At 35.5% G+C, this 144,179-nt stretch overlaps 12 protein-coding genes and 1 long non-coding RNA gene across 17 annotated transcripts in view; 5 read left to right on the top strand and 8 right to left on the bottom strand.

Moving 5' to 3' along the window:
• The window catches only part of LOC119069525, a 6,324-nt gene extending 5,318 nt beyond the window's left edge, over window positions 1-1,006 (bottom strand). Inside the window, exon 1 of the long non-coding RNA XR_005086348.1 lies at window positions 995-1,006. This is a non-coding gene — a long non-coding RNA (uncharacterized LOC119069525). The remainder of the gene's footprint in view (window positions 1-994) is intronic.
• Window positions 1-2,816, bottom strand: part of LOC119069481 (protein hairless) — an 18,779-nt gene extending 15,963 nt beyond the window's left edge. For both annotated transcript variants that reach the window (XR_005086340.1, XM_037173548.1), the window contains exon 1: window positions 1,823-2,816. Coding sequence is in view for 1 of the 2 variants with exons in the window: in XM_037173548.1 (XP_037029443.1) it covers window positions 1,823-2,009 (187 nt within the window). In the remaining variant the exon portion in view is untranslated. The remainder of the gene's footprint in view (window positions 1-1,822) is intronic.
• Window positions 2,817-6,641: 3,825 nt separating this feature from the next.
• LOC119069483 (protein transport protein Sec23A) lies at window positions 6,642-14,179 on the top strand. Of its 2 annotated transcripts, XM_037173550.1 has the most exons (10): window positions 6,642-6,800; window positions 7,015-7,302; window positions 7,479-7,954; window positions 8,016-8,780; window positions 8,847-9,000; window positions 9,063-9,214; window positions 9,287-9,533; window positions 9,612-9,761; window positions 9,847-9,867; window positions 13,969-14,179. In XM_037173550.1, the coding sequence occupies exons 2-10, from the start codon at window positions 7,021-7,023 to the stop codon at window positions 14,056-14,058; spliced, it is 2,337 nt and encodes a 778-aa protein (XP_037029445.1). In that variant the 5' UTR covers window positions 6,642-6,800; window positions 7,015-7,020; the 3' UTR covers window positions 14,059-14,179. The 2 variants fall into 2 exon arrangements, with proteins under 2 accessions (XP_037029445.1, XP_037029446.1); XM_037173551.1 differs by lacking the exon at window positions 9,847-9,867 and having other exon boundaries at window positions 6,643-6,800.
• A 2,448-nt stretch (window positions 14,180-16,627) lies between these two features.
• Window positions 16,628-17,590, top strand: LOC119069516 (actin-related protein 2/3 complex subunit 4). The gene is made up of 2 exons (XM_037173594.1): window positions 16,628-16,734; window positions 16,812-17,590. Exon 2 carries the CDS (start codon window positions 16,840-16,842, stop codon window positions 17,344-17,346), a length of 507 nt encoding a protein of 168 aa, XP_037029489.1. The 5' UTR covers window positions 16,628-16,734; window positions 16,812-16,839; the 3' UTR covers window positions 17,347-17,590.
• A 3,882-nt stretch (window positions 17,591-21,472) lies between these two features.
• On the bottom strand, window positions 21,473-23,589 carry LOC119069493 (U3 small nucleolar RNA-associated protein 6 homolog). Its single transcript, XM_037173563.1, has 4 exons — window positions 23,375-23,589; window positions 22,478-23,315; window positions 21,804-22,409; window positions 21,473-21,734 (listed from the first exon to the last, which is right to left on the bottom strand). Exons 1-4 carry the CDS (start codon window positions 23,464-23,466, stop codon window positions 21,504-21,506), a joined length of 1,767 nt encoding a protein of 588 aa, XP_037029458.1. The 5' UTR covers window positions 23,467-23,589; the 3' UTR covers window positions 21,473-21,503.
• A 4,830-nt stretch (window positions 23,590-28,419) lies between these two features.
• On the bottom strand, window positions 28,420-36,680 carry LOC119069491 (gametogenetin-binding protein 2-like). Its single transcript, XM_037173561.1, has 5 exons — window positions 36,428-36,680; window positions 34,701-35,273; window positions 34,436-34,614; window positions 31,803-32,574; window positions 28,420-29,873 (listed from the first exon to the last, which is right to left on the bottom strand). Exons 1-5 carry the CDS (start codon window positions 36,524-36,526, stop codon window positions 29,679-29,681), a joined length of 1,818 nt encoding a protein of 605 aa, XP_037029456.1. The 5' UTR covers window positions 36,527-36,680; the 3' UTR covers window positions 28,420-29,678.
• A 2,191-nt stretch (window positions 36,681-38,871) lies between these two features.
• Window positions 38,872-41,274, top strand: LOC119069505 (2-oxoglutarate and iron-dependent oxygenase domain-containing protein 3-like). Its single transcript, XM_037173582.1, has 6 exons — window positions 38,872-39,090; window positions 39,632-39,907; window positions 39,966-40,131; window positions 40,198-40,350; window positions 40,416-40,621; window positions 41,091-41,274. The coding sequence occupies exons 1-6, from the start codon at window positions 38,930-38,932 to the stop codon at window positions 41,170-41,172; spliced, it is 1,044 nt and encodes a 347-aa protein (XP_037029477.1). The 5' UTR covers window positions 38,872-38,929; the 3' UTR covers window positions 41,173-41,274.
• Window positions 41,275-44,170: 2,896 nt separating this feature from the next.
• LOC119069500 (mitochondrial import inner membrane translocase subunit TIM44) lies at window positions 44,171-46,490 on the bottom strand. The gene is made up of 4 exons (XM_037173572.1): window positions 46,333-46,490; window positions 46,100-46,165; window positions 45,426-45,723; window positions 44,171-45,357 (listed from the first exon to the last, which is right to left on the bottom strand). Exons 1-4 carry the CDS (start codon window positions 46,333-46,335, stop codon window positions 44,459-44,461), a joined length of 1,266 nt encoding a protein of 421 aa, XP_037029467.1. The 5' UTR covers window positions 46,336-46,490; the 3' UTR covers window positions 44,171-44,458.
• A 2,283-nt stretch (window positions 46,491-48,773) lies between these two features.
• Window positions 48,774-49,622, bottom strand: LOC119069519 (high affinity copper uptake protein 1-like). Its single transcript, XM_037173598.1, has 3 exons — window positions 49,443-49,622; window positions 49,130-49,377; window positions 48,774-49,058 (listed from the first exon to the last, which is right to left on the bottom strand). The coding sequence occupies exons 1-3, from the start codon at window positions 49,494-49,496 to the stop codon at window positions 48,857-48,859; spliced, it is 504 nt and encodes a 167-aa protein (XP_037029493.1). The 5' UTR covers window positions 49,497-49,622; the 3' UTR covers window positions 48,774-48,856.
• Window positions 49,623-66,669: 17,047 nt separating this feature from the next.
• On the bottom strand, window positions 66,670-105,537 carry LOC119069508 (paired box pox-meso protein). Its single transcript, XM_037173586.1, has 2 exons — window positions 105,020-105,537; window positions 66,670-68,584 (listed from the first exon to the last, which is right to left on the bottom strand). The coding sequence occupies exons 1-2, from the start codon at window positions 105,030-105,032 to the stop codon at window positions 67,791-67,793; spliced, it is 807 nt and encodes a 268-aa protein (XP_037029481.1). The 5' UTR covers window positions 105,033-105,537; the 3' UTR covers window positions 66,670-67,790.
• LOC119069513 lies at window positions 82,183-83,114 on the top strand. The gene is made up of 2 exons (XM_037173590.1): window positions 82,183-82,390; window positions 82,455-83,114. The coding sequence occupies exons 1-2, from the start codon at window positions 82,244-82,246 to the stop codon at window positions 82,968-82,970; spliced, it is 663 nt and encodes a 220-aa protein (XP_037029485.1). The 5' UTR covers window positions 82,183-82,243; the 3' UTR covers window positions 82,971-83,114.
• Window positions 105,538-131,981: 26,444 nt separating the features above from the next.
• LOC119069518 lies at window positions 131,982-132,794 on the bottom strand. 2 transcript variants are annotated; one of them, XM_037173597.1, is made up of 2 exons: window positions 132,610-132,794; window positions 131,982-132,563 (listed from the first exon to the last, which is right to left on the bottom strand). In XM_037173597.1, the coding sequence occupies exon 2, from the start codon at window positions 132,538-132,540 to the stop codon at window positions 132,130-132,132; it is 411 nt and encodes a 136-aa protein (XP_037029492.1). In that variant the 5' UTR covers window positions 132,541-132,563; window positions 132,610-132,794; the 3' UTR covers window positions 131,982-132,129. The 2 variants fall into 2 exon arrangements, with proteins under 2 accessions (XP_037029492.1, XP_037029491.1); XM_037173596.1 differs by having other exon boundaries at window positions 131,982-132,548; window positions 132,608-132,791.
• A 6,193-nt stretch (window positions 132,795-138,987) lies between these two features.
• The window catches only part of LOC119069488 (probable Dol-P-Man:Man(7)GlcNAc(2)-PP-Dol alpha-1,6-mannosyltransferase), a 30,067-nt gene continuing 24,875 nt past the window's right edge, over window positions 138,988-144,179 (top strand). The window contains exons 1-4 of one of the 2 annotated variants that reach the window (XM_037173558.1): window positions 138,988-139,340; window positions 139,417-139,567; window positions 139,620-139,793; window positions 139,938-140,091. In XM_037173558.1, coding sequence (XP_037029453.1) covers window positions 139,215-139,340; window positions 139,417-139,567; window positions 139,620-139,793; window positions 139,938-140,091 — 605 coding nt within the window. In that variant the 5' untranslated portion in view covers window positions 138,988-139,214. The remainder of the gene's footprint in view (window positions 139,341-139,416; window positions 139,568-139,619; window positions 139,794-139,937; window positions 140,092-144,179) is intronic. The other variant, XM_037173559.1, reaches the window with a different exon arrangement.

Raw genomic sequence — 144,179 nt, 5'->3', positions numbered from 1 at the left:
TGAAGCGCAGACGTTGGTTAAATCTGGGAAAGTTTGAAAGTTTCGTATAATGTTATGAGCTCTGGAAGGTGGAGTTAAAAGGAAAAGAAATAAATTAGCGAAGAGAAAACATTCTCAGATATACAAGGAAACGTGCCATTCTTACGTAGAAAATGCAGTTACGTAAAGTTAGGTAAAGTAGGGTTATACAACACTTTTCTTGCGGATAATTCGAAATTGATTTTTTGACAATGGATCCAATTAGATCCATTTAGAAACTATAAATGTTGCTCTGACCCAAGCCTAAGGGTCTCAGGTTAATAAATTGCAATGTTAATTGTGAGATAGAGGCAGAGAATCTGGAAAATTGATTTGCTAAATTTCTTTTAAATTTTTTTTGTTGCAAACTTTACAGTCAGATGGACTGAAATTTCAGCATGATTTGCTTCAGCTGTTTTTCAGCTGATCCACACATGCAATCAAAGCTGTTTTTACTTGTTTATACGGTTGAAACTGCTACACGCACGCCCGTGGTAGTGATAAGACCGCATATAGAGTTATAGAGTTTTGATTGTTTGTGTGGATCAGCTGAAACAAATTCATTATGAAATTTTACTGCCTCTAACTGTAGCAAATTTATCAAATCATTTTTCCAAAAATAGGCCCTGGTTATCAACGACAGTTCCAGTGATAATATTTCTGAACAACCAGAAATCGTAAAAATATCTCAATTCGACGTCAATGAGGAACAAGATTTTTCTGTACCGGTTGTTAATGCCTATGACAGTTACATGTGTTCGAAAATCTACTTCTTCATCTGTTGTCCTTAACATAAAATCTACAAAATAGGGTAACGTGTCGCTTGTCATATTTCTATGATAAAAGTGTTAGAATCGGAGTTTTCCCAAAAACAAACCTCCTAAATTCTGCTGGAAACGACCCAGGGCGTAGATCCTCGTCGCATTCGTAACTTGACAGTTCTTATAGGATTTTATACATGCAACTGTCAAGTTACGAATTTTTAAGTTTCCACTCCACTCAACAAAAAAGTACTCCGTGAGAGAGCGAGCTGTCAAATAAACCAAGTAAAAATTGAAAGAATTCAATTTTGTCTCTCACACGGAGTACTTTTTTGGTAAGAGGAAATTAAGCATTAAAGTTACGAACGCTACGAGAATCTACGCCCAGAACGGATGAACTGATAAAAGTTACTGAACGTCGTAAAATCGTAAAATGTGAATCTAGAGGCCAAATTTTACGAAATATGTGCAGTCCGGTCCACCTAAAAAATCTGCGTAATTACTAGGAATGTCTTCCGTTCGAAAAGCCGGGGAGGATATTTTGAGAACGATTAATTTAACGTTTTTTTTTGGAATGTAACGGTATGTTCTCACGAGAAGCGAAAGCGAAAATGGGACACAGACAATCTGAGAAAAACACCGGATGTAGGATATGCTGTCATACATAAAATCGGTCGATTTGATTACTCCCCCGGCATTTAATTGTAGTCGCAGTACCGCAAAAATACTATTCTGTTAATCCGAAAAATGACAGTCCGAAATCGGAACCGCATCAACATTAATATTGGACTTTGTATTTGCGGCATTTTCATGCAAAACACACCACAGCGTAATCTTATTTACAATATTTACTTTTGACATTTCAATGCAACAATCCGCACATCTCTAACAATGGAAAAACAAAAAACACAGAAACGACGAAACAACAGAACGAAGAAACAAAAAAAAAACAAAAAAATGAAATGATAAATCCACCGAAAACCCATCCCAAACGACATAAACAGAAATTAAATTAAATAATTTGGTTCGAATGTGTCTTTTACCTTTGAAGAACTGTAATCGCCCACCTAACGAGGAACCATTATTATTTTGTTTACTGTTCGATGCCAACACACCATTTAAATTTAATTCTGTGGTTGAAGTTTTATCCAATTGATTCCTGCGATAGTTGAAACTGTGTAAAGCTGCATCATTTATTCCATTTCTGATTGATTCGCTCTCCTCTGTCATCTTTGCACATTTTGTTTCAAAAAATTATTTGAATTTTTTTGGTTTAAATATAAAATTGCAAAAAATTACGATGTAAATAGCATCATTTTGTTGGTTAATTTTTTTTTTATTATGGAAAAATTTAACCTTAAACCACTAATTTTTCGATTTTCTGACGTTTCACACACATTATTAGATTGGGATGTTTGGGATGTTATGGATATATGTATTAATTTCACTGTACCCGTACGTACGCGGGTCCTTTCACGAACGAAAATAATTAAACGCAAACTGAAGTGGCTACATAAAACTTCGTAAATTGTTTTTGTTTCCTACACTTGATGGAATCAAAAAAAAAAACGCACAGAAGACACCAAAAACATATGAGCGGACATACAAAACACTTTAAATTATAAATTGAACGACTGAAGCACTTCGTTTTCGGGCTATCAATAGTTTTGTCCGGCTACAAAATACAATTGTTTGCTACAAAATTGAATTGGGAAAATCATATGTTCACAATTAAAATCGCACGTTCACTGTTGAAATTTTGTGTTTCAATATTTTTTTTTTCTTCTTCTTCTCCTCTCTTGTAGTTTCCAAGTCAATCACCTGCTGACTCTAAACTGGATAATCACCGAAATAACTGAAAAACGTTTTTAGTTTGTTGTACAATTGAAGTCACACGGCTAATCACAATCATTTTAATTAACTTCCAGTTTTTACGCCACTACAAAGTAGTTTTTAATTCTTATTTTACCGGACTCTATATTAGATTATATCCCACCTATTCTCTTTGATTTCGTTCCATTTTCATCCGTTCCATTTAGTTTCGGCCATTTTAATTTCGAATTTCAAATGGACGAGCGCCACCTATTCGTATTGTCATTGTACTGTTATGCAACATTTTTGGGATTTGAAAAAAATTTTAAGCTGTTTTCGTTTCGTTTTGCCTCCATGTACTTGACATATGGCATTTCCGGAGCACATTGCTTGAAATGATAACTCTTACGTAAACGGAGGTAAAACGGATGACTCTGAGACCACCTTTATTATAAGCAAAGTTTAGATGCCTCCGTTGCATAGAACGTTGTATGAATATCGGTGCAACGGTTATTTGTGTATCTGTTTTGGACGATTGATTTTAGGCAATTTCGCGGATTGTAGGCCGAACGAAGTGAGGCTTACAAGCGAAAGTGCCTTAAATCAACCGTCCCAAACAGGTGCACATGTAAGTTTTCATGCAGAGGGCCGAAAACCCGAGAAAATTCGAAAAGTTGCCCTCATTTTCGGCCCCGAAGCATGAAAAGTATTTTGAATGCTTGCAAAGAGAACCGAAAATAAAAACTGTCAATTCGAGTGGCGAAGGTTACTTTCGCCCAACGCACTTCAAGCAAAAGTGATCATAGTCGACAGCTGCCAGATAGAGGGCTATTTCGTATGAGATGGTTTTTTACAGTTTTGTGATACACTTTCAAGTTTAAGTACCCTATTGAGAGCACCACTCATGCTTGAAGTGCGTTGTTTCGCCCCTCGAATTGACAGGTTCTCTATTTCTCAGGAGAGAATTGACAGGTTCTCTTAGCAAGCATACAAAACTCAATTCATCACACGGAAAAGTACTTTCGGAGTTTGTCCTTGTGATGTGAATGACAATTATTAAGCTCACCAGCCTAATATAGCCTAGGCTGAGACAGGTACGTTCCGAAAATAGATGCCGGGTAGCGTTTTTAGACGTCTACTACGTTAACTTTTATATCAGTGTGAAATAGTTATTTATGTAATAAGAATCGTATAAAATACCAGCATGCGATTCGCGTTTCATACAACGTTTTATCCAATTCAGTGAGCGAATTCCGCGCGCAACAAAAAATTTAAATTTCCATTGAAAAACAATCTAAAATCCATCACAGTACACCAAACACTACATTATTTTTTCCAAATTTGTTTACAGTGGAAAAATGTGTCCTATACACTGTCCAATTTCAGTACTCTATTTAGAGTACCAGGCATGCTTGAAGTGCGTTGACTGAATTCAAATTTGTGATCAAGTAGCCACAATTTTACATACGCGTGCTCGCTTGTATGTGAATGTATCAGTATATGACTGGTTAATGCAATTTGGGTGCGATAATATAGTACATTTGCGCTTGAAAACTAAAATGAGACGAAACCACAACACCACTAACAAAGAAATTACTCTGCAACCATTTCATAGGAACTGCGTCACGCTCCGTACGGGCATAATAAGAGATAATGATGGCCTAAATAAAACCCAATCCATTCCTGCATTGATAAAATTTGTATTTTACCGCCAAAAGCTTATCGTTTATCTTGCATTGTTTTCAGCGTTTTGTTTTTACAAAAGTGACAAACATCCCAGACGTATAAAAGTCAAGAGAGCGAGCGGTTGAAATCAGTCTGAGCAACTTAACGTGATTGTTGTGGATATTATTATCGAATAAAGTTGGATTCTTTGAACGAACTGCAATAAAAACGAATTATGGCCCTGCCACACAATATGAGTGACATACACACAATTAGACCGAAAATGCAATATTTCCATAGACTGTTATGATCAGAGCGAGAAAACCGAAGACTAGTTAATTAGAACTTGCCTTGGGATACTTGTCAAAGTATTTGCTTCTCTTTCAACATGTTACGTTGAGAGCGAGAGGACCGAATACCAGTTTATTATAAGTTGTCTTGGGGGTACTTGTCAAAATATTTCTTTCTCTTTCATCATAACACTCTACACATTTTGACAGAAACGTTAAGATGTTAGCAAAAAGTTGAAATCGATCCAATTTTTTCCAAATGTGAGCAAGCGGCACCAACTTTTTCATGTAAAATGTAAACAAACAAAATATTCCGAAATAAATGAATGTCGAATATTTAGACCCGTACGAAGTACTGGAATTGGAGTTTTTTTTTCAATATCTCGAGTAAATTTTGACCGAATTTGATGATTTTTTTTTGTTTGAAAGATATTAACGAATGTAAAGCGTCGGTACTATTCCCGGTCTCCTAACAAAATGGCTGCCGGCGGCCATATTGGATTTTATTAAAAGTGATATATCTTGGGAAAAATAGTACTTATAGAGTTTCTGTTAACATAGAAGTAATTGGTTAAGTGTGTGGGGTGTTTCAGGCATTTCATATATAATAGCATATTCATCTATAAAATGTTTATTTATAAGAAAATATAGGTAAATATAGCGGTATATAGCTGTTTAAATAGGAATTTGTTTGTATATGATAACAAGGCAAAGAGTGGATAATGTAAGTGATTTTAAAGGGCGAATAACTTTGCAGTAGAGAAGAGTATGAAGTTATAGAAATGAAGAGTTTCACATTAAAGGCTTTTGATACGAATAGGTTTTTCGTACGGGTCGGCGTTAGCTATGTTTTTATTTGCGATGAAGGGTCGATCTTAGTCAGGGCTGTATACTTGTCATGCAGATGCAGATACGTGGGTGCCACACGCAAAATTTGACAGTTTCGCACATTTTCGTAGTAGGTGGATTCTTAAGTGTCCACTTCACTCAACAAAAAGTACTCCGTGAGAGAGCAAACTGTCAAATAAACAAAGAAAAAATTGAAATAATTCAATTTTGTCTCTCACACGGAGTACTTTTTTGGTAAGAGGAAACTAAGCATTAAACATAGACTGAATTGTTATTGGGCCTTGGCCTGTTATTTGGTCTTTAAACGAAAATAAATAAATAAGTGTCCACTTCACTCAACAAAAAGTACTCCGTGAGAGAGCGAGCTGTCAAATAAACACAGAAAAATTGAAAAAAATTCAATTTTGTCTCTCACTCTTTTGGTAAGAGGAAGCTAAGCATTAAATTTGACATCTTCATAGTAGATGAATTGTTTTTTATGTTTTCCAGTGCATCTAATCAAATGACGATCTGCGTAACCTTTTCAAGTATACAGCCTTGGATCTTAGTAATTGCGCATTCTTGAACGGATAATTTTGTTTAGTCAATCCAACATGACTGAAGTGAAGGGAGACTTACGAAATTACACTCACACAACGACAAAACTCGTGTAAAATAGCTGTCAACAATTCAGAAGTATGGAAAATATGATGTGTACGTTTGTGTATGATTGTGGCAGGGCCATAAAACGCCGATTTTGATACTTTTTTTGTCTGGTCAAGTTGAATTTCCGTGTAGACACTGGCTGTAACCCCGTAAATTACCAATTAATTTGAGCAGCTGGTCTACCAGATAATATTCGTTAAATGCATCTAATTCTTTAATTAAATTAATTTTGTTTTGTAAAAACAAAATTGAAACGAATAGAACGATTCTTATGTTATGGAATTGCCAATTATCAAAATTCAAGATCATAAGAATGGTTCGGCTCGTTCCAATGATTTTGTTTTACAAAAGGAATCAGATTTTAATTAATTAATTTAGAGAACTAGAAGCATATTCGACATTAATGATTACACAGTATTGTACCGTCCGCCACCGGTTCGAAAACAGTTCGGTACGTTTGTGGTATTGTTGGTAATAATCTGAAAGGTATTACCGGTATTACCGGTATTCCACAGTTTGTGTATGGAATTTCAACCTAACAAAAACGAAAAATCTACCAAAAAATTGTGTTCGAAGTGTCATACGCCAGACATTATAATCAAATAAAGTTTGTCATTTGAAGTGACGTGGAACTGCCAAACTGAAATCAGAAATTAAATGTGTGATTCGTTCAAAAATTATTAGTTTTTGTGTGATGTATAAACAACGTTGCTGAATATCTGTAATACGAAATTGACAGACAATTGGTTTTCTCGTTGAAGTAAGTTAGAATTCAACGAAAATCGAAATTTTTGTAGTCGTAACCTATGAACTAAATACAACGAAAAATTTAATCAAACTTCCCTCGGATTCAATGAAACTGATCTCGTTTCCTTCCATTTGCCAATGAAAACTCGATCTACTTCTCCAACAACACAGCACTCAATTCATCAATAGAAGTGCTAATTTGTTCACACAAAAAAAAATATTTCCAGAACAGGATGACCACTTACGAGGAATACATTCAGCAAAATGAAGATCGAGACGGCATACGATTCACTTGGAATATGTGGCCGTCGAGTCGAATTGACGCCACCCGACTCGTCGTTCCATTGGGCTGTCTGTATCAACCGCTGAAAGAGCGCAACGATTTGCCCGTGATCAATTACGATCCGGTCGTTTGTCCACGAAGCAATTCATGCAAGGGCATTTTGAATCCAATGTGTCAGGTGGACTATCGTGCCAAGCTTTGGGTCTGTGTGTTTTGCAACCAACGCAATCCGGTGAGTCGAATTTTGGGCTTAAATTATTGATTTTTGGGGAGGGGTGTCGATACGAATTCTGCAGACATTCTTTGTTGTGACATTGAACACGTAGTCACGTCGTAGACTGACTCATACAAAAATATTTAACCTTCGTCCCGCAACACTCTTTCTAACAATTGTTCAATGCACAACAGTTCCCACCGCAATATGCTGCTATTACCGAAACGCATCAACCGGCGGAACTAATCCCCGGTTTCAGTACCATTGAATATACTTTGACGAAAGCGCCGAGCCTACCGCCCGTATTCTTGCTGGTTGTGGATACATGTATGGACGATGAAGAGCTGAGCGCTTTGAAGGATTCATTGCAAATGTCGCTCAGTCTGTTGCCGCCGAACGCACTCATCGGCCTGATAACCTTCGGCAAAATGATTCAGGTGCACGAATTGGGCACGGAAGGTTGTTCGAAAAGCTATGTCTTTCGTGGCACCAAAGACCTGACGGCCAAACAGATACAGGACATGCTGGGCATCGGTCGTGGACCAGCCAATCCGAATCAGCAACAACAGCAGATGCCGAGAGGTGGTCCGGGTCCGATTCCAGCAGCGAATCGATTCTTGCAACCGATCCACAAGTGTGACATGGCGCTGACTGACTTGTTGGGTGAACTGTAAGTACTGCCATTGATACCAAACGAACAACATCTCTCTTGACGACTGCAACTCTTTCAGTCAGCGAGATCCATGGCCAGTGCCACAAGGTAAACGATATCTGCGATCGACGGGAGCAGCACTTTCGATTGCTGTTGGCTTACTCGAATGTACCTATCCGAATACGGGAGCGAGAATTATGACGTTCGTCGGTGGTCCATGTTCCCAAGGTCCCGGTCAAGTTGTCAACGATGAGCTGAAAGAACCAATCCGATCGCATCACGACATTCACAAGGACAACGCCAAGTACATGAAGAAAGCCATCAAGCATTACGATGCATTGGCATTGCGAACGGCCACCAATGGACATTGCATCGACATCTATTCGTGCGCCCTGGACCAGACAGGACTGCTGGAAATGAAACAATGTTGCAATTCGACTGGTGGTCACATGGTGATGGGAGATTCGTTTAATTCGTCGCTGTTCAAGCAGACCTTCCAGAGGGTGTTTGCCAGAGACAGCAGTGGCAATCTGAAAATCGCTTTTAATGCAACGGTTGAGGTGAAATGTTCGAGAGAATTGAAAATCGAGGGCGGAATCGGTTCGTGTGTATCGCTAAATGTGAAGAACAGTTCTGTGTCGGACACTGAAGTTGGCATGGGCAATACGGTTCAATGGAAGCTGTGCACATTGAACCCGAATTCGACGATGGCTTTCTTTTTCGAAGTTGTCAATCAGCATGCGGCACCGATACCGCAAGGTGGCCGAGGTTGCATTCAATTTATTACTCAATATCAGCATTCAAGTGGCCAAAGACGCATCAGAGTCACGACAGTTGCGAGAAAGTAAGTTTCTTGTTCATCGAATCACTCAAAAAGACCGTGTCGTTTACGTTGACTGTTTTTAATTAGCTGGGCCGATGCCACGTCCAATTTGCATCACATTAGTGCTGGATTCGATCAGGAGGCAGCTGCTGTTCTAATGTCCAGAATGGTCGTTTACAAAGCCGAATCAGATGACGGTCCTGATGTGCTCAGATGGGTGGACAGAATGTTGATCAGATTGGTAAGATTATAAGCAAAATCCACCGGCATGGCAGTCTGAGTGACTCCTTCTCTCGATTTCAGTGTCAGAAATTCGGCGAATATAGCAAGGACGATCCGAACAGTTTCCGGTTGGCAGAGAATTTCAGTCTCTATCCGCAGTTCATGTATCACTTGCGTCGTTCGCAATTTTTGCAAGTTTTCAACAATTCACCGGATGAGACGACATTCTATCGGTAAGAGAGATGGCGAAAGATGTGCCAGCGCAGCGTAACGATCTATAACCAAGCACGAATGTCTTCTTACAGTCATATGTTAATGAGAGAAGATCTTACGCAGTCGTTGATCATGATCCAGCCGATATTGTACAGCTATTCATTCAACGGTCCACCGGAACCAGTGTTGCTGGACACATCGTCGATACAGCCGGATCGCATACTTCTGATGGACACATTTTTCCAAATATTAATTTTCCACGGCGAAACGATCGCACAGTGGCGAGCGCTGAAGTATCAGGACATGCCCGAATACGAGAATTTCAAGCAATTGCTTCAAGTATGAGCGGAATCATTACAATTGGATGATCAATTTTCTAAGTTTTTCTTTTCTCTTCCTTTCTTTCATTTCCATCAGGCACCGGTCGATGATGCACAAGAAATCCTGCAAACTCGCTTCCCCATGCCAAGGTACATCGATACTGAACAGGGCGGTTCGCAAGCACGATTCTTACTGTCGAAAGTGAATCCCTCACAGACACACAACAATATGTACGCGTACGGTCAGGTAAGCATAGTGTTTGCGGTGGAACGCGTTTCTCTTTTTTTCCTTTAATTTTAATTTTCGATTTTATTTTTTCATTTTGATGCAGCCCATGATTAGTTCGAGCTCGGTATACAATTTTTGTTTTTTTTTTTTTTTGCCTTGGTTCTACTCTGTGGAACCACCTGCTTTCACTATCCGTTGCTTTTAATGATTTTTTTTTTAACGAAGAAAAAACTGATTTCTGTTTTACTATAAGGAAATGTACATTTTACTAAAAACCGATCGCGTTGCACTCGAGACGTGACCAACTTTACTACCGTCGGTTGATTTATCCCGTGTTCAATTTGAAATTTTGATGGAAAATTCAAACAAATATTCGATTAACATAAGTGTCAGCTGGTCACCTCTTGAGTGGAACTCTGTGTAAAAACCGTAATGTTATCTCATGTCGTTGAAACCGATTTTCTTTGATTCTTTTTTTTTGTCTGTACAGAATAGATGGGAGTATAAGATAAAGTACAAAGAAGCTCGATACCCCTCATGTCACGGCGCCGGCACTGGCCCAAAGTCAAAAAATATTTCGAAAATACGAAAAACATCTCTCATTTGTCAGTCAGATTTTTAAGCAGGTCTTGTTTAGAGTCAATCGAAAGGTAATTTCAGTGACTTTCAAACGAGCCCCGACTTGCTACGTTTCGACTTCACTGTGTACTTTTATAGCCGTTCAAAGTCAGAGGTTTAACATCCGAAAATTATCATTGAAGTCCACTTGCAGTGACAAATATGGTCAAATTTGATGTCACTTGAAAGCTATGAAAATTACCGTATTTGATGATCATATTTGTCACTGCAACTGGACCTGAAAAATAATTTTCGGATATTATGCCTCTGACTTTGAACGGCCATAAAAGTACGCACGGAAGTCAAAGCGTAGCAATATGGAACTCGTTTCAAAGCCACTGAAATTACGTTTCGACTGGCACTAAACATGACCTGCTTTAAAACTCTTTGTTCTGACTGACAAATGGGGACTTTATCGTATTTTCAAAATATTTTTTTACTTCAAGCCAGTGCCGGCGCCGTGACGTGATGTTTATATAACTACTTTGTACTCTATCTTATACTCTCATCTATTCCTTACTCAACAAAAAAAAGAATCACGAAAATCTGTTGATTTTTCCCTGAGATTCTTCTCAAGCCGTTTTTTCGGATTTTTGAAACACTGTGGCGGTCGTGAAAACGTAGATTATGAATCATAGATTTGAAAATGGGAAACTCGTCGACTGTTTAATAGGGGATGGTCCATCCTGCGGAGCGCGAGAAAGAGTGGTTCACAAAAAATTCTAGTGATCGATAGACCCTGGAAATCCACTTTTCAGACAATGGTCTGGAACAACTTGATAAAGAGAATAAAAATATTCATTCAACTTCTGGGGCCCTATTTTCAATATATTTTTGAGAGACGAGATTTTCTAAGCTTAGAACATTTTCTCACATATTCGGAAAAAAAATAGAATTTTATAGTTTTCGTCGTAAGTTTTTGGTGAGAAAATTTCTCCACAGGTTTTTGTACGGGAGAAAAGCTCTCGCATACGATATTTTGACATTCATTAAACTTTTTCAATTGATGTTGCCACAATAAAGTACTTTTCATCCTGGAATAACAAAAACGTCACATTCATTCACTAAATTTAGTACCAAAAGAGCAACATTGTCCCACACTTTTTTCTCTCACTTTTCATTACCGCTTATGTCATTTTCGATCCTATCTCTATTCTTTTCCAGATGTGTTATGTACTTACTATAAGAAATAAAAATTCTACACATGCGATATCACATGCGATCTGGCATTAGATTTTGTGATATCGAATGCCATCTCGCATGCGGTATACCTACCAGTTGTTCGTCTATAGAGATCGCAGCTGAATATGGCGTTCGAGTCTGTGTTATGTTTTGTTCGGAATGTGACTTTGGTACTCCAGGATGAAATAGTTATTTACGTATCTGTTGTGGACGTTAAATTTTAGGAAATTTCGCGAGTTGTAGCTCGAACGAAGTGAGGGCGACAAGAGAAAGTGCCTACAATCTACCGTCGACAACAGATGCGTATACAATTTTTCAAGCTGAGGGCCTAAATTACGAGAAAAATTACTTGGGCGTTGTATACGACCGACAAAGTAATTGGAAAACTTTAAAACCCTTCATTTCATCTATTTGATCGCTTAGGGTTCTCTTAGCGATTGTGCTGGCTTTTGTCTTCGTGTTTTTATGCATATCGGTCTAGATCTATGAAATGTAAAATTAAAGTGGAAATGCGAAGATAATTTGATCAACTCAACTCTCTTCCATTGAGAATAGGGTCCCAGAGTGGCGAAAGATTAAAAACTGAAATGTTCGAGTAGTGGTACGTTCGGACATTCTCACCTTCACCAAAAACAGTTTTTAAGATATTTTCGTCCCTGTTCCTGGATATTTCTACTCTGCACAATCCACGCTATCGTAATAAAATTAAAAAAGTCCAATTTGCTGTTAAAATCGATCATCGGGATCTTCGGTCACATACCAAGTTTTTCAAGTTTTTTTAAAACTTTTTCCACACTTTTTCCATTGTATTATGATAGCGTGGACTGTGCAGAGTAGAAATGATAGAAAACGGGACGAAAATATCACAAAATTTTTTTGTGGTGAAGCTAAGAATGGTCGAACGGACAACTCTAAAATTTTCTGTTTTTAAAGGTTTTCTGAGTCTATGGACCACTACAATTTATTGTGAACCGGTCTCTTTCGTGTTCCGCAGATTCGGCCACCCCGAATGATTTTTCAATATGCTTTGAGCCACTCATATTCCAATCAAATTTCAATGAATAGACTAAAATATGTGAAGAAACCTAGGCAGAAAACCAGCAAATATTCCAGTTGATCATTTTCCAAGCCCCATCCAATGATTTTCAAAAACAATCGTTCTCCAATTGCAAACGTTTCTTTTTGTGTAATAATCCATCGTCACAAACTTTGTTTATCTATTTTTCTGCGAAAATATTCTAAAATAACGTTGGTTGTCGGTAGCAGGAAATGATAACATTGTGTGATACCATCTGTGTAAAAATTTTGTACATTTACGTCGTTGTGTCGAATACTTTAATATTAATGCAATGACAATATAATCATAACACGTCTTTCATCGACTCGTTCATCATGTCATTGAAAATTATTTAAATTTTAAACATGTGTGTTCGATTCATTAGTGTTCCATTCGATCCTGTGCTCATTTAACCATAAAATGTTTAAAGGATGTCCATAGCCTAGCGATTCACCGGCTATAGATTGAACATACCGAACCACAGTCCTCGACTGAAGATAAACCAAACGACATTTAGAGACTAAAACATTTCAACGATGACCGGGGATGATTGGAAATTTTCTTACGGAAAATTGTCGAAATTTAACGAAACTTATCGAAATTTAACGAAAACTAATCGAAAAAAAATTCGTTAAATTTTCAGTATTATTTCGGCAATTTTCCGTAATTTCTGTAAATGAAATTCCCGCACGATGACTATGCTGAGCTGATTCTATCGAAATATTCACCACTAAGAATTTTGGTTACCGAATTTACTGCTGATTTAGATACAATTGTTAAAAGTTTTCTATGTGCCGAATGAGCACCAGCTGATCTACTAACACACACTTATTGTATGATAAACAATCAAAACACATTCTTCACAATGTGTTTACTTAATTCATATGTGTTATGTGCGCGTATAGATGACGTTAACGTAGAAAGAGCACCGTGTGTAGGTTGTCTTTGAATTGTTTACAATACAAAGTGCTTTTGTTTGTACACCAGCTGGTGATATTCAGCTGGTGCTTATCCTGCACATAGGAAACTTTTAGCAATTGTATCATTGTAAAGTTAACGAAAAATTTCTTTTGTTTTCAGCTCTTTTCGCATTATCAATTACGAAATTTTGCAGCAAATGCAAGATCGACAATGCGAAAAGAGCTGAAAACAAAAGAAATTTTTCGTTAACTTTGCATTGCTATATAAATCAGCAGTTAGTCACTACTTCACTACTTCACTTATACTTCTTTTCATCTAATTTTTAAATTAACTCGGGGCTATTGGTGAACTGGTGCAATTTCGTTACAACCATCACAAAACACACAACGATCACAATTTCTCGAATATTTACGCAAACTCAATTTGGAATTCCATTTTTTTTTGCAGGATGGCGGCGCTCCAGTCCTAACCGATGATGTTTCACTGCAAGTGTTTATGGAACATCTGAAAAAGCTGGCGGTCTCATCGACCACTTAGACCATATTTTATATTTTATTTTTTACGGTATTTGTTGCAATTGATAATTTGCTGCTATTCCTGCAATAGAAGATAATAAAAAAGAGAAAAAACGAAATATTCAGGATCCCATAAACCACAATGGCTAAAGAAAAGTGTTTCCATTTTCGCAGGTGCGTTCTTTGTACTAGAAATTCAATTTTCGCATCATAATTTTTGTTAACAGAATAGTTACGTTGTTGTCACTGTTGTCATTGTGGGTGGGTGGCTATAAAAATATTCTTTTCCTTGTGTATTCGAATAAAATAAAAATTAATGGAAAATAGACAAAGGATTCAAAACCAATTACAGGACTGGGACTTAATTTTTTAAAAAATTTTCAGAAATTTGTCGAAGTTTTATCGAATGAAAGAAAGAAAAGAAAATGCCCAAAAATGGGTCCTGACCAATTATAGCTACAGAAGTGAAATCACCGACGTTTCTTTTCTTTTCGGCTTTTCAATAACAAACGGGAAAAATCAATTTTGTATGGTAGTGAATTAAATTCAGTAAATATTCGGTAAAATAGACACTTCACTTATTCATCTTTAGAGCTCGTTCAGGAACTCTTCGTTAAGTTTCACTGGAGACGATTTTGACACTTCTTTCATATAAAATATGTCAAAATCTTTACTTTGGGTAACGAATTATTAGTTCCTGAACGAGCTCTTATATATTTACAAGAGAAAGAGATAAAATAGAATGTTTCGATTATAAAAAAAATGGATGTTGAGAGAAAGAGAGAGAGAGAGAGTGAGTAATGAAAGACAATGCATAAAATATTGTAAAAAAGAAAAGAAATTAAAAACGAAATTAAATAAAAAGTATTCTCTATAAAGATTGGCCCGTTTCCTTACAAATCCTAAGTTCTCTGAAGTCTTTCACACCATTTTCAATACTATCAAAATCTACCGATATTTATCCGACGTTGCTTCAACGAAAACAAGGGTTACTTTTGAATAAAGTAAAAAGTATGGTTTCCAGTCAACAAAAAGCTTTCCATGAGACAGCCGTGAGAGAGCGAGGTGTCAAGAAAACAAAGCAAAAAAAAATCGTTTCTGTCTATCTCACGGGAGTACTTTTTTGGTAGGTGGAAATCAAGCAAATCAATGGAGAATGAACTAACGATACTATGTACCTGCAAAATTGAGGGAGTTTCTCGAAAAAAGAAAAATACTTTCCAGCTACGTTTCCAGACATTTCTTCGTACTCTTTACTACTTAAATGATTTCGTTACATGGGACTGACGGATAACCTATTTGATAAAGAAACAATTCATCAGATGCAAGATACAGTTAGAGGCAACGAAATTTCAGCATGAATTTGCTTCAGCTGTTTTTCACCTGAACCACACAAACAATGAACGGTTGATACGATTTTACCATTACCATTGCCATATGCGTGCTTGTAGCAGTTCCAACTGTATAAGCAAGTAAAAACAGTTTTTATTTTTGATTGTGTGTGTGGAGTGGATCAGCTGCTGAAGCAAATTCATGCTGAACTTTTACTGCCTCTCACTGTACGAACCACCACATTTCAGATTAAGTTAGTAAAAGCAACTCTCAAAATATACGAATCACCTTTCACCCCCACCCGCAAGTTGGAAAGACTGAAATAAGACAAAAAAGCGAAGCGACATATAGAATTAAGGCCACACGCTGTCAAAAAAAAACATTCCGTTTTGTCAGCGTTTTACCTCCGTTTACGTAAGCCACGCCACTTTTCTATTGTTAAAAACGACCTGCCAAGTATAGAGGCAATGTGTTTGAGGCAAAACTGCATGCTATTTTGACCAAGGCTGTAAACTTTGGGGCCTCCCCAAAGTGTACACTGTACAGCCTTGTTTTTGACTTCGATTACAGCTTTAGGTTTGATTTCCACTTACCAAAAAGTAAAGTACTCCGTTTGAGAGACAGAATTGAAATTTTTCAATTTTTGTTGACAGTTTGCTCTCTAACGACTCTCACACGGAGTACTTAAGGTGGCCTCAGGTGTCGTCCATTTTCATTCCGTTTTGCCTCCGTGTACGTGACAGTTGTCATTTCAAACCAAGGCTGTAAAGTTTACAGTGTAAACTCGGGGCCCCAAAGTTTACAGCCTTGATTTCAAACAATATGCTCTGTTGGATGAAATACCAACTGTCATGTGCATGGAGGCAAAACGGAATGAAAACGAATGACTGTGAATTCAGACTTAGCTCTGCCTTCGTATACATTTTAAAGCTGGATGAGGAAACGTTCTAAAACGTTAAAAGCTGTCAGAAGAGGTGACAGAGAAGGATAAGCTATGTCTGAATTTACAATCACCCGTCTTCATTCCATTTTGTCTCCGTGTAGACAATAGAGAATATTGTTTGAAATGATAACAGTCACTTACATGGAGGCAAAACGGAATGAAAACGGAGGACTATGTGTGAGGCCACCTTAAATATACTGAATATAAACAAAATCTGGAAGTTAGTGACTGTACACCAAACATTTTGAACTATACTCCACATACGCCATCTGATATTGACATCTGTTCGTGACAACAAGAATGGTGTACATGGTGTAAAAGAACTAAATATTCACCAAACTGACAGCACTGCGTAAAATTTATCTTTCATGGGGGTCAAAAGCACTTTGACAAAACGTCAAAATTCTGACTAATATCGTTTGGGTGTGTGCAAAAGATACCAAGTTTTCTTTTCTCATATTTTACCGACAAAATAACAATAATTTCCATATCCTTTCCAGCCAAAATCATTTTTCAACTACTTGAGCAATGGCAGCAACGCTAAAACCATATTTAACAGCAGTCCGGCACACACTGACCGCTGCGATGTGCCTAACTAACTTCTCGTCACAAGTGGTGGAACGGCACAATAAACCCGAAGTGGAAGTGAGAAGTAGCAAGGAATTGCTACTGAATCCGGTGGTCATATCGAGAAATGAAAAGGAGCGTGTCCTAATCGAAACTAGCGTCAATTCCGTACGGATTAGCATTGCTGTGAAACAGGCCGACGAGATCGAGAAAATTTTGTGTCACAAATTCACCCGATTTATGATGATGCGTGCGGAAAACTTTATCGTGCTGCGACGTAAACCGATCGACGGATACGACATTAGCTTTCTGATTACCAATTTTCACACCGAACAAATGTACAAACATAAGCTGGTGGATTTTGTGATTCATTTTATGGAAGAAATTGATAAGGAAATCAGTGAAATGAAATTGGCCGTCAATGCCAGAGCCAGAATTTGTTCCGAGGAGTTTTTGAAGCGATTTTAAATGAACGCGACAGAGTGGAATGAAGTGTTTTATAAACTTTTTATTAATTATTTTCCTTCTTTCTCTATTTTTTTTTTTCTAACGGTTGATTTGAAAGTATTTACGATTTAGTTCTAAGTAAATAAAAATAAATGAGAAAACATACGGGAAGAGTCACAACAACAAACAAACAAAAACAAACAAACAAAGTATTCCATTTGAGACATTCTTGTTCTAAAATAAAGTTGTAGTCAATTCCAACACACGTTTGATGTTTCACTTATCGAATTAATAAACTAATCGGGGATGAACAGTGAGCAGTTTGAAGATCATCTATTGACATTTATCAATGTAAAACTGTGTAAAATTATGGTTGGTCAAAGTGGAGGTATGGAATAATGTACTGGTTTTATGGTGATGTGACATTTCTACAGTGTGATCATCGTCCTGCACGATAATATCGCCCAGAATACTATCGCTCAGAGATGATTTATTGATCGAAAAAGCGATTATTAGAGAGTTTGCGCAGATGACGTATAGGCTATAAGTCAACTTATAAATCCGAATTTATAAGTTATAAGTCGACTAATTTTAAAGTAAAGGTTTTGAGTTCATACGATTATAGGTCAAAAGATTATAAGGCGTAAGTTCTAGAGATGGTGACCTGGTGGACCATGTAAATTAACAAATCTTTAGGAACCACTATAAGGTCGATTCAATAATCCCAAAAATCTATAAATTAACCCACAGAAACCTCAAAAACGTATCAAAATTCTGATGTTCTTTAGCTGAGAAGAGTTTAAGAACGGTGGAGGAGTAAAATGTTATCGTCATTCTTCCTGATTTGACCTCAACAGAGAGATGCTAATATAACGACTGGGTCGTTCCGTCGAAACGACCCAGTCGTCAAATTAGCATCTCTCTGGACCTCAGTAATAGACTTGCTGAAGAAATTTCTTCCTGGCTAACCATTCTAATTAGCTATGTCCTCGGCTATGTCTTAGGATCATAAATTTTTCTATTACATTGCAGAGATGTGTTGCATGAACTCAGATGCTGAGGTCAGATCAGGAAGAATAGCGAAAACATTTTACTATTCAACCGCTCCTCAAGAACTACAGGATTTTTCAGGTTTCTGTGGATAGAGTAGATTCCTCGTTCAAGACACGTGGCTACAGTACTTTTATGGATTTTTGGGATTATTGAGTCAACTTTACATTGTCTCCTAAAGATTTGTTACAAAATCTCTAAAACTTTTGACTTATAAACTATTGACCTAGAAATTTATAAACTTCCTTTACTTTATAACTTATAATTGACTGACTTATAGTTTATACGTCATTTGAACAATCTCTCTTTTATTGCCCAAAACACGACATTATCACACAGAAAGAGATAATATCAACATCTGGGTATCGCCCAGAAATTGTCACCCAGGGTTCACAATTTTGTCGACGATATTATCATCTTCTGGATGATATTATTGCACCGCATGCATAATGTCACCCAGAAGTGTGATTTTTCATTTATTCAATAATAATAGTCCTTCTTGACTTTTATACATTTTAACATGCCATTATCGACCACAGCACGAAAACTAGAGATTTCGCCCTATTTCAATGATACAAAGCAAAAACTCTAGGCGAATAATATTGTCCAGGGCGATATTATCGTACACCATCGAACAAAATGACCCAGTACATGATATTATCGCTTTTCTCGTATACAAAATTGTATTGGATAATTTCTGGGTGATATTATCGTCTGGGAAATGTTACGTCTTCTGGTTTGATTGGAATGACAACCAACTCCTCTCAAATAAATAATACAATCGCTAAAAGGAACTGCTGTCCATATGTTATTTTACACCAGCTGGTCACATACAATTACAAATGGGACCAGCTGGTGCAAAATAACGTATACACATCAGTTTGTTTTAGCGATTGTAGTCGATTCCGAAGTCCACAAAAAATTCTAGTGGTTCATAGACCCGAAAAACCACGTTTCAGGCCACTTAAGGTGGCGAAAAATCAAATACTGAAAATTTGCGAGAATGTTGGACCATTCTCAACTTCGACAATCGACAATAAAACAGCTTTAAGATATTTTCATCCAACGCACTTCATGCAAAAGTGCTATTAATGACAGCTGCCAAATAGAGTACTATTTCGTATGAAATTTTATCCCCACTCTTTTTACAGTGTAAATTTTTGTATGGAGCACTGTCAAGTTTCAGTAGTACCCTATTTAGGGTACCACTTTTGCTTGCTTGAAGTGCGTTGTTTCACCCCGTTTTTTTCTACCATGAAATGTCAACGCTATCACAATAAAATGAAAAAAGTTTGAAAAAAGTAAAAACTTAACTTTGGTATGTGACCAAAGATCCCGCTGGTAGATCTTCAGAACTTCAATAATTCAAAAATATAGTCGAGTTAATTTGAAAGCATTTCAAACCGAAAAACTTTAAATCCTGGAGTTTAGAAATATCGAATTTTTTCGAGAAGGAAAATCCTCTCCCACCATTCGCATGTTTTCTCTCATATTTTCCGTCTTTTCGACCATATTTCCTTAATTCACTCATAATTTACCTTCAACCGTTTCAGTCATTCGCCCATATTTCCCTTCATTCGCTCTTGTTGTTTCCTCCTCGAATTTTTCAATTTCTTTGTCCTAATTAAAATACCGAAAGTGAAATTGATGTAAATCTCTGACCAATTTTTTCACTACACTGGATTTACTACAATGTGCAATTCTCGGCATACAATAGGAAATGTCCGAGGTTTTGAGCGGTCATGAGTCCTTTTTTTCAAACAGGTTTGTGTACCCGTATCAGATGTCCGTTTAGATCGATAACCCTGGGACGAACTAAGCTCTACTAGATTTCCAATTAAATGTTCATACTAGTCATCCTAAAAATACGGTATAAATACGCATGCATTTCACACAATCAGCGCATTCAGTTCACAGCTCTTAATCAATCATCAAACGCGAACTTTCAACAAAAACATTCCAAACAATTCGGAAATACTATAATTGGTCCAGCACAACACAGCCCAAAACGCAAAACAATCCAAATGATCATGTGTCTAACAATCCACACAAATCCTAAATGGTACGAGCCGAAACAACCCGAACACAAATAATCCGACTTACCCATAAATACGAGCGAACATTCACAAAATTGCTCATTCTTTCTCGAACAGCCGTCCTATCAACAGCTCCGACATGGCATTTTAACTGCAACCAAACGAATACAAATTATTCTTTTTCTCTACATTTGCTTTTCACGTTTAACAAGTCCTTACGTGTTATGCTCACAACTTACATACCACATCGGCTCGCCGAACAGCGATTACAACATTATACGAAATAAATTTTGCTTTTATGCACTTTCCTTCATTATACTTTCATTGCAATGAACGGACATTATATAACGAATATCACGGAATATCGAATGCATTTCTGAACGACATTTTTCTTATTATTCGCTAAACATATCCATGACAAATCAAGTATATAGCGAAGTTCTTCACCCATGCACTTTCTGAAACGATGGAAGATGCATGCAAACATTTAACAAAAACAGTCGGACGCATCGAATACGAGCTGGCATTGAGTAGTATGGAAGCAAAAGACTTCGACGAAGGCATTAAGTTGTATAAATTGGCTGCCAGTCATGGTAACGCAAACGCTCTGTACAATTTGGGCGTTCATTTCCAGCTCGGACTTGGCGTTGAGAAAAATGTGAGATTTGCGCATGAATGCTTCAAGCGGGCAGCCTCATTGGGCCATGTCAAAGCGATGCACAATCAAATGAAAAATGAAGAGGGCTTCAAACGTAAAACGGCTGTCGGGCGCTTTTCTCAGCGAAGTGAGTGAAGCTGCGGGTTGGCGTAAACATTTTGCGTTTGGTAATTGAATCGCAGCGGAGATACAGCTCGATAACGGGCTGTAACGTGAGGCAATGAAGGCATCAGAATAGCTTCGGTTATTTATACTTTAAGATTGACGAATTTAGGTTAATTTTGCGTGTAAGGTAAAGTAGGAAACATCAAATAAAGAAATTCGAACGGAATTTCATTTGTTCATTATCATCTCTCGCTGAAGGTAGACCATACACTCCAGAGGAAAATTGAAAATCGGTTTCTGTTCAACAAAATGTTTATATTTCGATAGTCCTACACTGATACAATTCCCAGTTGTAATGCATCGCGATTAAAGATAAACGAATCGACCAGTTTCGATTCCAACGTACCGATTGCCCGTTCAGCTATTTGGCTGGCCATTTTCGGATCACCTTGTTTGAGTTCGAATTTAATTAAATCCAGCCACACGTCAATGTTGTTTCGTCCGTAGTTGCGGCTCGCCGATTCCAGACATTTTCGCCAATTGTTCAGGTCGGGTACAATCTGTGTGTGTGATGGAAAGGGAAAAAATTATTTACTTCGTGTCGATGGGTCATCTTTGCGTTTTGTTACCTGCAGCGATTCCAACTCAACCATTTTGCTGTACATTTCCAAGCATGGGAACCCTTTGCACGCATTGTTAAAGAATTTCCGCGTTTCCTTCATTCCGAACAGTACGGTCACATTCTCCATTGCATCGACTTTTAGAAATCGAAAATTCTCGTGCGGTTGAATCGTAATCTTGTCGAATAGGTCCTTCAGTTTCTTTGTACCATTCACCTTCTCATCCAATGTCAACAGGTATTTCATGTACAAACCCCATATGGGCGGTGAGTCGTTGCCGAGTTTGTGGCGCGACTTTTCGAAAACTTGCACAATTCTCTGGTCGTCTTTGGCCTGAATGTAAAATCTCATTTTCGATTCCCACAACGTCACCGACATCGGATACATGGTGAGACTGTCGTCAATTATGTTCAAAATTAGACTGTCTGCCGCACCCGTCGCATAAAGGATGTCAATGTAATGAATGCAAAGCGGTTCGCTCATTTTCTTCGCATGGAATGCAGCCTTGAGTGCGCAACCGAGAACACTGCGCTTCAGTATGGGAAGTGACTTGATGTTCTCGTTCAGCTCGAGCACCGTATTCAGATAGTATGACCACATCTTCTCGGTGTTTATCTGGGGAGGAAGAGGATTCACATTAAGTTTGCCATCACAAAACGAAGATCTGTTGCTGGTATACGTACCTTTGATAGCGCACCTTCGTACACTTTGACACAGCGCTTTATGTTCAGCTTTTGTGATTTTCCTTCCGCATCGACCTTTTGGTCCAGCAGCTGGTTCTGTGCTTCGTCGAGTGTCAATTGACCACGCAGTTCTCTTTGAGCCAAAAAGTGCCAGAACAGTTCTTCCTTTATATGTTCGTCGTGCACATCCTTCAACACCATTAACTGCAAGTCCCTTGTGAACGGAAACTTTTCCAACAGATCCAACACTGCAGCTTTGAATGTAAGTAGTCTTTCGGCCGGAACACTGTTGTCGTTGCGGAGACTTTTGATGGCATTCGTGTACAGCAATGTCACATTGCCGGTGACGTCCGTTTCGGACAGTTCACGCTCGTTGGCCAATTCAATGTCCAAAAATTCGAAATGCAAATCTTCACTGGTCGGATGCTTCATCAGTGCTCTCATCAGCAGATTTCGCACTTTCGTTTCATTCGATCGTATCGCCCGTTCCCATTTGATGTATTTCAGCCAGTTTTCGACATGGTGCCCGTGATGCAGTATCGTATTGTCCAGCACAGCCGACACTTCCGCATTGTCGGCCCTGGACAGTGTCGATGTTATGAAGACAAAGTAGTCGTCCCACAACGATTTTCGATTCGGAAAGCGATGTGTAGACTGATTGTACAGGCCCTTGATACGTTGGCCGATGAAATTGATCAGCTTGTGCTCCTTGGCATTACGTTCGTTGACCAGCCGGAGTAAAGAACGTTCGTAGCGAATGTAATCCAAATAGTCGACGATTTCTTTATGCGGCCGGGCGAGCTTGTATTCGAACTGTTCGCGTTTCTTGATGATGGTACTGTCGAAAGGAATTTATTGTTATTAGGGACTGCAAACATGACATTCACCTCCACTCACTTTATTTCATCATTTTCAAACAGTTTCGTGATCCGCATCTGTTCGTATTCACGAATGGACTGCTCCATTCGCATTTCCACTCTTTCCGACATTTTACTGCGTTGATTTGTTACGGAGAAATAAACAAAAATCCAGCGAAATTTCAAGTAAAAATTGATTTGGTGATACAGCACCTTGTAGCACGTGTAAATCTTAATGTTATTAAATACAAAATCCGTCACATCGCTCTGTCACGGCTCCCACTATCAATTTTGACATTTCTTTGACAGCCGGCTGTGCCGACGTTGGGAGCCGACGTTAAAAGTTTAAATTTAAAAATTTTAATGAGCAGAATAGATTAAGGTTAGCTTGTTTAGTTTGTGTTTATTATATAGGTGGAAGCAGGGGGTATAATGTACTAATGCACGTGTGCCCACTTGTAAAAATGAAAAATCCAAACCCACCGGTGGCGACTCTTTTCATGAATGAATAATAAAAGAACAAAATGTTTACTCTATATCAGTGTGAAGTGAAGATCAAAGTATGCAAATGCGCTGTTGCGCACGGATCCCTACTTTCAGGTGAATTCGATTCCATACAAAGTAAGCAGGTGAAACAACACTACTCACAAGAAAAGATGATGATGGCAACATTACAAAAATCAATTCACCTGAAAGTTAAGGATCCAAAAAACCTCTGATCCACATTACCGTCAGTGTTTACATACTTTTGTGAAAACTCCTTTCACAGCCTGTACTTCAGTACTTCATACTCTGCGCTCCATTTCAGGTGATATAACTTCACTCTAATAAAATATCCATTAAATGTCTTAGCAGTGAAGTTGGTTCACAAAGAAATAGAGCGCTGACATTAGTAATTTCATGACGAAATGTGACAGAATTCTTAGAAAATCTATGTATTGCATTTGATCGCCAGTTTCCAAGCATCGTTTCCCTATATGCATGCGCATCATTATTTCTGTTTTCAATGCTGAGTCATAGTAACGGCGTTGTAAATATTCTTCGGAAAATTCACGCCGTAAGTGTGCCTAAAATTTGAATTTTAAATGAACGTTTCGATGTCTCTTTTAGAGACGTTTTCTTTATTGTCAAGAAATAAGCGTCAGTAATTTGCTCACAGAGGGAAAAAAATCGATATTGCATGCCGATGGTGTTGTTTGTGACCTGAGAAAAAACAATTTCCAACTCTTTCCCGAGGTAAATATAACGTTTTTCATGATTGTTTGAATAATTGGATTAGTGGTTTAGTGGTTTAAAGTTTTTATTAACCAAGCTTTCGACAAACGACTGTTGTCATCATCAGGGTAAAACTATAACTGAAAATTTTGTTTCAAAGCTTTCTTGTTAAAATTGGAATAATTGGATTCCATGCATTGCTTAGTTTATATCCGTTGTCCGTGTTCATTGTTGGTGTTATCGACTGTTGGATGAATAAACCTTCTTTGATTTTTCGCAAATGGAATTTTCGCTCTGTCATGATTATTTTAGAATTGTCCCAGTTTATACTGTGACCTTTTTTTCGCGTGATATGTTTTACTATTGCAGATTTTTTGTATTCTCGTCTTCGAACATAACCTTCGTGCTCTTCTTTTCTGATTGGGAATGGGCGTTCGGTTTCTCCAATGTATTTGGCATTACATGTGTTACAAGGAATTTCGTAAATTCCTGGAGGTGTATGTTCCTCTTCATCTTTGAGTGGATTCAGCATATGCAAAATTTTCGTTCCTGGAGTAAATGTTATTTTCCACTTCAATTTTCGTCTGAGAATTCCAGCAATTTTATTTGATAGGTTTCCAACGTATGGAATTGCTATCCATTGATCATCTTTTGCTCGAGTTTCTTCGGTATTGTTAATTGCTATGGAATCACATGGTACGGTGTGATCATTGTTTGGTAATGCGTTTGTTTGCTCGATGTTGTTATGTAACGGTTCGATTTCAATTGGTGTTGTTTCTATTTGCTGTTCATTGTTGTTTGATATAAATTTTGTCCTCATTTTTTCGATTCTGTTTGAAATAAAGCTTGATGGATAATTATTTTTTCCGAGAACGTTTCGAATGTGAGATAATTCGTCATCAATGAATTCATCGTTGCAGATTGCAAATGCTCTGTAAGTCAATGCATCAACAACTGACATTTTGTTTGAAATGTGGTGGAAAGATTTGTAATTTAGATATCGATCTGTATGCGTGGATTTTCTGTAGACTCTCGTTTTCAATGTGTTATCGTTTTGTCGAATGATTAGCATGTCTAAGAATGCAATTTGATCGTCTTTTTCTTTCTCTATCGTGAATTCAATTTTTTGATTATATCCGTTGATTGAGGATAAAATTTCATCTACGCTGTCTTTATCAATGATTGCCAAAACGTCGTCGACATATCTTTTCCAATAACGAATCTTTGGATGGTTTTTTACTATCTCTTTTTCCAATTTTTGAAGAAAAATGTCTGCAACGGTTCCTGAAATCGGTGAGCCCATAGGACATCCGTCTTTTTGTAGATAGTATTCGTTGTTATATTGAAAATATGTGTTGGATAAACATGTTCTTAGAAGGTCGGTCATGTCTTCAGTGGTTAGATTTTCATTCAGTTTTTCTTTCCATGTTTGATCTTCTTCGAGACGTTCTTTCACTGCTTCGATGGTGGCTTCAATCGGTAGGTTTGTATATACGCTTTTGACATCAAATGAGACTAGAATTTCGTTTTCTTGTAGTTGAATCTTCCTTAGATCATTCAACATTCCATAAGAATTCTTGACGCTTGACTGTGAATTTTGGTTGGAAATTGAAATGTGTTTGTTAAGAAATTTTGCTAGTTTGTAATAAACAGAATTTCTGTAATCATTTATTGGTCGAAATGGTAGTCCCTCTTTATGAGTTTTGGGAAGTCCGAAAAATTTAGAAGTTCTGGGGTTGTGATTGATGATTTCTTTATGTAGTTCTTGACTCATTCGACGGTTGTCTTTTAGAATTTTGCATTGGTTTTTTAAATTTTGTAAATAGTTTTGAGTTGGGTCTAGTGATAATTTTTCATATGGACCTTCTTGTAAAAGTTGATTAATTTTGTTATGATAGTCTTGCCTGTTCATTACTACGGTGCAGTTTCCTTTATCGGCTTTTAGTATGACAATTTCATTGTTTGATGTCAGTTTCTTGATTATTTTTGATATTTTCGAACCTTTTGTTGTTATTTTACCATTCTTTATAAGATTGCAGATGTTTTGACGCAAGATTTCTTTTTCGACATCACTTAAGTCGGTTTCTGCAAAATGTGATTCGATTGATGATATGAATTGCAATTTTAAATCTTTTTCCATGTGTGCACTGGGTGGTAATGCGAAGTTCATTCCGAGAGATAGTGTTTTTCACAACAAAGACGTCTGACGTTTCAGCTATTAAAATACTATATACCTAGGACCCGAAAAGTGCGACCTCGTCACACTTTTTCTCCGTCCGATATGAAAAATACTATTCGTACCACGGACTAAAAGTCTTTTTTAGCGAATTCGATTCCAGACCTCGTCTTCGGCTCTGTCTGGAAACTTCTCACACTTTTCAGACTTTTCAGCTCTTTATGCGAAAATTGTGCTTTACTGACCCTTCGTCTGATGACAATTCGGGGGAGAAAATGTATATTATAATAGAAATTTTCTAAACCGAACTGTCACTTTTGGTTTTGTTTGGAAAATGGGTTGCTATTTTAAGAAGAAGAAGAATGACGTTTCAGGTCTATGACTCTCAGTAAATGCACAATTTGTGAAACTATTTATGTTTCAGACATGTAGTATACGTTGAATAAATTGGTTTATTGAGTCTATATCTCAATTCCAATAGATCATTGAAGTGAAAAATGAAAAAAAAAATGTTGACATTGGCGCTGGCGATCAGTTTCGACGTTCAAACCATGAACTTTCATCACAACCCATTGATGTAGCAAATTAATGTTTTTGTATCGTGTAGAAAAACGGCTCACACCTCGCTCATATGAAAAACGTTGTGTTGACCTCTCTGGAAGAAAATAGAAAATTCCACGAACGATTCGTTCTTGTTGGAATTTCCTTTTTTCTTCCCTCGGTAATCAAATAACTATTTTTTTACCTAAGAATATAAAACTTTTGATGCATGGTCTTGAGACGCTCTTATGATTGTTCGAGATCATAATTTATCCTTTTCGATTCCTTTTCAGTATCCAATCTTGCTTCATTCGTTGCAGAAGAATTGTTTCCTGTTTGACATGCTAAAAACACAGCACTGCTTCTAGCATGAACATAGAAAATATTAGGAGGCTGATGAAGTCACAGCAGGCACTGCGTTTCTTTTGACTTGTTTTCGATGTATGAGTTAAAACATACAATGCAAACAATCCTAAGCGGTAGCTCTTATTTGAATAGACATTTGTCTATTCAGTGTTCATGCTAGGAGCAGTGCTGTGCTAAAAACAATTAAAAACAGAAAGGGTGCACATCAATCAAAACCCTAAATTACCTCAATGTCCAAGTCTAAAATTTCATTGATAGTGTCCAATAAACGTTAAAGCTTCTGCTTGTACAATTCAATTGGAGTCATTTCTGATGAAGTTTTTGCTGGTTGCTACAGGGAGAGTCTTACGGAGTTTTTTCTTCTTCTCACAATTGGGTTTTCGATGGATTGACCTACCCTCAGTGGTTGAATCTACTTTCATATATTTACCTTGTCGCTTTTAGCAGAGCCGGCGTAATGTTATCCTAGATGTATTGTCCTTAAAGTGTTTGGGAAAATGTCTGGTAAGAACTGTTCTCAAATGCTCAGTGCTACAAAACGATCTGGGTCAAAGATTGTTCCAGTCAGTGCAGGCGATTCTTTCGCTATTCAAATTCAAAGTGTAAAACTATTGTTGCTCGTTCTATGATGGTACTGTCACTTAAGTTGGATCCAGTTTCTGAAGACTTGAAGATTGTTGGTTCAAATAAAAAAAACTGGTCGTTCTGTTGAACATGTCATTCGATTTTCACTTTATTTTTTAACATACTTCGGTTCATTTATAATGGTTTTCTGTTTTGTTTTCATTAATTTCAAAATGTTTCATCATTTTTTCATTAAAAAACGTAAAATTATAAAATCATTTTTAAGAATTAAAATTCGTATCCTGTGGATAAGTATGCAGATTGAAATGTAATATCAGTGTACCTCGGCCAATTTATTGTAAAAAAAAATGAAAAGAAAATTGAGTTATTGAATTCAGTTCAATCCACTCCCTCTCGTTAACGGAAGATATTTTTCGCGTACACTAAAACGAAAAACTGGCAAATTTGAGCCGAATTTTGACTGGTCGATCTTACTTTTTTCTACAGCTGTTTCAACATGCATGAACAGTAGCGCCTATTACTGGCAATTTACTGATGTTGTTACTGAAAATTGACGAAATTTACTGAAAAGTTGCTGAGATTTTGGTAGGGTCTCGGTAAAGTTTCAGCACATTGCATGAAATAACATTCCCCGTGATGGACAGTCAGTCAAATTCGGTACGCATTTGGCATTCCCACAGTACATAAAACAACTGAAGATAATGCAAATCCGCAAAATAATCGCACGGAACCTCAAGTGTCGGATGACTTCGAGTGTAGCTCATGTTGCACTTTATTGAAGATTTACGATTGCATTAGAGTTCTTGCAGTGTAAGTTGATCAGAGCCTAATATTGAAAAATATTTCACGAAATTTCATAAAACAATTCACCAAATTTGGTGAATTTTAAAATGAAATTTGGTGAAATTTAGAGAAATGATTCTCAATATTAGGCTCTGGTTGAAATACTTTTCATCACATTCACCACATTTCATCAATTCTATTTAGAAAAAAATGTTTAGCGCTGCACCCGCTACACAAAAACAAAGTGACGCTACACAAAAAAATGCACACGAAACTTGCAATCCGTGCGCTTGGGTGATTCGCTGAAGATTTACATTTTACCTTCCAGTGTGTTTATATACTTTGGTCGTTATTCGGTTGGTAAGTGTACTAATTGTGCGGAACGTGTTTATGTTCTTGAAAACGTTGCCACGAGAATAGAGTTAAAAAAAAAACGGTTGGAATAAAATCGAACTTCGGATTGGACTTAAGAATTAGTAAAAATAAAAATTTAGCCAAAATTGTGTTCAAAGAAGAAATATTAAAAGTTTTTGGGTTTGATGTTTAGACACTTTTTATATTTCCTCTTCAAACTAGAAACCGCGCGTGACTAATATTTGTCTTCTTTTTTTTTTGCTTTTTTAAATGTAATTTCATCTCGGTATTAACCTTTATTTATACGTTACGTACGTGTTTGATATTATTTATTCAATACCTTCAATACTTTCGACGTTGTGCCTGTTTTATCACACATGCGGGCAAAGTTTTTCCGAAGATTTTGACGCAATTCCTCACGCACTTTTCGGATGCTTTGCTCACGACATTTGAAATCCAGCACAACTTCATCTGGAATGATGCTTGGGTATTCGTGTTCCTCTTCGGATAGATGGTCATCCTGGAAATTTAGGGTGAAGATGATGGGGGAAGGTGTTATTCGATGTACTTTTAAAATTTGGAAATTTTCATTCTCAACGCGTGTGCAAATTATGTGTATCCGTGGTATCCAGGATACCGGGAAATTTCTGATTTTTTTTTAGGATACCGGGAAATCGAATTAAAGCTGCACAAACCAGCGGGAAATGTATGTATCGGGAAGTCACTTTTACATTTTTGGATACCGGGAAATCTTGACTCGGATACCGGGAAGAAAACATAATTTGCACACGCGATTCTCAATTTTCGATCACTTTCAATCCGATCTCGATTTTCATGCACAATCATTCACAATCTTCACACATTTAGCTGATGTCACCTCAGTGGGGTGATTCTAATAAGAGATTTCTTGACAGCTTTGCAGTCGGCTGTCACCTGTTATCCATAATAACTGCAGAAATAAATGACAAGGAGACACTGCACTGACAAAAAAAAAGTGACGTCATAGTCATATACGTAGAGGTCTAAATCATACTTTAAATTTTCAAGGGAAATTAATTTTAATTTTAATGTTCTTTTATTGGCGAGTGAATTTCCACCGAAATTCGGAAAATGTTTTTTTTGTCAGTGATTTACTGTTGCTACTGGCTGTGGACATACATGTGTGGGGGGTTCATTCGACAGGTATTGTCCAGGAGACACGGGGCAAGCACAGATATCTTACATGTTCTGAATAATTGTTCGAAAATAACAAAAAGAAAAATACTTGAACTATGCTGTTGTTCATGTCTGTGTCCTCTAATCTAATGATAAACATTCAATGGTTCAGGTCACGTAAGATATCTGTGCTTGCCCCGTATCTACTGAACAATACCTATCCAATGAACCTCCACACATGTATGTCCATTGCCTGTAGCGACAGTGAATCATTGACAAAAAACACCCTCCTTTGACTTTTGGTGGAAGTTCACCAGCCATCAAAAAAAATATTAAAATTAAACGACTGCGGTTTTAGACTATTGAGGCTAAGGGCTATCTGGGCATATGTGCCTCTTCCGCAGACAGTTGTAAATCTCACCTGTAACAGTTGTAATTTTTGAATGGGCGCTACAACTGTTACTGTAGACAGTATCTGCAAAATTGCCCGCCAAAGATGAGACTTCCCCCTTTTCATTAGTATCTGATAGAAATTCCATTTTTTGTTGAAGTTGTTGAAGAGAGAAGCTCAAAGAGGTCCATCGGCTATCCGAAAAACCGAAATTTCACAAAACTTTGGTATGGCTTGGACATTGGACCGGTCCGAAAATTTCGGTTTCGTTATGTCGACAACCGAAACTTTTACTCTTTCGGATAACCTCCTATCTTTGCTCGTAAAGGCTTAAATTCGATTCATGCTTTGTAAGATCTCTTCTTGAAGAAGCAGAAACGCAGATCCAAAGATCCTTTGTTCTCTACTCTCTAGCCTTTCACTTCCTCCAAATTTTCTTCAAAATGTACAAACAATCACTGACATTAGTTGCAATTAGCACGATAGGTGTCCTCACAGAGGATTAAAAGATCGCATCGTTAAACATGCAATAATGACGTCCACAAAATGTGAAAAGCAGTGATGAAGGTATAAGTAATATGTTGACGCAGTAAGGGGAGTCAGAATCCGGGCAAACATTTCGACGTCATTATCGTGGACGACCCCTAAGGGATGAAGGAGTATTCGGTGTAAAGGTGCAATGTAATCAAATTTTGAGTTAAGTCTTTCATAAGCACCGCAATTTAACTAAGACTGCAGTTTGTATGGAGAAGTGCAATTCAATTATGCACGAAATATTGTCTCGTCGTTGGAAAATGGGAAGGGTAGTCATATATATACACACACATTGCAATGTACGCACAAAACACACTCACGCACGTTCACACGTTATATTGAAAGTAAATGCAGTCTCTGAACACATACCAACATCTGTTGCAATGTCATATTGTTGTTATGATGACTACAAAATTCGTCCGAACACGCTACCTCCGATCCTTCCGGGGAACTAGCCAAACTGGACGTTCTTGAATTTAATGTAGCTACCGAACATGGATCGTCGTGATTCGATGATGGTTCCGATGCGTATCCACCGTCGATTGATTTCGAACATCCACCGTTGATGTTTGCTTCGCACGAATGACACGAAAAAATCGACAGCTCGTCCTTCACGTCAATGGAAATTTCGTGGTCGATATTAGCTATGGAAGTAGAATTTAAGCAATTCTTCGTTTTTAACAATTCGGTATGCAGGTCGGAACAGTAATTTGCGTCAGTATCGTCCACATCGGAATCATTGTCGTCAACAGCCGCCAAATACAAAGACATTGGATCCAATTCGTAATCGGTGCAATTACTTTGGCTCGCCTCCAATTTCTTCACGATTTTCTTCTTCTTTTTCTTTAGCTTCTTTTGTTCCTTGCGCAGTTCCTTGGCCTTTTCGGCTCGGTCCAGTTCTTTGTATAGCAGTTCCAAATTACTAATTCCGCGCTTCTTTTCCACGGCTATGTCAAAGCTTCTGCACAGGGCGTGCACAGCAACGGCCGCCAGAACTTGACATGCATTTTCCTCTTCTTTTAAACTCATGTGAACACGTAGAAGTCTTTCATAAATGCAAATGCCGATGCAGGTCAGAACTTCTTCTTGTGCTATTTCTAGGGTTTTGGCGTGTCGCGAATTTTCTCGGTGCCTAGAATTGCTGGAAATTGAACGAGAGGCTCACAACACGAAACAAAACAAAGAAAAAAAAAAAAAATTTGACCTAAAATTAGTGTTACACGAACCCATACGATTCGGTATAATATCACTGCAGAATATTACAAATGCTACTCTATCTCAGGTGTCGAGTCAGTGTCACTGAGTCGGTGAAAGTTGAGCTTGTTTTCCTTGTTTTAAGCCATATCAACTAGCAATCTCAACATATTTGGCTTAAGAATGATATCGCCAAAACCTGAACCAATTCGAAAACAATGGTTCAGCGATCCGCACAAGCTGCGGCTCGTTTGAATCGCCTTTTAATTCGAAGAAATAGGGATCTCTTACTTTTCCGGTTAGTTCCCCATTTTCAGAGTGAACACGTGAAAAGCTATAGCATGTCAAATGTCAAGGGGTATGAAACCAGTTTTTGTTGTGATTGCTCGAGGTAGACATGTTTCTAAAAGTTGAAATGTTGTAGAAATGTAGGCCTCTGGCAGACCTTCATAAAAAGTATAATCATCGGTAAGGGCATCCACCCGTTCTAGACTTATGACTAAAACTATAGTAAATGTTTGGACAGTCTTGCTGGATGGCAACAGGGAAGTGACTATATGGTTTTGTAGCTGGACCACGTATAACACACCCCAGTCGAAGTTATACATCTCTGTCAAGTGTTGTTCAGTGTTTTCAACTCTTTTTTTGTCTTCGAACAAGATGGAACAATGAAAATGAAATAAATCAAATCAAAGTTGTATGTTCCGCACAAAATTGTCCTGAACCGTGCAATCATTGGCCTTGAAAATGTTGCTTTACTTCTACTTTGTGGTAGGTGGAAAACCTCATTTATTTGATTTCACAAAATGAACAGAAACTAAATTGCTTGCGACGAATTTGGGTTTATTGTAGTATACCGTTCATTCACAGTCAATAAATGGTCACTCAAGATGTACTTTGGACTTCAGAAGAGGTCACAACCAACTATGACATGCTATAGCCTTCATGCACTCACTCCGAAAATGGGAAACAAACCGAAAAAGTAAGAGATCCCTATTTCTTAGAATTGAAAGAAGATTCAAACGAGCCATAGCTTGTCCGGATCGCTGGACCATTGTTTTCGAATTCGTTCAAGGTTTGACGATGTCACTCTTAAATTCATCGAATTGGGTTAAAGTCTTCAACGAATCGCTGCTTTGGGATAGGAAAGGTCGAGTCTGCAGAGAGTTGCACAACTTCATCGCTTGCACTTCGAATTTCGTGGCAGCAACCCTACAAGCCTGTTATCTCTGACAGAAAAACAGCGGCAAACTTGCCTAGTGACAAAAAAATATCCCGACACAGTGAAGGTCAGCCCCTGAAGAGCAGTTAAAATAGGATCTATCAGAAAACCAGACGTCAGAACTACTAGCCGGTGATGGGGTCTCTTCTTGTAAGCCTGGAAATAGTAACCTTGAAGCATTTCTTAGACCTACAGTAGGGTGGCTTATCATTCTATAACCTGGAGTGGCTAAAATTGACTTCCATAAGTAGGTCAGTGATGAAATCTGAGCGCAGTCAGCCGAGCTCTTGTCAAGTGATAAACAAGTGCATGGGTTCGATGTTAACCATGGCTAATATAGGGAAACTTCTCTTGCAACGGAAGTTGGTAACAATTTCCGAACTCAAATCAACAGAAAATGTATGAATGTATGTACAGTGCATCCCAGGAACAGGACGACTTTGAATTCGAATTTGTTTATTCGCACCGAAGACGCTACGCTTCACAATTGTTTAGCAAAGGTGCGAGAATAATCGTACCTACCGCAGTTCGTACGGGTTGGCAAACACTTTTTTTGGGGTGGGAAATACAAAAATGATTTACAAACCTTCCATTCAACTCCGGTTCAGCTCGCTTCATTAGACTATCGATAAAGTCCACTTTCGTTTGGAGATGGATATGCTTGTCGGCAATGCACTTCCTAATATTTGAATATAGCGCAGCTACGTAGCCCTTCTCTTTCGTCGGGTTGCTTTCACTCACCAACAAAGTATACGCTTTTTCCACCTGCGGAACGTACAAAATTCCAGTTAAAATGACAAAAAAAAAATGTTCGCACCGTTCACCCATCCGGTCACAATGTGTGCACAAACCTTGGTCCGACATTCCTGACAAAACTTATGCTTTTTAAGGTAACCCTCCAATGTCACATGCAACTCTTCGGCATTTATATGCGAAATTTCGTCCCGACACTTTTGCTTCATACAGTTCCACACATCCCGCCAGACATCCGAAAATGGTCGCGAACGAAATGAATCCCTCGAATGCAGTGCACACCGGGAACTCTTTTTGTTTCGATGTTGATTCTCTAGTAAACTGTTCAGTAAGACGTTATGCTTATGCAGCAATGTGCAAATGGCTTGTGGCGATGCAATTTTATCATCTAACACAGTCAACACTCCCTCTTCTGTGATAACGATCGGATCGAGTGTCGGATGGCCGGATAACATTAATTGGTAGTGCAGTCTTTCAACGCTTCGCCGACATCCCACACACGGTACACTCTGGCTGAGCACCGACATGAATTCGGTACGATCAACTTCCAGCGATTTTTTCAATTCCTCGTCGGACAGAATCGAATATTTGCGTGTGAACTCTTCCAGTTCTTTGCCCTTGACCAGTGGATGATCAAAAACGAGTCCCTTTGAGTTGAGGTCCATTAGCATCTGTAAATGAATTTAAAGTTTTTTTTTTTGTTTCTTTGTTGAATAAGTGGAACGAGATCCACACTTCGAAGTCTGTCGAAATATAAATGTGCGCGCAAGAAATTTGATTCTACGTAAGTTGGTGAAATTACGTGTTTATAAATTACCAAAATTGTACCACAATTTTCCTTCAGTCAGCAACATATTTAATGTCCTGTGAGGAATTACCGGTAATAGTGATTACACCGAACAGGTTACACGAGTGGTGTTTCGTCAAAAAAGGGACGATTTTGATGGTATTCAAAAACCATTTTTTATGAGGAACAAGAGATATTGACTGATTGTGCGAAGTGAACGTCGTGTCAGCGGAGTTACAAAAAATCAAAATTTGAAATTGGAATCTTTCCAAACGTATGCCTTTGGAATTTCTGTTAACTTTTACCAGTATGACGTTTCTTCACCGATTCACTATTACCGGAAGTGTGTACCTAGACATTTTTACCCCTTCTTCTTCATGGAACAACTTGTGTAAGGTCCAATATTCAATGGTCGGATCTATAATCCGACATGTGTACAGGAAAACACATAAATGATTGGAACGAAGAAACATTTCCGGGAAGATCGTTCTGGACTGAAAACACTTCCCCTTGGCAAAAACAACAATGTTTACGCAGATAACTTTTCGTTTCCGTTCATTTGCGGAGTACAAAGTGCGTAAAACTTCCTATACATGGCCATCGTGACTTTGACCGCCTCGCAAGAGACAATTTATCACATACAGGAAAACAACGGAATGAACTGAATCATTTTCTGCTGGTAAGTAGTTATTTCAAATAGCCCCTTTCGGTCGAGATAAACAACAAGGACGAACGCAACGGAATCGAACCGTTTCGGAGCGAAATCAAAACAAAGTTCAAATGAAATCATTTTGACAACATCGCAAATAGAAATCAAATTAAAAAAAAAGTGTAAAAAAATGATCAAAAATTTTCTCTAAAAAGAAGAGAGAGAACTGATTCGACCATTTGGCAAAAAATGATTGCAATTTCACTTCTGTTACACGAAAAACACTCGACAAAATCGTATCGGAAACACTATCATACTGATCAGTTGTGGTTATTCTCCACTAATCGCATCAATTGTCACTATTTTGTCAAAGATTTTTTCATAAATACCATGAAATTGTTGTCTCCCGTCGACAATGGAAGTTGCCGTTTGCTGAATTTCATTCCAGATATTTCATCACTTCGATACACACACGTTAATTTTGCCATGACGTTCTTAAGCACTAAATACGCTAAATGTTAATGGCAATTACTGTTTTCAAATGTAGTAACAAATCAATTATTTTTGTGGAACTTTTTGCACAGAAAATAAATTACACGTCGTTTCACTTAGGAATCCATTTGCAATAATCTCGGTATGACATTTGGAACGAAAAATAAATCGGTTTTTTGTTTTGTTAAGTTGAATTTCCATGTGCACACTGTCTATTACACATAATACCACTTAAGTTACCACATTCATTCGACCTGTTACCAGAATTCAATCCATAATAATTATTGCGATTGATAAGTAGTAAAACGCAATAACGTTTGATTGGAAAATAATTAATTTTTGATTCTTTTCGTGAATAAAACTTAAGAACGAAGACATTAGCGTCTGTGATCTAAATCAATTAATTAAATTCATGAAACCTGTCAAATTTGCATTCAAAATGTTTGTTGATTTATTTGACTAAGTTTTGGTTGGGTAATCAAAATCTCAGCTGACAAACGTTAATGTACTCGTTCCTAAGTCTCTTTTTACCAAAATAATCAGAAATTAATTATTTCCCAAATTAAAATACGAATTAAGTTCGATATTAATTAAAGTAAATTATGACATAGCACCATCCATTTAGCTACTACCGGTTTAAACATTTCGGTACATTTTTTTTGTGGTATAAATTATTATCAATCTGAAAGCTGCTAAACAGTTTGTACATGGAAATTCAACCTAACAACAACGAAAAATTAGCCAATCGTTACCACACTTGCGTTCGAAGACCAATAATTGATCTAATTCTCATTTCAATTTCATTTTTTTTTAGATCGTTGGAAAGATATTTTCATTTTAGATTGTCTGACCCAGTCAAAACTATTAGTTGCTGTCAACTAAATCTGAACTTTTTATTTCAATTTCAATAAGGTTAAAAGAAGCACCTAGAGGCTGTTACCAGGTGATTTTCAAATAATCTGTGGGTCCAGCGAACTTCAAGCATGAGTGGTATTTTAAGTGTGGTACTGAAACTTGACAGTGTGTCACACGACAGTAAAACACTGTAAAAAAACCATTTCATACAAAATAGTACTATATTTGGCAGCTTTAGACTATTATCACTTCTGCTTGAAGTGCGTCGGTGGGTCACATGTCAAAATGGCAAGAATAACTTACTGGTGTCACTGGTACGATGAGAGAACAAGGAAATATAATTGGGATCAGCTGTTCTAATTTCCCTTAGGAGATATGACAGAAATTCATATGAAAATATTCGAGTTAAAATTAAATGGTTTTCGCTATTAGGTTATAGGTTATAGGTTTGTCCCAAGATTATTTTGAAATGTCAAATTTCATCCACAGAAGACAACTTAGCCTCGACTTTCAGATTGACGAAAATTTTAACTAAAGATTTACAAAGAAATTCATCTCGGGTTTACAGTTATTTGGAATTATGACATCGGTTCGTGTTCGGTTTATTTCCTAGAGTAACACTACAGTAATCGCCACCCAAAAATTACATGGACACCCATGTGTAAAAATGACAGCGCCACTATGCCATCTCTCGAGTATAACTCTGTGGTTTATTTTGTTCGGCTTAACCGTCGCTTGGAAGAAACCTATACTCGAGTCTCGACAGGTTGATGATGCTAAATCGGCTAACCGTTCTGTTTTCTATAATAAGGCAAACACGAAAACAGTTCAAAAGTATTCGACCATTGTGTGTTTTCAGTGTAAATTGACCAACATGGTGTAAACATTTGTGAAAATCCGGTACCATTTTGATTTTTGGCACCCTCTCAAAGTTGGTCAATTTACACTGAAAACACACAATGGTGTCGAATACTTTTGAACTGTAGTGTACAACTGCACTTCTGTATAATCAAAGCATTGGCATAATTATTATCTGTTGTGTGAATGTGTGGATTAAATGTATTTCGTTGTCTTGCGGCCAGAAAATGCGTCATTACTGTCTTGCTCAAAACTGGTCTTTCACATTTTCTCGTCTTCGGCTCGAATTAAAACCTACCCAAACCCCTCAACAAAAACTGTGCCAGAGAGACAGTAATGGATTTGAGTCGGCTTTCCAAGTTTATATTTTAAAATTCGTCGTTCCGTTCATTTTTTACTTAAAATGTTCAGAATTTATGAAAAATTACCACAGTACATAGAGTTTTTTAATGATCAGCGGATCGATTAACGAACTACTAACCTTCCCCTTTTCCTTCCTCAAACTTTTTACTTTCCCTATTTGTGTAACCCATTCAAATTTTGAATTGGATTTTTCTCGATGATACCAATTTATTTCGAGTCAAATCTTTATGTGCTGGGCTTGGCAAAGTTTCGTACATAATAGTAATTTGACAGTCAGACATAACCTCTAAAATTGACATCGAAAAATATAAATATACCATCAAATGGCAGCAAATCAATATTTACTTGATTTATACGGAGGATTCATTAATCGGGACGATATGTCTAAAGAGACGTCTGTTAAGCAAAGGAAAAAACCTGTCGACGAAGCGAAACCCGATACAAAGTCAGTCAAATCGAAGCGAAAAGACGGAGGAAAACAACTGTAAGCATCACTTGAAATTTATTGTGTTGTGATTGGGGAAGTAAACAGAAAAATATTGTCAACCGTGTCTGAACTGTTGCGGATATTTATCTGATCTAACGTTGCATTGTGAGACGTGGATCAATTCACTTGAAGTGAAGTGATCAAATTTTCCAAGAAATGGTCCAAGTGTGCCCATAAGGGAAATTGTTTGTTAAAAACGTTAAAACGGTGTGATGAAGGACTAGTGAAATTTCATTTGTTAAACGGGTCACTCACTTTTTCACAATTTCCGTTTGAGCACTTGGCATCTACCATAAAACAATAATTTCGTTGTCAGCACTTAATAGAAGTGACTCCTTTTCAACGGAAGGATTTTTATGAAGAAAGGCATGCTGTTACCGACAGAAGTAATCAGAGCCTAGAGCGCCTACAGTGAGAAAGAAGTCACTGAATTTAGTGCATTCTTTGGTGAAACTTAGCGAAATTCGGTGAAATAATTCTCAATGTTAGACCCTGGCAGTAACTGACACAAATTCAACAACAAAAAATTCTTTCGCAGAACATTCGACAATTTACCGAAAAAAGGTGCCTACCGATTGTGGACGCGAACTGTTATCGTAACCGCTTTGCTTGTGATCGTCTATTTCGCATCTTCGAAGCAAAAGGAACGACATTTTGCGCTGCAAAAGGAAAACATTCCATACCGTAGCCAGAATGTACTGTGCTCCGATTCGTTCAGCCAAGAGATCAGCAAGTATCCGAATTGTGTTCCGAAATTTTGCGGTCGAATGGTCATCGACACACTGGTAACATTAGAGGAGGTGGAGGTGTTACGGTAAGATGTTGGATGTGTTGCCGAATTTCGGTTTATAAGCTTAGTTTTTGCGATTTAGAACACTAGCCGAATCCGGATTTCAATTCGGCGGTTCCAGTGGTGGAGCATCTATTTTAGACTTACATTCGGGTGCACTATCGAAGGGAAAGGAATTCGTGAATGTCTACAAATTTCCTGGGGCTCAAAAAATTTTCGAATCAAGTGGTGCCATTACAACCTATCGGGTAATATTCTACACTGTCCCGAGTAAAAAAAAAAAAACTGAAATCTTAATCCAACGTCTCTCGCAGGATGTTAAAACGAAAATCAGCAATGCCATCAGCGAACGGTTCGGTATAAACGTCGAGGCGCTATACTTAACTCATCCCACATTCTTTTCTCGCATCACAAATGTTACAGCGAAAACAGTACACGACGAATATTGGCATCCACATGTTGACAAGGTAGGACCGACGAAGCAATTGAAATTTCTTTGTTCCGGCATTCAGTCACGAAAATTCTAATGTAGGAAACATACGGATCGTTTCATTACACGTCGCTGTTGTACTTAAGCGATTTTGGAAAAGATTTCAACGGCGGTCGATTCGTTTTCGAAGACGGAGCCGAGCACAACAAAACTTTGTACACTATTGAACCGAAAAAGGGGCGAGTTAGCATATTCACATCGGGGGCGGAGAATTTGCACTATGTGGAAAAAGTAACAGATGGTTCACGGTGAGTGCCAAGAAAAGTGCCATCGATGTGGTACAATTCAGGTTAAGTTAGTGTGAGATGGACGGGAAGACAGTTGGGAACGCAATTTTTGGCATGAGTACAAAATGCCATAAAAAATTGAGTTTCTGCTGTTCCTAGGACCCTATGCACCAAAATGGGTTCCTTTTAAACTGCCGTGTCAAGCCAAAACACTGTATCGCATTGTGTGTTTGATTTTAAAGAGCTTTCGAGAGCTTTAAGCTTCCTCTGTATTCCACTGAATGATTCCAATGGAGTCCAAAAGAAGCTCCAAGCTTTCAAACGCTCTCCAAAGGAAACAAACAATGCGATACGGTGTTTGGTATTAGCACTGAATTAAACCTGCCCACCTTATGTTCACTAATTAGTCAGTTAGTGTCAATTAGAACAACTTTTTATGCAACGAAGCATCAATCCCGTCACACCCTTGCTAATTCAACACAATTTTCAGATTTGCAATAACGATTTCATTTTCGTGCGACAAGGAATCTGCAATAACTGATCCTCAATACATCAACGATATTGATGACTAGCCGGCGATCGGATCAACTTAGACTTTAGGAATCGTGATTTTTGAGTTTTTTCTTTTATTTTGATTTTTTTTTTACATAAATTCGCTGCTAGTCGTTGATGTATTTTGCTGTTTTTAATGTGATTTGTTTTTTAATGTGATCCACAAACTTGTATTACCTCGATGAGGATGGAATTTAGGGCTCAGTTTGTTAGCTGTGTCCGGCATTGGATTATTTATTAATAATTCCATAAAATAAAGTGAAAAATCGGTATGCATTCCGCAATAGTTTGTAAGTATTTTAAATGTGACCAACACTCTTGGCCACATTATGTATTAGCTGCTTGAATAAAATTGTTCCAAATGGTTTTTCTGTTGATGTGCTGTGGCATTCTACAGTTACACTGTTTAGGTCTCAGTTAATTTGCAGTGGACTGTATTTTACTTTAAATGAAAATCCAAGGCGGATTATGTTTAACAAAATAGTTTTTATTCGATTCTAAATTATACAAAATCTTTGTCTCTGATTGCACATCTTATCAGTGCGGTTGCGTTAGATCGAATGACTTTAAAAAATGAAATGAAATTAGAGTTCGTAACTCTCTCAACATTTAAAACAAAAAGAGCGCGAACAGAACATATTGACTTATGACGTCACCAATTAGTCCAGTGATTCGCGTTCTAAACAACACATACATTGCAAAATAAACAACTTCACAAACCAAAAATTTCACTTTGATTTGCGTAAACATCCGGTCAATTTCAGTAAGCTTCCTGTAAATTTGAGTGAGTTTTGGTAAATTTCAGTAAGTTTCCGTTAGATTTGATAGAGTTTACGGTAAATTTCAATAAGTTTCCGGTAATTTTCAGTTAGCTTGCGGTAGATTTCATTAAACTTTCGGTAAATTTCAATAAACTTCTGGTAATTTTCAGTAAATTTCAGGTAAATTTCATTAAACTTCCGGTAAATCTTACTAAACTTCCGGTAAATATCAGTAAACTGCCTGTAAATTTTAGTAAACTTCCGGTAAATCTTACTAAACGGTAAATTTCAGTTAGCTTCCAGGAAATGTCAGAAAACATCCGTTAAATATATCTAAACTTCCGGTAAATTTCAGTTAACTTCCGGTAAATATCAGTACACTTCCGGTAAATTTAGCCATTTTTTAATAACTGCAGTAAATAAACTTACCAGCAATAAACCCAGCGTTGTGCGTTGGTCTCGAAGGACTCGAAGTGGTCTAGCACACTCGTTTTGCAAAGGAAAAATTGCATATACTGTTTCTTGAGATAGAACAAAATGGTGTAGTGTGACTAGTGTAATGGATTCGTGCTTCTGTTGCCTTAAAGAATCATCTTTGAAACTGGAATTGAAAGGTCTAATTGCGCTTAAAAGATGCATAGTCATTGACATGAGCGCTGAAACTCATTACACGACAAGGGATACAGAATTTAAAAGTCCAGTTTTCGTGTGAACTGTTGAGGTGAGTAAACCTACAACTCTCTCGTTGGAATTTCCTACTTTCCCTGAGATGTGAACACAATGTTTTTCAAGTTTGAAAAACCGTTTTTCTCTACGAAACATCAAATCGATAAAACATTCAAAGTGACAAGTCAGATGAGAAAATTTCTATTTTCTGCAGATGGTAGTGAAAGAGTTGAGAAAGTCGAAATATTCTCAAATGAGTTGTCTTAAGACACAACGACAACGATATTGTGTCAATACATTTTACGTTGAGAATGGAAGGCTATTCGCACCGTATGCATGAAATTGTTATTTGTTTACCAACGGAAGAGTCAACAAAAACAGCAATTTTCTCACCTAAGACAAAACTTCGGGCGCCTTTGTTTTGAACAATTATGTGTTTCACTCGGGAATAAAAGTGGAAGATTGCATTTTTTCGGGTGACACCTTAGAGAAGCAGTATTTCATTCTTCTTCCTTGTGAAGCAAATATAACCATTGATGTGACTTGAAATTAAACGGTAAATAAATGTGGCTGGTTTCACCTTTCGAAATGAATAAGTTGAATAGTTGGGGGAGATGCGGGAAAACATATATACCATTCAAAGACCTTTAAACACTCAAGCACACAAAAAGAAATTAGTTTCTGCATACCAACTTTGCTTAACCTGAGACGAAAATCTCAGGGGCGCAGATTGCAGGAACCGAATTTCTTTTACACCTCCGACTTTCAAAGGAAGACTCTCCGGAACAACAACAGAGAAATAGCTCTTCCCTTTCCCATCACGTAAAGTGACAAAAAAGAAGAAAGGAAAGCTGTTTCGACCTCGAGAGCAAATACAATATAATTTCAGATTGGTCTAGTCAATAACTATCACAGCACTTATATGTGGAGCAGGTTATTCTGCAGTTATCTGATAAGAACTGAAGACAACAAGCGAAAACACACAAAACAAGCTATTTTGCTGACGTCGGGCACAGTGGCTAATTGACCTACCAGCCTGATATTCAACAACTTTCATTAGGCCTATCGCCCATCAATTGTGCGTATGTATTTCCGAAGATATAACTGATCAACATTGAAGTGCTGTGTGTCAAATGATAGATGTTGATTAGACCAAGCAGTAAGGTCTTTGTTCCTCGAAAATCGGGTTCGTGGAACAGTAGTCAGGAGTAAGGGAACCAGCGGATTTCCCTTTTTGTGTGCAATTTTCTTACGTAAATCTTCAGATTAAATAATTGTTTTAAATAGTTTACGATGTAAAATTTGTGGTTGTCTCAATTTGAGTGTTTAAAGGTCTTTGAAGGTTTTATTTTTTATTGTTTTCCCGCACCTCCCTAAAAGTGAGATCACTAGCAATCAAGTACTATTAGAGAAAATCATATTTCTAAGCGTACAGCCTTTCTGTCTTCTCCACCAAAATCCTATAGGAAGACTATAGGCTTCCTTTCAAAATTCAAACTTCGGGTTCGTAAGCGGAATTCCTGTAGTGAAAACTCTCGTAGACGTTACCACGCGAGAAGTAAGGTCGGTGTACAACAAACAAAACGTTCGCTTCATTTAACAATTTATTCTGTGTCTCCATTTTATCCATTGAAACAACTTCTGTTTAGGAAGGCCCGCTAGTAAACATAAATAACAATTTTATTAAAAAACAAATTGTGATCGAAACCGGCAAAAGATAATTTTTTTTTGAATTGAACTTCCAAAATGTGACTACAAAAAATTGCCTTGCGTGGTTAGCTTGATTAGCAACAATAACAAAAAAAATATTTTTTTTTGTTCTCAAAATTGTTTTTCGTTCGGACGATCACAGTCTGCAAATATGCTAGTCCTAGTCCTACTAAACAAACTGTTCTGTACTATTCGCCGAGATTTCCATTAACCTCCATGCCGATTTCGGATTCAATTCACCGGGATCCCGGCACAACACCCACACATAGTTGACTCGCATCACTTTGTCCGGATCACCTTCGACGACATTTCGCGACTGATCTCGCACACACATTATCTGCTGTGATTGAAACGTGATTATCAGCACCGGACCTTGGTCCATTATTTTGCCCATGACCAGGTCGACGTTTTCGATGTCCAGAATCTTTGAGTCCAAGTAGTAACCGATCTTTTTCGCTTGCTTGATCGGCGTGGCTATAATGTTGTACGTACTCTCGAAGCACCAATCTTTCAGTATTTCCAAATTGCCGCGCACCATCGATTCCAATATGTTTGGAATGATGTCCGTTTCGCAATCTTTCAGAAAGTCTTTCTGGTCGAAATTCGGATCAATTTTACAGATTTCGGTCAGCGTTTCGGATAGTTCGGTTTTCGAAAACATGTTGCCCATAATGTCGGACACTTTGTCGGTGAGTAGGCGGGACGCACGGATGACGGGATTTTCCGATTCTTCGTATTTCATTTTCCAGTCGAGCACCTTGTTCACGTACTGGTTGTTGTTCTTGAAATTCTCCCATTGCGCATAGAATTTGGAATCTTTGTGTAATTCAATGCCGGTGGCATCTGTGTTCGCTTCGAAAGGCCGTTGCGTATCAACTATTTCGACGCGTTTCCGCAGCCGCAACGGACTTTGGTAAACACGACCGTGAATGCCAGTTGAATTGATCTCTTTTTTGACTTCGGCAGATGCGGCTGATATTGTCTGAAATGCACTACTGCTCCCCAGTTTCTGACTCTTTTCACTAATTGATTCGGACATTTCTTTGGCAGATTTGCTGATCTCGTCACCTTTAAGGAAGAACGGTACGAATCTCAGTCACACAAAATTCCGCCACAAAATTCGACGTCACACTCACCGATTTGGCTGGCCTTTTTTGCTAGGTCCGTTTTACTCGCTTCTTCCAGTACGTCTTGCACTTTATCTTTCAAATGTCCCATTCGTTCTTTGAGTACTTCGCCGCTTTTGGATGCTTCCGATTCGACCGTATTGAATTTGTGTCGTGCCGATTTCAGTGCGTCTGACTGTTCAAGCTTTTGCGCCTCTTCACGGAATTTCTTAATGTTGTCCTTCATTTCCTTGTTCTTTTCCATTTCCTGTTTCAAATTGTCTAGAAAGGAACTGAAGAACCCCGGCCGTCGCGCGGAGTAGTATCTCTGCAAGTAGGAGAAGTTGGGATATTATTGTACAAAAAGGTTCATTTCGTTGTCGGACGGTAATTGAGTTTGACGGTCTCTACGGACAAATTGTTCCGTAAACAATAATGTCACCAAACCAGGGCCATATTTCACCAAATTTAAGTCAAAAATTTACCGAATTTGAGTGAAATTTGGTGAAATATTAGACCCTGCATCAAACAACAACAAATATCCCGCTCATCGTTGAAATGAAACGTAGAAAACATATGGACCGGTCGGTGAAATGTACCGCACTACACATGAGTATAATCAGCACAATCACATACACCATATAGTGATGACATAACCTTAGTATATTTTGCAATGCACCAAAAGGAAGATAAAATATACTTACGAATGACTGACTCCATCCCGGTGTCAGGGCACTGAAACGGCTGAATGAAGTTCTTATTATGGAATTCTGTAACGACAACAAAATAACGTTTTTTTTTCAAAAGAAATTAGAATTGAACCGAGTGATAACTCCTTAAAAACCACACACACACATCATACACGTTCCCATCGTTTACATATTTTTTTCGGTGATGTAGCCGATTCTGTGGGGTAAATTATTTCCGTTTGACTTACCATTCTTTATCTGTTTGCTTGTAAAATCTTCTCTTTCAATTTAACATGCATACCAAACGTTAATTACGCAAAAAAGTTCATTTTTAAACACCGTTGTTGAACATAGCCAACTTAACTTGACATTTTTAGTTCTTTCTCGAAATGTCATATGACATTACAATACTCATGCGTGCGTATCATCGATATATCGATGAAATAATCGTTTTTTGACATCTCTTTTAGACCTTTCAAAAAAACTTTGTTCCTGCGTCAAGTTCTGAATAAAAGCTCTCGTTCCTTGAAAATCCCAAATTGAAAGTCGTCGCATTTGGTTTATTCAGTGCGTTGAAATTTATTTTACATGCATCGAAAACCGTATTGTTCATGTTTCAAGCCCTTCTTACGAAGCCCTTAGCATGTAATAGTATTATGTAATGGATTTTATCTGTCTAGAACGATAATCTAGAGCTTATCACTCTAGGGAGTTTTTGTTTATCTCGATATATCTGTTATCGACAGATAAAATATGATATGCACCTATTGTTAGACTGTTATTTTGACGTGTAGGCATTATGGCCCACGCCTTCGGCTAGGGCAATAATGTCCTACCCGACAAAATATCAATCTTGGCAACAGGTGCATAATATATATTACATGCTGAGGGCGTCGAAAGACGTGCTTCAAATATAAAAAGTACGGTTTTCGACGCATGTAGCATGTAAAATCCATTACGTAACTCAGGATAAAAATGGAAAGTCTCTTTTTCGTGTGTTTATTGACCTCGGCTTCGCCTCGGATCAACCAAATTCACACAAAAACTCTACTTTTTACCTTTTTATCTCTAGTTATGTAAAATACTGTTTAAATTCATCTAAACCCTTCACTGATTAACCAAAAATTGAAATTTTGACCCTCACTTACGTCGTCAATTAACAAAATAAAGTTCCAAGCAATGACGTTTGTTTTACAGTTTGTACGAAAAAGTTAAATAAAAATGAAAAGCTCATATTTATTTCATGTGAGTATTGACCTCGGCTTCGCCTCTGATGAGCGAACTTCACACGAGAAAAGGACTTTCTGTCCCCAGTTTTGGAAATGACTATTTCCCATACTTTAGATTACTAATATTGTTTAGTGAAAAGGTTTAGGTTTGTTCCAAATAACTGTAAAGACAAATTTTCACTGGCCGAACGAGCACGATTTCCTACATAGAGATCGATTTTGATATAAATATTGATGAGTTTATGTCTCTGTGGACGAAATCTGACAGTAATTTGACAATTCCTACGGCCTTGGAACAACTTTGTTTATAGATACAAAGAAGGTTTGTAAACACTCAGATGTTCATAATTTGTATGCTACCCGCTAATAAATTCAAAAAGTCAGGTCCAATGTCTGTTCAAACTGAAAGTATGACATACAGATGTCACTACATTGCAGTAAGTATTTTCTATGCAACGTATTCTCCATTAGATTTTTTTAATGCTTTAAAACGAAATTGTTTTCACCTTCGAATGTAATATTATATCGATCACTACTGAACGAAAAACAAAATTCAAACAGAACAGTCATCTGTTATCGACAACGATGGCAAAACTAAGCGATGAGCTCCGACTGTTGTCCCTCTTATGCGAAAATGTGTGTTAAACAAACGAAGTAAAAGATTTTGTATCAAACGCTATGAGATACTTTGCAAAAATCATAGAGTTATACTCGAGAGGTGGCATGGTGGATTGGAATGCGTTGGTAGAATTCGTTTTTCTTTGCTTGTACGGAAAATTACTTCCGTCAACAAGTACTTTTGAGACGAACGATTCAAATGGTAACAGACGTTAGTTTACTTACCGTTTTACTTATGAACGCCTAATCATTTGTTGTCGACAACAACCAGCTCTGCTGAGCCTTGCTGGTGGATTTTGCGTCAGTCTTATAATCTGAGACAGGGCTCCTTATACATACTTTTATAAAGCTAAAGGCCGAAACACACGAGACCGGATCGACAATTATGCTAATCTTTCCATTGTAATCAGATATTCACCTCCAGCTAAACAATGAAAATCGTAGCACGATTATTCATCCCATCGACACAAAATAGCTCATGTGTTATCGGTCTATGGCCATGATTTTGTTGTGCGAGGTTATGATTTCAATTATTTATCTTTAATTTCAAAAATAACTTATGTGTAACATGAATCCTCTAAGTACTTCCGTTTCGAGAGTACACTTAATGTCAACCATATTTGTGTTTAAGTTTTCTTCAGCTGTTACCTATTGTTCTACTCATCCAATTACACTGCTTTATATACGGTTTTACCACTGCCACGGACTGCGTGTGACTATGAAGTGTGTTTGTATGAGTTTAGTGGATCAGCTGGTGAAACAGCTGAAGCAAACTTTACTTAAATTTGGTTAAAATTAACTGTAATATTTGGGGGCTAAGACAAGACTTTAAATACAAAGAACTGAACAGCCCACAAACTATCCAGAAACCAGAAATTATCCGACGAATTTCACTTTTCCATGCTTACAATTCAGCCAATTACTTCTAATGACAATGTTCGACAACATCGATAGACCGTTGTCGGATCCACCCGAAGAAAAAGTATCCAACTGCTGCCCCCAAAATAACAGCCAAGACCAGCCATACGTTGAAGGTCATCACAATTAGCATAAGACAGTACGATACAGTTATTTGTACGAAATGCATTAATGTCTGAACCAGATGTATCTTCTGGGTCAATAACTGACTATCAATGAAATAGTGAAAAAAGTGGGATTAGTTAATCAATAAAGAGTGGAAAAGGTTGAGGACCCATACACAATCGATTTCTTGTTTACGCTCCGTTTGTTATGTGCCGATGTTAATTGGGATGTGCTCGCTTTTATGGATGAACATGCGGTGGCTGTTTCGGCTGCATAATCACTGTACAATTTTTCGCGCCAGAATTTTAGGCCTTCATAGGCAATTGAAATGAGAAAAATTACTACCACAGCCGATACAAATTCCTCAACGGTTTTCACGGTAAATTTTTTAAATAAAATTGCTTCACAATTGCCGACGTGGAACTAAATGTAAAGAACTTCTCTTCGTAAATTCCAATAAATTCACCAGATAGGACATGCTCAATTACCGTCATAATCATCGGACAACCTTCGTCGTCGCCATCACCATGATTGTGGTCCATCTTTTATAGTCTGTGGTCTGATTAAATCTCTCAAAGTCTCTGTTTAAAATATTATCTCTTTTCCACTTCGAAAATTTCTACTGACTGTTCCACGACCTCTTCCGAATGCAAGTGGCGAACAATATCTTAATAATAATTTTTTCTTTAAGTGGAGCGAAAGTGAAGCATGTTTGTGTCAATAAATAGATATGTTATTGCCTGATAAGAACCAACGTATAGAACAATTGAAACTACGAAAGGTTTGATAAACAGAATGTTCGGTAAATTGAATCGGTTAGATAAGAAGAGTAGAGGAGGTGAGAACGGGAAATATGTTCTAAAATTTAAGAACCTGGGCATTGTGCGTAGAATTATTTGGAAATCGGTATTTTAAAATTTTTTTGGAAACGGAAAGCGTATCGCCACATTACGATTTACTTCTGTCGTTTCAAGTATCTCTTGTGGTGTGATAACGAAATATTTTAGTTAATTTATTAAATGAGACTACATAAAGCCGGATGTTATCGCCAATTATTCCCTTGACTGAAAGTCAGGGTCTAACGGTCGAAAATGGGTAAAAATGAGGGTCCGTAACCCAAAAAAATATTTTTTTTAGAAAAAAATGAAAATGAGGGTCCGTAACCAAAAAAAAATATTTTTTTTAGAAAAAAATGGAAATGAGGGTCCGTAACCCAAAAAAATATTTTTTTATGAGAAAATGAAAATAAGGGTCCGTAATTGAAAAAAAAAAAAAATTGAGAAAATTATGAAAATGAGGGTCAGTAACCAAAAAAATATTTTTTTTAGAAAAAAAATGAAAATGAGGGTCCGTAACCAAAAAAAAATATTTAAAAAAAAAAAAAATTAAAATGAAGGTCCGTAATTCAAAAAAAAAAATTTTTTTAGAAAATTTTGAAAATGAGGGTCCGTAACCAAATTTTTAAAATGAAACGCCACTCCACTATAAAAACATAGCTAACGCCGACCCGTACGAAACACCTATTCGTATAAAAAGCCTTTAATGTGAAACTCTTTATTTCTCTTACTTCATACTCTTCTCTACTGAAAAGATATTCGCCCTTTAAAATCACTTACATTATCCACTCTTTGCCTTGTTATCATATACAAATAATTTGCCGGAGGCAATATAGACAGCCCCGTACGAAGTCAACTTTCATAAATTCCTATTTAAACAGCTATATACCGCTATATTTACCTATATTTCACTGTAAATAAACATTTCACAGAGGAATATGCTATTATATAGCTCAATATAGCTCTATATAGGTATATATAGATGTCCATATATAGAATGCCTGAAACACCCCACACACATAATCAATAGCTTCTATGTTAACAGAAACTCTCTAAGTACCATTTTTCCCAAGATATATCACTTTTAATAAAATCCAATATGGCCGCCGGCAGCCATTTTGTTAGTAGACCGGAAATATTACCGACGCTTTACATTCGTTAATACCTTTCAAACAAACAAAAATTCATGAAATTCGGTCAAAATTTACTCGAGATATTGACAAAATACTTCACGTTCACTGTACGGCCGAGTAGCCAGATAAGAGCTCACTCCAAGAGACCTAGCTCACGCTCCGGTTAACATAATTTCATAAACTTTTTTTCCCTGATTGGTACGGTCAATACCTATCTATTAAAGCGAAAATATGTTCAAATGTGGCCGACCTACAAGCAAAAATGGCTTACCGCACTGTGCCTGGTTCACACCAAGGGGTCCAACTCACGAGTCGGGTATCCGATTTCTATAAACTTTTTTTTTGTCGATTGGTATTGTAAATATCTTTCATTTGATGTATCATTTACGAGTATAGGGTTTAAATGTCCGGAGATATCTTCGAAAAACCGTAAAGCACTTATTGGGGTCTAGCTCGGGAGGGGTCCATCCAAAATCACTCATCTTCGAACTTAGCCTGTCTTTTGACATTACCAAACGGGGAAAAAAAGAATTTTCAAAATCGGATGCGTTTTCCTCAAGTTAGAGAACGGACAGACGGACGGACAGACGGACATGATTTTTTTTTGCGGATTCGGCATCTCTACACAACCACAATAGGTTTCCCCTTGCTTCGTACGGGTCTAAAAAAAGAAGTTTTTTGGAAATGCACTCAAAATGGCACATATTGGGAGCTCAAAACAGCATTCAGTAAAACTTGTCAAATTCCTTCCCCATACAAAATTTTTCATTTCATGAAATTTCATGCGCCCGCGCCCCTTCGAAATCGTTTTGTCATAAAAGTTCAGTGAGTGGACATATTTTGACCGAAGTTAATTTGTATATTATAGTCAGAGGTCAGACCTTTCTAACGATACCCTACTCAATATATTTCATGTGAGAAAAATCAGTTTTTTGACTTGAAAATTGTCGTGAAGTCCTCCAACTCGAAAACTGGCTGAATATTTAGGACTGTGTTGTTGAATTTCTAGACGTCTTTAAGGCCTTTGATCGAATCGGACACGACCATATTCAACGATCTCTTCACGCTGCTGCAGTTTCCGACAACCTACGACAATTAATAATGAACCTTCTAATCAACAACCAAGTCACCATACACGCAGGAAAGGAATCGTCCGGAAAAATCAATGTCAATTGCGGAGTAGCTCAAGGTGCACCGCTATCTCCGTTCCTGTTTAACATCGCAATCAACTTTATTTACGAAGAGCTTTGTGACTCCAAATTCGCCGATCGCTTCTGCTACAAGCTTTCAATGGATTACGATGGACTCAGTCTGACAGGCTTTGGAGACGACCAGGCCGTCGTCGGAAAAGACACAAAATGTGCCATTCGCATAGTAGAGGCAGTGCTAAATCTTATGGCATCGATTGGCCTTCAAATTAACCCTACAAAGAGCCAGGCCATCGTAATAAGCAAGGGCAAACTCGTTAGAGAAGCTCTCCGTTTGACTAGCGGCGATGTGATTGAAAGCATCGGTTACGACGAAAAGATCAAGTACCTCGGATGCTTTAATAAATGTATCGAACGGTTGAACGCTGACCTAGAAAATCTATTAGCATCACCACTGTTAAAACCGGATCAAAAGCTAAATGTTATCAACCAGTACATATTCCAGACACTCACGTATCCGTTACAAACTGCACCGCTGAACAAAGTTCCACATTACGTCACCAACGGATTAGATGTTATGATCCGGCGAACAGTCAAAGAAATCATCGGGCTTCCTATGCACATAAATGACAATATGTTCTACGCACCACGGCGACTACGAGGTCTTGGTCTAGTCCGATCATCGTGGGAAATCCATCTACAACATTTCGCCATATCGAAACGTTTATCCACAGTGGACGATCAACTCTTCCAAAGCATCGCAGACTGTCGAGCCGAAATGTACTTATGCGTTGAAGCACTGGGTGTACAAGGCGACAGTACAAAAGCCTTACGAACTGCTCTACGTCAACGAAGCTTCGATGACTGGTGTAACATGAAATACCAAGGATCCGGTGTAAGACACTTTGAAACCAACATCAAAAGCAATGACTTCGTGTGCAATAAAAATTCGCTCTCATCGTCTGAGTGGTCAGCAGCAATCAAACTGAACAGCAATTATGCAAATCTGTATGGCGTTCCCGGTGTGGAAAGCACTTCCAACTTCTGCCGAAAATGCGGTAGAGAGATCGAAACAATACCTCATGTCACTGGAAGTTGTCCTTTCAATAATCACCAAATCATCGCCAGACATCACAGCTTTAAGCACTCCATCACCGACTTACTGCGTGACAAAGATTTCAATTGCTTTGAGAAAGTATATGCCATCGATCAAGAGGGAAGATCTCGATTCTCCGATATAATTGCCTTCGATCCATCGTCTAATGTGGCATATATAATCGACCCAACCATCGCTACGAGACAAACGACCATCCCATTCAACGATGAAAAATACGCCTCAACGTTCGGTAAACGTCAATGGAAGGTTCGCGGCTTGTGGTTCGGTAGTCGTGGCTCGGTGGGTAACAGTGTGATTAACTTTTTTTAAAGAAGTGAAACTGGACATTTGCAAATTGAGAGATATGACTGAAGAAGTGTTAATTAAGACGATACAGATAGTGAACAATCATGTTTATAGATAACTTTTGGACGAACTGTGAACTATTTTTTAAATTCGCTGTAATAGTAGATGTTAATTTGTAATCTAATTATTGATCGATATGCTGTGTAATTAGCACCCTTCTATAAGAAGGCAGCACGCCTTAATTTTTCTAAATAAAGGATTTTCATTCAAGAGTCTTCATACTTTCCATATTTTATTTGGCTTTGATAGAAGGACCGTAAATAAAATGTTTTTTAAAGACAAATCTATGAAAATGAATACTTTCTTTGATTACTCCGTTCGCTCTATTTTCGAGTTGGTGATTTCACGACCACAAACTGATTTTTCTCACGTGAAATATATTGAGTGGGGTATCGATAGAAAGGTATGACCTCTGACTATAAGATCAAAATATGTCCACTCACCAAACTTTTGCGCATGAAATTTCATGGAATGAAAAATTTTATATGGGGAAGTAGCTTGACCGATTTCGGGAAAAATTCTTTTTTGTTGAGGAGGGGCGTGATGAGGGTCCGTAACAAAAAAATGAAAATGAGGGTCCTTAGCCCAAACAATATCGACCACATAACGCCGAATCCAACTGAGAATCAAGTTCAAACAAGTGACCACTATAGAGCGTGTAATTTCAAACCAAATTCTACAAATTCTACAAAATCGGTCGTGTGGATCAGTAGCACTTTGCAGCTTCATGTCTCCAGCACCCTCACCATTTAGGGCTGTGTTCAGTAAGGGCTTATTGTTTAGGGCGCGTTTAGGGAAGGCGAATGAGAGTTTGAAGTTTTGAAAAAAGTTGTTTTAACATTTTAGCGTAGACTTAATGAGGCAGTGGCGGATTAACCTATGGGAATTTCGGTACCGTGCCCAGGCCGCTGGAAACACTTGGCGCTGGAGAAACTCGTTCACCATACAAATTTCAAATAATGTTCTCTAAAATGCGTGCAATAAAATGCAAAAACAAAACAAAATTGGCGCTGAATTTTTGAAATTTGGCGCTGCATTTTTATATGCCTGTGGTACTGAAAACCTTAATCCGCCCCGGAAATGAGGGATTCTTTTGAAAAACAGCCTGCTGAAATTGAAAGCATTTCTCAGTGGATATAAAAAAATGTGTCTCAAGAACATTTATTTGCTTACTTCCGTCGTAGGCAATGATACTCAAAACCGCCAGACAAAAATTCTGCGTTTGCTCTAATTTAGAGCAGACATGCGCATCCCGGGCTTCCCGTCATTGTTTTAGATATAACGATTTTGAAAATATTATCCAGCAGTTGAAATTACTATAAGAAAAAAAATGTGTAAAATTTTTTGTGGTTGGAATTTTTTGAGTAGCTGAACTAGGTGTTAAATTTACACTTCAAATTCACACTCATCGAGACACTATCCTTGCAAGGTGGGTGACATTGAAAAGCTTAGACCAGTAGCAATCAGAGGCAAAAGTCCTTGTGTTTTCGATACGTTTCGAATGGTCAGCAACCGTTAGAGATTTGCCGAAATTATCAAGTTTTTACCCCTATTTGCAACTACTCATATCTCATTGTAGGTGAATTCTACCCGCGTATAAGACGGTTTGCCCCGAAAGTACATACAGTCATATTTATAATAGCATCACACGACCTTGTACGTTTCGTGTATCTGGAGAAATTCTCATGGGAAAAGTGAGGTACATGTCGTTGGCACCCCCACCATTTAGTGCTGCGTGGGGATTAGGCCTATCATTTAGTGCTCGCTTAGTGCTGTCGAATGAGCCCTCACTCATTCGTTTGAAATATGTCAGTAATTTAGTGCTTGTTCAGTGCTGCCGAATAGTACCACTTATAAGACTTACCAGACTCTCCTATCAGTGAAAAACATAGTTGAAGGCCATAAATATGTCATTTGAATATGCTGGGAGTGAATGGACTCGCAACATGTTACAAGTTAGGTTTATAGTTTAGTGCTTATTTAGTGCTGGAAAATGAGACCGGTCTCGAGTTTGGTGCTGTCTGTTGAGCCAAGATATTAAACTTTTTGTGGAAAAAGCATGTCGTTTTGGGGTTTTTGGATCGAAATTAAAAATATTTTAATTTTATATTTGCGGCTCAATAAAGTACTCATTTAGTGCTGGCGAATGAGCCCTCACTCGAGTTTAGTGCTGCCATCTGACCTGAGATATTGAATTTTTCAAGATTACTGTAAAAGTGTAATATCTCAGGTCAGGTGGCAGCACCAACCTCGAGTGAGGGCTCATTCGCCAGCACTAAATGAGTACATTAAATAGCCCAAATATAAAATTAAAATATTTTTAATTTCAAGCCAAAAGCCCCAAAACGACATGCTTTTTTCACAAAAAGTTTAATATCTTGGCTCAACAGACAGCACCAAACTCGAGACCGGTCTCATTTGCCAGCACTAAATGAGCACTAAATCATAGGCATAGATTTCAATATGTTAAGTACCCATCCTGAGTCAAATGTAAAAAGTGACATATGTCATACTTTCAAATACATTTTTCTCTTGTCCCTGAACAGCACCAAACTCGGGTGAGGGCTCATTCGACAGCACTAAACGAGCACTAAATGATAGGCCTAATCCCCACGCAGCACTAAATGGTGGGGAGGCCAACGACATGTACCTGGAAAAGTGCTTGTTTTTGGTTTTCGATCACCTCTCGCTGGCCACACAACAATCGAGGAATTTTTATGAAAGTGGTTTAGACTTCTAGGGACCAATAGCTACCTAGACACATATAAAAAATTCACTGGATGATGCGTACGATTTCGTCAGGTTGTCCAAAAGAATCCCTTAATATATTTGTATAATTAATACTTAATTTGGGGCTAGTTTAGGGCTGACGATTGCATTTACCCTGCTCGAGTTTGAAAACGAGGATAATCTGTCGAGTAGTTCAACAGTGGTAGGGTTCTGTTTGAAATGTGGAATTGAAGTCAGTAAATTACATCTGTAAATAAATTACTGATTATTGATCAAAACTAACTCGACTAGGAACGCCTTTAATTGTTTCATTTAAATTTTCAAATATGTACACAACAGTCAAGGGATCTGACCCACCCATACCGGTGGGACCTAGTTGTCTGTCGTCAACAGATAATAATTAACCATTTTTGAAAGCTTTCCAGTGGAAGTGTACGCCTGCTTCCGGAAAATATTGCACCATAATATGCAGTGTGGTGACTTACTACCGAGAAAAAAAAACTTCCAATGGCTAGGTAAGGTAAAAATAAGCAATGAGCCCTTACCGTTCTCGACTTCTATCTGAAAATGTGTGTAAGACAAACGAAGTAAAAGATTCTGTTTTAATCACTATGATATACTCAACACAAGTGAAGTAACAGATTCAAATTAAAATATATTGATACTGTTGTCGTGAAACTGTCATCTGTTATCGACAACAACGGCAATAATAAAATGATGAGCTCATTTAAGTGTTCTCTTTTAATAGCAAACGTCCGGTTAAATCAAAGAAGTGACAGATTTTTTATCGAACACTAAGCGATTACTGTAAACAATAGAATTACCAGATTTAATCATTTATTTAATGATGGTGTCGACGGTGATTACTGCAGATTCGAATTAAAAAACGACGAACAATAGATCATTGTCAATGTCGTTTGAGCTGTCAAATAAGTTGTCAATTTCACAATGCTAACCTCAAATCGAACAAAAAAGTATTGGGTTGTGAGACGCCACACAAATTTTCATACATTTCAAGCGGCGGCTTTGTGAACGAAACATCTTTTGAGGTTAACTTTGTGAAATTGACAGCTTAGTTGACACTTTTACAGAGAAGAAACCGCTATTTGACACTGATGTATTCATTTTACTTAAAATTCAGTTAATTTTTAATTGTCCATATGATTCCCAATAGATGGGCTTCCCGTTTCTGAAAGGTTAAGAACTGCTAATTATCTATGACAACAACGACAATAAGAAGCTGCAAACTTTGGTTGACATCGATATAATATAATGGTAGATAAGTTATGTCAAAGCAACTTTATGCGGAAAGATCACATGAATGTATGTGTAACGTAACTTACGTTTTGAGAAAGCGCGCGAAATAATGTCATACAAATATTTGAAAATAATTGAAACTCTGCATTTCTCAATTTCCTTTGTCTCTTCGTTTTGTGTTGTGATTCGTATTTTTTGCACTTGTATGCGTGCTATATTTCCGAAATTTCGTTCTTCTTCTCTCATTATCTACAGTATATTATATCGATGGGTTGAAGTAAAGACTTTTATAAAGAACGATCTGAATTTTACAAATTTTCTTCAATACCTATTTTGCTAACTGATTAGTGAGTGGGATTGTGACTTGTCGAGCGAAGCGAGTTCAACAACACATCGTGTGCGCAAAACCCCCATTTCCTAATGTGTCAAAATCACCACAAATTAACACAATTTTAGTCAAAAGATTCATTATTTTCATGCAAAAAAACATCGTTAACTATACTAGCACATTCCACACATACATGAAACGAGACACCTTCTACAGTACAAATTGTGTCAATTTGTGCACTGATATGTGTAACATCCACTACAATGTATTCAGTGTGTAAGTTTACTTAATTCAGATACTGAAGCGGGTTACCAATTATGAATATTTCGACATTGCAGTAGACAATTCAGTGATCGAATTCGATACTTACATAGCTTGCTTGCGTGTCATATGAACGTATTATATCGAACTAGTGCGATAAATGATTTGCAAGATGTTTTACCGCACCCACATAATCATGTATACACGTCTATTATTATATAATGATTGTTGAGAGAAAACTCTTTTGTCAAAGTAAAAAAATCGGTCGTTTCAAACCGGATTTATTAAAGGAATTCATATTGAAACTGTAACTGAAAATGATAACTTAAACTAAGAAAAAGTAGAGACAATGGATGGTACTGATATTTATCAAATTGTAGGTTTCGTGTGCAATATTTTTGCACTCATCCCAAAAAAAACCCAACAGATAAAGAGGTCCACTATAAATACACGTTTATCAATCTCATCATTTTCATACATTTTTTAATTTTTCGAATTTAATTCAATTTTGGAATTGTTGTGACGAGGTCTACGAGAGGTGTATTTTAATACACACGTCCAACACCAATCCAGTATCTTATCAGGTTATTGCCATTGATTATTTACGATTTTTTTTTAAATTCTCAAGTACCCGAGGTTGTTAATGAAACATGTTCGTTCAGTGTATCACGCAGTAAAAAGTCATGAAAAAATGTTTGATTACAAATGTCTCAAGTCAAGTTCTCGAAGGACCAAGATCATAAAATTTGGTCGAAAATTGTAGACTCAAATTAAACTGATCAAACAGTTAAAACACTAATCATCGGGAAGCTACAAAATCAATTCAATTCTCTTCCCCCATAAATCCCTCGAACAAAAAACAAAAAAATTGGAATCATAATGCCTTAACTCAACCAATAAATCAGTTTTCTTTCCGAACCGAACATTAATGTAAAAAAGATGATTTATTGAAAAATGTGCTCGCACATGTGTGTGTCGTCGTGTTCATATTAGAGTTTCCAGTTTCACAAACACTTTCGGTGTTTGCTATTGAAGTCCTTGGCATTTATGGAATTTCTTGTACTTTTTATGTTTTATTAAGTCGATGATTTTCAATTTCATTAATATTATTATTTAGCTGAAAATCCAGCTTCTTTTTTTTGACGAAACGTAATCCAATATTTCTGATTTTAGATTTAACAAATTACTTAGACAAATTAAATCTTTCCATTTGGGGTTCAATGAATTTGTTTCGATTCCTATGTGGTTCATTCAGGTTCTTTTCAGGGCGATTTGTATAATAGTATATTATAGTTCCAAGTTAAGTAATTTGATATCTCGTATCCAGATACCAGATACAAGGCCTCCGGCCCCGAGCCATATTTACACATCTAGAGCCTAATAATGTACTTTGCACCTCGGTTGCATAAATTACTATAAAAGTCAAATAGCTACTGAACCCCTGAACCGACGCGCATGTTTTTCGAGTCCTAGAAATGTAAGAAGTCACAGAATACGCCGGAATTACTCAACTAAGCTGGTAAAAGATCGACGACGGGACTCACATCGAAAGGGAAACTACGCGCGGAAACTCTGTTTCACCTACTTCCATTGGTGCATAATGAGCAATGATGCATCTATTGACGCACTATTTCCTTCTATTGATCACCAATAGCACCTGTCCCAGTATTTGCTCGCGTAGTTTTCCCTTCGACTAACACACAATTCTAGAAACCAAAATTACGTTAGAGAAGAAATTATGTTGATGGCAGGGCTAACAAATATTTGTAGCATAAAAATAGCGTGATCATTGAAAACTTTATATTGTTGGAATCCCAGAAAAAATGTGTTTGAGATCAGACTTCTAGGGCTCAGATATTAATTGACTAACAAGAACTGATTTTAAGTGTTAGGACGTCATCTAATTACCTCAAAATGACAAAAATACAATAAAAAAGGAAAAAGTCCAATAAAAATACATGAAATGCTCAGGTTCTAGAGCTGGGAGCTGGGAGCTGGTCCTAACAAAATGGCTGCCGGCTGCCATATTGTATTTTAGTAAAAGTGATACAAAGTGGGAAAAATGGTACTTAGAGAGTTTCTGTTGACATAGAATTAATTGGTTATGTGTGTGGGGTGCTTTAGGCATTCCATATATGGACATCTATATATAACTATATACAGGCATAAATAGCTATATACAGGCATATAGAGCTATATACAGGCATATAGAGCTATATAATAGCATATTCATCTGTGGAATGTTTATTTATAGTGAAATATAGGTAAATATAGCGGTATATAGATGTTTAAATAGGAATTTATGAAAGATGACTTCGTACGGTGCTGTCTATATTGCCTCCGGCAATTTATTTGTATATGATAACTAGGCAAAGAGTGGATAATGTAAGTGATTTTCAAGGGCGAATAGCTTTTCAGTAGAGAAGAATATGAAGTAAGAGAACTGAAGAGTTCCACATTAAAGGCTTTTGACACGAATAGGTGTTTCGTACGGGTCGGCGTTAGCTATGTTTTTGTTTTATAATTATTTTTCTAATGCCAATGGCGACAAACGAATTTCTTCTTTGGCAGCTGACTTACCCAATACCAATTGTAAAATCAGATTCTTCTCGAGTTACCAAATGATAATGATACCGAACACTAAGCTTAGTTTCATCGTTTATTGTCGATAACGTCGTTGTCGATAACAGATCACAGAAGTCGAGTTGTTTCTGAACGGTTGAAATTATATCATTTTACAGCAAATAACAAAAAAATCCTTAAATCTCTGTTCGCATCTTATTTGAACAACGTTGTAGGTCCTCTTGCATGTTGAACGCATTAATCTATTTTCTCAAACATTAAAATCTTAATATTTCCGTATATATGTGAACTTCTGTTGTCCTGTGAAATTTTCAATTTGAACGATTTTTTTTGTTATTTTATATTCATTCGTAGCCTTTTAGTGTATCAATTTTCACGCACATTTACATGCCCTTTGTTTTTGATCAAGTATCTAAAACGATGACAGAAGAGTCTTTCGTTTGTTAGTGTCATATTGCAAACGGTAAAGTTGAAAACTGCCGATGATGTGAGGAAGAGGCATACAGAATAATGGTTATTCGAAAGGCGTGAGGTCAAAATATATTTTGGTCATAGATGGGTATGACATTTTATGTTTTATGTATTACCTCTGCTATGATGGAAACAGATTGTGTGCCTAGTGTAATTTGATATCTTCCCTTGGATAGTAATATGTTTGAATTGAGTTTAGCGATCAAGCAGCTGCAAAAATGATTTTTTTCACTTTGATTTCAAAATGTAAATTTTTTATGTGTCATTTTGATATCAAAATTGATATCAAAATAGAGATTTTTCCGCACTAGTGTGATAAAACATTTCTATATTTTCTGATTTAATTGTTTAACGCGAAAGTGTTATTCATTTAATAGATTTAGGTGAATGCCGTTTCATACACTCAGTGTAAACCGAATCTAATACTTCAAAGTGAAACTTGTTGAATTTGTTAAGACAATACACTCTCTAGCAAACAAACTATCTTAAAAAATCTAATTACGGTAAAATAGGTTTGAGAAAGCCTGCTTCTTCATAAGGCCTAAAGTGAACAGACTCACGAACGTCTTTACCACTTTAATAAATGTAGTTTGTTTGCTAGAGAGAGTATTGGTTAAGAAAAAGAAAGCTGTATCATTCGTTTTTCAATTTGAGAGCTCGTAACTGGAAGGGGGCCTCGGAGCCAGTGATGTTACACTAGGCTGTCGGTATTTTTACACTCACTGGCCTCTAATTGCACTATTTGAAGGTAAAACAAATCTTATTTCGAATTTGTTAAGTGAAATTTTACTTTCGTGTTCGTGCTACTTGTTGCACGGTTACCCATATTTAGATTAATGAGAAGAAACCGAATCATAACACAAAACACTCTGATCACGCTCGTATATTACAAGTATTGAAAAGGAAGTGGGATGAACGTACAAGCACATTTACCATAAACATGCTCAACATGTTTTTTTTTCCCATTTCGGCTCATTTGAACACTGAGGCCTTTGAATAAGATCGGTTTTTCCTCGATTTGACCCGAAAAAAGGGCATGACAATTTTTTGTTCGTTCGATCGTGTTTTCGAGGAATAGAGAGCAGTGTTTGGTTGTTTTTTTTTGCTCTTGCGTATTGCATGGAATTCTTCCAAAAAAATTATTGTTCGAGTTATAAAAGTTTAATGATGGAAAATATTTGTGGTGAAAAGGGTATTACGATATATATACAATTTGTAATATCGTTCTGATGTGATATATTAGACTTGCAGATGTCAGTTTTATGTTTCATCAATTATGAGTGTGAAGTGTGGAAAATTAATTTATTTTAATTATTAAATGATATGCTGGGAAAATTATTCCATATCACCAGTTTATGCTGTTGGAGTTTAAGGTTCATGATCAGGGAAAAAAAAAATCTTTCGTTTTTTTTAAATAAATTTTTTTGTTTTATTAATTTATATTTTATGCTTTACTTTTAACATTCACAATGTTTTCGATTCTGAAAATATAATTGATTAATTTATTTATTTCGTAAAACATTTCATATTTAGGCACTAAATTTTTAATAAAATATTTCATTTTTTTAGAACAAACTTACGACAATTTTCATCCATTCTTCTATTTATAGTTTATAAAATGGTTTTTTACAAAAGGTATACTTCTGATTCGTTAAAAGATCATCCAATTTTATGTCTACACTACACTTATAAAATAAAATTAATTAAGTTGTTTTTTAAATAAATTTATAAATCGTCCCAACATTCAAAAAAACAAAATGAGATCCAATTGGACAAACAATGCTTGGAAGTAAATCAGCGTTTTTTTAGCTTGATTAAAAGAAAAGAAAAATTTATATTATAACAAAATGAAGACGAGATCCAGACACATAGATCAGTGTGCAAAGTAAATAAAGAGAGAAGGTAAAACCGAAAACTTTGTTTGCAAAATATAACCCTAATTACTGCCCTAATTTCCATAAGGGACTTAAGTCTTTTGTGCCAATTATTTGTTGTCACTTTTTCTCGACTTAAGTCTTTTCAACAATTAACTTTCAAAAATACTTTTTACAAATTATTTTCAATGGTTTTCCAAAGCTAAGTTCATTATCCAAATTATGTTCAAACATTTTCCAAAGTTAAGTATTTTCTGAAAATTATTTATTGTCACTTTTTCGAGTTAAGTCTCTTATTACATTTTTTATTTATGAAAAAAGAGTTAAGTCCCCTATGTAAATTAGGGTAGTAATGCAAAACTATGGAAACAATTGAAAAATGTTTTTACGAAAACATCCCTTGCCTGATTCTGCCCTAATTTGCATAAGGAACTTAACTTATCTTCTAAATAAAAAAATTTAATAAGAGACTTAACTCGAAAAAGTGACAATAAATAAATAATTTTAGAAATAATTTCCAAAAAAGACTTAACTATGAAAAATCAACTACAAATAATTTGCACTAAAGACTATAGTTACTTATGCAAATTAGAGCAGGATTCAGATTAGAGCAGAACCCACATATAAACTGAGTTTATTAACCTCTTCGGATGCAGGAAGAAACAGTGAAGAAATGAAAAGTTAAAGTGAAAAACTGGACATGTAACAATACCGAATTATAAGAAAAGTGAAATTTCATTGATTTGTCTGTGTTTCAAATAGGACAACGATGTAAATTAATTATTTTGATTTGTTTTGATAAATTGAAAGGAAAATCATCCTAGCTAATTAAATCGAATGTCATTTTTCTTATAATTCGCTAATGTTATACGATGATGGATGATACAAATGTATAACCCATCCATAACATATAATAATTATGTTCACTGACAAGTTCACAAGAACTGCATGAGTATCAACATTTTTGTTCATTTGACTATGGGAGAACTTTGTATGTAACAGCAAATGCAAATTTCAGAGATGTCCTCTCAAAAGACCGACATACCCAAGGTAAAATGGAGTGTAGAGGTAATGCCACACATTACAGCCACACTATATTTACCTTGGACCAGTCGACTTGCTTTAGCACTTTTTCAACATTAGGGCGAAAAAACCTAACAAATATTGAAGAAAAAAAAACGTCTGAAGCATTGAAAGCAAAGCGTAAGAAGTTGTCAAGTTGCTTTGAGCGCCTCGCAGTTTCGCATCTTAAAGTTACAATCAAATCCATGGTCTTTAAAACGGTTTTAATCAAAAATGGAAGATGAGGGTCTGCAGCCATTTCATAATTTTTCTATGAGCAGAATCATTTAGAAAAATATGTGCACTTTAGACTCTAAAGTTTAGAGGGAGGCATGGAGGTTCTTTGCTTGAACTTAAACCCGAATTAAGGAAACCGTAGTTTGTCTGATCCGTTGAAGTTTTGCATTGACTTCAAAGTTTATATTATTTGGATATCTGTCTGGTTACGTCGACACGAAGAGATTAATTTTTTATTATCGTAGCTTTTGCGAGCTTTCGAACATCAAATTTTTTATTTAGAAACTCGAAAGCTCAAGGCTTGCAATTGTGAGTCAATCATGTTGCTTTTGACATGGTGCGTATTTTTAGGTGGTTAAACCTTTTCTAGTGATGCAGACAATGAGAATCAGTGACTGAGTTTGATTTTTATAGAAATTGATTTTGACACAAGATAACACGGGATGGCAGGTTAGTAGACACATAGACACATTTTGCGACTCCAGCGCAGCTTTACCTGTTTTTTAAGTACATTCAAAGCTCACATGACAAGGTATACCGAACACGAATTATTATAATACGATTTGAGCATTCATTCAGATTACAATCACATGAATATCCTGTGTGTTGAAAACCGTCATATTTCTATATACGCGCGCATTGCACGTGAACGCTTTTGTATTTTCGTCGTTTCTGCATGTTCTCTACCACAAAACGTTTTACGATTCAAATAGAAATGTAATTTAATTTGATTTGATTGGATTGAAATGAATTATGTGTTATAATGGCAACGATTGCCAAAAACTTTAATTTTGCATAAAATTACTTTCAATAATTTGTTCGATCTCTAACATCAGCAGTGTAGTTTGCTTGCGGTTGGTTAGGTTTTTTTTGCAATTTAGAGAGATGTTATTTTTGCTGAGAACGTTAATGCTTCAGAAGAATGCTTGATTGAAAGTTAGGCATTTTTGACATTAATGTGGCATTAAACACTTGCATATTTCCCTTCTTGAGCATGGCCGTTTGAAGCGTTAGACATTCAGACGTGCGTTAGATATTCTCAGACGAAATGTAGTAAAATGTTTGTGTTGAAGCTTGCAATAGGGGGCTGATTTATAAGAACAAATGAAAAATAAAATCAATTAGAGTTAACTCGAAAGGGTTAACTGTTACTTTCCCTTTAATGCCTCAATTAACCCTTCGAAGTCGATCAATGTGTCGGACGAATAAAAGACTATTAAGTTGGTTCAATGATGGACATGTCTGCCTGCTTGGAAGCAGGATCTATTTTCAGGATCTCGAAAATTACGAGAATTTTCAAAAATTTTGGGAATTTTCAAGAACTGAATGTTGAAAATTTTTGAATTTTTGATTGATAGCATTTTCAAGAATTCAAATTATTGAAATTCTTAAAAATTTCTGAAATTCCTAATTGGAGAATTTTGATCAATCTCGAGAATTTTCCTCTATCGGCGTTGTCTATCGATTTAAGAATTTTCAAGTCGACGATTGTTACGACTGTTTTTTGGTAGAGAGGTCGAAATACATGGGCACACCAAAACTCGACAATTTTACCCCATCGGTTTTGTGAATGATTCCTCAGAATTTTTTAAAATCAATGTTTGACATCTGGGGAAGACAAGAACTTTTTGTGGACCACTTCCATTTCGATCCACCGAACCATCATACTCCCTTATTGGCCGCCTTTATAAAATCTGAATTTCGAACGATCTAAATTATGAAAAGCTAATACCAGCCTTTCAATTTAAATCCACATGTTCATTACGTAGATTTCTGAGTAACATGCTCGAATACAAATACTAGTAGGTAGTGAACGATTACATTCTCAATCGGCTTATACAAGGTTATATGGGCGGAGGTAATATTATGTACGAATCACTTTGATTTACCAAAAAATTAAAACAGTGATTTACCGTGATTCACCAAGTTAAATGACCTGGTTAATCAATGGTCAAAAACCGAAAACTTGCGAAATTTGTGTGGGGTGTCATTAGAAAGGTAATAGCATGAACTTCCAAGGCAAGCTTGGTGTTATTGGGTTTAAAATTCATCCACACTGAGATATGTGTAGTTGTAGTTCTCAACCGAAAAGGACTGAAAGCTTACACTTTTCTTATAGAAATTTCTCGATGTACACGAGCCGAACAAGGTCGTGTGGGGTGTTTTATTTTATGTTGTTTCAGGGCATATATGGTATTATGGAAGTTTGGAAGCATCTTGGATGAAATATAAGCACTTAAACATTTCCAATTCTCATATTTCATCAAAGACGCTTCCAAACCCCCTGAAACCCTGAAACAATATAAAATTACCTTTCTAAAGAGAAATTTCTGTAAGAAAAGTGTGAGTTTTCTGTCTTTTTTCGGTTGAAAACTACAACTGCACAGTGCACATATATCAGTGTGGATGAATTTTAAACACTATAAGACCCTATTTTCCCCGGAAGTACATGCAACTACCTTTCTAATGACACCCCAAACGACATTATACGTTTCAAGTAACTGGAGGAATTTCTGTAAGAGAAGTCCATGTTTTCGGTTTTTGAACCCCTCCGACCAGCCACACAGCTTCAAAGAATTTTTTTGAAAGTGCTTTTGGCTTTTAGGGTCGAATACCTGTCTGGGAACATATGAAAAATTCCAATGGAAAATGCGTCCGATTCCGATCGGCTGTTTTTCAAAAGAATCCTTCTACACCTCGGGGCTTATTCATATCTAATCCATGTCATAGTAATAAGATATTGAGACCGGCCAGTTTTCCAATCGGCTGTCGAAGAAAATAATTTTCGAATTTTCTAAAAATGGAACAACAGGAAAAATTTCCTAATCGACATCCGGTGTTTGTGTGCATTGTAATAAAAAGTAATCAAAACCACAGTCCATTCGTTCAAAGTCACGTACACACATCACAAATATACATTATACATTTCACATCGCGCTCACTTCGGAGTGTTAAAATATGTAAACAAAAAACCATATTTTCAAATTGCGAAAATTGTGATCGGGAAACGTACAAAAACCGTGTTTTTTTTCGGATATATAGGCTGTCGCATATTGTGTAAGGTAGGTGTAGTATTCCAGCAATTTGCACAATTTTATACTTCTAAAACTTATAAGACTTATATACGAGAGGAAACACAACAAATATTATAAAATGTTCAAAATAAACAAAATTTGCAATTATTTCTTAAACAATAATACCATCTGTGGATGCTGGTTGGTGTTGCGTTAAACTCTATAATTGAAACACTTGCATGACCCAAATATTGCCATTGGGCATGTGAATTTTAAGTTTAAGGCACGAGTTGTTCGGTTTAAAATTATAAATAACGACGACGATCAGTTTTTGGTTTGGTAAAACGAGACTGTCCCTTTTGCTACGCACAAAATCGAATCGAACCGCGCAGTCTAAAAATAATGCACTTTTTACGTAGACCACAAAGAAAGAAATGTTCTCATAAACCACTAGCACTAGCCAGTCCACCGTGATGCATTTGAATGCCCCCATTTTGGATGTACATATGATAGTTGTACGTTTGCTGTGAATTCCGTGGATCGATCATCTGATGTGATGGCTGTAAACTGTGATGTGATGAATTCGACTGCACGGATTGATGATGCATTGGCATCATTGTTGGACATGGACCGCGCAGCAGCGCTTGATGATGCACACCGGCCAGAATGTCCGACACAGAATGCGATGATGGCCAACAGTGACCTTGTAGGGCGGGTTGTGGGGGTGACGGACTGCCGCATGAAGTTGTCTTCAATGTTGCCCCGTACGGATATGTTGAATACAGTGAATTGTACAGCGAATGATGTGACGTTACCATTGATTGTCCGATCGAGCCGAGCTTATTTCTTAATATCCGAGAGATTGAACTGACACTGGGCACATTATTTTTATCACAAACACCTTCGGCCAACAGACGATCCCGAATTTCCCAGGCGAATATTCCCGGATCTTTCTGTTTCAACTCTCTGATGTAGCTGACCACTTTGGGTGTGGTCACACGTGGTTTCGAGCCACCAATTGCACCGGGCAGAATGGATCCAGTTTCGTTGTATCTGGCGAGGATTTTCGATACGCAGCCATGGCTTACGCGCAATTGTCGTGAGATGTCACATGGACGAATACCCAGCCGCGCCAATTCGACGATCCGCATACGAGTGGTATTTGGTAGTGGTCTGCCGTTGACAAATACACCGCCGAGTTGATTGACCTCGCCGTATTGTTGAGATTGGTTTTCTGTGAAAAGAATAAAAGAAGAGATTGAGTGGACTGTGGAACTGAACAACTTGATACGATATGTGTAAAAAAAAAAATCAAAACAAACGATCGCAATACGAAAACCAAATATACTTTAATCTGTCACAGACGGGAAGCATATGACCAGTAATATTATCGGGTCTATTACTTCCATAGATCAAAGTATTTTTAATCGATTGATTTCAAATCTTGTACTTCAATATTTTTAACATGCATCTTAAATACTATATAACGGACAATATTACCCAGAGCTTGTCATTATTTTTGACGTAGTAATCGATAACAGATGGATCAAGGTTCACATCTCAGAACATTAAGATGGATAGCCGTACAGGTTAAGAAACAGAGTTTCTCAATATAATTTATTATTATTGTGATACCTAGTAGATAAAACGGGAGATCAATTTCCATCAAGTGAAATTTGCTTAGTTTTTTGTCTTTATTGTTTTCGAACCATGATTGTTCGTCAATGAACCAAAAGCAATGGATAAATAATAAACTAGTCACACCGAACTGAGTACTTTTTTCATTATTGGGTGGAAGCAAGCGATACAAGGTTAAGCAATTCAACAACTTTTCCATTTCGTCACTAGTGGTGAAATGGATTTACTTTTCTTCACCACTCCTTCTGCACCATTAACCGTAAAACTGTGCCCTGACCAAATTTCAAACCCCCGACACCAAAACCCAATGCTTGTCGAGCAGCACCTCTAACCATTCGGCTATTGAGATATTTAATCGAAGTGAACCAATTTTTGAAGCATCTACATAAATGCAGTCTACTTGACCGTTCATACAATATTTCGTTCAAACAGTGGAATGTATGTTAAAGGTAGAGTTATGTTTTGCATTTCAAAAGTTCATTTTTCGCAGCTCGCTTCGCTCGTTTGATAACATCACTTCACACAAATCACAACTTTTCCGTATTTTACACATTATGAGTGATACTCGGAGCTTAATTTTAATCTTGTTTTCAGTCTCCGATCATCAAAATACTTTTAGTGAATGGGGGATCGAAGTTTTCGCAAGTCATTTTTCATCGAATGTTTTGGTCGAATGTATACTAGTCAAGCAAAAAATTGTTTTCCGATGGTGCCTCTAAAATACACCGATTTCTTTACTAAATTTATTTAAGAAAATGCTGTCCGAAACGGACCAGCCGTCAATTGTTTTACCAAAGTAATTTTCTACAAACATCTAGACTCTTTCAAGTGGTTTTTCGGCTTGAAACGTAAATTTATTGTAAGATAATGTGAAGTGAATGGCCAAGCAATCAGGGCCAATTATTGATAATTTGAATTACCGAATTTTATTTTATCTAAATTACCGATGAAATTACTGAAATTAACTAGTGGTAAATTTTGATTTGAGTGTTTCCAACCAATAAGGAATGCCGAAATCAATTTTTTCTTCAATTTTCTTGCATTGGTTAGTATGAAAATAAATAGATGCCTATCAATTGGTTTGGAGAATATTAGACTATGCATCTCGGTCTCAAATGTCTCTTTACCCAAAAATGTGATTTTCGCTCTTTTTCCACACATTTCCGCATTTAGTGTTAAGTTAACGATTTCATAGACTAGTAAACGTCAAACTAGTAGAGAAAATCGTGTTGCCAACAGAAGTAAAATTGCTTACAAGTCATATGAAATTCTTAACAAATTTCGATCGTTAATTTTAAAATGTGTTTTTTTCGGCAGAAACACATTTTGTTGAATGTATGTGAATTTCCGGAGAAAATGATCAGTTTTTTAGTGTTGACTAGTTATAAGCTTTGTGATGCCATCACTTTTTTGAATGTCTTGGCATTGATGCAATTGTTATTTGTATACCAAAGGGAGGAAATGGCAGATTCCAAATCGATCGATTTAAGTATGTTTTCCACTCAACAAAAAGAACTACGTGATAGAGCGAGCTCTCAAGTAAACAAAGCTGAAAAATTGAAAAAATTCTCACTTAGTACTCTTTTGGTAAGTGGAAATCAAGCATTACAGCCCTTTCTTGCTCTAGCCGCAAACAAATCGCTCTTGTTGCAATCTCTTATTTTCTCCCATCGATAAGCAAATAACAATTGTATCAATTGGTTGGAATAGATGAACATTAAGATACTCATGAAATGTAAATCCATATTCTGTATTTTTATGACAGACGTCACAGCTCCAATGAAAGTGTAAAACAGGTATGGTCTGTTCATACAAACCGGGACACATCGCTATGTCCTCCGCTACATACAAAGTTCGACATTCGACCATACCTTGTGTTGACGTTCATTGCACAGCTCTGCTTCTAGCATGAACATAAGAAATATTCGGAGGCTTTGCAATCAAATTGGGACTTGCATTTTCTCGTAAAGATAAGAGTTACGATTTATTGGTCTGAATAAGTCTGTTCCAAGTGCAACATCGAAATGTCAAACGTCATCCACAGCGAGAAGGAAATCACTATTTTTTGATTAACATGGTGAATGAGCGACATGATTGGTGTGAAGACGCACAGTTAATCAGTTATTAACTACCATATTTCACGATTAATTGTAGTTTTGCGACGATTCACCCGGTTAATCACTGATTCGTCATCATGTTAATCACTGGTTAATTATGTCAATAAAAAAGAGTGGTTTCTCGATACACAGACAACATAACCAAACAAAATGTTTACAAAATGTATGAAAAAGCGTTGAATGTGGATGACGTGTTTGACTTGGACAGTAAACTGCACTCTGCACCAGCACTTGGATCAGATCTATAAAAATACACAACACATGTAATCGTACATGAGTTTTCATGCTAGAAGCAGTGCTACGCTGACGTTATATTTTCTCTATTGTTTCAATTTATGAAACTACGAGAGATCATTAAATTTTTATTAAATTAAAAATTCAACGAAAAAATAAAAATTCTTCTCAATGTTCAACGCTGTTCATTTTCATAAATTATATTTTCCCGAATCGCTCAATTTATTTTAGTGTAGATGAGATTTAATTTATATTTTTAAAAGAAATTTAAACTTATTTTACAATGTAATAGACATCTCACTCACTCTCTCTCTCTCTCCTCCACACACCACACCGTCTACCTGAATGTAGCGTATTTAACTCGCCTAAACATTTCTAGCCGAATGAAAACGGTAAACAGATAGGCAATTTGGCATGAAATGGAAAATTTTATTAATTACACAAATTTAATGGCATCAAGAATGTTCCTTTTCATAAAATTAAATAAAATTTGTATCTCGAGAACCCGTTACGTGTTGTGTATACCTATCTATATAGTGTAACCATCGAAATATTTATACAGAATTAAAATAAAAAATCGCGCATTTTAGTGGGTAAAATAACTGTATGATCATCTTAAATTGTGTAATAGAACACTGTATGCGAATTAAAAATAAAATTTCATGTTGGATTTCATCAAAATACACATTCTACGAATCTCTCCAAGTATAACACGTATATATATACATACAGTCATACACTATACTTACTGAATATACTATGTAGTACGCTACCATTTTGAAAAGCCGTACACATTTTCTCTTTAAATGATTTATTTAAATCACTTTAATGCTGTCTGCACAGATAAGAAGACACTCAATTGCAATTTATATTCGTTCAACCCAGAAAAATTGCCAAATTTAGCGAGTCAAGAAATCGCTCGTGTTAATGCGTCATATTATATATTAAAACATATAAAATGTTCACTATACACAAAAATGTTTTGGTGATACTAATTTAGTATGTCGATACTGTTCGTTAACGACAATTTTAAGGTCCGTTTGTTTTTCGAATTAACAAAAACGAACCAAATCAAAGACAACAACAAAAAAAAAACTTTTTTTTTAACGACGATAATAATATGATGGAATATATAAAATGTAATAAATAAAAATGAATTTTTTTCCAAATAGCCGTGACATTACGACATTTTTATCTCTTAAATTTTTTTTTTGATTCAAAACTGTTAATCTTCCCCAGAGAGAAGGAAAGAAAATAATAACTTTTATTTGATACATTTTTCTACTTTATATATAGAGATCAGTTAGCATGCATACGATAAGTTATTTTACAAAACAAAACAAAAAATTATAAAATTATTATCTTTAATACGATATGAGGAGTTTCATTACCAAAATTGGCTCACAAGCATTAATTAGCTCTGAAAGTTTTTGATAATTTTACATAAGAGAGTAATGTCAACCAACCAACCAACGTCAAAGAAATTTTTAATTAAATTTTGACAGATTTTGTCATAATTACACTCACAGAGGCTTCAGCGCAGACGTGAAATTTCTTATTTAAACATAGTATTTACAGTAAAAGCAACAATGTTAATATATCAGATGGTACATTAAGTCAGACAGTACGGACAGTACGTCAGTTATAAGGTGTACATTATATGCTGGTGAACTTGCGAGAATTAAGCGAAGTCAGATGTACTGAACAATAGTTGTTTACATGCTTTTGTCTTCCCTAGGGTCGAAAGTGGCTTATTATACACCTAAGGAAAACAAATGAATTGGTTTCGATTTTAAAAGCATTTCATAAATATTATGAACCTTTGAAATGTTCGTTGTGACGAAATATTGAGCCGAAGGATCATAATTCTTCTCGTCAAAATAAACATTAGGTCACAGGTGCATAACATTTATTATGTGTCGATGCAAAGATAAACCCAAACTCCCTCTCCGAGGCCGAGCTGATGCATAATGTTAGTCTTACCACATATAAACATATAAAATACATTACAAAACTTGGGATAAAAGTTGAAATGTCTCGTTTTTGTGTGGTTATTGACATCGGCTTCGCCTCGGATCAACAAAATTCACACGAAAACTGTACTTTTCAACGTTTTATCCCTCGTTATGGAATAGTATTATACATAACTAAGGATAAAAAGTTGAAAAATTGAGTTTTCGTGTGAATTTTGTTGTGCCGAGGCGAAGCCGATGTCAATAAATATATTTTTTTATAACGAGTTATGTAATATATTTTACATGCTGAGAGCGTCAAAAGAAGTGCTTGAAACATGATGCATGTAACATGTAAAGAACTATTTCATGTGTCGGGCTACAACTCGCGAAATTGCCTAAAATCAATCGTTCAAAACAAATACTCAAATAACTATTGTTTACCAGAGGTGAACCCATCGTTTTTCATATATGCGAGGTGTAATTAACGAATTAACCGTTTCCCTCTACGAAACAAAACAAACCCAAAGGTGGTTCGGGGAAAAAAATGTCTTCTCTCTTGTTTTGTCTCGCCTGACTCTTCTCGTCATCAATGAACAGTGAAATGCTGGTTTCGAAAAACAATCAAAGTAAAAATCAGAGACCCAAGTAGTGTAAGCACACCTCTCAATTAATTAATTTCTATTGATAGAAACGGTCATGTGACAAATTTCTACCAATCCGAAGGAGAACTAAGCGTAGTGGAAAAAGAGATGGAGTCCAATTTTTAACAACAGAAGCCTGATAAGATAATTGTTGGTGTAATTCAACAGCATATCGATTTTTTTATAAATGTATAATATCAGGGAGTATTTTTGGGAAAATATTTTCCAGAACTTTCCAACAATTTTCAAATGTGTCCCCAAAAAATTCAAGAAAATATAAAAAAAATGTTTTCACAAAAATAGTCCTTGATGACTTCTCACTCTCGATTCGCAAACAGACGGACTGAGATGATCACTTGTTGCTATTTCGGTTCACAAAATATCTTTAAATAATTCGAAGATCAAACGAACAAATAAAAACAAAATCAGTGGCATCGCGTTGCGGAAGAACGTGCTTGACGTATGACATAGTTAAACGTCTTTTACATGTTAAGGCGGGCCGATTTTTACCTTTTTCTTAGAATTCCATTCCACAGGAATTAACACGTAGGGGATAATGCTCGAGCAGACACTTTAGGCACGCCGCTAAGGGAGTCGAGGAATACCTCGAAATTTTTTTTCTAAAAATCGAAAGTCAAATTTTTGATTTTTAGAAATTTATTTGGAGGTATTCCTCGACTCTCTTAGCACTCTCCAGTGTGCCTAAAGTTGACAAGTCGCAATAACCGACAACGTGTTTAAAAAGAACCGTAAAAGAATATTGAAATCACTAAGAAAATTGTATGTTTGTTAACAAAGTTCGAAAACCCGTTCAGTATATCGTGATCGAGATGTAGCATTCTGGTAGTGAATATAAGTCGGAATACAAAAGACCGAATTGGAAAAAGTTCATGGTTCTGAACGCCTAAAGGTAAAAGCTCTGTTACTTCAACATAGATATTGTCATAAAATACCACTTAAATACCACACCATTGTCTTCGTGCAAAACATTAAAAGAATTTGCGGTAAAAAAAAAACTTAGCTGTAAATGAATAGTGTGTGTGTGTATTGCGACAATGGATAAAAAGTTGAAAAGTTGAGTTTTCGTGTGGATTTAGTTGATGCAAGGCGAAGCCGATGTCAATAAGCCCACGAAAACGAGAACTTTCAATTTTTATCACCAGTTATGCAATCACGACAGAGTAAAGTTAACCAGGCAGTAGCGATGGTTTGACTAGGGACTTGAATAATCTAGTAGCCCTATATTTTTTGCGAATCAAATTTTTCAATTTGATGTCAGTGTTCATTTGCATACAGTGTATTAGGTCCCTTATTTGACGTTTCGAAAATTAACCGCTACTGCCTGGTTTATTTTACTCTGCCGTGATGTAATGGATTTTCTATGCTTTTGAAACCTAAACCAATTTTCTTGTTTACTTTAAGGTGGTTAATAAGCCACTTTCGAACTTAGGGAAAACAAAAGCATGTAAAATAATCTGAAACAGAAGAACAATGCTAAACTTCACATCAAAACGCCTTTTTATTCGTCTCTGTTTTCGTTTTACACAAAATGCGATTGATGCTGATTAAATTTTGGTTTGATGAAAAATTAAAACGAGTCGTCCTAACAATAAAATTTTCTTACTTTTGTAGGGAAAAGTCGAAAGTGGCGAATTACATCTCTAGGGAAAACAAGAGAATTGGTTTGGTCACTACATGTAATAGTATTTTACATGACTAGAGATAAAAAGATGAAAAGTAGAGTTTTCGTGTGAATTTTGATGATCCGAGGCGAAGCCGAGGTCAATAAACACACGAAAACGAGACTTTTCATTTTTATCCCGAGTTATGTAATGGATTTTACATGCTGAGGGCGTCGAAAGAAGTGCTTAAAACATGAAAAGTACGGTTTTCGACGCATGTAGCATGTAAAATCCATTACAAAACGTGAGATAAAAAGTTGAAAAGTCAAGTGTTCGTATGATTGTTGATCTCGGCTTCCCCTCGGATTAAAAAACTTCACACAAAAACTAGTGGTAACCTTTGAAGAAATATGACGTGAAAACTTTTGCTCCGCGATATTTTTCTATTTAAATTTATAACATCTAAGTAAAATCGCATAAATAAAAATGCTGAAGGAGTAGCAATCATGATTGGATGCTATACGAAGTTAAGTTTTCCTGAATTATCATTAAAAATCATCGATTCAGCTGATTCTCCAAATGGACAAGATTTAACTTCATCATTCGAAGAAACTAGATCTAATTGATCGTATAGAAGATTCAAGTGGTCTTGCAAAGCAATAATAATTGGTTCAACGTTTGATGCTTGAATTTCTGGATTCTAAGAGGTTTTTGGGTATTCCCGCTGCCAAAGAGAAATTTTTGGTGCCCATAGAAATAGCAAGTAATCGGCCTCAAGATTTCATTGTATTAATGTGTATTTGAGTGAAATAAAGTCATCAGAATAAAATAAAACACAAAAACTGGACTTTCCAACTTTTTATCCCTTGTCATGTAACAGTTACTTGCGTCGCCTCGGATCAACAATCTTCACACGAAAACGTGACTTTTTGAAGCCATTTTCGACTCTAGGGAACACAAAAGCATGTAATGACTATTGTTCAGCGTTACACCCGTTGTGCTTTATACAAACCATCTAGACGTATTCAATCGAATCCCATAATTTTAAGCGCTACGTTATCCATAAAAGTCATCGTCATTCATGTAAATATGAAGTCGTGAAAATATTGTCATTCATAAAAATGTTTTATGTTCATTCACGCAGACACACAGACACAGATTCGAAACTTAAAATGACTAATGACAAAGTAGTAAAAACTGTTTAGCCTCTTTAACCATAAAGCAATAATCGGCCTGATTATCATTAAAACAAAAGCATTCCTGATAATTATCCCATCAATCATAATACGAAATGCTCGCGTGTATCGCAATGTAGGAAAGAAATCGTTAAAAAAAGTTGTAAATAAATTGTTTTCGGATGTTTTCGAGGCGCATACATATATTGTTAACAAATTTCCTCTATACGACAAGGTGTTTGACAATTTAAATCCAATGTTAATAAATTAACTGAAACGATCGTGTTATACAAGCATGTTATATGAGGAACATACTATAATATTAGAATATCGCTGGTGAACTATAAATAAAAGAAAATCTCTTAAAATGCCTACATAAATCGCATTCAAATACACTATATGCGGTCTGGTGCACATTTTTAGTGCACTATACGCATATATAGGTATAGGTATACTGCTGCTTGAACGACAACATTCGTAATTGGTATAGTGTCTACATATGAAGTCATTGTTTTGTCCATATGACTCGAAATACTATATCAAAGATAGGTAATGCATAATGAGATTCATGTCCGGGGATCGAAATTTAAAGCACTTTGGTAACTTTTTGAGTGATTTAGGGTAATTTACAAGCTTTAAGCTTATTTCATACAAACTTAAGTATGGTATTCACTCAACAAAAAGTACTCCGTGATTGAGCCGTGAGAGAGAGAGAGAGCGAGCTATCAAATAAACAAAGCAAAACATTCAATTCTGTTTCTCACACTAAGTACTTATTTGGTAGGTGGAAATCAAGGTTTAGAATTCAATGTTTGAAAAACTACTGAAAAAAAATGGTTTGAGTCTTCAACATGATAACAAAAACGTCAACAGAGTCTGAGCAACCACAAGCACGAAAATAATTTTTATGGCTCGATTGGCAGGAATGCCGTTAGATTCGAGAAATGATACAAAAAATAAGAAGTCAGCGCCTGTTCAAAGTTCCCAAAGGTTGTCAAAATCTCCCACCTAAAGACCACCTGTGCTACAAAAAAAAGATTTGATTTTTGTCTAACGACGACATTTTTTGAATTGTGTGAGAATTACAAGCAGTGCCTTACAAAAGGAAAACACTATCGGATCTGGTTGAACCTGTGCTGCGTTAACTGGGTGGAAAGCAATAAAGCCTCTGCCGTTTCATAGCTAATATCATCATTTATGACTACATCTACGGCACTATCCTAAAATTTTCGACAGTTGGTAGACAGACAAAAGTGCATTTCTATTAATGATTGCTAATGAGTACTAATTATTGTGCATTATAAGCGAGCCAACAATATAAACGAAGCGTTCAAAATGACAAGGGAAAAATGCATAGAAAAACATCGACTGTGACTGTGACGGTATATAACAAGAAGCAAATTTGCTGTCCCTAATGTCCGTTAGAAATGGTCAAATTGGTTGGTTTTGAAGTGGTGGAGCTTAACCGAGATTGGATAGAGAAGTAAATTTCTCATAACAACGGATAAGCAGGTTTTCAATTAGTTTACCCAAGTTTTATATGATGAGAAAGTGTAATCGTACCGTGGTGCGGTTACGCACAGACGAAATGCTAAATTCCCCTAAAGATAACCTTAAGCGACCCCGAGGGGGAAACCATTATTTTGTGATTAACATGGTCAATCAGTTAATCAGAAACATAAGTTTTGTGAATCCAAACGGTTAATCGGTGATTAACATTGATTAACCGCTATATTTCACGTTTATTTGTAGTTTTGCGACGATTCCCCCAGTCAAATGCTGGTAAATCACCAATTCATCATCATTTAATCATGTTAATTACTTCAACAAAAAAGAGTGGTTTTCCCCTCGAGCGACCCACAGTCTATTTTCTATATAAATCGGAGACTTTTCCACCTAAACTAATATTAACTATAGTCTAGTCAGAATTATAGTTCCCAATCACTCCAAAGAGATTCGCGGTCTCGAATCATTTGTTTAAATCGATTGTTTAAATGAGCTTGCAGAATGGACGGTGTTACTATCCATATGTTCTTGCCATTGACATTCATCCAACACAAATATAAACCGCCTCTCATTGTTGTGCTTACATCGTTGTAATGAGAACCAAGATTCATTCCATCAATGCCCCTGACCGAGTAACACTATAAAAGTAGCAAATGAATGCGTCGAAACCACACCAACGTATTTTATTTGTAAAGCATAAGGTAACTAATGCAGAGTTGTCTAATTGGACAAAGATTAACGTTGAACTGAATTTGAACTGCTGATATGGAAGCAGATTTCAACGGAAAAAGTAAAAATGTTTCGAAAAGGCCAGACTGAAAGAATTTTTGAAAATTGTTGCTGGTTCCATACACTTTGACCACAGCTCTGCTATACTAGCATGAACATAAGAAATATTCGGAGGCTAATGCTATCTTAAAAGGCCTCGCATTACTTTCGTAAAGAGTCATGATTTGTTAGTGTGAATTAAAGCGCACAACACATACAATCGAACACGCATACATATTTGAAATTTGAAGGCTAATTTAGTAGCAGTGCTATGCTTTGACGTAAAAAAAACATTTCTTGGACACTATTGACCGAAGTTTCCTAAAAAAAAATCTTTTCGCAAAATTAAGGAAAATGCAGGAAAGTCCAAAAAATATTTTCTCTCGAAATGCTATACTTCAACTTCAAACAAAATAAACTTCAATCTGTTATCTAAACTGATTTCCAGACTTATTTGATGTACGCGTTTGGTGGTATAAAAGAGCGGTATGATATTTTGAATTTTTGTATGTAATTGACAGTTGATATCTCCGTTGTTCTGAAAGAATGAGAGCCAGATTTCGCTAAGTTTGCATCTTTGAATGAGTTTTGCTCATTTTACACAAATGAGTATACCTGTCGATAAAACTCATTAATAGAGGAAGCAAACCTACCAACACATACCGCATACAACTAAACGCGTGGATTGTAGAAAAGTTGACCTCGAAGTTGACATAACTCGTTTATAATATTAATGTTTGTTTGTTTGTCTATAGGAGCCCAGACGGACAGTCTTAAAGGTTTGAACCTTGGCATACTGACTCATGAGGAAAAGTTAGGAAGAACGCACGAGTTTTCTGTTCACGTTCATGCGTTATTTGACGCGCGAATTTTTTCGCCGGTTTACGTTGTTAAAACATTTTTGTAACGCGTTGGGGATAATTCACTTTAGCCGAAACATTTTTTACACATTTTTGATACACAAATTTTGTTTGACGAAAGATATTTTGGAGAATAGCATTTTTCGTTACGAGTGCTTAAAAGTCGAATTCTGCTTTCATCACGAGTTACGAGCTACGTTTTTTGTGCCTTAAGGATAATGAGACGAAACCATAACAACATTAACCAAGATATCACCTTCCAAACTCTACAACAATTTCATCGACCATCATGCACATTCGATTGCGTCCGAAAAAGTATATTTGAAATTCCATTGTCGGCCGGAGAGAGCGTTACTTTCACGGCTGAAAATACGAAGTAGTGAAAAATAGAATTTTTTGATCGAAGGTGCAGTGACGCAAAACGTCAAATTATGATCTTAAGACACAAAATAGTTATTTTTCTAACGCATACCTCCGCCTCGAGCTGGAAACCTCTCATTCGCTAAGAAAAGTCTTTTAGCATAAGTTAGGAACAATGTTTTTCCTAAACGACGTGGTAAATAAGCGACGAAGTTGCGATATTTTACCACTACAATCGCTAAACCGAACTGGTGTGCATACGTTATTTTTCCCCAGCTGGTCCCATTTGGAATTGTATGAGACCAGCTGGTGCAAAATAACGTATGCACACCAGTTCGGTTTAGTAATTGTAGTTAAAAAGACTGATTTCCTGTCGTGGTACGAACAACGTTTTGTGCATTGGACAACTGAAACTGGCAAATTTCATTCGTGCTGTGTGAGAAAGCACGATTAATCGTAAAGAAATAGTATGTTGTGTTACAAGTATTGTAATGTTGATTTTTTCAGCACTAGACCCAAGTTTTCCTTACGAGCGGAGTGAGTAAGGAAAATTCGGTCGTGTGCTGAAAAAATCTCATTACAATACGTGTAACACATCATGCTTTGTGCCAACCGAGAATTGAAATAGACAAATGCACAAAAATTCAGAATTTTCATTGTAAACAATCACTCTTCGAATTTAATCGATCACGTTGCTTTGCATTTTTTTAAAACGAATGCTGTAATAACTCATACGAATTTCATTTCAACACTGGTTTGAGTGTTGTAATAAGCCATGAAAACGGGTGTTGTAATTTTGGACATTTCAATCTAGTTATCGATATTGAAATCCGTCGTATTTCAATTCTCGGTGGCACAAAGAATTTTACTTTACTAGTATGGTAATGTGGCCCTTCCTTCACTAGCGAAGACCCTTTCCCTCGCTCGTAAAGTAAAACGCCATACTTTACAGGTGAAACAATTTGATATCTCGTATCACGATGAGTAAAAGTACCTCGGGTTTCAGCTTCAGCTCGGATAGCACGGTATATCATTCGGAAAACAATGAAATTTCTCAACCAAAAATCTTGGCAAAATATGTCGTATTTCAGTTGTCCGATGTACAAACAATTTTTTGGGAATTTCTCAGAGATTTGCCGAAAATGGATTTTCACATATATTTTTCCGGCCGCCGTTACGTGTGCATGCTTTGTTGTTGAAATAGTTGCATAGTGATGTCTTTGTAAGTGTTGTTGTGACTTCGTCTTCGATTTCAGTTTTCAAGCGGAAAAAACGTCGTTCGTGACTCTAGATAAAAGTTGAGTTTTTCGGTACACGACGTAAGCTTGTGCTACTCGGCTCCGCCTCGTTAGGACAAGCTTACAACTAGTACCGAAAAATTAAATTTTCATCACGAGTAACACAATGAACTATTTTGGCGTACCGACTCTTAGAATTAAAAAAAAAAAAAAAATAATTCTTGTTAACTTGATTCCGGAAAACTGACTCAACAGAAAAACTGTCATAGAACACACGTTCATAAAAAAATAAAAAAAAACTTTTCCAGTGAAAAAATCATTATCTTATCACATGTCAATTAGGTGTCAACGACAACGTAACATTCACCTTTCAATAAGACAACTCTCCATTATTTACCTTAATTGCATGATTGTGCAAGTTGTCGAAACAAGTTTTATCGCTCGCACTAATCGGCAAATGCAACCTGTAAATTTTATTGCAATTGCAAAGTATAGGCTCTAATTCTAATGTTTGATTAATTTAAATTTTATTATTATTTAATTGGAGTTCCATTTTGTTTTGATATTGTTGTTTTTTCCCCTCTATTAATTAGTAGTTTGCTTTGCTAATTAACACACCAAGTTGGAAATGATATTTTTAATGTTCGATAAGAAGTGCATGTTCTACAATGGTAATTAAAGTAATTTCTGCTGATTGAATAAATACAAATGCAAATGCATTTCAAGTTTAAAAACATTTCAGCCGCAGTTCAGTCACAAGCAACTGTCTTCCTCATAGAATGCAATTCATTTACCATATTGCTATTTTACTCATTGGAGTCATCATTTCGCCTGTCAGGACACAACTACCCTACACCGATCCCACCCGAGACGATGGACCGTGTAAATATCCTTCACCGGTACCATTGTTCAGTGCTAATTTTTTGGTAAATATTCCAACACCTTTCCGATCAATACATTCTACCACATTCTCATTCAAATATCCACCAGCTAAATCCATTGAGAAGTTACTACATTCCCATCGCATCCGAAAACTTTTTCCGTTTTGAATACCAAATGGCCACGAACCGGGCGCCACAAACCGAAGAGGAGGTCACCTCATTACAGACAAAAGTGTACATCTCGTTGAAGGATCTCTTTGAGAATCTTGCACCAGTTGCTGTCAGCTTTTTCGGTCGTGATGACATACACTATGCCTACCGATTAGAGCCTGCGTTTATGGCGTCTTCGCTACCGAATCCAGTATTTGATTTTAACGCAACGGCTATCCATGGAAGCAGTGGTACTGCTGAGACAGGTTTTGCAGGCCAAATTAAATTCACGATTATTTGGAATGACGGCACCCCAGCTTATAACATTTACACATGCATTGGTGGTCGTCAAATGTTTCACATTGTCAGTGGAGAGAAAAAATTAACAGATGAACAGTTTGAGACGAACAAAAAGATACTGATGAATCTGGGAATCAGTCCGGACAATTTTCAGTACTTGAAATATGATGATTGAAGTAATGCAAGAAGTGTGTGAAAATTGAATAGGTTTAATAGACGCAGTTGAATCAGTGGAAATTAAACAACGTTTTGTGTACGCTATAACAATGACAATGACATATCCAATTCACGAGTAAATTGGAAATGTACTTAGAACGTATAAGCACTGTTAAGAGCAATGAACACTTTGCAAATTGGTAGTCTATATTTAGGCGGAAAAATATTCGTTTTTTGATGAACCGAAATATTTTTTTGTAAAAGTAAAACCATTAAAGCACATCAAAATGTGTTAATTTTTAAAGGTTTGTAGGTGATAACTTTTCCCACTTGGATTACATAAACAGACACATTTTTGCGAGCTTTAAAAAAGATTTTAGTTTTGAGAAATCATCAAAAAACGAATATTTTTCCCCCCAGATTAAGGCTACAAAGTTGCGAAGGTGTGATCGCTCTCAAGAGGTATTGGTACTTAGCTAAAATTGTAGCATACATTTGCGTGACTCGTTTTCATTTTTGATGATATCTTTTCATCAAGAATCCTTATCAAAAAACGTATGATCGCAATAACGACCACGAATGTGTTAGCTTTAAATAAAAGTTAATTTTGGTTGTAGTCGTTTGACTGGCTCTGAGAAACGTGAGAAGTTTAACGACTTTCATCGTGGTCGTTATTGCTGTCGTTCATTTTTGAAAATGAATTCTGGAGGAAAAATATCATCAAAAGTAAACTAAAATCCAGTATTTAAAAAACGCCCAAATGTATGCTTTTTTGCAAAGCATCGATGCCCCTTAATTCAATGAAAGTATAAAACAAGTATGGTCGATTTATGTTAATGAAAACAATGTAAAAATGAGTGCATTTCAGGAAACTTTACGGCCTCCAGGTCGACAATAGACCACACTTGTTTTATACTTTGATTGCTGTAATTTGAAATCATTTTAGTCCAAAAAAAATGCGGCCAAACTGCAGATCCATTCCACAGTTACTAAATAAACATATCGTGTTGAAACTATTAAACGTTTAGCTATTTTATTTAAACCCAAACCGCTATCTGGCGTTCCGGAACAAGGGATACCAGCATCGCTATCGATTATATACTTCTTCGAAAGCTTTGAGCTTTTTCTTTGTATTCAACTTCAACTGAAATATTTCACTCTTCTGATGGCATCCACAAAAAGCTCAAAGTCTGCCGATGGTCGAATTTATTCTCTTGTTATAACAATTAAAGGAGAAGCTAAATTGATTTATTGTAAAGTTAACTTATCGTAACCGGAAAGCACCTTCCAAACATAAATCTCGACAACATAATTCGCATCATATAGATTTAATTATCAGCGAAACTCTACATTTAAATATCAGAAATTTTAATGATTTTCTATTTTTACAAAAGAGCCCATTCTGTCTAACAAATAACGCAATATGTTAGAGTCAAGACGCGCGTATTTTTTTTTCTTCTTCTTCTTTACTTATTATATACACTAACTTTACAACAACACGCACCATACCAGATTGAAACGTATAAATTTCACTTTAAAACTGCATGCATTCTTTTGATGTCTGTGGCGGCTCGCGTAATCGCAATAATTTACAATAAACGGTCCATGAAACATTATTAGAGGGGTTACGTGATCTATTTTTTCTTAAAGTATTTTACTTGAGATTTGACTACACATGTAAGTTTATCAAAATACAAGTTGCTTCCAGTGAACAAACAAAAAAAAAGAACTTTACTTAACTTATCATCTATTGAAGATGTAAATTGATGGAAAGACATAATGAGATTTTGTGATTTATTGTTTAAAATAAATTAATTTGCATTTTCTGCATGTTTTCGGATTTTCGGATCACCTCTCGCTGGCCACACAAGCACCAAGGAATTTTTATGAAATTGGCTTTGACTTCAAGGGACCAATAGGTATCTAGGCAACACATACAAAAATCCACTGGATCCGATTTCAGCTGTAATTGGCAGTTATCGTTCATGTCAAAATCTAGGTCACTTGTATTGAAATGAATTTTTAATTATTTCGTGGTTGTTTATGGTAGTTGTCAGTCGCAAAAGTAAGGTGTGTACACACGGGCTGGAAATTCTATGAATAGCAGCATTTAAAAAATGAAGAATAGCGTGAATAGTGTCAGGCCCGGGTGTGTACCTGGCCCATGTCTTATGGAACACTTAGGATTTCTCAACTTAGTGACGAAAAGAAAAACTTTGATTGTCTTTACTGAGTCGTTGAAAGCAATTCGGTGATAGAGACTTCACTGTGTGTAACGTCGTGCATTTTTCACTCGTTGGCATAATAGTTATTTTCGCAAAAATTTGTAACCTCGGAAGTAATGTACTATTAATGTAGTTTTAGTTTAAAGTCTTTTTTCGCAAAAGTCCTACTTTTCGTCACTTGTTTTTCCACTTATACACTACTTTGAACGCACTGCTGTACATAATAATAATTTTTTGCAATTCCGGGACGGAATTGAACTGTTTCTTCCCTGTTTTTAATAACGTAATGAAGAAGAGTAATTTTAGAGTGCGAAAAAAAACTTTAAACTAAAACTACATTAATAGTACATTACGTCCGATGTTAGAAATTTTTATTTTGACCCGAAGGGGAGGGCTGGATTCCCACTCGTCAAAATAAAATTTTTTAACCTCTCACGTACAGTGCTTTACGTGCTTCCGGTCGGTAAATGCGAAAAATGTACTAAAATAATTGCATTTACCGACCAGAAGCACGTAAAATCAGTTAACATCTACCAAAGCCCATCGGGGTATATTACTATTAAATCTGTTACTTCATTTGTTCAAAACATTGGCTAGGGTTCGATTGTTCAGCTGTTTCTAAAAGGTCTCGATTTTAGAAATGGCAGACTCGTAAATGAATAATCACACATTGTACTCAAGCTTGCCAGATTGTTTTAATGTTTATTTGAGAAAATTTAAAATTCATAGTTTGGGGGGTACTTCCTTGTGTCGGAAGCCTTTAAAGTACATATACAAATTTAAAAAAATGGAAATTCAGTCTTAACTACAGTTTTTACTTATGCTCTTCAGGCTGAAATTTTCACGTGTAAAATATCACTTTTGGAACGTTTTCCTTTGCGATTTCTTCCGTTAAAACCACCATTGATGAATTAAATTATTTCTGTGTATCTACATCTTCTACATTACATTTCTTCGTGTAGTATACTCTATTATTTAATGTAACATTCTCATAATATAAATCACAGCAGCACACAAGACACGAAAAAAAAATCGACACCTAAGCATATATGCATTGCTAGCTACGTATCAACATATTGCATTCCAACTTTTCATTTAATCATTTCGGTGAATGTGAAGACGTTCTAAAATGCATAAAATGTTTTTTTTTTCTTGTTATTATTTCTGTCGACTACGACTTAATGAATTTTACAAATTTTCTTCTCATATTTTCTTTTCTGCTTTTTTTGCGGGTTTTCGACGTGAATTTCATTTAAAAGTATTTTTGTCGAACCATTTTTGTAGTAGAGTTGGTTGGGGTTGTTAACGAAAAACGGTATACACGAAGAATTAATTAATTTCCTGTTACATACGGCTATTCATCTGTTATCGATAACAACGACGAATATAACGACAAGCTCTGAGTAATATAATCTTTTATATAGAGAAATGCACGTTAAAAAAATTGAACTACAAGATTTGAAATCAACCGAATAAAAATACTTTGATCGATGGAAGTAATAGACCCGATAATAATAGTCGTCATATGCTTGCCGTCTGTAACAGGTTAAGGCGAATTGATGGGCTTCGACCGAATCTTACAAAATCGTGAAAATAAAATACAGCTCCAAGCGTCAATGTCGAATCATTTTTTGTCCGTTCATATCGAAATGGTGACATTTCGTATACATTATTTAGATATTGAACCGAATCTTTTTATCGCGATGTGGCAGTTAAGTCCTTGTCGATAATGGCAATTCTATTTTTTTTACGATTTCGACATTGAAATACCAGAAATGCCGATCGATACGTTAAATCTATGGTGTGTAAAACAAGAGAACAATTTTTGTAAAAACATTTTCCAATATTTTGATAAATTTTTTACGTTTTATTTTCGTAGTGACTATTCGCCCGTACGGGCGAATAGCAATTCTTATAATACTAACACTATTCGTCCGTACGGGCGAATAGTATTCTTATAATACTAAGACTATTCGCCCGTACGGGCGAGTAATATTCCTATAATACTGACACTATTCGCCCGTACGGACGAATAGTACTCTTATAATACTACGACTATTCGCCCGTACGAATTCTGTTTAAATTGCACCAGTGTGAGTTTCTGGGCCTTAGAATCATAATTCGACGTATTTCGTCACTGCACCTACGATCGAAAAGTGATTGCTAAGAAAAGATGAAATTGTTGTAATGTTTTTGTTTTGTTTTTCGTCTCATTATGATCCTTACGGCACAGAAAACGTAGTTCGTGACTTGTGACGAAAGCAGAATTTTTTCAGGACACGTCTTAAGCTTGTCCTAACGAGGCGAAGACGAAAAATACTATTTGCATACCAGAGTCTTCCCATGTCACTTTCCATAAATCTTTGGTGTCGAAGATGTGTTCGTGTACTTGCGTTGCTGTGGCGATAGACGGTTTCCGGAATTACAGCCGAGAGGTATGTTGGGAATCGACAGGACTTTTTGGTATTCTCTAGAAAAGCGTGTTGCCTTCTTACTTCTGGTGGTGCTTTATCACATAGAGCGTAGAGTCATGGCAGAGGTTTGGATCCGACCGTACCAGTTACGATTCAATGGCTTCGTTGAGTTGTGTGTCTACTTTTTGTGTGTGTGCGCTGTTTATCCACGAGGAGCAGCAGTATTCATCGTATTCATTGTTTGTTGACACGATGCGGATACACCCCAAGTGGTGCCGGTTAATTTGTTCAGCAAGTTTTTTCTTGTGCTGATTTTCTTCTTGTTTCAAAGTTAGCGAACGGTCGAGCGTGACTCCCAAATAGGCTGGATTGAATTCATGTTTTAGACACGAGACGTTGAACCAGATTCTTAGCTCTAAGGAGTCTGCGCGGTCGTTCAGGTGAAAGGCCGATGCGACGGTTTTCGATGCGTTTGGAATTAATCTCCACTTCCGGCAGTATTAAACGTAATTTGCCATGTCTTCGTTCAATGTTTTGTTCAATTCTTGGAATTTTTTTTGTGGTGGAACGCATATGCTTTGTCATCGGCGTACAAAAACTTGCGAAATTTGCGTGTGCAGTTTCGATGTAATTGGTGAGTGAAAGGACCTGGTCATCGCATCTATGTCCGGTACGGAAACCACCTTGGTCATCTAGCAGGATTTTTTCAATTACCATTCGGCTGTACAGGACACGTTCCATTAATTTTAGCGTTTCTGGTTTTTCTTCGTTCTTGTTCGGTTTTAGAAATGCCATTACTTTTGTTATTTTGAACGCTCGTGGTGGGATGTTCGTCTTGATTATGGTCGTGAAGAAGCCTGCAAGCTATGTTCTGCATCTGGGTCCAGAATTCTTCAGAAATTCTGGGTGGATCGAATCGGATCCTCTAGCTCGTCCGTTTTTCATGATATTTAGAGCCTCGTCGTGGAGATTTCGCTACTCGTTGGTGTCTTTTTTCGGAAATCACGATTTTTTTGGTTCAGGAAATCTCTGTCGTGCGGAGCTTTTAACGTTTGTACCAATTTTTGTGCGATTCTATTCGGTTTCATTTTCGTTTTTTTTTTCGAATTAAAGCTCATGCTATTCCGCTCGATCTGCATGTCCATGCTTTCAACTGTTTGAGTCAACTTTTTCTTCCTCGTTTCATCCAATTATTTTAGAAGCTCCTTAGCTGCTCCGGGACTTTAATTTTCCTTAACCTCATTGTGCATCAGTACAGACGGTTGCTCTCTTCGCACCAGCACCAGCACGGAATGTTTTCCTCCCTATTGAAATTTCTCTTAAGCTATGTGTGCCTGTTACTTCTCTTTGATCGAAAAATATAGTAAAATCAAACTCATTCATTTGAATTCCTTCCTATATCTTTTGGGCACGTACTTTTTGGCTGTGGTGACGATCATGTTTGTAAACGGTGGTGATACATATATCATTTCGCTTAATTCAACTTTATTTAGGTATAATTTTTTTCAAAGAAATAGTGTCAGTATTATAAGGATGCTAATCGCACGTACAGCCACCTGCCACAGTGATGATGTTTGGCCGGCCGGCCGGCCAAACATCATCACTGTGGCAGGTGGCTGTACGTGCGATTAGCATCCTTATAATACTGACACTATTTGCCCGTACGGTTGATTGCATTCTTATAATACTGAGACTATTCGTCCGTACGGTCGATTAGTATGCCTATAATACTAAAACTATTCGCACGTACGGACGCCGGCCGGCCAAACATCATCACTGTGGCAGGTGGCTGTACGTGCGATTAGCATCCTTATAATACTGACACTATTTGCCCGTACGGTTGATTGCATTCTTATAATACTGAGACTATTCGTCCGTACGGTCGATTAGTATGCCTATAATACTAAAACTATTCGCACGTACGGACGAATAGTCTACTTATACTACTGACGCTATTCGCCCGTACGGGCGACTAGCATCTACCTTTTATTTTACTGTATTTCCTCGGCTTTTTACAATTTTTTTTTTTTTGAAAAATGTGGAAAAAAATTTCGCCAAATTTTCAAGGAAACATTGAAAAAAAAGTTTGATAAAAATAGTCCCGAGTAAAACAGCATCATTTCGATAAATTGGAAATAGCTATTTTGATTTCCGTTCATGAAACATACCAGTCTGTCAAATTTTACTCAATTTAAAACCGAAACTCAATCCACCTGCTACATAAAATGTTATTAATTCATACTTAACACCTTCTCCTTAAGGCCTTCTACAAACGGTTAATCATTTGTTAATGACAATAACGACGTCCACAATAAATAATGATCTCTTGTTAGAGATCTTTCATATTACAAACCGTATGGTTTAAACTAACGAAGTACAAGATTTGTTGCAAGCAGATTGAATCTTCATGTGACATCTTCATGTCTGCCGATTTATGAAGGGTTAATTGCTTTGGTTTACATATTAACTATTATCTGGTGAGGAATGTACTTAACTGTAAATATCTAAAAAAAAACCGGGTGCTTTAGTGCAAGTTTGTTAACACATCACCATAAACACCAGTGTGTCAGCTGAGCGAGAATGATTATAAATATGAACAATGTTCATTGAGCATGTAAGTGGATAAATCAAAACAACTCGCCTCACCATAACTTGCTGAAGTATTTCATGTTATATACTTCAACCTTAAATATAGGGTATGCCAGCAGTTCTACTGTCGAATTAATTTTTAGGCTATTGATTTCAAATCTTTTACTTCATTTGTTTTGAATATGCTTTTTGTTATAATAGGACCGTGCTTCGTCAGAAATTGTTGTTTATTTCTGAAGTCGTTATCGATAACAGATGACACGAGATCGTAGTAGATTTTCGAAGTCCTCAACATTCGGTTAGAGAGTCTATCTGAATTAAACACCTTACAATCTTTAATACTATAAAGGATCATTCATAAATGTCACGCAACACGTGTTCAGTGCTATCACCAAACATAAATCTTAAATAACTCGAGAAATATACGCTCTTTGAAGTTAAGATTATGTTCTTTTCACCCATTTTACCCCCTTGGAAAATAGTTTTAAGGTATCATTCATAATTGACGGTCGCTTTTTTCAGTGCTGCCTGCAGGTTCGAATCATTAATAAGTCAATAAATATGAATATTAGTGAGTCAAATGTGTGTTCTACACATCCAAATAGACCCCTAATGGGGGTAAAACACACATTAACTGTCGAGAACTCATATCATAAATCAGTTGGCAGCACTGAAAAAAGCGGACGACATTTATGAATGATCCCCAACTTTTAGCGAGAGATATGCACTCTCAGAATCTTAGCTTCGCAGAGCGTATATTTCTCGAGATTTAAGATTTAATTTTGATGAGAGCACTGAAAAAGTGTAATTTATGAATGATCCCTGAGGACAGTGCATAAAATGGATCTGTTCAATGAGATATGCAAATACGCATAGGCGTGCGTTTGCTAGAGAAGACTTTTTAACGGATTTCTGGCAACGAAATGTAAGTTCACACAAGCGGCTTCGAAAAAACAGCCTCCCCCAAAAATTTCATCATAAAAACCATACCTTGATATTGCAGTTATTGTTATTTTAAACCTTCGCTTTCATTATAAGTGTTTTATGCATCCGTCCCTGTATAAATATATATACGTATACACAATGCCTCTGCTAACACAAAATGCTTATTTACAGTTCAATTTAATTTTAATTAAACGATAAAATAAGTTTACTGTTTGAAGGAAATTCCCAGAAATTTCTTTATAAAATAATGTTTTGTAAATGCAATTCAGTGTGTTGGCATTATCTGTCCGCAATGAATAACGTTATAATTTAATGCTGTGAAGCTGTATTTCTTTCTTTCTTTTTTGTAGAATGATAGTTATCAACTATATCAACTATATCTTCTTCAGTGACCTTCTTCTTTTAAAAAATCAGCTACAAGTAAACCATTCGGACTGTTTCTTGGCTCTTCAAATTAAGGTCTTACGGACATAGAATTAAGGTAGAAGAAAACAACACTCCACAAGTGTTTTGAGTGTGCATAAATTGATTGTACGTGAAGATCTTTTGTAGACCTGTAATCAAAATGCTAATCGATTTGGTCCAAGCACTATTGTGGGCAATTTATTTACTTGACTGAAAGTCAAGGTCTTATGACAGAAAATACTCTTAAATGTCCGTAACGCTAAGTTAACTATGATATTTTGAAAATGTTTTACATTGCAAACTCTAGCAAACCAGCTCTCAGCTCTTTGTGTCAAATTCAGACCTTATTTCGTTGTATTCTACAAACACTATTCCACATTTTGAGAAATTCTACACAGACTATTCTCCTTGTTGCCGCGATAACTTAAGTAGTTTTTACCCGATTTTCAAAATTTTTGTTTTAATTGACAGAGAGTGATATTCATGAGGTTAGGTTCGTAATTGTAGTAATTGAAGTAATTGTAAACACAACCTTCTTTCCTTCTTACCACGAAATTTTTGCACCAGTTGGTTGTAAATTCCTTGATAGCACATTAACTTGAGTAATTCGCATCGGATTTCTTATCGTCACGATGGCAAGTAATCTAGATCAGGTCCAGCTTATTTTACAGCAGTCCAATGAAGAGTCAAGCAAAGTTGGCCTCGAGATGAACTTATCGAAAGCTAAAATCATGACAAACATTGACGATGACAGAGACATTAAAATTGGTGACACTGTCATTGATCGAGTCGACAGCTATGTATATCTAGGTCATAAACTGAAGTAAGGCTAATTTTCAAAAGCAAAATGAAACGTAAAGTGTTCAATATATGTGTCCTTCCCGTTCTTACAGATGGAGGGGAATTATTAACGTTAACAAAAGCATCCGAAAATAATTTTAGAGTGGCACGGAATTATTGACAAATCTAGTCAGTCTGGGGACCTGACAAACCCAAGAGGTGGGACATAGTTTTAAGAATTTTGTTAATATTGCGAAAGTATTTCCTAAAATTTCTTAAATTTTAATAGTTTTTGAGAATTGTAAGAATTTTCAGAAATTTTAAGAAAATAGACAAAAGATGGCCCTGATTCAACAACTTCAATCCACATATGATACCGACGTTACTGTAGAATTAGGGCCTATTTTTAGGAAAAAAATTCTTTAAAATTTCATAACATTCTTAAATTACATTCCTAAAAATAGGCACTGCTATAGAAACACATAAGTACGTATCGAGTCGTATTGTTGTTACTCATATGTGGATTGCGTATAATTTATTTGGATTGAAACTGTTGGATCTTATTGAGTCCTTTCCTGCAACTATTTCCATTTCCGATTTACCAAATGAAACAAAACGAAACGAGCGTACAGTTTTCTTGAATGATGTTAATTAGACCATCATATATTCAAAGTTTCATACCTTCGTATTCGAAAAAAAAATGTTTTCAAAATGTAGCCCTCAAGAATGTAACCCAATTTAACCTTCTGTGGAATTTAGTGAAAGTCTATTTTTGATCAATTCAACATTAAAAGTTCAATTACCACTCTACTCTACTCACTAGAAATTCCGTTTCTCAACGGAGTATTCTCTCGAAGAATTTCAAATATTCTAAGCAGTCACCCCATCCAACTACAAAAAAATTATAATCGACAAATCGCAAGACCTCTAATGGGATTATACCTTTAACCCCACAACCTCACAATATGTTTAAATAAAATTTTCGTTAATGTGATAAATTGCCATGTCCGTAGGAATGAATGTTAAACGACATGATGTTCTGTCTTAACGATATTCGGTTGAAAATTAATGATTAGTACTTTGCTGCTGTGACATAAATACACATCAGAAATGTGTTTGGGGGGAAATTAAAGTCTTGTTGTTAATGTAGATGCAGAAAAATAGCGCATATGGTTTGGTATAAGGTACATTTAGCTTGTGTTTACTTGTTAGAGATTTTGTGTGTTGTTTGAAACGTCAACGTAAATGTTCTAGAGACAATTAAGCCAACAGAATCAGAATAATGTTAGTGGTGGGTGTCTAAAAGAAATTCGATCTAGACTCTGAGCGATAGATTGTGGATTTAAGCACTACTTCACAGGACCTTCAATGATTGACGCTGTCGGTAAACCTGTTCAACAGGTCCATTAACAATGTGATTCGACATCGGTGACAAAAATTATTGAATAAACTCTGGCTGGTGCGACGTGCGAGTTCTTATATAGAAAAATTGATGTTAAAATAATTGAAGTAAAAGACTTTCCTATAAGCTGTTATAGGAAATACTTTGATGAAGTAACAGATTCGATCATTTTATTCCTGATATGCTTGCCTTAGTCGCTCATAATAGTATTGGACTAATGTAAGCAATTAAATTAGCTTTATCTCATCCGGCCTTCAAAAGATTAGTATAGAATTCAAAACCACCTGTAGTAAGACGAATCACTCATTCACTTGAATAAGTGAATTAGTGATGTTTGTGAACTTCATTACGTGTTCGAATACAATTCACTTTGTGAGTTTGCTTACAAATCTATAATAGCTCCATCATTACCCGTATTAACATTGAGACGGTATTAATAGTTCTCAAGTTTTAAGAACCATTCTGCATCAGCACCATTGATCGATCCGCGTCGCGTCGTTTAAACCTCCTAAACACTCTTCAATGCAATGAACATTTTTTTTTCTTCTTTTTTATTTTTCTTTCAAAGTGCACTGTTGCTATTAGTGGCTATTAAAACAATTCAGCTGTTCTATTTGACCACAAAACATACAACTCAGCAAAGAAAATACCACTCCATTCGAAATACTTCACAATAATAATAAAAATGCAGTTGATAAAGTGACCGATGATGCATTAGCCGCTTATTTTCATTCTTTGTGTAATTTTAATATTTAAAATGGTTGTTGACATTATCATTATCCATAGTAGCTGCCGACCGGTAGCATTAACAAATATTTTGTCATATAAAACAGAAAACGTCTGATGTTTGGTTTGGACCATTTTTTTTTTGCATTTTGTTTACATTTTGATTTGTTTTGTTCTCGATTCTTGGATTACAATATTTTGTTGATTCAACGCTCAATGGTCAGGTTCTTTAAAAACGAAATGGAAACAGTTCGGGGTATGAATGAGTATATAAAATAACAAATTGTGCGTATAGCTTTGATATAGCGAAAACGAAAACACTTTACAAGACGATTAGGGCATATCGGATTCAGCCTCTTTTTTCGTTGTATCAGTTATTTATATTATGAGAAATTGTTGTTTTCTAAGTCTAGATGACTGCGTATAATATATACTCTCAAGCGTCGTATCAGTAAATATTTAGTAAGCTGAGGGCTTCCGTTTTAAGCGTTTTAAGCTCTGACGCCGGGGAATCAGGGATAGGCTAATGAGATGTTTTTCTGGTGCGGAAGGCTTAAATATTGGACCCGTATATTTTGTTAGAATTTTAAAAAATAGTTTAGGCATGGGGAGCGAGGCATTTGTACATATGTACGAAAGCGTTGGTTAGAAGAGAGGAGAATGATGGTGTATATCTTTTTTACTCCTCTATAGTCAGAGCTAACCTATATGGTTCTTTATATAATGCATGTTAAAAAAATTGAAGTACAAGATTCGAAATCAACCGATTAATAGTATTTTACATGACTAGGGATAAAAAGATGAAAAGTAGAGTTTTCGTGTGAATTTTGTTGATCTGAGGCGAAGCCGAGGTCAATAAACACACGAAAACGAGACTTTTCACTTTTTTTTCCCGAGTTATGTAATGGATTTTACATGCTAAGGGCGTCGAAAGACGTGCTTCAAACATGAAAAGTACGGTTTTCGACGCATGTAGCATGTAAAAATACTTTGATCGATGGAAGTAATAGACCCGTTTATAATACCAGTCATGTTCTTTCCATCTGTAACAACATAACGATTTCTCAGCAAGTTTTCCGGAATTTTCAGACACAGTCAATTTACTCTCCACCCTGCAATTCATGCTCGAAAGCTTAATAAATGTTAAAATAGAAGAATGGGGAATAGAATTTTTCAGAAATTAATAAACAACATACTCGCTGCACCACCGGAACCGGTCAATTGCAGCAGAGTTAAAATCAGGGATTATTTTTAGAATGCGTTCAACGAGGGAAAAAAGTTGCACAAAATGCATTTTCCAACGTTTTTCCAAATATATAACGTTTTTCACAACAAAGACTTCCGACGTATCAGCAGAGTGGGGAAAATAACGAGAAAAAAATGTTTTTCGTTTGTGCGGTGTGGTTAATCCTATTTTCTTCAAGAAAAAGGCTATAAGTGTAACCACATCGTGCGATGACAGTTCGGGGAAGAAAATGTGTATTTACATGCTAGATGTGTCGAAAACCGTACTTTTCATGTTTCAAGCACTACGCCCTGGCACTCGGCATGTAAAATCGTTTTTGTGTGTTTATTCAACTCAACTACGCCTAGAATCAACAAAATTCAAATGAAAACTCTACTTTTCATCTTTTTATCCCTAGTCACATAATAGTATTTTACATGACTAGGGATAAAAAGATGAAAATTAGATTTTTCGTGTGTATTTTGTGGATTCGAGGCGAAACCGAGGTCAATAAACACACGAAAACGAGACTTTTCATTTTTATCCCGAGTTATGTAATGGATTTTACATGCTGAGGGCGTCGAAAGTAGTGCTTGAAACATGAAAAGTATGGTTTTCGGCGCATGTAGCATGTGTAATACTATTACATAGGCCAAACGTATGATTACCAACCATGTAGGCTCTCACAAGCTCGTCTGAATTTTTTGTTGATCCGATGCGAAGCTGAGATCAGCGACCGAAAGTGACGTTTGACTTTTATCATGAGGTTGGATTTTACACGATCCTAAACCAATTCTCATGTTTCCCCCAGTGAAGCCCATTTCGGCCCTAGGGATCTCAAAAGTATGTAAAAAAAATGGGAAAATTTCTATTCCTCATTTCATGACTCTTGTACTGACGAAAGAAAGAAAAAAAAGACACCGCGGCCTCTGCGTAAGATAATTACCGATTGGGAGTCTACTCTAGCAATTTTTCTGTCGATGAAAGTGAATTTGATTTCATTGAAACGCTGGACGTACAAACACAGGAGGTAAAACACGAATGTATTCATTTCATTTTAAGCCGAGTAAATAATAATAATATTTTTTTACTGTGATATATTTTAATAAAATGTATTTATTATCTGTTTTGAACCATATCTGGTAATATAGGCATTGAAAAGTGCGATAACACTTTGACCTTTGTGTATTGAGTTAATTGAGAGGAACGCACTGATTTTTCTGTATTTTTTTCTTCTTTTTTTGAGTTATGTGTGTAGATATTAAGTAAATAAATTCAACGCTGATATGCATTTTAAGTAAACTCATTATTTTATGTGTATTTATAGCCATGTTAACCATGTTAAGTAATCGGCTGATCATACAAATTTTTGTTAAAGCCTGACGGAGAGAGATAGAGATAGTGAAAGGATGACATCTCTTTTTCAAGTCATTCATTTTTAACAATCTGCCTGCTGGACACTCATTATTTTCATTTTAATTGCTAGAGATTTGTTTGTGTGAAACTCGAAAATTGATGGACTATTCTTCATGCCAGATGTATCAGTAAGGTATAGGTAGACGAGGTAGATACAAGTTACATTTTAGTTTGAACATTGTAAAATGTTTGTTAACATTCCCATAGATTAAGGAATTTGTTTATGTATTGACCGTTGACAAGTAGAACGCCACCGGTTTCTGGTGGGTTTTGATTTTTGTTTCTTACACGTTGCCACACGTCATTGACAATTTCAGTATATTTAAATTGGGAGGTTACGTTGATCGCTGGATGAAATAGTATGTTACATACCAAGGACGCGTCGCGTCGCTCCATCCCTGGACGTTTTCACCACCTGGGTCTAAAACACACCTTTTTGATCCGTGGTTTGTATACTATTTTTCTTCCTGGAGTACCAAAGTCACATTCCGAACAAAACATAACAACAAAACTGAACAACATACCGGTGCAAAAGCATTCCATATTAATGCCGAAAGCAATCCTTATGAATGCATTGTCACAAAACACTAAAAACATTACATTCGCGTACATACAACAACTTGACACATTTGGGAAAGAATAAAGATAGGATCGAAAATGACATAAGCGGGAATGAAAATTGAGAGAAAATAGTAGGGGAGAATGTTGCTCTTTCGGTACTAAATTTGGTGAGTGAATGTGACGGTTTTGGTACTACAGGAAGAAAAAGGACTTTACCTAGCACAAAATAAAGATCTTTAGAGAAACTTAATTTCAAATCGCACCGAAACCCCATGCTACACATGCTACCATCTATATAAAAAACCCAATCTTAATCAATCTATTAGAAGAGTAGGTCATCACTAGAACACTTTACATAATCGACACAATGTAAATTCATTTTTTACTACCACAGTGAATGGATGTAATGGCTTAAGAGCAATTGATCTTTGCAAATTTGTGGCCTACATTTAGGTGGGAAAATATTCGTTTTTTGATGATTTCTCTGAATCTTTTTTTTTTAATAAAACCATTAAAGCACGCAAAAATGTGTTACTTTTACACTTTTAAAACAATTAAAAAAAGCTTCTCTTTGCAGATTGTGTAAATTTATGTAATCTAAGATTTTGGTAGAAATCATCAAAAAATAAATTTTGTCCCGCCTAAATGTAGGCTATAAATTTGCAACGGGTCCATTGCTCTTAACGTGACTACCGAATCACGCCTCGAAGTATGCAAAATTTTAATTGCAAATAATCTCTGACGAAAATTAGGCGCATATTTGATGTCTCGTCTCAGGCTAGACATACATATGTATACGAATTCATCGTATTTGGACTATGTAATACGGGTCATTTGTTGTGTACATCGTTGCAATCACCAAATACACCGCAACTGCCTAAATTATGAAGCTTGAGTGAACTTTAGGGCGTTACCAATTATCGCTAGAAAAATTCCATGTAGGATTTTGTACAGCACAGCACGATAATCGAAACCTGGTTCATTTTGGTGGAAGTGCAGAACGTATCCCCTAAGCCATTCCGTCCAAGTTATTTGAATCATAAGAATCATTTACATCAATTACTGCTTTGGAAAAAATTCCACTTTTGTATCAATGCCTGTTACTGCCGTTGTTTCTTCCCGTTTCTCTGATTTCGTAATAAATTGCGTCCGAAAGGATTTTAAGGCTTTTAATGTGTTTTATTTACTAAAAAAGTAAAAATTGTACTGAACAATGGAGTTCAACACAATAGCCTGATGCGACCTATCGATGAATCTGATTCATTTTTCGTTTCGTTGTCAAAATTTCGTTTAAATCTCATTCTAATTGGTATCATTCGGCGTAAAGCCATTAATTAAACAATAAATTAAACAACGAAGTTTTTTACATCACCGAATGCTCAATTTAAAACATATAAAAGCTCAACGCACACAAAAAGCTCATGTAGACAAATAAAACACCTAAACCGTATATTTTGGCGTGACACGACATAATAATCATTAGTCGTCTTTCACATTAAATCACTCTATTCAGACATTACAAAGATATTACTATCTTGATCAAATCCTTAACGAACAGGTTTCTTACTTGGTTGGCCCGATGTGTGACATTATTATGTCTACTAATACCAAAAAATTTCTCTCTACACACTTTTCCGTCCACCGTTAGTAATTATATTTTGGTTAGATTACACAAATCACTAAGTCTGTACCGATGATTTCCTTAATGTTAAATTTGATTAAATATTTAAACAACAAAAATGGATTTTACAGTTTATTTAAACACCACCTAATATTAAAAATATTTCATCGATTAAGTGTATTTGCAGTTAATTTCCAGCTACTGAATTTACATTTACGTTTTATTTATTTTTCATAATTACAATGTGTGACATGAACTGAAGATTTTTTTTTACTTCTGTCTAAACTCTTCTCTCTCTAGTATTATGTGCCATTAAATGTAAATAAAGATGAAGCCAAACTCTTTTATGGTTTTTAATATAAAATTTGTTTTACCATTTGTATAATTTTCGTATCAGGCAATAAAAAAAATTGTAGATAGAAGAGGCATTACGCCATGGCTAATTAGAGCTTTTTGACGACAGGTAGGTTATAATATCGTATAATACATTTTTGGAGTTAAATTTTAATTTTTTTTTTTGTGCTGTGTATTTGGTCGCGATGGACCTCGCGATTCATTTAGTGTGTTAAATCTTTCGTATATTTTTTCTTAATTAAAATATTTCTTTTGCATTTTTGTGTTCGATGTTAATTAACGAAGAAGAAAAAAACTGTATTTGAAATTTGATTTGTCAACAGAATGGTCAGGTTTCGGTTTTAATAGGCTTTATGTAAAGTATCAATTATGAATTGAGGATATTATAAATAATATAAAGTGACTGTGACGCAACGCATATTTATTTTGTGGCGAACGTCATGACAAATAATATTTGAAATACTGTCTGACGATCATGATCATAATTTTTTGGTCTTAAAACTATTCGCTTAAACTGTTAAATATTGCTTAGAAACAACAATAGACAACCACTTTCAGCAAGGTATAGCGAAGCATCAGACACTGGTGCTTGCATAAAAGCTGCTCTCGTAGTGATAACAATGTCATAAAATAGATATCAATATTATGATGTGTACTTCGGATATGTATGATATACTTCTGTTATGCATAGTATGCGTCGGGTATGTATGGCAAACCTGTCGTATGTAAGTTTACGTACGATATGTGTGCCATACATCTCACGCGTGTAGTCGACGTAGGACATGTGTAAAATTTTGGTATGTGTAACTTCATCGCAAAATTACCTCATACGCCCAACACGTTTGAGAAAAGCACACGTTTAGGATGTTTGTATACGCATGGTAAGTATGATGTCAAAAGATCGTACTTGTTGTGCGTTAACATTCGTACACTGTGCATTTTATATTAATAGCAACTATGTCAAGTCCTTTACGTACATGAGATGAATGTATCTGTATCAGGATTTTAGGATTCACTTAAAAACAGAAATATTAAATTCAGTCATTTAAATTTCAAGAAGGAATTACGATTACGATTCTCGATATTAGGTCATTGTCATATACCATAGTTTAATTAGAATAAAAAAAAATATTTTCAAAGTTTCATATGTGTGTCATGTAAGTAAACGTATAGCATGTATAAGTACTTTGTGTGCAAACGTGCTCCACGTTTACCTACTTCTACTAACGCTTCACAATACAACTATCAATGTAGTATGTTTTAATTGCAACATTGGTTGAAGCGCCGCTTTGAGATCAAGAGGTCCCCAGTTCAAACCCAGCACCAAACATGGAGAAAATTTTTATCTAAGAAAAAGTTACGATATAAATGAATAAAAACACGAAAAATAAAAAAATTAGAATTGAAAAGAACGAAATTTGACGAAATAATGTACATCAAAATTTCATTTTATTTCGGATACCAGAGCAAACGTACTGGACGTTTACTGACGCAGTGCACGTGTACTAAACGTTCCCGAAGTTCGATCCAAAAATAGCTGTCTGCCAGCCAATTTACACGTCCACTACGTACAGTACACGTCCAGCGCGTTAACTTTTCTATCAGTGAGGGATCTATCGGGTCAAGCCAAAACTTCGTTCGCATATGCGTTTTTGCAATCAAAAAGCTTTTGTGAGCTTTGCCCTCTTTTTTATTCCATCGAAATATTTCTTATTTTTTCAATGGAATCCAAAAGAAGCTCAAAGCTTTCGAAAGCTCTCCAAAGCACACAACCAATGTGATGGAAATTAAGACATGTGTTGGAAAAGAACCATTGAGTGTTCCAGATCAGATTTCAGTTTTTATAACTATTGACAATGACAGCATTTATTGAAATTGATGGATCGACACACGACACAGTCCACTGTTTAGCATTTATATTCTTAGATTACAGCCTGACTGCATATGTAGCAGCTTCGTTTCTAATTTCTAATTTCAACGCATGCCTACTATAATACTACGCTTGGTATCTAGACAATCCATCCGACCGAAAATGTTACAACAAAATGGAATAAATAAATAAAATCAAAAAGAAGAAATGAAATTTAAAAAAAGTTCAGATAATCGGGAATTGTCTGCGGTAGACTTTTCTCGAAATTTAATTAATCTAATGGCTTGAAATAATAAACCAACCAACCAACCAACAATATCAAAAAAAACACCAAAAAACCAATTGAAGTTTTTGTTCCTTTTCTTTGCCGCGGCTCATGTACATTTATAATAAACCATGAGCCTGCTAATTGATAATGCAAACAAATTCAATTTAAAAAAATTTCTGTTTAAGAACAACCGGCTTTATAATTGGCTCGGCACGATCTAAACAAGAAGAAGAAGAAGACAAAAAATCTCATTCCATTTTAAAGTATCACTTTAACACAAAAGGTCACCCATTAACCAACCCGAAATATTTGATTTTAACATTGTTTTCGCAAAGAGGTGGCCAACAATACTTCCTCGTTTCCAATATTATTCCCGAATGCATCCAAAAAACTGATTCTCAATATTTATTTTCATGTCTCAAGTAATTTCGGCTAATTTCTTGTCAAACTTCCTGTCTTTACCCTCTTAACAGTTCCAATAATTTTTAATTAAAAAAAATCCGTTGTTTAAACACAGCCGAACCGACGCATATGTAACACCACAATGTTCAATGTGGTGACATTTTCAAGACAGAAAAATTTCTTTTTTTTAAACAAATAAAATTTCGAAATTCTGAATTTTCTAATGTGCATCCAGCATCCAGACTCATTTGTAAGCGCATTCGGAGAGTTAAAGTTACAAAAAAAGAATTTCAGTTAAAGAAAAACGATAAAATAAATGAAAAATGTGCACAGAAGAGGCTGATGGATGGTAGAGGTATAACATATTGTACCTAGATCAAATATATAAAATAAAATGAAAAAAAAACTCTGGATTGTTTAAATATACATTTCTTCTTTACACACGTTCGTAATGGATAAAAGGTAAATTTTAAATAAACAAAACAATACCTGTACCTTTAGAGCCGCTAAAAAAAGATTTAAAACAAATACCCCATACATTTGTAGGTTATTGGCTGGTAAAACTTGGAAAATAATATAAAATTACTCAAGTTCCGCTCATAATTAATACATTAATAAAAATTTGTTTATGGTTCACTTTATGAAAGAAAGAAAAAAAACGAAAGAAAATAAATAAAATCTGGTTTAGACATTACAATATTAGCTTTATCGCTTCAAGTGTTAATAAACTTTCGAATTAAACCGATTCCTTCTTAACGACAAAATCTTACTACTATGCAGGCAGGGGAAGTGATGTATGTCTTGGCTGACCAAAAACTATATTTCAAACCAAGAGACGACCCATTTTCTCCAAACTGTTGAAATTATCAGAATACGGTATTAAACACCTGAAGTGTCCAAATAGATAACAGAACAAAGCCCCAGATTTCAATGTCTTTAGACTTTTCCTTATTTTGCATAAAATGCTACATCCACCCTATCTCCCCATATTGTTGCGGTTTTGTGGTTCGAGTGATATCGGACTACCAGCTTGTGTAGATGAGAACACAGTTGGTGTAGTCCATCTCTACCATCGTTAAATTCAATGATGATCGGTAGAAAATCCACAATTTGTGAATTACAACATTTGATGCGAGGGACGTATACAACAACTAAAATCACTCGGTGATTGAAACTGAGCAAATTTATTTTTCATACGTGCGCGTGCGATGTGATTACTTTTTCCACTCAAAGGGCCATAAGAAAATCAAATTATGTTTACGCTTTGTCTGGTGACAGTTCGAGGTAGAAAATGTCTATTTTCTTCACTGTCAAAACAAGAGTGGATAAAACAGACGTTTCTTCCCCAAACTGTCAACCTTGTTTTTGAAACGAGTGTAGCGTTTACAGTTCGAGCCGAAGCCGAGGTATGTAACTACACTTGTCAAAATAACAATCTTGAAACCATTTTACTTGCGAAGCCCTGAGAAAACGAGTTTGACCGATAATGGCAACGTGTAAGGACGAATTTTCTGGTGCTGCTGCGAGTAAAATAGCACGTTGTAAATTCATTGTGGAACGTGTAACGTCGCCTCGAACCCATCTATGAATAAGCTCTCTATTAATCAAGACACTTGACAAACTCAGTGTTTGATCGAGCTCTAGTACTGATAGAAACAGAAAGAAAATTGTAAATTTGTGTGTCATTTTTTGGCTCTAATTTTATCGTGACTCTGCGAGCCATGATCTGGCACAGGTACAATTTATTTCAGAATTACAAAATATAAAAACGTTTAATCCTCTCACTCATGCCACGGTGGTATGTGCTGTTCAGTATGTTCTGTTTACTTATTTGTGCAAGCTTGTATCATAATACGGCAGAGTAAAATAAATCAGGCAGTAGCGGTTCACTTTTGAACAGTCAAATAAGGGAATTAATACACTGCACGAAAATGAACTCAAATGAACATGAATGAAGCGCTCCTGCCCGGCTTATTTTATTCTGCCGTGACTTTATAACTTTTTAAGGACCAGAAAATGTCATCAAAAACTAATAGAAAATTCACGTTACATGGGATGTTATAATACAAGACATCCAAAGTGACTCAATTTGATATGATGGAAAACAGCTTGTGTACTCGCTGTACTCCACGGAAATAATCAATTATCTGATAACATTTGTGGTAACCTTAATTTCCGTCGGGCTTCGCGAGCAAAACATTGTACATAATTCATCAAAATAGAAATGCCCGTGCTAATCTTAGCGAACTACAGATTTCATAAAAACTGGCTAGCTTTTAAAATTTCCAGAATTTGGCGGGCTTTCGTGTTGATATTACGAAACAAACCGGCTTGAAAAGGTGAGATAAAGTGTCGTATGCAACTCGTTCGTAAATGCTTTTTAGGCGCTAACGTACATGTGTTTTGCTGTACTCAGCCTTAGGAGGCAATTAGCTTCAAAAAGGCTTTATCACTCGTTGATATTGATAACTATTGGCACAAAATAGGTTACAGGTCACAATTAACCTGTCACAGACGGCAAGCATATTAACAGTTTTACTATCTGATCTATTACTTCATTTGATAGAAGATTTTCAGAGATTGATTTCAGAAATCTTTTACTTCATTTGTTTTGAACATACTTTTTGCTCTATAAGACCCGTTAGTCAGAGCTTGTCGTTTATTATTGCTGTCGTTGTCGATAACAGATCCGTCTGTTAAACAATTAATTTCAAACAGTGCTAGCTCGACTATAAATATTAAAGTGAAGAACCTTATTGCAATAATGATGTCCGTACTTTAATGGGTTGGTATGGTTGAATATCGTAAAATAAGTAAGTTTGAAACGGCAAGTGCACGGGATATAATAATATAATGAAAACTAACCTGATGAGTCCATGTTTGAAGGAAAAATTGACCAAACGTTGCAACGAGTCAAGCGTGAATTATCCTTTTGTGTGTATATGTTCCTACACTGTTCAATTTTCTTTTTTCTTATTTTTTTGTATTTTATTTTCGATTTTCTTTGCTATTATTTTCCTTATACAAAGGAAATACAAATCACTGTCTGGTCGGTATTCACACAATGAAAATGTTCCAAAAAAATAATGAATCGTTTAAACTCCGTAATCACACCAATCAACCAGCGACGAGTAAGTAATAAAATAATATTTTTCTTTCGCCTTAATTTTCCAAAATAAAACAATTAAATTACACCAACAACAACACCAACAACAAATTGAACTTAAAACTCCTCTCAAACAACAGAAAATATTATTTTTGTAAACACTTCTAGGTTCGTCATGTGTGAGCGCATATGCATGCTACTTAACACTAACTGCTCACAGGTCATCCGTTTGCTATTTCAACTTATCCGAAACTCATTCACATAACTATACTGAAGGCAGAAAAAAAATTATTTTATAGGAAAACAGCTTAGACTAGAAGCTGCCACTGCACATTTACATATTTATATATAAATACAAAAGAAGAAAAAGAAAAAAAATTGTTCGTCTCAGTGCCAACCTCTGTGTGCACCATATACACACATGTGATCATTTACACAAAAACAAAATCGAAAAGAAAACAAAAATCTTTTGACTTCTCGCGCTTGTATAATTTTCAAAATATCATCATACTCTTGATTGTAAAAACTCAGAGGTTCACCACGACGACGAACGACTCTCTGTGTTAAAATAATAATTTTTTTTTTTGAATTAAAAACCGAACTACACATAAACATTGAACACAAGATCTTTTCAGATGGTATGGTTATTGGTTATGTGTATGCATAATAAACTTTTGTAATTGCTGAGAAAAAACAATCGGGCGGAGTTTGGATACGATTGAACGGCCAATCTGTACCCAGCGACCGTATAGAGAAGGAGGAGATCTTAAAATGGTCGTTGCATTTTGAATTTATTTTCGTTTTTTTCCCTGTGTATATAATGAGCTGAGCATGATGCATGAAATGTATGCTCTTTAGGAAATGCATTGACAACTTTTCTCTGTTTTTTGGCCATTATAAGATCCAAAACACAAAGATTGAACAATCGACACTGTAACAGAGGTCCTTCTGTGTGTGTTGTTAGTTGTGATTTTATTTATTTTATTTTTATTTTTATTCGTTTTACGATCAACAAACAGGCCGAAGCCCAATAACATGTCAATCAAAAATTTAGAAAAAAAAAAGAATATTCAAATCCGAATCACATAACAAAATTAGAAAATAGTTCAAAACCAGAAATTCCAAAAACTAATATGTAAGATGAGATTTGACAAGCTCCTTATACACTGAAAACCTGCCATCAAAAATATCCAACTCTGAGAAGAACATGTCGTGATGCTCCTGCAGCCGATAAATAGGACAATTTCTCTGGATGTTAGTTTTGAATTTCGGCAGATAGAAGACGGCTCTTCGTCGTGTCGACTTATTCCGGTGATCAAATGCGAGCTGATTGCGTAGATTGGAGTCGATACGGTAATGGATCAACTTGTAGAGAGCCAATTCATCATTCTCAAGTCGTCTAGATTCCAAAGAATGCATTTTGAGAACTCTAAGTCGCTGGTCGTATGATGTTCGTTCCATGTTAAACTTGAAGTACAGCATTCTGGAAAATTTTTTTTGCACACGTTCGATTTGACTGGTAGAATTGTGATAAAACGGACTCCAAACTGATGAGCAATATTCAAGTCTACTTCGGACGAGAGCGTTGTGAAGTGACATAAAACTTGATTGATTGGAGAAGTATCTTCCACATCGAAAAATGAAACCCAGAAGCTTGTACGATTTTCTTGTGATGAAGTCGACGTGTTCGTTAAATGATAATTTATCATCAATGATGACTCCCAGATCGGTTATCGAGCGAACCCGTTCAACAATTTTACCACACAGCATAAATGGAAACTGAACTTTGGTTGAACTATGAGTGAAAGATAGGACAGCGCATTTCTTATGGTTGATATACATGTGGTTTGATTCACACCACCGTTCCACTAGATCGAGGTCACTCTGCAGAAGTAGGCAGTCACTTTCTTTGACGATCGGGCGAAAAGCTTTGAGGTCATCAGCAAAACCGAGGCCGGAACCAGCTGAAAGAGATGAAAGCAGGTCGTTGATGAAAATTATGAATAGAAGTGGACCCAATATTGATCCTTGCGGAACGCCTGAGGTTGGAAAGAATTGGTTTGAAGTAGAACGACCAATCACTACCATCTGCGAGCGATCACTTAAGTATGAAGAAAACCATTCGACTAGGTTCATGTTGATTCCAAGTCCTTTAAGCTTGCCAATAAGACGACCATGGTCAACTTTGTCGAACGCTTTGGTGAAGTCGGTGTAGATTGAGTCAACTTGACCACCATCCACAATTTCGTTGGCCAAGAACGATACATACTCCATGAGGTTCGTTTGAGTAGATCTTTTGGAAACAAATCCGTGCTGAGAAAGGTGTATTTTGTGCTTGATTTGGTCGAACAACATAGTAAACACAAGTCTTTCGAAAACTGTAGATACCGCACACAGTATAGTAATTGGTCTGTAATTTGAGATGTCCGTTTTGTCACCATCCTTGAAGATCGGCGAGACGAAGCTTACTTTCCATTTAGATGGGAATTTTCTGTCAGCCAAAGATCTGTTGAACAAGATGCTGAGCGGTAGACCTAACGACATCGATAGGTTTATAAAGAACATCATGGGGATGTAGTCTGGGCTGCTGACTTTATGTACATTGAAACTCTTTAGCGCATCTTGAACTTGACTTTCCGACAGTGTAAACTTTGGTAACGTATGCTCATCGAATGCGTGCTGAAATGGATCATAAATTGGCGCATGGAGTTGAAAATTGTTAATTGCAGGATTAAAAACCGAATTAAAATAATTAGCAAAAAGAGTACAAACGGAATTACGATCGTTGGCAACTTCATCTCCAAGCTTCATGTCATTCGGCAATGAATTGGTCTTTCGAAGTGACTTCGTAAATGCAAAAAAACATTTACTATTAGATTTAATCTTGTGCTCACAGTCCTTCACGTATTCGTCAAAACAATTCAAGATACCAACCTTTACTGCTCCTCGCAAACGACGATACTCAACAGAAGCCTCTAAAACTGCCTCAACATCAACCGGATTCGCTTTCTCCAGCTTATTAAGCTTTTTCTTCGTCCGAGCTTTTTTATTTATCAGGGAAATCAGCTGATGTGAGTAGTAGTTCGGATACTCTCTCACGGAACATCTACATTTAGGAATGGACTTAACATATGGATCTAAGACAGCGTAAAACTTCTCAACAGCGAGGTCAATTTCCAACCCATGAAGCTCCTTAACCCAGTCAATCTTAGCAAGTTCTTCGTTTAGCTTAGCATAATCTGCGCGATAAAAATTTGTCCTAGCAGGGCGATCTTCTATCAAGAACTTAAAAGGAGACAAAGATAGACAGACTTTAAGTGCAGGATGGTGTGGATCTTCCACAACTAATGGATCAGCGGATCGGACGAGCTTGACTTGCTTTGGATCAAGATTAGAAACAAGTAGATCCAGTGATCTACGATTGAAATTTTCAACAGCATTGAACTGGTTCAGGCCACAAAAGGAAAGCAAGTCGACTAACGCATTGGGAATCGCACTTCTCACATGAGCCGGTTCACAACGCCCGTCCGCCTTAAGAGTCCACATTACCGTATCGCTCAAATTGTAATCGCCTGTAAGCACAAACGAGTCATTTGGGCCGCACGACATAATCACTTCACTAATCCGTTCAAAATGCTTCATATAATCAGGCAGCTTACTGTTTAACTCGATATACCGGACATTAAAAAAAGTCTTATCCCCATTCGTGTGCTCAACCGAGACCCAGACGTCTTCTTTTCCAAGCTCAAAATTATGCATACGCTTTGAGACTAATTCCTTTTTCACAGCTATAAGACACCCTCCCTTCCTGTTGAGACCTGTCAAAGACGAATTACGATCGCACCTATATATCACATAACGATCATCAAAAACTTCCGCACTCGCAAAATCGTCGTTCAGTCCGGTCTCACAGAGGAGAATGACATCGAAGGAGTTCTTAGCAACTCCCAATCTCATTTCTTTAGTCTTTGTCCTCAAGCCATTGACATTCTGATAATACACAGTAAAATAATCTGACATTCCGCTCAAAAAACCTGTAACAGAAATGTGAATAAAACAATGAAAATTAGTCTCACTCAAACGAGATTAAATCAAACAAATCTGCGGTTCGATAGGAAAAAATTAAAAATTGATTGGTCTTACATACGGTCTTACGTTTGTTTTTCCTATCGAAACCATCAAATGAAAATAACTTGGAATTACATAAAAGAAGATTAGTCAATTCGCAGGTCTTACGATTCAGATCACAAATTTTTGCACTGGTCTTTACCAAACGAAATCAAACCGAAAAATCTGCGGTTCCAATAGGAAAAAATTAAATTTCATTGATCTTACATACGGTCTTACGTTTGCTTTTCCTATTGAAGCCTTCAGATAAAAACAGCTCGGAATAGGTTTGTTCCAAGTAACTGTAAACACGAACTTTGACAACCCGAACAACGACAATTTCATCCATAGCAACGTCGCTTACGTGATATTTCATACAAATCGACCAACGTCGCCTACGCGATTTACACAGAGGTATTATTGAGGTTATGGTTATATGGATGAAATTTGACAATTCATATGGCCTTGGAACAAACCTATTACAGTACTGTTAGTGAAAAAGATTGAAACAGTTCGACAAAAGCGTCGACACCAAATACGCAATTGGATTTTCCGTGCCAAATTAATGGACTATGTCGTAAACTCCGATTGATCGATGTTGTACAGCCTTAGAACAACACTTTTATTGCAAATTAGCAGCCAAAAATGTCAATTAAAATCCATTAAATTAGGTAAATCGAGGATCCAACAACAAAATCAAACTTCACGAAATGACAGTTCAGTTCAAACAGTGATCTATCTATAAGGACAGGTTAGCCTCCCTTTCGCGATCCAATCTCCTTTTACCGTTCTTCCTTAGATTCATTTTTAACCGTATTACCGAAAGTATATTAGACGCAATTGTAATACATTGTTGGACGCAAATCAATCCTTAAACGAACGGAAATACTTATAAATGTAAGCTAATCGCTTTCGAGAGAAAAGAGCAGTGGATATTTTCGCTAGCCGTTTAAGAACACCAGCCACTCCGCACTGACAAAAAAGTTTTCAGATTATTAGCTGTGACAGATAATCTTTCCCCAGTTAATGTAATTTCTCATACGAAAACAACATTACCTGTCACAGATAATGTGATTTTTATATGAAAAATTACATTACCTGGGGACTGTGGACAGAACTGTCAACTTTTTTCTCAGTGCGCATCAATTTACTTTCCACAAATTTGTAGTTGACATATTCAACTTGTTGCACTTCAAGACACAGATTCTCCTGTTTATTGTGGTAAGATCACTTCGCTAAACTTTCAACTTTTGTGACACTTGTAATTTTTATGAGAACGAAAAATTGTCGACAAGTTAGATTTATTTTTAAAAGAAGTGTCCCAGAAGTTTACAATTTCGCAAAGTGACCTGTAAAGAATGGAACAAAAAATCAATTAACCTGTCACATACGGCTATTCATCTGTTATCGATAACGACGACAAAAATAATGACAAGCTCGGTGTAATATGGTCCTTTATATGGTAAAATGCATGTTAAAAGAATTGAAGTACAAGATTTGAAATCATCCGATTAAAAATCTTTTGATCGATGGAAGTAATAGATTATGGATTTGAGCACTATTTCACAGGACTCTCAATGATTGACGTTGTCGGCAAGTCGGTCACTTCTGTCACTTCATCGAACAATATTTTCATGGACAATGTGATCGAAAATTTAATTTCCTAACAAATGATTTTGATTTTTAAATTTCATATCTCAAAAGACCGACTCGAAGGCAGTGCCATCGCTGATTTTTGCGGTAGTGACGATAACAATTTCCACAATCTATAGACCCGATAATAATACTGGTCATATGCCTGCCGTCTGTAACAGGTTAACAATTAAACTAAATCCCCTGTCAACGGAAAAAAATCCTTCTAATATATATTACACAATGAAAGTGTAAAACAGGTATGGCCTATCACCCGCCCGGAGGACATAAAATTTTGATTTCCGCCATGAAACGCACTCATTTTCATATTATTTTGACACAAATTGTGAGTGCGTTTAAGATGAATTCGGTCAAAATATACTGAAGATATTGGCAAAAACACCACGTTCACTGTACGGCCGAGCAGCCGGATATGAGCTCACTCCAAGGGACCTAGCTCACGCTCCGGTCAACCAAATTTCATAAACTTTTTTTCCCTGATTGGTACGTTCAATACCTATCTAATAAAGCAACAGTGGTCGAAATTAGCAGAGAGTATAAAACAAAAAATATTATAAATCTGTCATAAATAAAGCAAACATTTGGAATGCGAGACTTTGGCTTTCAACGTTTTATAACATAATTCATATTTGTCACGACATAACTGGATCAAACTTAATTGAAAATAAAATAAATTAATATTACATTCACCGATAAAGAAGAAACTTTTTACTGGGAAATCAGAACTTTTTTATCGGGAAATCAAGCTTAATTTTAAGGATACCGGGAAACTCGGGAAATCTGATTTTGGATACCGAAAAAAACATTATTTGCACTCGCGGCCCATACCCTAGTGAAAAACGCAAGTGGTAAGAGTTCAAAATACAGTCTTACGGTCTTGAATCTAAATGTCTTTTGAGACGCGAGAGTACGTTTTACGAGCATTTAGGACCCTAATTATAGCCCGGGTAGCGTGAACGAATTCCTAACATTGTTTGTGTGCCACATTTTATGGCACCTTTGTTATAGGTACAACTGCCTGACGTGTTATTTCCCGTATGAAATTTAACGAAAAGGGAGACCTACATAATTAATATTATAACGAATATCATCGTTTGGAAAATAATTAATTTAAACGTCGAATTTCATCGTTTGGAAAATAATTAATTTAAACGTCGAATTTCATCGTTTGGAAAATAATTAATTTAAACGTCGAATTTCATCGTTTGGAAAATAATTAATTTAAACGTCGAATTTCATCATTTGGAAAATAATTAATTTAAACGTCGAATTTCATCGTTTGGAAAATAATTAATTTAAACGTCGAATTTCATCGTTTGGAAAATAATTAATTTAAACGTTGAATTTCATCATTTGGAAAATAATTAATTTAAACGTCGAATTTCATCGTTTGGAAAATAATTAATTTAAACGTCGAATTTCATCATTTGGAAAATAATTAATTTAAACGTCGAATTTCATCATTTGGAAAATAATTAATTTAAACGACGGATTTCATCGTTTGGAACATAATTAATTTAAACGTCGAATTTCATCATTTGGAAAATAATTAATTTAAACGTCGAATTTCATCATTTGGAAAATAATTCATTTAAACGTTGAATTTCATCATTTGGAAAATAATTAATTTAAACGTCGAATTTCATCGTTTGGAAAATAATTAATTTAAACGTCGAATTTCATCATTTGGAAAATAATTAATTTAAACGTCGAATTTCATCGTTTGGAAAATAATTAATTTAAACGTCGAATTTCATCATTTGGAAAATAATTAATTTAAACGTCGAATTTCATCATTTGGAAAATAATTAATTTAAACGTCGAATTTCATCGTTTGGAAAATAATTAATTTAAACGTCGAATTTCATCGTTTGGAAAATAATTAATTTAAACGTCGAATTTCATCGTTTGGAAAATAATTAATTTAAACGTCGAATTTCATCGTTTGGAAAATAATTAATTTAAACGTCGAATTTCATCGTTTGGAAAATAATTAATTTAAACGTCGAATTTCATCGTTTGGAAAATAATTAATTTAAACGTCGAATTTCATCATTTGGAAAATAATTAATTTAAACGTCGAATTTCATCGTTTGGAAAATAATTAATTTAAACGTCGAATTTCATCGTTTGGAAAATAATTAATTTAAACGTCGAATTTCATCATTTGGAAAATAATTAATTTAAACGTCGAATTTCATCGTTTGGAAAATAATTAATTTAAACGTCGAATTTCATCGTTTGGAAAATAATTAATTTAAACGTTGAATTTCATCATTTGGAAAATAATTAATTTAAACGTCGAATTTCATCGTTTGGAAAATAATTAATTTAAACGTCGAATTTCATCATTTGGAAAATAATTAATTTAAACGACGGATTTCATCGTTTGGAACATAATTAATTTAAACGTCGAATTTCATCATTTGGAAAATAATTAATTTAAACGTCGAATTTCATCATTTGGAAAATAATTCATTTAAACGTTGAATTTCATCATTTGGAAAATAATTAATTTAAACGTCGAATTTCATCGTTTGGAAAATAATTAATTTAAACGTCGAATTCCATCGTTTGGAAAATAATTAATTTAAACGTCGAATTTCATCATTTGGAAAATAATTAATTTAAACGTCGAATTTAGAGGTGTGCGCCGATCTTAAAATAGTCGGCGGCGGTGCGCCGACTGGTAAGGGATCGGCGGCGGCGCACCGAAAGAAATTTATAGTCGGCGGCGGTGCGCCGATCGGCGCGCCGATAAATTTACAAAAAATCTAAACTTTCGAAAATAATGCAAAAACATTTGAAAAAGCGTGCGCAATCCTTTTTCCGAACACTGAATTCTTACTATCTTGCGATCTGAAGTATCAACTACTTATACAAGGGGAATCAACTGAGACGTATCTCACCTTTTATATTTTGAATGTACAATTACTGACCTATTATCTTAAAAACATCTAATTTAATGAATCCAAGAATGATTAGTGAGTTTGCGTAAATGACACATAAGCTATAAGTCAACTTATAAGTTGGAAATTTTAAGTCACATCGTCATACTAGATGTTTTGCAGGTTTCTTATTTCTAACTTATAATTTATGTCATTTACGCAAACTCACTACTATTATCTTTCGATTTATGCAATAACCGTTCCCGTTGCCTTTAGTCCATCTTCGATGTAGGAGTGAGATCGTAGTAGAAAGTTTTCGCAAATAAGAGAATTAGATAAACTTAAATTTATAAGTAATAAGTGTATAGACTACGGTGTTACTGCCAGCTACAATGTGCAGATGGCACCAGCTTGTTCATCACAGATGACACGTCAAATATAAACCAACGTCACGCTGAATTCACGACCCATTCATTCGGAAATTTCTATTGAACAAATCGTCGATCACGCAGCGAGCCGTACTTAATAGTTCTTTCGTATCGAATCATAGCCGGAGAATTCCGTCTGTAAAGTAGATTATGTGTCACATAGTTGTCAAAGTGTAGTCAACCACAATATGTAAGTTTTCATAGTTTAGCTGTGTACTGTGTACATAACCTAATTTCGTGGAATTCAGAATTTGTAGCTTTACATCAAGTACATCACTACAATAAATCGTTTCGTATCATGACCGCTCGATTGCTTACTCAATTCCTCTGATTACATCCCGATTAGCAAGACACAAAATCGACAGTCCCTTCCCCGTGGAATCAACATACGGTAATAAGGTTTTATTTCCCAAATTTTGTACATAAAGCAGCTAAAAATTGAAAATAAAGATATCCGTGTCTCGTCTTTTGACGAAAAAACTTGAAACCGGAAAGATTTTCCACTTTATAAATTCCTGAAGCATGTGATTTGCGCCATTTTCCACCCAAATTCTACATAAGGTCTTGAGTTTGCCACTTTACAATTACAGTAGTATTCACCCAGTTTTGACTGATGCACTGAATTTTGTTCTCTTTCTTCTTCCTCTTATCTGCATCAACAGGCAATAAGAGAAACGTCGTCTGCCGTATGCCGCGCTCCATTCCATTGCACAGGAGATAGAGTAACGTACCCAAGGGTTCACGTTAAGTGAGGATACAGAAAAGACAAATGTTGTTTCGACCTCGGGTATCGATGGCGGTCCCAGGCCAGCGTGATCTGACCATCCTCAGTTGTATGTTTTAACAAAAAACTCCTTTCTACGCATATAGAAACATAGCAGCATATAGAAACCTGACTTATAAATTAAGAAAGATAAACATTTGCTAAAACCTTGTACTCAGGCGCACACTTTTGTATAGATTTTTCAATTTAAGTTTATATTGCCGCCCATTAAAATGGCTGAAAGCACTAAACGTATAAAATTTCGGCGCGACGAAAATACAATCGGCGGCGGCGGTGGCGTGAGCTATAATTTTTCGGCGGCGGCGCGCCGAAAATTTAGCAAAAAATCGGCGGCGCGCCGGCGTAAAATCGGCGGTGCACACCTCTAGTCGAATTTCATCATTTGGAAAATAATTAATTTAAACGTTGAATTTCATAATTTGGAAATAATTAATTTAAACGTCGAATTTCATCATTTGGAAAATAATTAATTTAAACGTCGAATTCATCGTTTGGAAAATAATTAATTTAAACGTCGAATTTCATCGTTTGGAAAATAATTAATTTAAACGTCGAATTTCATCGTTTGGAAAATAATTAATTTAAACGTCGAATTTCATCGTTTGGAAAATAATTAATTTAAACGTCGAATTTCATCGTTTGGAAAATAATTAATTTAAACGTCGAATTTCATCGTTTGGAAAATAATTAATTTAAACATTGAATTTCATCATTTGGAAAATAATTAATTTAAACGTTGAATTTCATCATTTGGAAAATAATTAATTTAAACGTCTAATTTCATAGTTTGAAAAATAATTAATTTAAACGTCGAATTTCATCGTTTGGAAAATAATTAATTTAAACGTCGAATTTCATCGTTTGGAAAATAATTAATTTAAACGTCGAATTTCATCGTGTGGAAAATAATTAATTTAAACGTCGAATTTCATCGTTTGGAAAATAATTAATTTAAACGTTGAATTTCATCGTTTGGAAAATAATTAATTTAAACGTCGAATTTCATCGTTTGGAAAATAATTAATTTAAACATTGAATTTCATCATTTGGAAAATAATTAATTTAAACGTTGAATTTCATCATTTGGAAAATAATTAATTTAAACGTCGAATTTCATCGTTTGGAAAATAATTAATTTAGACGTTGAATTTCATCATTTGGAAAATAATTAATTTAAACGTCGAATTTCATCGTTTGGAAAATAATTAATTTAAACGTCGAATTTCATCGTTTGGAAAATAATTAATTTAAACATTGAATTTCATCATTTGGAAAATAATTAATTTAAACGTTGAATTTCATCATTTGGAAAATAATTAATTTAAACGTCGAATTTCATCGTTTGGAAAATAATTAATTTAAACGTCGAATTTCATCATTTGGAAAATAATTAATTTAAACGTTGAATTTCATCATTTGGAAAATAATTAATTTAAACGTCGAATTTCATCGTTTGGAAAATAATTAATTTAAACGTCGAATTTCATCGTTTGGAAAATAATTAATTTAAACATTGAATTTCATCATTTGGAAAATAATTAATTTAAACGTTGAATTTCATCATTTGGAAAATAATTAATTTAAACGTCGAATTTCATCGTTTGGAAAATAATTAATTTAAACGTCGAATTTCATCATTTGGAAAATAATTAATTTAAACGTTGAATTTCATCATTTGGAAAATAATTAATTTAAACGTCGAATTTCATCGTTTGGAAAATAATTAATTTAAACATTGAATTTCATCATTTGGAAAATAATTAATTTAAACGTTGAATTTCATCATTTGGAAAATAATTAATTTAAACGTTGAATTTCATCATTTGGAAAATAATTAATTTAAACGTTGAATTTCATCATTTGGAAAATAATTAATTTAAACGTCGAATTTCATCGTTTGGAAAATAATTAATTTAAACGTCGAATTTCATCGTTTGGAAAATAATTAATTTAAACATTGAATTTCATCATTTGGAAAATAATTAATTTAAACGTTGAATTTCATCATTTGGAAAATAATTAATTTAAACGTCGAATTTCATCGTTTGGAAAATAATTAATTTAAACGTCGAATTTCATCATTTGGAAAATAATTAATTTAAACGTTGAATTTTATCATTTGGAAAATAATTAATTTAAACGTCGAATTTCATCGTTTGGAAAATAATTAATTTAAACATTGAATTTCATCATTTGGAAAATAATTAATTTAAACGTTGAATTTCATCATTTGGAAAATAATTAATTTAAACGTTGAATTTCATCATTTGGAAAATAATTAATTTAAACGTTGAATTTCATCATTTGGAAAATAATTAATTTAAACGTCGAATTTCATCGTTTGGAAAATAATTAATTTAAACGTCGAATTTCATCGTTTGGAAAATAATTAATTTAAACATTGAATTTCATCATTTGGAAAATAATTAATTTAAACGTTGAATTTCATCATTTGGAAAATAATTAATTTAAACGTCGAATTTCATCGTTTGGAAAATAATTAATTTAAACGTTGAATTTCATCATTTGGAAAATAATTAATTTAAACGTCGAATTTCATCGTTTGGAAAATAATTAATTTAAACGTCGAATTTCATCGTTTGGAAAATAATTAATTTAAACATTGAATTTCATCATTTGGAAAATAATTAATTTAAACGTTGAATTTCATCATTTGGAAAATAATTAATTTAAACGTCGAATTTCATCGTTTGGAAAATAATTAATTTAAACGTCGAATTTCATCGTTTGGAAAATAATTAATTTAAACATTGAATTTCATCATTTGGAAAATAATTAATTTAAACGTCGAATTTCATCGTTTGGAAAATAATTAATTTAAACGTTGAATTTCATCATTTGGAAAATAATTAATTTAAACGTCGAATTTCATCGTTTGGAAAATAATTAATTTAAACGTCGAATTTCATCGTTTGGAAAATAATTAATTTAAACGTTGAATTTCATCATTTGGAAAATAATTAATTTAAACGTCGAATTTCATCGTTTGGAAAATAATTAATTTAAACGTCGAATTTCATCGTTTGGAAAATAATTAATTTAAACATTGAATTTCATCATTTGGAAAATAATTAATTTAAACGTTGAATTTCATCATTTGGAAAATAATTAATTTAAACGTTGAATTTCATCATTTGGAAAATAATTAATTTAAACGTTGAATTTCATCATTTGGAAAATAATTAATTTAAACGTCGAATTTCATCGTTTGAAAAATAATTAATTTAAACATTGAATTTCATCATTTGGAAAATAATTAATTTAAACATTGAATTTCATCATTTGGAAAATAATTAATTTAAACGTTGAATTTCATCATTTGGAAAATAATTAATTTAAACATTGAATTTCATCGTTTGGAAAATAATTAATTTAAACATTGAATTTCATCATTTGGAAAATAATTAATTTAAACATTGAATTTCATCGTTTGGAAAATAATTAATTTAAACATTGAATTTCATCATTTGGAAAATAATTAATTTAAACGTTGAATTTCATCATTTGGAAAATAATTAATTTAAACATTGAATTTCATCATTTGGAAAATAATTAATTTAAACGTTGAATTTCATCATTTGGAAAATAATTAATTTAAACGTTGAATTTCATCATTTGGAAAATAATTAATTTAAACGTCGAATTTCATCGTTTGGAAAATAATTAATTTAAACGTCGAATTTCATCATTTGGAAAATAATTAATTTAAACGTTGAATTTTATCATTTGGAAAATAATTAATTTAAACGTCGAATTTCATCGTTTGGAAAATAATTAATTTAAACATTGAATTTCATCATTTGGAAAATAATTAATTTAAACGTTGAATTTCATCATTTGGAAAATAATTAATTTAAACGTTGAATTTCATCATTTGGAAAATAATTAATTTAAACGTTGAATTTCATCATTTGGAAAATAATTAATTTAAACGTCGAATTTCATCGTTTGGAAAATAATTAATTTAAACGTCGAATTTCATCATTTGGAAAATAATTAATTTAAACGTTGAATTTCATCATTTGGAAAATAATTACATTTGGAAAACGTTGAATTTCATCATTTGGAAAATAATTAATTTAAACGTCGAATTTCATCATTTGGAAAATAATTAATTTAAACGTTGAATTTCATCATTTGGAAAATAATTAATTTAAACGTTGAATTTCATCATTTGGAAAATAATTAATTTAAACATTGAATTTCATCATTTGGAAAATAATTAATTTAAACGTTGAATTTCATCATTTGGAAAATAATTAATTTAAACATTGAATTTCATCATTTGGAAAATAATTAATTTAAACGTTGAATTTCATCATTTGGAAAATAATTAATTTAAACGTTGAATTTCATCATTTGGAAAATAATTAATTTAAACATTGAATTTCATCATTTGGAAAATAATTAATTTAAACGTTGAATTTCATCATTTGGAAAATAATTAATTTAAACGTCGAATTTCATCGTTTGGAAAATAATTAATTTAAACATTGAATTTCATCATTTGGAAAATAATTAATTTAAACGTTGAATTTCATCATTTGGAAAATAATTAATTTAAACGTCGAATTTCATCGTTTGGAAAATAATTAATTTAAACATTGAATTTCATCATTTGGAAAATAATTAATTTAAACGTTGAATTTCATCATTTGGAAAATAATTAATTTAAACGTTGAATTTCATCATTTGGAAAATAATTAATTTAAACATTGAATTTCATCATTTGGAAAATAATTAATTTAAACGTTGAATTTCATCATTTGGAAAATAATTAATTTAAACATTGAATTTCATCATTTGGAAAATAATTAATTTAAACATTGAATTTCATCATTTGGAAAATAATTAATTTAAACGTTGAATTTCATCATTTGGAAAATAATTAATTTAAACATTGAATTTCATCGTTTGGAAAATAATTAATTTAAACATTGAATTTCATCATTTGGAAAATAATTAATTTAAACATTGAATTTCATCGTTTGGAAAATAATTAATTTAAACGTCGAATTTCATCGTTTGGAAAATAATTAATTTAAACATTGAATTTCATCATTTGGAAAATAATTAATTTAAACGTTGAATTTCATCATTTGGAAAATAATTAATTTAAACGTTGAATTTCATCATTTGGAAAATAATTAATTTAAACGTCTAATTTCATAGTTTGAAAAATAATTAATTTAAACGTCGAATTTCATCGTTTGGAAAATAATTAATTTAAACATTGAATTTCATCATTTGGAAAATAATTAATTTAAACGTCGAATTTCATCGTTTGGAAAATAATTAATTTAAACGTTGAATTTCATCATTTGGAAAATAATTAATTTAAACGTCGAATTTCATCGTTTGGAAAATAATTAATTTAAACGTCGAATTTCATCGTTTGGAAAATAATTAATTTAAACGTTGAATTTCATCATTTGGAAAATAATTAATTTAAACGTCGAATTTCATCGTTTGGAAAATAATTAATTTAAACGTCGAATTTCATCGTTTGGAAAATAATTAATTTAAACATTGAATTTCATCATTTGGAAAATAATTAATTTAAACGTTGAATTTCATCATTTGGAAAATAATTAATTTAAACGTTGAATTTCATCATTTGGAAAATAATTAATTTAAACGTTGAATTTCATCATTTGGAAAATAATTAATTTAAACGTCGAATTTCATCGTTTGAAAAATAATTAATTTAAACATTGAATTTCATCATTTGGAAAATAATTAATTTAAACATTGAATTTCATCATTTGGAAAATAATTAATTTAAACGTTGAATTTCATCATTTGGAAAATAATTAATTTAAACATTGAATTTCATCGTTTGGAAAATAATTAATTTAAACATTGAATTTAAACGTCGAATTTCATCATTTGGAAAATAATTAATTTAAACGTTGAATTTCATCATTTGGAAAATAATTAATTTAAACGTCGAATTTCATCATTTGGAAAATAATTAATTTAAACGTCTAATTTCATAGTTTGAAAAATAATTAATTTAAACGTCGAATTTCATCGTTTGGAAAATAATTAATTTAAACGTCGAATTTCATCGTTTGGAAAATAATTAATTTAAACGTTGAATTTCATCATTTGGAAAATAATTAATTTAAACGTCGAATTTCATCGTTTGGAAAATAATTAATTTAAACGTCGAATTTCATCGTTTGGAAAATAATTAATTTAAACGTTGAATTTCATCATTTGGAAAAAAATTAATTTAAACGTCGAATTTCATCATTTGGAAAATAATTAATTTAAACGTCTAATTTCATAGTTTGAAAAATAATTAATTTAAACGTCGAATTTCATCGTTTGGAAAATAATTAATTTAAACGTCGAATTTCATCGTTTGGAAAATAATTAATTTAAACATTGAATTTCATCATTTGGAAAATAATTAACTGAGTAACCAGCGGAGGGGCCCATCTGCTGGTTCAAATCCCGTTCCTGGTAATTTTTTTAAAAATTAATTCTACAAGAAAACGTTGTCATTTTATGCTAACAGGATATTATTGTATCTAATTTTGGTTCGATTTTGCCGTGGTGTCAATCCGTTTTTTAGTGAGTTTCTTTGTGGCAATTAGTGGTGTTGTTGTGGTTGTTGCACAAGACATATATTGGTTTGTTCTTCTTCAATAGACCGCTAATGAGTCGAGAGCTCTTTTTCGTGAAGCAATAACTAAATGTCTGCTGATGTGAGCGGTTAGCAAAGTGAAGGATTAATAGTCGCTTGTATAATGTGATATTGCATAAATTACTCCGTACCGAAATTAGAGCTTCTTTAGATATATATACCGACCTACAAGCAAAAACTGCTTCCAGGCCCATACCTGGTTCACATCATGGGCTCTAACTCATGAGTCGGTCATCTAATTTCCATGAACTTTTTTTTGTCGATTGTTAATACCTTTCATTTTACGCATCATTAACAACTTGTTAATTAACGTTCAAAAATGTTATCAATGGACACTTTTCAACAAACATATTTTTGAAGGGTAATATTAAATCAGCCGTACGATAAATAAATCCATATCTTCGGTCACCTCCTCGACTTAGCTTTCAAATGAATTTTCTGTCACCTGACTTATGTCTTTATTATCACGTGCAGTATTTTTGGCGAATTATAATAAAAATAATATTTCATTGATTCAAGCCTATTTGAAACGGAGTTAAACAATGAAATTTCATTTTTAGTTTAATTCGCTAATCTGACACATCCTGTTTCTGGATTTAACGATTTTAAAATGGAAATAACACTCTTGAAGCCTCACCGTTATAAAATCGCAAGTGCTTCCAATTCGACGACGAAAATATTGGTAAAATGAAATACTTTTCATTTCATTTATTTATTTCAGTTATCAAAATTACAAATAGAAAAACATCTGCGTAGCTCCAGTGCGACGAAGTCAATTCGAAAGAGCTACGAAAAAATACAAATACCAATCGGTCGTTTACCATCCTTTACAAATTATCGCTAGGGGAAGTCAGCGAAACTATTTTCAAAAATCTAACGCAATATCACCAGTCTTATAATTTCCTTTTATGCCACTCAGCTGACAAAAATTTGCAGACTTCTGTGGCATAAAACGTTATATGCAACTCAATGCAAAGTATTTTATTAGCTCACGATGTGTATTATGACACACGGTCGGCGCCTCGTGTCATAATTACACATCTAGAGCCTAATAAAGTACTTTGCACTCGATGTGTTAAATTTACATTTCAAAAAGCTCAAAACGGTTACGATAGCTTGACCGATGACGATTGAAATATTTCTAACAGATTCACTAAAAGTATCTGGACACAAGCTCTCTAAAATATCTAGTCAAAATTCCGAACCGCATACGAATGCTAACCGAAAACCCAACTACACATAGATCTGAGTGGTTTATGAGACAGCAGCCTCTTTCAATTAAATGTCACAAAAAGAAGGAAAATATCCGTTAATTAAATAATTAATGATAGATTTGTATACGAACATTATTTTTCCTCTTCTTCGAGTAAGGTTAATTAGTGTCACGTTTTATGCTAAAGAAAAACTAAGCGAGACGTTACCGAAAACCATAAAAAAAACTACTAACAATAATTTCGCCGAAAATTATTCTCATTTCCTTTCACAAAACGATATTCGGATTTTTTTTTCATTTTATTTTTATTTTTACTAATTTTTTTAATGTGACATGTGCATAAGCTGGCGTGTCTGTTCCGTCGGTTTCACCACATTTACATTGTATCGTAAAAGAGCTTGAACCCTTAATCTAACATAGCTAACACACACTATATTGGTATTGTGCAATGAACTTAATTTTTGGTTTCCCTTTCAAGTTATTCAAAAGGAACACCAAGATCGGGAAAATCGATGAATATCAGATACCACAGACCTCACAGAGCAAAAAAAAAAAAACGGTGTTACAGACACACACACTCTTTATATCCGATCAATTGATACACAATAGTGCACATAAATTACAAAATGTCTATCTCACTTTAAATTCATATTATTCCAGCCAATTCAGAATTGTGAAAACACATGTTTGTCATCAGGATATACAATATTTATTTGAAATAAATTTGAAAAAAAAAAAAATGAAAAGAAAACATGATCTCCCAATAAAACATCAAAAACAAATGAGGGAAATCTGTTTGATCTTGGCACTGTGTACCGCCGAAGATGTCAAAGGTTCATATAATATTCGAGAATAAAAAAAGAAACTTTTTTTTCTGGTGTGTAAGTCAAGTAGCTTCAACATTGGAAGTGTTCGTTGATATAACTTGTCAAACGTGTGCTGTTGATTGGTTTGAGTATTTATTTGTTATTAAATTTAATTAGCTCGCAACCTTTTAGAGGCGCACAACTATTTCACATATTTCACCGATAAATATATTCTACTACTTCAAAAGATCAACCGCTGTTTTTGTCGGTGCAATAAATATTATCATTGTTACATGTTCACAAAATATATGACGCTCGATGGGTTAAATTACCAATTACCCGATATAACACTTAACTGAGAATTATAGGACCTTTTTTTGGTATCAAAAACGACGATAGTTAATCGCATCTAATAAGTAAAGGATACTGGAGATCACAATAAACATTTCGTATTTCATGTTAGGACCATATCTTTTATGTATTTTTTTTTCGAAATTTCCTCTCTAGGTTTGATTACTCGTAGTTACAAAGAGGCAACTGTGCGTGTATTTTAGCCATTTTTCGGTTAATCAAGAATTTCCTTGAAAAATCTATCCGTTAGATCAGCAAAGTTAAATTAACTTCATAAGCTTTCTACGACATACTTTAACTACACATCATAGCAATCACATATAGTCCTGATCAAGGCAGCTGTCTTGTCCTGACTCAAATTTCTCTTTTGTTTTACTGTCAAAGTTGATAGGAAAACCAAAGAAATATTTAAATTAGGTTTATTTTACGTCGTTGCTTTTATCTATCGTATGAAATATTAGTTTTACCAATGCGGGCAAGAAAATAATCATTTCTTCATGAATCGCGCTATGATGAACAAATGTCTATTTCATATGTGCGGTATGATTAACCTTATTTTCTTCACTAAAAAGACAATGAGACAGTGACGCTTTGTCTGATGTTCAGACTAAATTTAGATCCTCCAAATAAATTTCTAAAAATCCAAAACTGAATTCTAGATTTTTAGATATTTATTTGGAGGCATTTCACGACTATTTAAGTAAAGTCCAGGGTGCCGAAAGTTGGCAAGCCGCAATTAATTTCAATGTGTTAATTGTTTGATATTACATTAATACATAAAAAGATCTCGCACACAATAGATCTTCATCATGGAATACATTTACACATGATTTGTTCCGTTTGTGTTACAAGAGGAAGCATTGTTCGTTCCTGGACTCATGATTATGATCACTAAAAGCGAGTAGCATAACTTTAGGGTAATTTTTGATCACAATCAGACTTTTACGTCGTTCGTTGAACTCGAATTTATGACTTGCAACGCAATTTATCTGAGGTTTCGTTTACATGGGATGATAGTGAGTGTGTCCAGCTACAACACCCCACAGTCGGTTTCGCGGATAAGTTCTGTTGCAGGCCAACAGCACAGTGCGAAAGTTGACCATACTTTCATTGTTTGCTCCTGAACGTTTGCTCTCTACACTACGCAATGAATCTAACAATCTAACTTGTCATCTTACCTTGAGCAACTGTTCCATCAGTTCTGGTTTTGTTTTTGGTTGCTTCAGTCCGAATGTTTTACATAGCAATTGTAGTGTAGATGCTTTTCAGTCGTTGTTGCCGATATCTAATGCTTTATCAATTGATCTTTCATTCCGTAAGCTGGCAGCACACACTTCTTCACAATGCTTTGAATGTATGTGTACGGTTGGTCTGAGGTCAAAGACGGCAGTTCTTCCGGTGAAATCATTATGAGATGGACTGTTATTCAATATTTTCTTCAGATTTACGTAGAACACAGTTTTACTGTCAACGACGAAATTTGCGATTTATTTCTGCAGTTGGTAATCGTGGAATTTCTCTAGATGAATCCGACTAACAACTTATAGAGTGAGGGCTGTTTATGGACATTTCACATTCTTAATTTCAAGAGGACACATTTTATTAAAACACAAAACGAAAGTTGCAAAAAAAAAATGAAAAAAAATTTTGCTGCTGAAACGTATGTTCGTGAAGTTCTAAAAACTGTCATAACTGTCACTCACTATACGTATACACCTATAATGTATAACATGCAATCATATATGATGCAATCACTGTCCAATAATTATATATGTGGGCAAGGAGGCAGAAAATTAAAATTATTTGACGAATACCAATGAATTTATCGTTGTCAATGTTTTTGTTGCTGTTGTTGTTTTGTGATGGCATCTCTGCAGACCGATGAATATTTTAATGGAAAATGTAATTTAGTTTATTTATAATTGTTCCGAAAGTCTATCCTCTCTAAAAACCGACATTAAGTAGATACTTAAATAAAATCAAAGAAAATTCACTTATTTTTGGCAATAAGAAATCCACATGAAAATTGCATTCTCCATTTGCAATCTGCATCCATAACGTAATGAATATTACGACGTTGACAACCTAGCTAAGGCTCATAAAAACTAAAAACAGTTTTCTTTCTGAATGCGACGAAATGTATAACTCAAAATTTAAGATAAATATAATTTGGTCGATTAACGATGCATTTCGACCGCCTTTTTGATTAAATGCATTTTATCGGTGTTGAATGAGATGACAGAACGTGTACACAATTATAATTATTATGACAACATCTATATGTGTTGTACATAGTATGTACACTCAGTGTACACTTTAGCATATAGTATACATAGTGTGAAGCTACGGTTTTGAGATGGTGGTTGCGATAAGGTTGATCGCTGGAAGCTATTTTCAACAATAAAAAGAGAAAAAGAACTTGACATGGTTTTAGATCACCTATTTGGTGAAGATCAACCTGAGTTTTACAAATTCCCAGTTGATGTGAATTAAAAAAAAGAAAATTTCAAAAAGTTTCATTTCTTCCATCTTAATCCACTTCTTGTGGTACTAAACTTTTCCTTAAATTTGATTGATTTCCTTCACCAAAATCGAAACACAAATCGACCAGTTATCAATGCAGAAAATCAATCCTCTAACCAGATTAAAGTGGAAAGTGTTAAGAATAAACCTTTTATATTGATTTAGTTGTCGTTCAGGACAATCTTACTACAATCATAATTGTGTTACAGAGGCATTTGTTCTGTTGCAGGAATTCGATAAAAACAAATTTATTATTTCTAAGCAATTCGTCTTTCACTGTAGAACGTCTATGATCCGGGATCTGAATACTTCCAACAGGTTATGGGCCCAGCGATGAAATAGTAATTTGGCAAAGTAAAGTTTTCGACGGCAAACGGAGAAACGAAATACATTTTCTTGAAAAAAAAAAGTTTATTGGCTGTCGTTATGGTATCAGCATCAATTAAAAGAAAACGTGGAGCGTTCACACGCACATTAAACTAATTGGTGACAGTTAAAGATCTAAACGGAATACAGAATTTAAAGCAGCGATTGCAACACCGATTTTTGTCGTTAAATAGAGTAAGAGACGATGGAAAAAAGAAATCAGCTACATATGAATTGGTAAGAAGTCCTTCTCTAATAGATATAGATTATCCAACAGTAATAAATAGGATAAGACGTTAAAGACTCGTTTTGGTAATGAAAGCGTTCATGTAAACGTGGCAGTAAAGATTCCGGTGTGGATGACACATCAAGAAACAAAATTGATGACGGGATCCGGATTCTCATCTCATTTCATCAGTGTGATACTCACTTAGAATTAGTTCGGGTTAATATATAAATTGACGAGTTCACTTTATATATTCATCTGGTTGTCGTTTAGGACAATCATAATACAATCATAGTTGTGTCTTCCACAACAAAGGCTTCAAAAGTTTCAACTGAGGTGAGAAAATAGGAATTTTCTCGCCTACATCGTGAAAAAATTAAAGAAGGTCCAGCCGTTCTAAAACTTATCCCCAGCTAACCATGGAAGCCAATCACACTGAAACTTTGAGATATTATACAAACACTGTCTCACACGGTCTGGATTCGTCCATGCATTTTTTCCATAAATTATGTGCAGCCGAATTCCGCCTGTATATTTGACAGTACATAGGTGTGGAGCTCACTGAACCAGCTATTATTCGCATGGCAATGTTTAGTTGAATGTCAATTTTGCTTGTGTGATGTTGTACCATACTGGCGATGCATATTCTGTGGCTGACTACACCAACGAGAGAGTTGCTCTTCTCAGAACGTCGCCGTTTGCTCTTCAGTGAGCACCAGCAAACTTTAATATCAAATTGTTTCGCACTTTCCTCGGTCGGCTACTTTTGTTGTTAAGGAACACTCTGAAGATGCATAGCGTTTACAAGAGAGCCGAGCTTTATACTGGAAATTAAGCTATAGAACTGACGAAGTCGAAGATTCGAAGATTTTCATAGATTGATTTCAGAAATCTTTTACTTCATTTGTTTTCAACGTGCTTTTTGCTATATAAGACCTCATTGGTCAAACCTTGTCGTTTATTATTGCTGTCGTTGTCGATAACAGATGACAGCCGTCTGTAACAGGTTAATCGCTTCTCTTCGGAGTCTTTTTTAAAAAATCGGTGCCCGTATGTGTTTCGGAAAACGAATACTGGCTGCGTTCACTATTTTGTGGTTCAAATCGAATCCAGTGGCTCTGATCTGTTTGCCGAACAATTTTTAATTTAGAATAACGTTTGGCGTCGTTTAAAAATACACTTTTACAAATATCGCGACCCATTGGCTCGCTAAAAGTTAGTTCGGTCACTTCAATATTGGAAGTTTATTTGTTTTGATTTTATTCCGTTTCCTTTTACCGATACAACAAATGCGAAATGTCTGGTAGAGGTTTATACGACCCATTGAAAATCGAATCAGCTACGCCAAATAAATTTAATATTTTTCTTATCTTTGTAAACCAAAGTGCAATAACCCTAAAAAAAAGGTAGTTCGAAAAATACTGCCAGCCAGTGATGCTAATGTTGTATTACCTCTGTTGTTACGTTGAGATCCAATTAATACAAGTGTTTAACAACAAACGTTTCCATTTCCAACCAATTATAAAATCAGTGAGTCATATAGCACCGCTGCATCAACATTACAGAATAAATCAAACTGCTCTCGTAGTGGTGCACCATTTGTTTCGCACGTTGTTTATTCAATTAAAGGGATTCGATGTGATTGAAGTTTATTGGTAAGCATAACAATAAATACGAAATCATTCTCATTGTGTTTCATTGCACTATGCCTACAATACTCATGCGTGCATTAACCGATTTGACATAATATTCGATTCTTCGCGCCTTGAAATAATAACGACAGGTACTTTTAATGTAATGTGCATATGAAAATAGGTATGGATTCGTTTAATTCACTGATTTCGCTGCCACAATGAAAAAAATCGTTACTGGCAGTTGTCTGTGTTTCATTCAGATTAAGTTTTGTGTCTTGTGGGAAACGAGATGTTGGTATGGATGTATAGAATGCTAAAATCCATTCATATTATATCCTTCCACAGACGGCAAGTGTATTAGCGGTTTCACTATCGGATCTACTATTTCCTTTGTTCGAAGTATTTTCAACAGATTGATTTTAAATCTCTTATTTCACTTGGTTAGAACAAGCTATTTGCTATTAAATACCGCATTAATCAGAGTTTTTCGTTTTTTCGTTGGAGTCATTATCGATAGCAGATGACAGAAATCCATAACATAATCGTTTCATTGGATTTGGAAACGCGCACATGTACATTTAGTGAATCTTGTACTTTCGTGCAAGTACATTTTATGTGGATTAGTGTGGGTTGAACAAAGAGAAACAACAATCGAATCATGTAAATGTGTCTCACCTACTGCATTACGATATTACAAGGTATGCCTGCCACACGGTGCGCCTTAACCAACTTTAAATGAAAGTTCCGCATAACATTTTGTTTTTAATATAAATTAAAAAGAAGGAGGTCCACTGACTATAAAACCAGTAATATTATCGAAAACGGCTGGGAGAATTTTTAGTTGGTCGACATGAGTCGAATTTCCTATGAGGAATTTTATAAACGCGAAATCGCAACTATTTTTGAACTTCCAAATATTATTTTTTTCTTTAAACTTGTACTTTACGTTAATGCTTCGCTTCATACATAAGCTGTAAAACGACACCAAAAATATTTAAAATAAATCGAGCAAATTTAGGATTACAGCAATGATTTGGAGTTGATGTGACGCTACTCGAATATTCTGCGAAATCGAATTATTTTCTGCAAGAGGAAATCAAGCGATCTGTTCTCGCTTGTCTTCTTCTTCATAAGTTTGCCCAACTTCTTGAGGAAAATTTGTGTTTCAGGACCAACGGCGCCAAAAGTTTCGAATGCGAGTGGAGTGAACTCGCAGTGTTGCTTTAGGTCCAGGTAATTGTTGTGCTTCACTCGCTCTGCTTGGTCTGCCGCGGATCCACATTGAACTGATGTCAAGCTCAAATACGATGAAGCGGTAGTATTCACCACGGTAACGTCCCAAATTAAGGATCTACCACGGCTCCAAGCGTAGCATGTTAAACCGTCTGGTCATTTGCCATCACGACGTGAGAAACCATAAGGTTCAAGGTTGGTGGGAAAACCCGCTGAACTGAAGGCCATTGAAAATATTTTGTTAATTTCGGCATGCTGAGCGTATTTATCCTTCGTCTTGTTACAAGTTAGCTCGTGGTAACCCTTGGGATCGACCACTTCGAAGCCCAGACGAAGCGCGACTGGGTCGTTCATACAATATTTTGTTGTATGCAACACGTTACGAAAAGTGGTAGTTTTTGTCACTAAGTGTTATTTTATAAAACATCACATCTAGTGACAAAAACTACCACTTTTCGCAACAAGTTGCATAAATTACTATTTTGCGCCCAAATGTAGGCTACAAATTTGCTAAGTGAATATTCCTCTTAACAAGCCGTACTCGCATGTTACGTATTTATTTCAATTATTTATTTTAAGATATCACAGAACACGCTACGAAATCAATGTTCCATTTCCCTTTTACACATATGATATTGCAATTTGCCTTTTTTTGTAAACAAGAGACCTCAAGGTATTGTTTAGTAATACGTACACAACACGAACCTCGTCTGAAACAAAGTATATGTTTATTGAGCTGTGGTGCACCACAATCAAGAAATACATTTCGATTTGCTTCATGGTAAATTAATATGTTAAAATTCAATCCATGAATGATTATCACTGATTGATGCAGAGTTGCTTGCTTTGTAGTTAAATTTTAATATATTTTTTTTAGTGGCACAGCTAATGTTTGTATAACGATCTTAATAAAATTCTTTGTTGGAAAGTAATTTATTGCTCACTCTTTTCGATTGCAAATAAATTTTAATAGCCGGTCGCCGTAAACTCTAATCGATAAAATGGGGATGGAAAATGAGTTTTCTATTTCATTTAATATTTACTTAATCAGGGGGCTTTATTTTCTTGAATTTTCACACATTTTTCTTAATTTTTCTTTTATTTGCTCAAAAAAATTTGTTTTAGAAAATTAAGGAAAATATTGGAAAGTTCGAAAGAATGGAAATTGTGCGCAAATTCGGGGAATCTCACTCTCTTCAAATACTTTGTAATACAACGCATAACTCTCTTCTATAAACACTTTGTAAAAGGAAGCATCACTCTCCTCCACAAACACTTTAAAAAAGGAAGCATCACTCTCCTTTACAAACACTAAAACACTTTGTAAAGGGGAGCATCACTCTACTCTGTAAACACTTTGTAAAAAGAAACATCAATCTCTTCCACAAAAACTTTGTAAAAGGAAGCAACACTCTCTTCTACAAACACTTTGTATAATTAATCATCATCTCTCAGCACAATTCATCCAAGAAAATGCAATTTCCAACTTTCTTCCAGAGTTAAACGGATTTGAACACGGGACCTCTCCATTATGAGTCGAGAGCTCTAGCGCCACAGCCACGGGCCTGCTTCGAAATGCTTTGTCTATTTTTCTCGCCTGTGCCGTGAGAAGAGCTTTCCAGTCTAGTGAAAAAGTGCGAATAGTCAAATAAAGACTAATCGCACTTTGTGCAAATAGCCTTTTCGTTGGGGAAATTTTAGGAAAATTTGAAAAATGTTTTACCAAAAATGGTCCCTGTGGGGTTCAAACTATGAAAGAGTGAAATGTAAGAAAATCCAAGGCACCAAGGTCACCAAAATCACACAAAGACGAGACTGTCGTTTACTAGTCGCCCTAGAGAGGATCACTTTATCAATATATTCAATATGCTTAAACATTGCGACAACAACACTTTCAACGACATTTTAACTCGGAAGTGGTCACCACTTAAAAATTATGATTTTTAATAGCAAATCCGAACCGGTCAATTTCAAAATCAGTCTAAAACCATCGTCTACTTTGGATCATCGATTTGGGTTCGTCCACGGGCGTCTCTGGCTTTTTCTTTGCGTATTTCGTAGCTTCAGCATAAGGTGGTGGTGGATCATTCGATGACGTTCCCTGATGCGTTTTCGCTGGTTGTTGATTGCCAAAACCAGTTGTGTTTTGAGAATTATCATTTGCCGCCGATTGTTCGATATTATAAACTGCGGCCTGATGTGTTGTATCGAATGGGTTACCTGCTACAAAGTCTTGGGCAGTGAATCCATTGTTATAATTTTGTGTTATCTGTTGGGCGCGTTGCAGTTGTCTTTTTCTCAATATATTCCAGCGTACTACAGCCAAAACGAGGATCGGTATTGCAACGGCAGGATAAATGATCGTATACCAATTTATTCCACCTTCACTCATTTTGATAGCTGCAACAAAGAGTTCGGTTTAAGAAAACTTAATGATTTTCTGAAACTTAAAAGCTTACAGTTGTTATGGTTATTGTTAAAGATTGATGGATCCTGCACAATAGCAGGAATATTGGAATATTCAGTCACCACAGCTGGTCGTAGTTGTTATTAGTGAAGCTAGAACTTGCAAATTTTCTTCAGCAATAAAGATTGGTGTGGCCTATCAGTCCGAATTAACTTTCGAATTGGTTTATTTTTACAAATCGATTAATCTGAGTCGCATGTAGCTTATCTAATTGATAACGAAGTAGATTTTTTTTGGTTAACAATGGATTGCAATATTCGACGAACATATATATATATATGTACACAATCTAATCGTGCAGAGTCATGAGGGAAAACATTCAGAAAAATAATTTCGAACAAAAAGTTTTCTCATCACGCTTTTCATTAGTTGTTAATCGTCTCACTTCTACGTATCTGATAGGGTGGAAGATAATGATTAAAGTTTTAAAATTCGACTGTTCTGAGCAAAATGGTTGTCACTTCCCTTTCCTAGAAAAATTTGGAAATTTTTTCTAAAACAAACGTTCTGTCTATTGAGAATGAGAAATCAGATCAATGAATTTTCTAACGTCCCCCACCCGCAGCATTTTTATGCTGCGAACTTGTTCAATTACGGAATCATGCCCGCACGTTAATAAGGGGGCGTGACGCAAGTCCATTACCAAAATTGTTTTCATTTTTTTTGTGGATGGCGGAGCATATTTACACCACCTTTTTGACTTTCCCTCCTTAACTCTAACGACACAAATTTTGTTGATAAAAGTTTTGCGTACAGGCGCAGAATGCGCCACCCGTAGCGATATCAGTTATTTTGTAAGTAAGATAAAGGACTTGCGTCACATTTACCCTTTTAGGGTTTTTGACTGATTTTAAATTACCAAACTTACCTTACTTACCCAAAGGTGAATTTTTTTTTAAATCTGACACACCATTTTTGTTATTGGGCGTTTGTGCACCATGGTGGTAGGGAATTTCGATGTGATCATTTCGTAGAAGAACTTTTTTTAAACGACCTCTCCGCCTCGGAACGACCCTTGGAATATTTCAAAATCATGTGAAGTTTCGATACCACTGTCTACTCCGAGAAAACTCAAAAGTTCGAAAAATTAGGCAAAAAATCACAAATTCCCAAACAAAGTTTTCTCAGAATAGGCTATATCAATCCGAATAATTCCAGTGGCTATCGAAACTTTAGATATTTGGGCATAAAACGATGGAGCTACTTTTTTCAAAGAAAATGCTAATTCAAAGTTATCATCGAAAATATATTTATCTGCGTAGAACAATAATTTCACACTTATCCCTCTAGAGCATTTCTCTTTGTCTCGGTATATATGTTCTCGGCAGATAAAAAAGTGTATGCACCTCTTGCCAAAATTGTTATCTTGATCGCCTTCGGCTCGACCAGCAATGCTCACACGTCTCGATAACAATTTTGGCAAGAGGAGCATAATCTCATATTACCTTGCGCATCAAAGTGTAGATTGCTCTTAACACTCAAAAATACTTTGTCTGACGAAACAGTATCACAGCGCTGCCAGTTCGTTGCGAATTTAGTACTTTTTGTAAGGATCGTACAATTAGGTATGTATTTCGTTCACGTTAACGCTTTTCATCTCTTTCAACATTTTGTTGATTTTTTTTTTAATTTGGTTGAAAAACTCCAAATTTTCATCTTAATTTGAATTCAGAAATCCTAATTTTCTCCTTATTTTTGCTCTAAAACTTGCTGAATTCTTTAATAAGGTTTCGTGGGAGGCTTGATAATAGAGAACTTTAGCAAATCACACAATAATGACAAAACCAATAATTTCCAACAATAACGAAAACGATATTGACACGGAAACATTTTATCATTGTGAATGGGGCGAGATGGGTAAATATGTTCACAAATCATGGTGTGTTATGTGGTGGCAGAATTCAAAATTTTTCTGAAGTACTTTAAAAGAAATTAAATTGAAGTAGAAAAATATAATTTGTGCAGCGGACAACTTTCTTAACAGCAGATATTCATCTTTAAAATATTTATCTAAGCCTAGGTGAAATAATAGCAGTGAAAAAGTGCTATTATTTCGTCTGGGATGAATATACGCATGGTTTGAAAGGTCTTTGCCAGTAGACCACAAAACAGGCATCACACAGTCTCGAGCTACACTTGGTTCCTGGTTGAAGATATCCGAAGATGGAGGAAAAAGGGTGTTTTTTAACCTAGTTTTTTTGCCGCTATAAACGATCGTTCCGGGTGAGAGTGGGCTCATCAAATACTTTCGGGGCATGCCTAGTTTGATTAGATTCATTGATAGATGTTGGAAAAAATGTACAACAAAAATTTTCAAAATCTGTGTGAACTTTTGACAGATCTGGGCTGGTACTGATGACGCTTAATGTGAACCTAATATGCTAGTTGTAACTTACATTATCTAAGCTTTCCATTGATAGCTCATTTTGACTGCTGGTGAATTTTACGAGTAGCGGGTGTACTAACATAAAAATCTGTTATGTGGACAATCTTATTTAATTTCTTGTTTATGGCTAAAAATTTCCAGTTGTAAGACAATTATTATTGAGAGTCAAAAATTGCGCAACCAATCAGAGGGTTCGATTTTATATTTGTCTCATGCTGCTGTTTCATAAAGCATTCGAGCCAAATATAAAATCGCATCCTCTGATTGGTTGCGCAATTTTTGACTCTCAATAATAATTGTCTTACAACTAGAAATTTTGAGTCAACTTACAAAATTTAGAATTTTTGTCTAAAACGTGTCTATTTGGATGGTACAGGGAGTTACACGAAAGAAAAAAAAATCTGAAAAGCAGCGAATGAATTTCAAAATGTGTTTCGGGTGAGCATGTGCTCCACGTGCTGTTTGTGAGGTTATGCTCACCACAGCACAACTTGTTCTCTAAATTATGTCGTCAAAAGGCAAGCTAATTTTTCCATCTCCTTTCCACTAGCTTCAGAATGTTCTAGTCTACAGATTTCAGTAAATCTATGTATGTTCAGAGACACACGTTGCAGGGCGTTCGGACAATAACCCCGGACGAAATAAATCCGGACATAATGTCCCCTGGACAAAATAACCCCGCACAAAATAACCCGGACAAAATAACTCCGGACAGAATAACTCCCAAATAAAAAAAACGATATAGTTACTCGAATATTTTCAATACACTCAATATATTCGAATATTCATGAGTACATGGTCGATATGTTCGAATATAGTCGAGTACATAGTGGATGTATTCGAATATATTCGAGTATCTTGTCGAATATATTTGATATATGCGAATATAGTCGATATATTCGAATATAATCGATCATGTTTGCTATATGCGAATATAGGCGATACATACATACTAGTATGTAGTCGATATATTCGAATATAGTCTAGTTCTTAGTCGATATATTCGAATATAGTGGAGTGGAGTACTTAGTTGACATATTCGAATATAGTCGTTTATATTTGATATATGCGAATATAGTCGGTATATTCGAATGTAATCGGGTATATAGTCGATATGTTCGATGATAGTCTAGTACGTAGTCGATATATTCGAATATAGTCTAGTTCTTAGTCGATATATTTGAATATAGTGGAGTGGAGTACTTAGTTGATATATTCGAACATAGTCGTTTATATTTGATATATGCGAATATAGTCGGTATATTCGAATGTAATCGGGTATATAGTCGATATGTTCGATGATAGTCTAGTATGTAGTCGATATATTCGAATATAGTCTAGTTCTTAGTCGATATATTTGAATATAGTGGAGTGGAGTACTTAGTTGATATATTCGAATATAGTCGTTTATATTTGATATATGCGAATATAGTCGGTATATTCGAATGAAATCGAGTATATAGTCGATATGTTCGATGATAGTCTAGTATGTAGTCGATATATTCGAGTATAGTCTAGTTCTTAGTCGACATATTCGACGATAGTCTAGTATATAGTCAACATATTCGAATATAGTCGAGTACATAGTTGTAGTCCATATATTCGATGATAGTAGACATATTCGAGTATAGAGTCAATATATTCAAATTAATAGTCGATATATTAGAATGTACTTGAGTATATAGTCGATATGTTCGAATATACTCAAGTATATAATTGATATAATTTAATAGATTATATGCTGCGCCGCAGGCCGTGGAAAATAAAAAAAAAAATAAAAAAGCGGGGTCGAGGGGCGGCAGCCCCCGCAGAGGGGGTGAAGGGGGGAGTATCCCCCCTTCAATGTCGTCATCATTTAGTCCAGGGGTTATTTTGTCCTGACCTGATCGGGGTTATTTTGACCGGGGTTATTTTGTCCGGGTTATTTTGTCCGGAGTTATTTTGTCCGGGGTTAATAAGTCCTAGAGCCACGTTGCAGACAAGAATTCTAAATTAAATAAACAATCAACGATCTGACGATTCTGTCAACACATTTATACACAATATAGCGGATAGGATATACTCGAATAAACTCAAATATACTGGATTGCTGGAGCTATACTGGAATACATGATCTACTAGAGCATAAATTCGAGTCTTGATTCATTTGGGCGTTTGTCTATTTCAGTTGTCCTGTTGTTTCTACCTCAACAAGTGATTTTCTCAGCACACGTCCTAAAACTGAAGACTGGTGATGTTTCCTCTCGTTTGTCTTTCTTTTTTTTTCCAAAAATTCCCATTGATTAAACCGATAGGCTAAATCAGCGATTTTATTTCACAAGGATTCAATTTTACATTTATAAGTTATCCCAAGTTGGAGGTGCTAATTCAAAGTAAATCCTTGACAACTTGTGAAGACTAAAACCAGAATTTATTTATCAAAATTCGAAATTCACTTATTGTCAACGCTGGTCTATCGAGAGATTCATTTAAATTTATTATTTTCACATGAAACGCTTAAATCCTCTGTGTGACTTTCATTTGAAAATGTCAAATCAATCGGATTCAAAAATTTTAAACACAAAATGAAAGAAGTTTGAATTCTGCCATCACTTAACACACCATGATTTGTGAACATATTTACCCATCTCGCCCCATTCACAATGATAAAATTTTTCCGTGTCAATATCGTTTTCGTTATTGTTGGAAATTATTGGTTTTGTCGTTATTGTGTGATTTGCTAAAGTTCTCTAATATACGCATTGTAGGCTGTTGACATACGAGCGTTAATGTTAGTGGCATTGCTACGAATTTATTGATGATAAGAGAAAGGTACCTTAAGAGGGCAGACTAGGTGTGAAGTAGGCTGTAATTGAAAAATTGGTTTTAAAATTAATGTAGACCATTTAATGAAAATTTGTTCCAGCAATTAGATGAGCAATATGTTTATCTATCTCTAAAAAACGAAAAACGATTTACAATAAGCAACAGTTGGAAGAAAACCGATTTCCAAAATATGAACGTCGCTTAAAGTTAGGCTATGCAATATTTTTTTGGAAATCGGTTTTCTTCCAACTGTTGCTTATTGTAAATCGTTTTTCATTTTTTAGAGATAGATAAACATATTGCTCATCTAATTGCTGGAACAGATTTTCATTAAATGGTCTACATTAATTTTAAAACCAATTTTTCAATATATAGCCTACTTCACACCTAGTCTGCCCTCTTAACTATATCTACCTCAGATGAGAGCAACGTTCGCAACGTTCTGAAAGACATTTTCGAGCTGATCACGAAGCTGAAGGAATTTAAATTTTTCTGTGGTGCCATAACTAGGTTTGAGAAACTTTATATTATGATTTCAACTTAACAAAAAAAAAATTAGTTTTCATGTTGACTTTTCACACGAATACAGACATACACATCTAAATTGTCAAAATTTGTGTTTCACCCGCCTTCGTAAGTGTCTTAACCTGTTCTTTCAAAACCTTGGATGAGAAGGCGAATGTGTCAGCAGATAAATATAATGAACCTTACAATTTTTAGAGTCAGTTTTGATGACAGAAGGGTGTTGACACTATTGAGGAATCTCGCGCCGCGTCATTCACAATAATTCAAAAAGTGACATCTTCCTTATACAAAATGTGTCAAAATGATAATTATTGTGAATGACGCGGCGCGAGATTCCTAGCAAAAGAAGCCTAAATAAATTGACTTTTAAAAGCGTTTGGAACTCGTAGAGACTTTTTTCTCTGGAAACGGATTCCTTTCTTCGTAAGTTCTTAAAAATTCACATAAATCACGAAATGTTCAAAATACAAAAATTTCGCGCGCATTCGTTACGTATACAACATCGATTTAGCGATTTTACCTCCAAACGACTTTCGCGCTATCTACTTGACAGACAACAAAACGTTATTATCCACACAAAACCGTACACAAAGTACACAAAACACGCAAAACACGCACCACACACACACACGTACAAAATGTTGAGAAAACGAAAAACCGATCTATTGACAAAATCTGTCAAAAATCAGCTGTCCGTTGTAAGGTTATTTTTAAAAATAAAATAAAAAAAATTTCACATCCAAAACAGTAACGAGTTCGGCATATAAATTCCGCACCAGACCGGAGAGGTGTCAATGAAATTATATAATATGTGGAGTTGCTTGTAAATTCACAATCGAGTAGTGTGTGTCACAATAATAGAGGTGAACATATAAACAGAATAATGGGGCTGCTAGTATATTTGGTTGCATTTGCACACATGATTTACACCCCTTTCACAAAAGTGGAAGAGAGTTTTAACATGCAAGCAATGCACGATATTCTTTATCATCGCACCAACATATCGATGGTGAGGAGAATTTTTTTTTATTTACATTTTGGAATCGGTGCGAATGTCATTGATACGAATAATGTTGTTCACACAGTACGATCATCACGAATATCCGGGTGTAGTTCCGCGAACATTTTTAGGCCCGTTGGTCATTTCAGCTTTTGCGTCCCCGATCGTGTTGGTATTCGAAATGCTCGATGTACGAAAATTCTGGACACAATACATTGGTAAACGCGACCGACCGCCAAGGTATGGCAAATTTATCAGAATTGTAAAATCTACAATTTACCGTTGCAGTGAGGATGATTCTAGCTGGATGCGTCATTTACTCCTGGTCAAAGTTGAGGAGAACGCTTCAGTTGAAGTTTGGAGCTTATGTGTCCATTTGGTATACACTCATCACAATATCGCAGTTTCATTTCATGTTTTATGCGAGCAGACCGTTGCCGAACATAATGGCACTACCATTCGGTAAGTTGATGGCAGATTTCATTTTGACTGTTCAAATGTCTGTTCCATGTTCAAGATTGTGGTAAATTCATGGACCAGGACAATCAAAAAAAATCGTCCCAATGAACTGAAATTTCAATCAAAAATTTAATTCTTTCCATTCAGTGCTGTTAGCCGTAAACTATTGGCTCCAGAACAACGGTTTCCGTTTCATAATATTATCCGGAACGGCGATTCTGATATTTAGAGGCGAATTGGTTCTGTTGCTGGGACTGTACCTACTATACAGCATCTACTATCAGCAAATGACAATCGGCCGGTGAGTAGTTGATTTGATTTTTCACAAAAACACGAATTAATTGAATAAGCTCTGAAGCGACTCGACAACGACGACAATCGATCTCATTTCGGTAGATTCATCTCCTTTGCGGCCATGTCGAATTGGATGATAATGATCAAATGGGTGGTGGTTGTGATTAGAATCTGAAACACAAATTTTCACGTGAAAGTTACAATGCGAACGCATTTTGTAAATTAGATTGTTGGGGTTCTGATATTGTTGGTCTGATTGGGAACTCGCTTCCGGATTTATTTTCTTTGGATTCTTCAACGGAGAAGTGTTCTCGACGAGCTTTAAGGTCGAGACACACGAGTCATCGAAGATGTTTTTCAACCTTTCCTTCGTTATTTGACGCTTAATAGTCATATCTGCAAAGCTTCAGGTGATTTTAATGACTCTGGGACTTTGAGTGATAGCTAGTTGGTTTCATCTTTCAATTCTAGCGAAGGTTTCTTTCATTTTTTCGAATAATTTTCTATCATCTGTTTAGAGCGTTCAAAAGTGAGGGCTTGTCAGAGGGCGCCGAAAACAGTTTTTCGGCAACAACTGAAGAAATAACTATTTTAAATTATTGTAATGTTGTACTAAGGACGGGCTTAGAAACCTACAGGTGGAGTATACGCACGTGTTGGTGCAGGTGCATCCACGAGAGTTATCGTCATGAATATAGCAAATGTTCGGAGAGTCCGCCTTCCGTGCAACATTGATGTTATGAGTATGGAGTGTTGTAGCTGGCCTCGCTCACTATCGTTCCACATATAAATAAAACCAGTACTTTTGTGTTGCAATCCTAATCCTACAGAAGTCTTGAAAAGAAAAAAAAATAATGCCAAATTGCTAATATTTTTTCTTCTTTTCTGAGGGCCCAACTGCTGGAACAGGGTCTGGAATGGTATTGCGGCAGTGATTTTTTATCTTCCACTATTATTTTACCTTATCAATAGAAATACTCTTCGCTATTTTGCGAATATTTATGTCGCTACAACAGACTGGTGTTAGCAATATCAAGAGAGAAATTATTAAATTATCGTTAGGACTATTGGCACTCAGTGGCTGGGCAGTTGGGCCCTCAGAAAGAAAGGAAAAAACTAAGTTCATTTATACATTGAACAATAGTGGGCGAAGCCAGCTACAACATCCCATACTCAAATCCGCGCAACATCAATGTTGCAGGGAAGGCGGACTCTCCGAACATTTGCTATATTCATGACCATTACTCTCGTGGATGCACTTGCCTCAACACGTGCGTATACTCCACCCGTAGGTTTTTCCATGGCCGACATTACAACATTACAATAATTTAAAAACAAATATTTTTTGCGCTTTGTTGCTATCTGACAAGCCCTCACTTTTGTACAGCTCTACACAGAAAATATAAAAATTTTCGAAAAATTAGAGAAAGACGAGCTCTTACTCATTTAAATCGAAGACCACTTGTTTCGAAAGTCAATAAAATCACCTGAATTGCTCCATTTACTTCTTTTTGGTTAGTTCATAATGAAATCAATCCATTTTGACGAGTCTGCCTTCATTTCATATTGTTTTTCGACAAAACCAAAGTTTTCGGTTCGGTTCAAACCGAACCGAAAATTTCGGTTCGGTTCAATCCGAACCGAAATTCTCGGTTCGGTTCAATCCGAACCGAAATTTTCGGTTTTTCGGATAACCGATCCAATTCTGATTTGTAGCCTACATTTATGCGGAAAAATATTCGTTTGTTAGTGATTTCTATGAATCAAAATCTTTTTTTTTTTTAAGTAAAACCATTGAAACATTAAACATTGAATTGGTCTGTGACGTCTGTGAGCCATAACTTAACTCACTTGGAGAAACCTGTGCTGATTACATATATTTACACAATCTGCAAAGGTTTCTCCAAGTGGGATAATTTATCATCCACCGACCCACTTTTTCTATAAAAAAGTAACACATTTTTGGGTTTTACTTTTCAAAAAAAAGATTTTGGTTCAGAGAAATCATACAAAAAACGAATATTTTTCCGCCTAAATGTAGGCTAAAACTTGCAAAGGGTCCATTACTCTTAAAGCTTTCGTCTTTGGCTTCAGTCAAGGAAAACTTACTGCTGCTAAAAGTGTTGAATCAATCGTAAACATGTGACAAGCATTAATTTCAAGTTTTCGTTGAATCAGATGTATCGAAAACAATTCCACCTGTAAAATACAACATTAAGATCCGATTCATTACGGTCACTAAACTTGAACAACCCAAATAGGGAACATCCCCACTCACACTTTTCTGAAAGCATAAATCCGTTCCGTCCGGTAAATACACCCGATGCAAAATGACTCCGGTATTCTGTGCTTCATTCATAAGATCATCGCACGTGTGACCAATGCACCACACATCGAATAAACATGTAAAAGTGGATATAAATGCAAACAGTAGTATCTCCGATGGGTCTTCATTCGCGTCCGTTAAAAGTTGATAAATGAAGAAAACCTGGAATTCCATTCAGGGTAAACATTTCAGAGGCATAGACGTAAAGCAATAGCCGATATGGCCGTACGTTCGACAATATTTTAGTGAAGTAGTCGACGAATGTGGTGACCATTTGAAACGCATAGATTTGATTAAATAATTGCGTTAAGCTGGTCAATTCCGAGTGCAGAATACATATGCGATCCAACCAAGCACTCAAATCGTCGAATCCATTTAATTTCGTCTCCTTTTCTCGTCGATGTTGGATTTTGCTTTCGGCCTTGCGCATGACTTTTGAAGTTGCTGGTAATTGTTTGTAGAAAATCTGATTAGGTCAGTATAACACATCAAGCCGACGTTTAAGTTCATATGAAGTCAAAGACGACCATTTTGCAGTATAACGATTCTGCTATAACATTGCAAGTGAGTGGATTCTGATCAGAACCGAAGCTACTAATGGGCTACTAATAGTCGCCGGAAACCGGTTTTTCTTAAATTTTTTCTTTGTGTAAGATGTTCAACCATTGATGTGTCTATATTCACATTTGGAACGTGCGTCTGATAATTTTTAAGCTTAGCTTTATGATCTTAAGCTTTTAAGCTTACAACCAAAAGTTAACAGCCCAGGCCCGGACCTGGCTACCAAAAGGCGCGTCCGATCATCAGCTTAAAAGACTCATACACTTATTAAGAAGAGAAAATTGTACTGGGAAGAGAAACTCTTAGTAAAAGCGGGCAACTGGTGTATCGAAATTTGTCCATATGGCCAGGCTGGGCCTGCAAGTTCCTATATATAGGCGATCTTCTTACTTCCGTTTCAATGATTGTATCAAAGCCATTCTAGCAATAAAGTAGAACGAACAGATGTTAAAATAAGAAAGACTTGCAGGACCTTTCGCTTACGATTTGGGTCTTGTTTAATTACTGGGAGCGGCGTTGCTTAATTTCAATAATTCGCTTTCAACTTCTGTGAACTTCTACGCAAATTAATTTCCTTAGACTTACCGTAGTTCAATTTTCTAAAATACACTTTAGCGATCCATGTCATTCCATAAAATGTGAGAGGTATCGCCGATCGTATGGCAAATGTGAATAGATTGAACGCATACGTTGCCACTTTGTCTTGATTATTGTGTGACGCATTCTTATAAAAGTGTGTCATGCCAGACACGGCAAAACAATGCAGACCGGAATTTATAATCGCCACAACACCGGCTCGCAACAGAATCGGTTCAACTCTGAATTCTTTCTCGTCCGCACAATGATTCATGTATTGGTTGAGACGGAATGCGGCGTTGAAAAATTTCACCATCGAACTTCTCCGATTACACTGAACGAACCAGGGCAGTACAACGGTAATGTACATACCATTTAGTAACCAGGTATTGATGGTTGATTCGGTGTCCCCTTTCTGTCGCAGTACCAGCACGTAGTAACCGTATGTATAGCTCAACATTATCACCAATGGATAGAGGAGATGCCATTTATTGGTGAAGAATTTCTTCTTACAGTTATTGTAACTGTATGGAGCTAGTCCAATGAGTTTCTGATAGAGTAATACGAAAAGATAAAATTTTGATTGAATGGACGACTTCGTCATCTTTACTCTTCGTTTTGGCATTGACTGT

The sequence above is a fragment of the Bradysia coprophila genome (assembly GCF_014529535.1).
Source record: "Bradysia coprophila strain Holo2 chromosome X unlocalized genomic scaffold, BU_Bcop_v1 contig_35, whole genome shotgun sequence".
In the NCBI taxonomy this organism is placed as follows: domain Eukaryota; kingdom Metazoa; phylum Arthropoda; class Insecta; order Diptera; family Sciaridae; genus Bradysia; species Bradysia coprophila.
This window is presented reverse-complemented; position numbering and strand designations above follow the sequence as displayed.

What these genes read in the sequence shown, in the direction of transcription:
- LOC119069516 (XM_037173594.1), top strand. Translation starts at nt 16,840, where the DNA reads ATGGCAGCAACGCTAAAACCATATTTAACAGCAGTCCGGCACACACTG.
- LOC119069518 (XM_037173597.1), bottom strand. Translation starts at nt 132,540, where the DNA reads ATGAGTGAAGGTGGAATAAATTGGTATACGATCATTTATCCTGCCGTT.
- LOC119069519 (XM_037173598.1), bottom strand. Translation starts at nt 49,496, where the DNA reads ATGGACCACAATCATGGTGATGGCGACGACGAAGGTTGTCCGATGATT. An exon ending in GTTGTCCGATGATTATGACG is followed by an intron (nt 49,378 to 49,442) that starts GTAATTGAGCAT and finishes CTTTACATTTAG; the next exon opens with TTCCACGTCGGCAATTGTGA. An exon ending in GTAAACAAGAAATCGATTGT is followed by an intron (nt 49,059 to 49,129) that starts GTATGGGTCCTC and finishes TTTCATTGATAG; the next exon opens with TCAGTTATTGACCCAGAAGA.
- LOC119069493 (XM_037173563.1), bottom strand. Translation starts at nt 23,466, where the DNA reads ATGTCGGAAAGAGTGGAAATGCGAATGGAGCAGTCCATTCGTGAATAC. An exon ending in ACGAAGGTGCGCTATCAAAG is followed by an intron (nt 22,410 to 22,477) that starts GTACGTATACCA and finishes CTTCCTCCCCAG; the next exon opens with ATAAACACCGAGAAGATGTG. An exon ending in TTGAGTTGGAATCGCTGCAG is followed by an intron (nt 21,735 to 21,803) that starts GTAACAAAACGC and finishes TCACACACACAG; the next exon opens with ATTGTACCCGACCTGAACAA.
- LOC119069500 (XM_037173572.1), bottom strand. An exon ending in CGGGATGGAGTCAGTCATTC is followed by an intron (nt 45,724 to 46,099) that starts GTAAGTATATTT and finishes TCCTACTTGCAG; the next exon opens with AGATACTACTCCGCGCGACG. An exon ending in AAAAAAGGCCAGCCAAATCG is followed by an intron (nt 45,358 to 45,425) that starts GTGAGTGTGACG and finishes TCTTCCTTAAAG; the next exon opens with GTGACGAGATCAGCAAATCT.
- LOC119069491 (XM_037173561.1), bottom strand. Translation starts at nt 36,526, where the DNA reads ATGGCAAAATTAACGTGTGTGTATCGAAGTGATGAAATATCTGGAATG. An exon ending in CGGGAGACAACAATTTCATG is followed by an intron (nt 35,274 to 36,427) that starts GTATTTATGAAA and finishes ATTCATTTACAG; the next exon opens with ATGCTAATGGACCTCAACTC. An exon ending in TGACATTGCAACAGATGTTG is followed by an intron (nt 29,874 to 31,802) that starts GTATGTGTTCAG and finishes CTAAATTTCCAG; the next exon opens with GATGACCATCTATCCGAAGA.
- LOC119069505 (XM_037173582.1), top strand. Translation starts at nt 38,930, where the DNA reads ATGGCAGCAAATCAATATTTACTTGATTTATACGGAGGATTCATTAAT. An exon ending in GAGGAGGTGGAGGTGTTACG is followed by an intron (nt 39,908 to 39,965) that starts GTAAGATGTTGG and finishes TTTGCGATTTAG; the next exon opens with AACACTAGCCGAATCCGGAT. An exon ending in GGCATCCACATGTTGACAAG is followed by an intron (nt 40,351 to 40,415) that starts GTAGGACCGACG and finishes ATTCTAATGTAG; the next exon opens with GAAACATACGGATCGTTTCA.
- LOC119069483 (XM_037173550.1), top strand. Translation starts at nt 7,021, where the DNA reads ATGACCACTTACGAGGAATACATTCAGCAAAATGAAGATCGAGACGGC. An exon ending in ATTTCAAGCAATTGCTTCAA is followed by an intron (nt 9,534 to 9,611) that starts GTATGAGCGGAA and finishes CATTTCCATCAG; the next exon opens with GCACCGGTCGATGATGCACA. An exon ending in CCATGATTAGTTCGAGCTCG is followed by an intron (nt 9,868 to 13,968) that starts GTATACAATTTT and finishes TTTTTTTTGCAG; the next exon opens with GATGGCGGCGCTCCAGTCCT.
- LOC119069513 (XM_037173590.1), top strand. Translation starts at nt 82,244, where the DNA reads ATGCAATTCATTTACCATATTGCTATTTTACTCATTGGAGTCATCATT. An exon ending in TGTTCAGTGCTAATTTTTTG is followed by an intron (nt 82,391 to 82,454) that starts GTAAATATTCCA and finishes AATATCCACCAG; the next exon opens with CTAAATCCATTGAGAAGTTA.